This window comes from Kogia breviceps, chromosome 1, assembly GCF_026419965.1.
Source record: "Kogia breviceps isolate mKogBre1 chromosome 1, mKogBre1 haplotype 1, whole genome shotgun sequence".
NCBI classification, from domain to species: Eukaryota; Metazoa; Chordata; class Mammalia; order Artiodactyla; family Physeteridae; genus Kogia; species Kogia breviceps.
This window is the reverse complement of record NC_081310.1, coordinates 183426419-183550004: the sequence shown is the minus strand read 5'-3', so window position 1 is coordinate 183550004 and position 123586 is coordinate 183426419. Positions and strand designations below refer to the sequence as shown.

The 123586-nt window shown below is 43.3% G+C and overlaps 2 protein-coding genes, 1 long non-coding RNA gene and 1 other non-coding gene across 6 annotated transcripts; 2 read left to right on the top strand and 2 right to left on the bottom strand.

Annotated features, from left to right (window-relative positions):
* Positions 1 to 2531: 2531 nt before the first annotated feature.
* On the top strand, positions 2532 to 52334 carry NIPAL3 (NIPA like domain containing 3). 2 transcript variants are annotated; one of them, XM_059038799.2, is made up of 11 exons: positions 2532 to 2615; positions 22453 to 22521; positions 24106 to 24277; positions 26793 to 26852; positions 30799 to 30944; positions 34470 to 34566; positions 37677 to 37812; positions 39702 to 39790; positions 41824 to 41887; positions 44172 to 44266; positions 48482 to 52334. In XM_059038799.2, exons 1-11 carry the CDS (start codon positions 2550 to 2552, stop codon positions 48679 to 48681), a joined length of 1194 nt encoding a protein of 397 aa, XP_058894782.1. In that variant the 5' UTR covers positions 2532 to 2549; the 3' UTR covers positions 48682 to 52334. The 2 variants fall into 2 exon arrangements, with proteins under 2 accessions (XP_058894782.1, XP_058894798.1); XM_059038815.2 differs by lacking the exon at positions 2532 to 2615 and adding an exon at positions 17168 to 17433.
* Positions 52335 to 57542: 5208 nt separating this feature from the next.
* On the bottom strand, positions 57543 to 63824 carry LOC131741788 (uncharacterized). The gene is made up of 3 exons (XR_010836775.1): positions 63703 to 63824; positions 58769 to 59016; positions 57543 to 57986 (listed from the first exon to the last, which is right to left on the bottom strand). It is a non-coding gene; the product is annotated as an uncharacterized lncRNA (long non-coding RNA).
* A 23-nt stretch (positions 63825 to 63847) lies between these two features.
* On the top strand, positions 63848 to 93458 carry RCAN3 (RCAN family member 3). 2 transcript variants are annotated; one of them, XM_059038841.2, is made up of 5 exons: positions 63848 to 64170; positions 71021 to 71275; positions 88839 to 89012; positions 90445 to 90616; positions 91629 to 93458. In XM_059038841.2, exons 2-5 carry the CDS (start codon positions 71081 to 71083, stop codon positions 91811 to 91813), a joined length of 726 nt encoding a protein of 241 aa, XP_058894824.1. In that variant the 5' UTR covers positions 63848 to 64170; positions 71021 to 71080; the 3' UTR covers positions 91814 to 93458. The 2 variants fall into 2 exon arrangements, with proteins under 2 accessions (XP_058894824.1, XP_066870891.1); XM_067014790.1 differs by lacking the exons at positions 63848 to 64170; positions 71021 to 71275 and adding an exon at positions 81023 to 81062.
* On the bottom strand, positions 80829 to 80901 carry TRNAS-GCU (transfer RNA serine (anticodon GCU)). Its single transcript has one exon. It is a non-coding gene; the product is annotated as a tRNA-Ser (tRNA).
* Positions 93459 to 123586: the final 30128 nt, after the last annotated feature.

Below are 123586 nucleotides of genomic sequence, written 5' to 3'. Positions count from 1 at the left end.
CCGCCACAAAGGAGGGCAAAAACAGAAACCCACCTGGAGGAACCAGCTGATCCAAAGGAGGTTAGTTAGGGGCCTGGATTCCCATCAGCCCCGTGGCACATCCCTGTGGTCTCTCTGACGTGCTGTGGGCGGGGCTGGCTATACGGGCTGTATCTCTGGAGTCGTGGTTGGTTAGCCCTGAGTAAGCCGTTCTCTTCTTGACTGTGAAGCAGCCACGGTGCACCAGGTGCTTCGCAGACCTGTCTATAGCCAGTCAGCAGGTATGTATGGAGGTCACCGTGCCAGGCTCTGGGCTAGATCTCGGCAGGGAGCAATGGAGCAGGGCATTCAGCAAACTGCTTGCCAGAATTTGTGCTCCAGTGCCCCTTCACCTCCAGGCTGAAAGCCTCTAAGAGGGTCTCAGAGATCAAGGGTGCCCCGGGCCACCCTTCCTTCCTAAGGCATAAAAGTATAGTGAAGAATAATTACGCTTTTCACAAGATTACCAACAAATATTCGTAGGGCTTTACAGTCAGGGAGGTCTGGTTATGGGATGTGAGTTACAAAGTTGTCTGATGAGTGTACTTCAGGTATATATATACTGAATATATAACCTCATCTAGAAGCAGAAGCAATCATTTAACTTTGAGGGCTACGTTGTCTAAGTGCTGCCCCTGTGCTAAGCCCTGCATCTGCTGTCTGCTAGATACTGGACTCAGTGTTAGTCCTTTAACATAAGACTGTCCTGTTCACACCAGGAACCAGAATTCCTGGGCCTAGGGCTAGAGAACAGAAGGAACTGGAAGCTACAGGAAAGATAGGAGGCAGCTTTCTGACACCTTGAGGCACAGTAGAGCCTTTGTTTGGCATGCAGTAAGCCCTCAAATATTCGTTGCTTGAGAGAAAGAAAGGTGTATTCATAGGCAAATTAAATAATTAGACCAGTAATAATAAAATTAATACTAATAATAACTGACATTCATTGATCATTCACTGTGCACACATTTTATATGCATTATTTCACCAAATTCTCATAACAACACGTGGGCGCGGAATATCCATATTTCACAGCAGAGGAGACTGGCTGAAAAGTTAAGTGACTTGGCCAAGGTAAAACAGGTAGCACATGGTGGATCAAAAGTAATTTAAAATATTTTTATATTAAAATAAACATATAAACATAGGCTTTGCAGTAGAATCCAAATTTGTATGATTTTTTTTTTTTTTTTTTTTTTTTTTTTTTTTTTGCGGTATGCGGGCCTCTCACTGTTGTGGCCTCTCCCGTTGCGGAGCACAAGCTCCGGACGCGCAGGCCTAGCGGCCATGGCTCACGGGCTTAGTTGCTCCGCGGCATGTGGGATCTTCCTGGACCAGGGCACGAACCCGTGTCTCCTGCATCGGCAGGCGGATTCTCAACCACTGCGCCACCAGGGAAGCCCTGTATGATTTTTTTTTTTAATATAAGAAGACCTCAAAGAAACCCTTAGCACTTGCAGAAGGTATTTTGGCCATGCTTCCTATAACACTAAGGGTGTACTTCCTCTTTCTCGTTTGGTAGAAAAGCTTGAGATGCCCTGAAAATATCAGTCCAATGAAGTTAATGGGAATTACTGTCATTGCTGGTTTTACTTGAGGCCACATTTTACCCCTGTTCTACAGATGAGGCAACTGAGACTCCCAGAGGCAAAATGATCTGGTCACTTAGGTCTTCCCCCTCCTGGTCCAATGTTGTATCACCTGTGCTAGGCTGACCCTCAGGAGCAGGACAATTCTCCCATCTTCCATGGAGATAACTTTTCTTCTCATTCTTTCCTGCATCAGAATGTAGATGGTTCCATTTTTATGGCAGTGGGATTTTTTTTCTATTTTTTGGTGTCCTGGAGAAGTAGATGTAGGTAGTGTTCTACTTCTTATGTAGGGGAGCCTATAGAAAAGTAGCATTTAAATTAGGATATGATGGAAGGAAGGAAGCAAAGGAGGCGAGGGATGGGTTTTCTTGTTGTTGTTTTGGTTTTTTGCGGTACTTGGGCCTTTCACTGTTGTGGCCTCTCCCGTTGCGGAGCACAGGCTCCGGACGCGCAGGCTCAGCGGCCATGGCTCACGGGGCCAGCCGCTCCGTGGCATGTGGGATCCTCCCGGACCGGGGCACGAACCCGTGTCCCCTGCATTGGCAGGCGGACTCTCAACCACTGCGCTACGAGGGAAGCCCAGGGATGGGGTTTTTAAAGGGCCGGGAAAAGGCTTTGAAGTAGGTGAGCCATATCTTTGAGATGATAATGTTTCAATGGTTCATTGTACATGCATTTTTAATGTTCTTCCCCACCCTCTAGAGCACTGTGAGAATCAGGAAACGCATCCCTGTCTGTCGGCCTGGGAAGAGACCTAGAAACTGGCACGTCTCTGAGGGAAGATGAGGAAAAGGCTGTAAATCGGCCAAAAGAGGCTTGAAGTACTCTTTCTGCGTGGGAAAGTGATGGCTGGTGGAAGGAGGCGAACCCCACAAGGAAAGATGGCTTAGCAGCAGCTGCAGCCGCCAAACCAAGCCCGGTGGGATGTGCCCTTAGACCACCATGGACGGAGCCCACAGAGCAGCCCTGCAGCTGCAGCAGCTCCCGCCCGCGAGCAGTGCTGACCCTGTGAGTGAGGCTTCCTTCTCCTACAAGGCAAGAGCTTTTATTTTTTTTGGTTTGGAAACTTTATATTTTTCTAACAAGAAAGTAACACGGTGCAGCATTGGCTAACAGATAGGTCCAGGGTCCGTGTGCCTATCGCTGGCAGAAACAGGCAGACCCTCCACGCGTACAAGAGAATGTGTAATCAAAAGAAATGTTCATTAAAATACATAAAAATAGGAAGGTAGAGAAATATTTTAAAAGGAATTCATTCCCACTTAGAAGACTTGATTTTTTAAAAAAAAATCACCTGCTCCATTACTCAGAGACAACCTTTGTTCATATTTCTGTATATTTCCTTCCTGTCTTTTTCTGGTATTACAGATTGGGGATCAGATTGTACAGAGAGTTTTGTTCCTTGGTTGTTTCCCATAACCTTGTTTGTGGACTATTTCCCCACGTCACTGAGTAGTGATTGAAAGCATGCTTTCTGAATGATTGTGCAGTAATCTGTTGAGCTGCTGTATCAAAATTTGCTGGAAAGGCCTCCTATTGTTGGATGTTTAGGTTGTTTCTAATCTGGGATGACTGTAAATGCTGCAGTGAACATCCCAGAGAGCCTCCCCCTTTGCTATCTCTAAGAATTGGATAGCCCTGGAAGAGGCAGTCTCTCCCCAACAAGCGAGGTCACAAATGCCAGTGCATCGGCAATACAGAAAATAAGAAAATATAGTTAATATAATTGCTCTTGTGGTGAATGGATGCCAAATAGACAAACGCAGAATTTAAGAAAACACAGAACACTCTCCCTGATGAGGTTTCTAATAAGTTTCCATTTTAATCACAAATTTTATTCAGTTACTTATTACAGAAATATCTTCATGCCAGAGCAAAGGTAAATAAGTCATAGTGACTGTACCAAAGAGCTTAAGAATTGAGGTGGCAGAAAGGCATGTGAACAAAGGGTGATGAGCTGACCGAAGTACCAGGGGGGATAAAGGGAAGAAGGCTAGGCTTCAAATCCCTACCTGTTCCTATCTAAGTGATTAGACGTAGGGCTTAGGTAACCCTCAGAGCTTCTCTTACGGGTAGGATGGTGGTAGCAACACCTCACTCCATCCCTCATCCCTCCTCGGCTGCATGGATCAATGAGAAAGCACGCGTAGCCCAGCGCTAGGCATGCAGGAGGGGCTTGACTCACCGCTTGACTCGGAAATGCCTCGTGGTTACAAACAGGAACACATGAAGGTGCACAGCGCAGAGGAAGGAGTAGTTAATTCTGCCTGGGGGAAGGGGAAGGGGTTTTTAGGGGGAAGCTGTCTCTTTCCTCCTTGATTTTAAGGCTATTTTGGTTGCAAGGAATAAAAATCCATTTCAGAGATGCTGAAGGGAAAGGTAAAATTATTATAAGGCTACAGAGGAGCTCATGGAACCCAGGGGCAGGAAGGGCCGTGGGGCTTGAAAGGTGGTAGAATTCTTAATCACACATTCAAAAGAGGGAGGATCTGATTGGCCCAGCTTGGGTCAGGTGTCTACATTCGTCCAATCAGTAGTGGCTGGGGGTGGGGTCCTCCAGCAAACATGGTGTCTCCACACTGTGGGCTTGTGGCTGGGTGGGTTTTCCCAGAGGCATCTCCTACCTTTGGGGAAAACATTGAGAGGCCCCAAGTCCACGTTGATCGTTGATCGGAGGATGGCATTAGAAACAAGCAGTTTGCCCTGAGTTACAGCTCCGCCCTCACCCTACCCAGCGGGGAATGGATTTTGGTTGTTGGGGGAGGGTGATCCAACCAACAGGCTGCGCTGCCCGAGGGGCGGCATCCCTGTGGGTCTCTGACACTGGAGGCTCTGCTTCAGCCTGCAAGAGTCGGGCCTCACTTTTTCCTATTTAGCAAACAGGTCTTTCAAGTGAGCACCTGCCATATACGTGTCTGTGCTGGGTGGGGCGGGAGCTATGTAGGTAATTGAGATATCTCCTCCCTGAAGGAGTCTAGAAGGGTGGCGGGGAAGCCATTTCCACAAGTAGCTACTCTTCAGGACAGAATTTGGCACAAAAAGAGAGATTCAGCAGGGTGTTAAGAGCATGGCCTTTGGAATCAGGGAGACCTGGCTTCCAGTCCCAGCTCTCTCACTTTGTAGCATTATAACTTGAGGAAAGTCATGTAATTCCTCTGCACATCAGCATTAAGTTCATCCTGTAGGGTGCTTATGAGGATGACCTGAATTTACAGAAAAGGAAACTGAAGCTGCCTGCACCGTCTCCTGTTTTCTGCCTGTGGTAATCCTACCCACCCTTCCAGCTCCGGCTCAAATATCACCTTTTCCATGAAGCCTTTGTCAGTCTTCCTGGCAGGGAAATATAGGTCCTTTATCCACACTTTTATAGCCAATTCACAATTACTATGGTAATCATCATCATAGTAATAGCAACTAACATTTGTTGTGTTTACTATAACAGGGACTTTGTTAATCCTCACAAAAGTCCCAGAAGGTAAGTACTATTATATCCCCATTTTACAAATGAGGAAACTGGCACAGAGACATTAATTAACTTGCCCAAGACCACACAGTCAATAGGTCATAAAACTGGAATTTGAAACAAGCCTGTGCTCTGCCAAAGCCCGTGGTTTTATCCACCACTTCCTCTTGCCTACATTGTTCTGGACACTCTGCAAGGCCCTTTCTCTCCCTGATACTGGTTATTAAGTGTCAAAATAGCAGTCGTGGATAAGGTAATGCCTCACCTGCTGGAGAAGGTAAACATCAGGGGGAGCTGGCCTGAAGCCAGGTCACAGGTGTAGCAGAGCCCGTTGGCCAGCCTGCTGCATCCCTTGCACTTGAATATGAGTAACCCTCAGAGCAAGCCAGAATGCAGTTTATACTTAACTGTTAGCATTTTAAGCCCAAGGGACTATGAGAGTTCAGTTTAAATAGCAAGTGATGACAGTCTTGTCACTGCAGTATGTAAATAGATGCTGTTGTTGGCAGATGTAAAGCAGGCGCTGGAACAGGAGATCTGAGCTGAGGTTTCACTTGGATACCAATATCCAAGTTTTCCTGCCTTTGCGACCTTTGGCTGCTTTTCTGCGCTCAGTTTCTTTTCTTTCAGAGTTGTAGCTGGTGAAAGATCAATTCTTGGATCAGAGAATATCAGAGCCAGAAGGGTCCTTAGAGCTGTTGCTAATGCTAATGATGATGATGATAAAATTGAAAATTGTAAAAATAAGAATGGTAGCAGCTAGAATTGTTTTAATATTTATTACATGAGGGTTTACAGTCAGCTTCATTTTTCAGAGGGGAAGCTGAGGCTTCAGAGTGATTGCCCTGAAGTCACACAGCAGTAAGTGGCAGAGGCAGGACCCCAGCCCAGGTCTGCTGGTCTTCAAAATCTGTATTGGTAAGCTGAAGCAGAGAGGGAAGTGACTTTGGGTCTGCTGCCCCCTTCCCTTGATGGCTGGGTCTGTTGGAGACATGACTTGAACCTGCCCCTCAGTGGCAGCACCGGTGTTTCAGTCTGCACCTTTTCGTAAGGCATAGAGTCATTGATCCCAAGGTCGAATCCCTGTCCTGGGTTAGCCGTCCACATGCACTTACGAGCACGTAACACTTTGAATAACTTTGGTGAAAACCCCCGGGTGGTTCCTCAGCCAAAAGCAGAGCATGCTGGGTCGAGAAGTCTCCCAGCAGTGTCCAGAGCTGGAGGCTCCAGTTGCTGTCCTCCTCCCTCCCTGCCAGTAGACCTGGACACCCCCATTTCAGTTTCCAGTGCTGAGGTTTGGAGGAGGAGCTTAATGTCAAGAACCCTGCTGGTTGTCGCCTCAACTCTGAATTGCCCTCCACCAGGCACTTGAGGGCGGCTGGTAGGTGTGTGTTCAAATCGTGTAACCCCTGGGCTGCTGGCAGCTTCCTTGCTTGACTTTAAATGCTCATAAAATTGAACCAGTCACCACTTCACAAGGGTTTGGGGCATAATTAGCATTGATGAAGCCCTTTGAAACCCTTGGATGAAAGGGGTGAAGTTGTATTGCGCTGTTAACTAACTGTGTCTGTAGCCAGTCATTATGAGTGGAGATTAATATGCTTGAGGTAATGGCTTTTAAAAGAAACCTCAGCTTCCTGTGTCATTAGTGGGAATGTAGCCCTTACAAGGTGGGGATCTTTTTTTCTTTATTTTGCCACCTTTGAAGGACACCCCAGAGAATACAGTGGGAGACAGATTCTCATCAGGAAACTGGAAGTCAGACCTCTAGCTTTAAGTTCTCCCATCCTCACCTTGGACAGGTTATTTAACTACTCTGAGTCTTCCTTCTTTCATCTCTAAACTCCTTCCAATTTATGTGCTAAAAATAGGACTCATAGTAGTACCCACTTCATAGGGTTATTTGTGGCTCAAAGGTGATCATAGAAAGGGCTTAGTGCCATGCCTGACATATATATAATACATGTGATATATAAATGCTCCATAAATATTATTATGGTAACCTTTTAACCTTGTTTTTGATGCTTAGACTGGTTTATCCCTGTGAGCGTCACAATTTCATTTGCTGGTTTCACCCCTCCACAGCCTCCTCCCTGAAACAGCATTGACTTGTCTGTGTGGCCACAGCTGCTTGTTTCCCATCTTCATCTCTTTACTTCCCCGTGGAGAGCTGTTAGCAATGCTGTCGACCTAAATAGACCTAGGAGGCAGTAATAAAGCAAAAAGAGTTCATTTGGGATCCAAGAATTACAGTTCGGGGCACACAGATTCAGGTGTCAAGTCGAGGGCTTTTACAGGTGAAGAAGGGAAGTTTTCATCACAAGCGATTTTCATTGGAGTTGGAGGGAGAAGCTAGTCTTGGCTAAGCGTGACTGAGTGCTCAGGCCATCACTGGGGTGTGTGGGGGTGTCAGTTTGGTACTGTGACAAGCTGCAAGCGTTCTTGCAGAGTCCTTAGAGTATTCATGGTTTGGCCTGGTTCAGAAGTTCATGGCTCCAGCCGGTGAGGACATATACAAGGTCCACCTCCTTAAGGGCCTCCCAGCCCCATTTCATTTTTTTAAAAAAAATTTATTTATTTATTTATTTATCTTTGGCTGCATTGGGTCTTCATTGCTGCACATGGGCTTTCTCTAGTTGCGGTGAGCAGGGGCTACTCTTTGTGGCACTGCGCGGGCTTCTCACTGCGGTGGCTTCTCTTGTTGCGGAGCGCGGACTCTAGGCGCGCGGGCTTCAGTAGTTGTGGCATGCAGGCTCAGTAGCTGTGGCACGCGGGCTTTCGTAGTTGTGGCTCACTCGCGGGCTCTAGAGTGCAGGCTCAGTAGTTGTGGCGCTTGGGCTTAGTTGCTCTGTGGCATGTGGAATCTTACTGGACCAGGGCTCGAACCAGTGTCCCCTGCATGTCAGGTGGATTCTTAACCACTGCGCCACCAGGGAAGCCTCCCAGCCCCGTTTTTAAATCCTGACTTAAATGACTCCATTTTATGTCACATTTCACAGCACATTCTCCAGCAGCCTTGTGGATTCAGTCTCATCAGAGGACAGCTTGGTATCTCTGGGTAATAATAATGTAGTGACTATCAGTTATAGGTCGAACCATAAGAAACTACCACTTTTGTAGGTCAAAACTGGTTGGATATTGGCAATTTCTATGGTTCACCCTAATTCTTAGTTACTGAGTTAAGTGTTTCTTCCAAATGATCTCAAGAAGTTCATGCACCAGCTCTGACAGAGGGACACTGTCATCCCAACTAGCAGAAGAGGGTGGAACCAAGGCTTAGTGAAGCAGATCTCAGCAGCCTGCCTACCCTGAACCTGCAACTGTCCTCTGAACAGCCCCCGCTCAGGTCTCCATTTCTGCATAGTTCCTGGGGCCTGTTTTGAGCTTTGAAGTGTTTTTGGAGCAGCAACCAGAGTCTTTTTGTCTCCTACCTGCTGAAGGCAGTTCCTGCAAAATCATTGCCACTTAATGCTTTGTAACAATTTCCTCATTAGCGTAGGTAAACTGAGTTATTAGGCAGAGTGCCTGCCTGGCCCCAAGTTCTTTGCCTCCCATGAGGTTGAGGTCCTTGCTTTCAATCCTTAGGAGCCACATGTAGTGAAGGGCTTCCTTGAGGTCCTCAAACTTGCCCCTCTAAGGAAACACTGTGTATTTCCTCACACTTTCTTTTCATTGACATCTAAAACTTAAAACTTTTGATTACAAGTTTAAATATTCACAAAGTATGTAATTCCTGATGCATTTAAATTCTTTTTTTTTAACTCTTACATATACTTAACTAAAGCCCCCAGAATATAAAGACCACTTGATCCCTACCATCAGACTTCTGAAAAGACTCTTCTTTAACAGTTGGAAAGTTTACATCATTCCTTTTCCTTCTTGAATTTCTATTTCCCTTCCATTTCCCCACAGAATTTTATCCCCAAATTGTGTCAGCTTAAAGAAGAACATACAGCCTAAGAGTTGTGACTTAAGTTTTTTTCAGAGACCTTACTGAGGACTATAGCCTGGGAGACAGACGCTCAGTAGCTCTGAGGAAGCTTTCTGAAGAGGTTGAGGGGGAAACCAGTTTATACGTATGTGATTTTTGGCTAGGAAATACATGCGGTAAAGTATACATCTTGGTAAAGGATTACTGCTGGCCACAGAGAACAGATACCTCAAGTTAATGATTTAGTGCTTTTTTTTATGTGTGGGAAGATGCAGGAATCTGGGTTCATTAAAATTCTTCCTGAGATGTGCATCTAATTATCTAAGGGGACTGCTTGTCCAAGCGCAGAGCATCCTGTCATTGTCTTAATTTCCGTTCAGAGTGTACTATCATCATCGACTGCAACAAATTACAGCTTAATCCTTGCAGAATTGGGTGGTGAGCAAAAACACTCTTGTTCTTTGTTTATATGTGTCTGTCTTTCAACACTTAAAATTTTTACGGACACCTATCGTACTTCTCTACAAGAAGGAATGTAGAGTATGTAACCAAATTTCTTTTTAAAAATTTCCTTTGATACAAGGTTCATAGGTATTGATTCAATACAGAATTTTTTATACAACTGAATAAAAGCAATTGATTAATGCAGTATAAATTCTTATCATCATTATTGAACAAAAATAACTTTGTATTAGAAAAATGTATCTGAAAAGATTTGGACTTGATTTTCAATATTCAAGGTAAATATTATTAATTGGTAGAATGAGATAGAGTTTAGCATCAGTCCTGTTGCCAGCTTTGGTTTTTATGGCTAGAAGTGCTGAGCCTCTTCATGTACCCCGAATGGAAGAAGTATTGTTACAGCAGTATCACTGAATTCTTTCAACTCCTTCCAAGTTATGTGCTAAAAATCACGTAGTGATAAACTAGTTTTATTGACCTGTTAGCTAACAATATGATTAGGACCTCATTCATTTTTGTTCAAAGCAACGTACTAGACACACTTAATTTAGAACAGGATTTGGTTTTGCTTTTACAGTTTCCGTGAAGTTTACCAAAAAAGCATGATCAATTATGCCGGTCACTTTTTTCACTTAGAGGCACATTGGGTTAATCTCATATATCCAGAAAGGATTGGGGAAATTGAAATATTATTAATTTTACGACACCTTTGCCCTTACTGTATTGTAATACATATATGTGTACATATATTTTAACTCTAGAATATAATGCAAATATTTACTATAAATATTTGTACCTGTATTTATCCCTTGCTTGAATATATTTTTGTCAAAACTTAGAACTGTAGGTGTAACCTAATTAACAAAGCTAGTCTTTATTGTACAAACATCAGTTAAATCAGACTTTCTGGTTTCAGAATATCTTAACAAGGACCAAGTTATCCCATTCTGATATCTGTCATGGCTTACAGGAATACGTATGAGAGAGGGAGAGAAAACAATTCCTAGAATGGGCATTTATCACTAAAGAAATCTCCCAGGAAACAAAATTTCAAAATTCCCCTGGGTTTCTTAGTGGTTTTACAACTTGGGGCAATGTACCAGAGTAAGATTCCTCATGAGTGAAGGACAAGCCTTTCTTTGATAAAGTGGGAGGAAGCTACAGAGAAAAGTAAGAAAGGGGAACAATAGGAAGCTAGCAAAGGGCACAGATGGAAATGAGGATATGGTGATTGAATCCCTTAAAACTGTCAGTGTCAGCAAAACCTTTGTAGAAGAGAGTCTCTGGGCCCCCCAGTCTGAAGGATATGGCCTTCTAGATCTTGCTACCCTGATTTCTCTTTTAGAAACAGTCCTAATGACATCACTCAGAGCCTCCCTATCATCTCCAAGCCCAAATCCAAACCCTTTGAAGTAGAGAAGCCCCCTCCCAATCTGACCAGCCCACCCCTAAGCCTTATCCCTCTACACTCAGGTTTCTTCTATCTTCTCTGGACCCTCTCCCAGCTATATAGAAGCCCTCATTGGTGCTCAAGCTCTCACACACACATCCCCTTTTACCTCTCAGGGCCTTTGAGCCCACTTCCCCCTGGGTCTTATCCCTCCACATCACCTTCTTTCCATTCCGCAAAGGCACCATGCTCATTCCCACCATGGGGGCTTCCCACCCCACCTCCATCACTCTACGTCTTCAGATCTCTCTCTGAAACCATTCTTCAGAGATGCTTCCCTGACTTCCCTTAATCCTGGGTCTCTCACACACTAGATCAGGCCTCTGTGCTTCTCCTAGGTAGCTCTAACTGAAGTGTGCTTAAAAATAATCAGGTCGGGCTTCCCTGGTGGCACAGTGGTTGAGAGTCCGCCTGCCGATGCAGGGGACACGGGTTCGTGCTCTGGTCCGGGAGGATCCCACATGCCGCGGAGCGACTAGGCCCGTGAGCCATGGCCGCTGGGCCTGTGCGTCCGGAGCCTGTGCCCCGCAACGGGAGAGGCCACGGCAGTGAGAGGCCCGCATACCGCAAAAAAAAAAAAAAAAAAAAAAAAAAAAAAAAAAAATCTGGTGTTTAATATATACTGCATGAGGACTGGGACAGCACGTGGCACGTTGGCAGTCAGTGCATGGCACACACTAGGCACTGAATAAGTGAATAAGTGTCAGGAATGCTATTCTTCCCTCCTCTGTAAAGTGTCTGTATTCTGCACTAGCCTAGGAACCTTTGAGTCAAGAACCAATTCCCCAGCCCTTGATAATAGCTACTAATTACTGAATACCTATCCTGTGTCAGGCATTGTTCTAGAGCTTTAAATATTCCATAGCTTGACATAATAGTTAAGAGCATGGGCTCTAATGTCAGACTACCTGGGTTCCAGTCCTGCTTCATCCACTTACCAGCTACCTCATACCCTCTGTGCCTCAGTTTCCTCACTGTAAAATTAGATAATAATACTACCTACCTTATAGGGTTGTTATGAGTTATGTTGTTATGTTATGATTAAATGAGTTAATATATGTGAAGTACTGAATAGTACTTGGCATGTCGTAAGTGCTCAATAAATACTGTTGTTTGTCATTATTGCTGTCATGATTATTTCTAATATTTACAACAAACCCAGTCTGTCAGTTTCCAAAGGCTGAGCTCTCTCTAGTAGAAGAGCTGGCCAGCCATGTAAAAAGAACTCAGGCTGGGACTTCGCTGGTGCCGCAGTGGTTAAGAATCCACCTACCAATGCAGGGGACACGGGTTTGACCCCTGGTTCAGGAAGATCCCACATGCAGCAGAGCAGCTAAGCCCATGCACCACAACTATTGAGCCTGTGCTCTGGAGCCCGCGAGCCACAACTACTGAGCCCACGCACCTCAACTACTGAGTCCATGTGCTGCCACTACTGAAGCACACGCCCTCTAGTACCCATGTGCCGCAACTACTGAACCCGCGTGCTGCAACTTCTGAAGCCTGCATGCCTAGAGCCCATGCTCCGCAACAAGAGAAACCACTGCAATGAGAACCCCATGCACCACAATGAAGAGTAGCCCCAGCTTCTCTTGTGGCTTCTCTTGTTGTGGAGCATGGGCTGTAGGCACATGGGCTTCAGTAGTTGCAGCACACAAGCTCAGTAGTTGCAGCACATGGGCCCTAGAGTGCATGGGCTTCAGTAGTTGTGGCGCTTGGCCTCAGTAGTTGTGGTGCATGGGCTTGGTTGCTCCGTGGCATGTGGGATCTTCCCAGACCAGGGATCGAACCCGTGTCTTATGCAGGAAACCTGTGTCCCCTGCATAAGAATCCTGCAGGCAGGTTCTTAACCACCGTGCCACCAGTAAAGTCTCAGGAGCAAAGTTTTGTATACTACTGAAATTAAGATGGTAATTATAATCCCCAGTATAACCACTAAGAAAATAAGTCAAAAATATATAATAAAAGAAATAACAAGGGAATTAAAATGGTACTCTAGAAAACATATCTATTTAACACAAAAGAAGGCAGTAATGGAGGAATTGAGGAATAAAAAGAGACATAGGACATACAGGGGAAAAAAATAGCAAAATGGCAGAAGTCCTTCCTTATCAGTAATTATATTAAATGTATATGGATTAAACTCTCTCCAATTAAAAGGTAGAGATGGGTAGAAATGATTTTTTAAAAACATGACCCAAGTATATCCTGTCCACAAGAGACGCAGTTTAGATTTAAAGACACAAATAGGTTGATGGTAAAAAGATGGGAAAAGATATTCCATTCACAGTGGAATATTCCAAAAGACAGCTTGAGTGGCTATGCTAACATTGGACAAAATAGACTTTAAGACAAAAATTGTTATGAGAGACTAAGAAGGACATTATATAATGATAAAAGGGTCAATCCATCAAAAAGATATAGCAGTTGTAAAATATATGCACCTAACAGAGCCCCAAAATACATGAAACAAAATTTGACAGAATTGAAGGAAGAAATAGTTCATCAGTAATAGTTGGACACTTTAATACCACATTTTCAATAATGGATAGAACAAGTAGACAGCAGATCAAGGAAATAGAAGACTTGAACAACACCATAAACCAGTTAGACCTAACAGACATCTATAGAACACTCCACCGAATAGTAGTAAAATACACATTCTTCTCAAATGCACATGGAGCAGTCTCTGGGATAGGGTATGTGTTAGGCTACAAAACAAATGTCAAATAATCATATAAGCATGTCCTCTGATCACGGTGTGATGAAATGAGAAATCAATAACAGAAGGAAATTCACGCAGCAAAGAGGAAAATTTACAAATATGTGAAGATTAACCCATGGTCAGTGAAGAAATCACAAGGGAAATTAGAGACAAACTGATCCTAAAATTCTGTGGAAATGCCAGGGACTCCAACTAGCCAAAACAATCTTGGGAAAAGAAGAACAAAGATGGAGGACTCATGCTTCTTGATTTCAAAAATTATTACAAAACTACAGTAACCAAAACAATGTGGTACTGGCATAAGGACAGATGTACAAATCAGTGGACTACAATACAGAGACCAGAAATAAACCCATACATCTATGGTGAATTGATTGTTGACAAGGGTGCTAAGACTACTTCATAGGGAAAGAATATAAAGTCTTTTCAACAGATGATGCTGGGACAACTGGATATCTACATGTAAAAGGATGAAGTTGGACTCCTTCCTCATACCATGTAAAAAAAATTAATTCAAAATTAAAAAATTAATTCAAAGACCTAAATCTAAGAGCTAAAACTATAAAACTCTTGGAAAGAAACATAGGTACAAATTTTTGTGACCTTGGATTAGACAATTTCTTAAAATGATGACACGAAAAACCATACAAGAAACAAAAGAAAAAATAGATAAATTAAACTTAATCAAAATTAAAAACTTTTGTTCATCAAAGCACACTGTCAAGAAAGTAAACTATAACCCTCAAAATAGGAGAAAATATTTGCAAATCGTATATCTGACAAGGGTTTAGTATTCAGACATATAAAGAAATCTTACAACTCAATAATAAAAAGACAGCTCAATTTAAAAATAGGCAAAGCATTGCACAACATTGAAAATGTACTAAATGCCACTGAATTGTATACTTTAAGATGATTAATAGTCAACTTTATTATATGTGAATTTTAAAAAATAGGCCAAGGATTTGAATAAACAGTTCTCCAAAGAAGATAAACAAATGGCCAATATATACCTAAAAAGACACTCAACATCATTAGTCATTAGGGAAATGCAAATGAAAACCACAATTAGATACCACGTCACACTCTTTAGAATGGCTATAGTATTTTTTTTTTTTTAAGGAAAATAACAAGTGTTGGCAATGATGTGGAGAAATGAGAACACTTGATTGATGGGAATGTAATTTGGTGTAGCCACTATAGAAAACAGTTCGGCAGTTCCTCAAAAAGTTAAACATAGAGTTACTATATGACTGAGCAATTCCATTCCTAGTGGAATATACCCAAGAGAATGGAAAACATATGTTCATACAAAAAGGTGTACACAAATGTTCATAGCAACATTCATGATAGACAAAAAGTGGAAATAATTTACATGTAACTGATGAACAGATAAACAAAATATGGTATATCCATATAATGGAATATTATTTGGCCATAATAAAGAATGAACCTTAAGAACATTATGCTAAGTGAAAGAAGCCAGTCACAAAAGACCATAGATTGTAGAGTTCCATTTATATGAAATGTCCAGAATAGGCAAATCCATAGAGACAGTGAGTAGACTAGTAGTTGCCAGGAAATGAGGGGAGGGGAAACAGGGAATGAATGCTAGTGGGTTTGGGGTTTCTTTGAGGAATGACAGACATGTTCTGGATTTAGATATCGGTATGGCACAACTTGATGAAATCTGGATGTTTTCAAGATTATGTGGCAACTCTGGCTGTTCGGTGGTTAGGACTTGTGCAGGCAAAAAAAAAAGAAAGAAAATAAAAAAGATTATGTGGCAACTCCGGAAATCAGATACACACCCGGCCTCCTGTTTGTTGTTGCTGCTTGTGGTTTCTTACTGTTTGCTTGTTTAGTGATTTTTCTCAACTTTTTTTGTAAAGTCTGTGTTTTCTGTTGTGTGTGGCCTATCCAAGTCTGTGTCTGTTAGCTTGGTGGTCAGTTTGTGTTTTGATAGTTTCGTTAAACGCCTAGAGCCAAAACAAGGAAAAAAGAAAAAAAAAAAACCTCTCCCAGTCTTTGCAGACTGGCTCTGTGCTGAGGCAGTACTCCATCGTTGACCAGTCTGTTTACAGCTCTGCATTAACTTTTACTTGCTGCTCTGCCCAGCCTGAAGGCCACCTGAGGTGAAGGCTTAGCATCTTCTCAAGTGTTCTTGGAGCATGCATCCAGCCCTGGGTATACGAATAGTCTTGATTCCCCAGGATACACTGGAGCTTTTAAAAGCCCTCTCTCTCTCCACTCCGCACCCCCATATCTTCTTTCCCAACCTCTTCCTGCTCAGGCTTTTCCTTCTGTGTATTGTTCATCCCAGGGCTGTCCCTTGCCTCAGGATGCTGCAGCCAATACGTGTTACTTTAAATTCTTTCAGCAAAAGGCATCCCGGAAGCTGCTGCCCCAGCCCTGGTACTGCTCCAAGTCAGGCAAAACAAAGGCAAAAGCCCTTGTGCTGTTCCTTCAGGGAGCTGCCAGACAGGTTGGAATCCACAACCTCAGTTTTTTTTTTTTTAATTTTAATTTTATATTGGAGTATAGTTGATTAACAATGTTTTGTTAGTTTCAGGTGTACAGCGAAGTGATTCAGTTATACATATACAGGTACCTATTCTTCTTCAAATTCTTTTCCCATTTAGGTTATTACAGAGTATTGAGCAGAGTTCCCTGTGCTATACAGTAGGTCCTTGTTGGTGATCTATTTTAAATCACAACCACAATTTAAAAACAATAAGGTCCTTATTGCTGCCTCTGTCCTCATGACTGCCATAGGTCTGGAGTGTAAGTGATGGTTGGCAGGCAATTGAAAATGCCACTTTGCTCTCTGACCATAAAGCAACTGCTTCTTTCTTCACCAAGCCTTCCCCTTCTTATTAGAAGTTTTTAATTAGATTCCAGAGTTCTGGAAAAGTTGATTCAGACAGTGTTTGCCAGTTCATTCATTGTTTTACTGGAGGGATGGATCCCCTGGAGTTCTCTATTCCACCATTTTCAATGGCATCACTTATAGCATTGTGAAGATACTAAAAAAAAAAAAACCCACTGAATGGTACACTTTAAAACGTCAAAATGCTGACTTTTATGATTTTTGAATTTGTCTGAATGAAAAAGGTAGTGACACATTAAATAAAGACATTCTGGGTTCATAGAATGGCCTTAAAGAGCATTTAGAGCCAGGCATTAAGATGGGAAGACATTAAAATACCTTAACTGAGCAAAAAAGCGGGGAGGTGACCAAGCAGTAGAGTGATCCATACTGAAATCAGATGGACAATCAAAGCCACCCACTAATAAATGTCTGGAATAGAGCCAAAAATTGCTGGATCGTTAAGCAACGCTGGTCCACTGAGAGAGCACATCAGTTAGCTATTGCGGGGTAACAAGCCACCTGAAAACCTAAGTAGCTAAAAACAACAACCATTTTACTGCTCACAATTCTATGAGTCAGGAGTCTGGACAGGATCTAAAAGAATTGAAATCAAGATCTCGAAGAGATATTGGTACTCTGTTGTTAATTGCAGCACTATCGACAATGGTCAAGATGTGGAAACAACCTAGATGTCCATTGATCAATGAAGAAAGAAAATGTGGTATATACTACAGTGGAGTATTACCCAGCCTTAAAAAAGAAGGAAATCCTGGAACACGCCACCACACGGGTGAACCGTGAGGACATTACGCGAAGTGAAATAAGTGCTAGACTGAACGTGCCTCGCCTCCCCCCACCCCAAATTCGTGTGTTGAAGTCATAATCCCCAATGGGATGGCATTTGGAGATGCGGACTTTGAGAGGTAATTAGGTTGTGAGGGTGGACCTCATAATGGGATTAGTGCCATTATAAGAGAGACAAGACAGAGCTCTCTTTCTGTACCATGTAAGGACACAGCAAGAAGGTGTCCATCTGCAGACCAGGAAGAGGCTCGCACCAGGAAAAGAATCAGCCAGCACCTTAATCTTGGACTTCTCAGCCTCCAGAACTGTGAGAAATAAATGTCTGTTGAGCCACCAGTCTATCATATTTGTTATAGCAACCCAAATTGACTAAGGCAAAATAATCCAGTCACGGAAGGACAGATACTGCATGATTCCACGTATATGGGGTATCTTAAATTGTCAAACTCATAGAATCAGAGAGTAGAATGGCAGTTGCCAGAGGCTGGCGGGGAGGGTGACAATAAGGAGTTGCTAATCACTGGGCGTAAAGTCACAGTTATGCCAGATGAATCAGTTCTAAGATCTGCTGGACGCCATTGTCCCTGTAGTTAAAAATACTGTATTGCACACTAAACATCTGTTAAGAGGGTATATCTTATGTTAAGTGTTATGCCACAGTAAAAATTTTTTTAAAAAGAAAGAATTCGAGCAGAGCTCAGCAGTGGTGGCTTGCCTTTGCATCTTTGCTTGGCTGGGGCTGGAGCTGGAGAATCCAAGAGGTCCTCAGTCATGTCTGGAACCTCAGCTGGGATGGGTTAAATCAGCTGGCAGTGGGCTGAGGTGGCTGTGCCTCTCTCTTCTCTTGGTGTTGACTGGGCCCACTCGTATATCTGTTTGACCCTCCACATGACCTCTCTCTCTTTTGGAGGGCAGGCTGGGCTTTTTTACACGTGGCTGGGTTCCCCTCCGAACAAAAGCAGAACCTGTAAGGCCTGAGCTCGGAAATCCCAGAACTTGACTTCTCTCTCATTCTGTTGGCCGAAGCAAGTCACAGGCCAACCCAGGTTCAAGTGATGGGGAAAAGACCCCACCTCTTGAGGGGAGTCATAGCACATGCATCCAGGGACGGGAGGAATTGTTGGCAGCTGTCACTGCAGTTTACTACAAATGATAACCCCAAGTTCAGGACAATATAATTGTGAAAGTCTAGTGGGAAGAATCTTGCCTCTCCACCAGGCCACCTCTGATACCACCACAGTGGGGAGGAGAAGGGGTGCTTCGTGACTGCCAGGTAGGGCAGAGGTCTAGTCTCCCTGTGGTCTCTACTGACAGTGGGGGAAGGCGGGTACCGCCTCATCACTGGCCTCAGCTCCCCACTTGGCCTTGTCTGATAGTCCCAGCAGGGGAGTTGGGTTGCTTTGTTACAGCCTCCAAAGGGTGGAAATCTAAGCTCCCTACTGGGCTTATGCTGGCATGGGCAGGGTGGAGCCATATTTTATTTTCCGGCAGTGTTTGGAGTACATCAGTTATTGCCTAAAAGCTCTCTGCCTGGCTTGGCTGCTCCTTTCCTTGTTCTCCGACTAGAGTGCAGCCTTTTCTTTGGGCTTTTTTGGGTCACACCTGTTCCTATTTCCAAGTTGCCAGTTTCTTCAGCTCCAAGTCTGAGATACATGAGGCCAAAAGAAAACTCAAGGAACTCCCTACCATGTGGTTCCTCAGGTCCCAAGGTCCTTAGCCTGTCCGCCTTCTTCTGTCCACCTTTCAGTCTTCTTATGTTTGTTTTATATATAATGTCCAGGGGTTTTAGTTGTGCATAGCGGGAAGCATAGGGAAAAGAATGTCTACTCTGTCTTACTGGAAGCAGAAGTCTTTTAAAATTAAAGTTGTCAGAGAATTTTATTGTATGTGAAGAGCTGAAGTATTTAAGAGAATTTCAGTTTCCTTATATTCGTAAGTGCAGTTTGTTAGACTTATAAGAATACCGTAGTTCCTTGTTAAGGTTTTGTTTCCAAAAAACCAGATCAGGGAATCTGTTATTTTAATAACATATATAATTTTTTTAAAAAAAAGCAAAGTAAATGCACGTAACCTTTTTTGTCCATAAAAGCTACCCCGTTTTTGTCTATAAAAGTGAGGGACACATATTTACTAGGAGTTGGACTAATAATAATAAACATAGTCCCAAACTGTGTTCTGTGAAGCCTTGACTCTGTTAGGCTCTTTGGTTGCAAGTAACAGAAACTAGCTCGTAAGCAAAAAGGATTGTGGGACTGCTTCCGGAATAGAAGGAAGAGCTGGAGAAGCCAGCTTCAGAAGGTCAGGAACCAGGAAGGCTCCACGGGTCTGACGTGGCTAAACCTCACCTCGGGCAGGAGTGAACCAGCCTTTTTCCACCTTTGTGTTTCTCAGTCCAGGATTTGGACCCTAGACAGAGAGCTTCTGACCTGCCTGGCTTGAATCAAGCGTGGGTCACAGGCCCATCCTTGTCTAGGAGAGGAGACTGGAGCACTTTGAATGACAGTCCCCACGGGACTATCCAATGAGGAGGCAGGGGGATGGGAGGGAGTCCTCCACAGCACAATGGGGGTGCTGTTACCAGAAGGAAAGGAAAGCGATTAAAATGTCAGGCTGGTGAGAATTGCAGATGTACTACAGATGCCCGTGGATGGACTCTAAGCTAAGAGCTCTGGAGCCAAACGGGTTTGGGAAACCTGAGCTAGACAAGGAGAAAGTGCCTCTGAGAGCCTCTCCTGGGCCAGTGCACTGGATGGAGGATACAGTGTTTACCAAACTTATCTAACCACATGATGCCTTTTGCCTTGGAACCCCATTGACATATCTGGGAACCCTGGCCTGATTGACCTCCAGTGACCCTTTTAGCTCTGAGATTCTATGATCCTGCAGGAAGGACATGGCTTCTGTTTAACTGAAAAGAAACCAAAAAACATGAAACAGTGGAGATGGAGAAGGACCGAGCCAGTGCAGCTCAGGCTGAGAGCTGTATTGGGAAGCAGTGGAAGCCAGCTCCTTTGGGTCCCTGGAGATGCCCCCAATAACCTCCAGTTAATGAGCTATTTTATGTGAAATGAATTGGTTGGTTTCTTGTCTGGCGTGATCATCACTTCGTTTCTCTGAGCAGTCTGGCTCTGACCAGAAGCTTGGGTCAGGGCCGGAGGGGCCCTTAGTAGTCGTCTGGGCCAGCACTTATGTCATCCAGAGAGGACACACAAGCCTGGTGAGGGGAAAGGGACCTGTCTGAGGCCATGTAACGACGTGGTGGTAGAGCTGGGACCAGAGCCCAGGTCTCCTGGCACCCAGCTCAGCATCCTTCCTTTATGCTGCAGCACTGCACCTTGATGGGGAGAAGTCGGGGACAGCCACGGTGGTTTCCATCAGCAGACCTCCTCCTCCCCTATCCCACAGTGACCGCCCCTTCTCTGGGAAGGCCCCTCAGCTCTATGGGCCCTCAGCAATCTGGGAGAGGGAAGGGAAGAGGTGGGCAGGAGGCGGGATGGAGGATTGACTTTATCCCCCTTACTGCTTGCTGATTATCTGTCCTTCCAGAGGGATTGAAGGACTGAGTTTGTCTTTTTTTTTTTTTTTTTTAATTAATTTTTACTGGACTGAGTTTGTCTTGATGTTCACTGCTGGTTCACTTGGGCCTGGCCCAGGCCTTGAAGAACATGCAGATTTCACAAGGGAGGGCGCCAGTGGGAGGAGACTCTTGAGCAAAGGAGGAGTTGGGAAAGCCCATGCTGGGAGGAGAGGATTCCTATTTGGTTAGAATGATGCATTCCTTTGGTGTTTAGCGGGATAATGCTGGAGGGTGTGTTGGGGACATAACATAGTGTGGTTTAAATGCTGGGCCATGTACACTTTGACCCAGCAGTCCCACTTCTAAGAATTTATCCCAAGGGAATAATCCTCATAAATGCACAAAAATGCATGAACTAGGATGTTCGTTCACAGCATTGTTTTTAAAAAAGGAAATAGCCTAAGTATCCAATAATACAGAAACAATGATAGAAAATATGGCACATCCAAATGGTGAGTTATTTTGACATTTATTAAAAATGGTGAATTAGAGGGCTTCCCTGGTGGCGCAGTGGTTGAGAATCCGCCTGCCGATGCAGGAGACACGGGTTCGTGCCCTGGTCCGGGAAGATCCCACATGCCGCGGAGCAACTAAGCCCGTGAGCCATGGCCGCTAGGCCTGCGTGTCCGGAGCCTGTGCTCCGCAACGGGAGAGGCCACAACAGTGAGAGGCCCGCATACCGCAAAAAAAAAAAAAAAAAAAAAAAAAAAAAAAAAAAAAAAAAAAAAAAAATGGTGAATTAGATATGCCTATCAAGAGAATGTATTTATAATATCTTAGGTAAAGGAACAGGTTATAAAACAAATTATAATATTATTTTTATAAAAATAAATTAACATTGCCATTGACATCAAAATTCATGGACAGAAAAAATTTTTTACAAAAACCAAAATGTTTGCAGTAACTATCTCTGGGGGTTTTAGAGTGACAGGTGGCTTTTTCTCTTTTTTGCGTTACTGTTCTTTTCACTTATATTTCCTAATTATTCTACAGGGAATATACGTTTAGTAATCATTGTATAAAGTTTTAAAAAAAATGCGGTGCTAAGGAATCTGCACCTCATTCTTAAGGTGACATAAATTAAATTTTTATAAATTAAATAATTAAAAGTGCCCGAAGCAACTTTGCCACTTAAAAGAGTCTCATTGAGACCCCTCTGGGAATAGGAAGACGCCACTGATTAGATGGCAAATAGTATCCCTGCCTGTGTTTTTCTTGTAAATTCTGATTTCTGAACATTGTTTTTCTGCTCAAGACCATACCAAGTCAATACATTAAGGGGACTGGAAGAGCAGATTCAGGCCTTATCAAGTCCTTGTGACTGGAGGACAAAGGATGGCGCTTTCTGGTAGTGTCCCATTGCAGGCCGTGTTCTGTAAACCAGCAAGGCAGCCAGAGTAAACTCAGGTAGAAAAATTCCAATAGAGTGGCTGGGGGGCGTGGCTTTGTAATGGATGTTGTTGGTTTTGTTTTGGGACAACAAACATTTGGATTCAAATGTGTCCTGGGGCCCTTTGGCTTAGGCCCAGCTCATGTCTGCTCCTGTGAACTTTCCTTACAGGAAAACTTGATCGGTGCCCTCTTGGCGATTTTCGGACACCTTGTGGTCAGCATTGCGCTTAACCTGCAGGTACGTTTCAGTCACCAGCACTGCCTGGGGCAGAGATGCAGCCGATAGCCAGGGTATCTGGTGCAGGCCCCTGGTTGCCTCCTCTCAGGGGGACATTGCCTATTCCATCCCAGGGCTGGGACACTACCTTTTAGGTTGTTCCAGAATCTCTCTTGATTCTTTGCCCCCCCTTCATCCCCCATCACCCCTCAGCTATGAAGACAGTGCTCTCCGTTACTTAAAAGTCTCTGGGGGGTGCCTTGGAGCAGCTGCTGTGTATGCCCTGCCCCATAACTCCTCGGCCTAGTTGAGCTCACAGGCAGCTGTGGTCTAGAGCCAGTTGACGACACCATGGGAACTGGCCCCACTGGCTGCAGGTGCAGCTGGGAAGCCAGCTGTGTGTGTTGGGTGCTGGTAGCGGTTGTTAATGTCCTGGAGCAGCCTTTAACCAGTGGGGCATGGGAGTCAGGCCTCCCGTCCTTGGGTAGGATGGTTCTGAGGGGAGTTCACAGGGTTTCTCAGAGGGACTGAGCCCCAGTTGCCCAAAGCACTAACTCACGTGAAAGCACCCTTCACTGGTCCTGCTCCCCCTTCCCTGTCTCACTTTCCCACTCCCTGACTTATGCTTCCTGGAATCACCTCCCGAATCAACTCCCTGCTCCCCAGCCCTTGTTTCAGGGACTGCTTCTGGGAAACCCAGTCCAAGACTTGACACCTGCCAGCAGGACAAATCCCACAGCACACTGGCCAACGCTTTCCCCCAGCGCTGCACACCTGCCAGCTTCGGCGAGCTGCTCTGTCCCTCTCAAGCAGGCACATGAACACTCTGCTTCCACATACACACACGTGTGTGTTTCTGTGTGTTCCCGAGGCTGCATGGTCTCTTAGCTCCTTCTGTGGTTCCGTCTCTTCTCTCTGCAGACCAGCACCTCTGCTTATGCATCTGCTTCTGTGCAGCCCTCATCAAGATCCTCCCCACATGGCAGCCTTGACCCTCTAAGTCAACATGCCTTTCTGGCTTTCCTTAGTCACTGCCTCAGGGTCTGTATCCCCAGATCACATGTCCAGAACCAGGAATATTGTCCATGCTTGGGCCAAGTATCCACCCGGGGGAGGGCAGGGTCCACTAGCACCCACAGGGCTGCCCAACAGAGCGGCCAGCATTTCTACAGAAAGGAGTGTATCCAAGTGGGCACACTGAACACGGGGTCTCCTGGGCATTGCTATGAGAGGGAAAAGTCAACCCAAGGGCCAGGCTAAAGTGGGGGTCCTTAGATGCTCGTGGCCTGTGATGTGCATCAGAAATGCACATTTCCAGGCCTCACCCACATCTCCCCGCTGAGGGTGAGGCCCAGGCACATGTATTTTTGCAAAGCTTCCCAGGGAATTTAAGGCTTCCCAGCCGATTTGAGAACTACTGTCTCAGAATAGCAACCTAAGATTTAGATCACTACTGCTTTACTCTTCTCTGAGTCAGAACTCCAAAAAAACTTGACAGGTCTCCCCGAACTATTTTTAAAAGTGGAGGGTGGATTTAGGATTCGTGCGTCTTAGCATCTTTTCCCCGGAGATCTGGACAAATCACATTCTTTCTCGGATTTCTAGAAGTACTGTCACATTCGCCTCGTGGGCTCCAAGGACCCTCGGGCCTATTTCAAGACCAAGACATGGTGGCTGGGCCTGTTCCTGATGCTGCTGGGCGAGCTGGGCGTGTTTGCCTCCTATGCCTTTGCCCCGCTGTCGCTGATTGTGCCTCTCAGCGCCGTCTCCGTGATAGGTAAGACCCAGCTCCCACCCCGCCCCTCCCTTGGGACTTGCCCACCTCTGTGAGCAGGTCACCACCAGGATCAACGAGACTCACCAAACCAGTTTTTGCTTTGCTAGTAATACGTAACACTTACAAAGGGCTTCTTACTCAGCAGGACTTGCTCTAAGCACTTTACAGACAGTGATTCTTCTAATCCTCCTGGCAGCCTTTTGAGGGAGATACTGTTGTTATCCCCATTTTACAGATGAGGAAACTGAGGCACAGAGTGGTGAAGTTACTTTCCCCAAATCACACAGCTAGCAAGAAGCAGGGCTGGGATACAAACTGGCTGTCTGCCTCAGAATCTGTTTAAGATTCGGAAAGTTTATCAGAATTGCTTTTTATTTCTACTGCAGAAGGAAGATAAACCTTGACACATTCATCCTAACACTGTCAAGATAAACTAAGCTCTCTGATCTTTTTACATCAACTGATACCATTTTTAAAACATCACTAACTGTCTCATCTTCCCTTTTTCTATGATTTCTGTAATCACTGAACCAGTGTTTCAGAACGTTTGAACCAACTGGAAGACAAAGGAGTTTTAATGTCCATGAAGTCACAGATGAAATAGAATTAGAAAAAAACATTCTTTTCTTCTTAAGTAAAAGATGTTAGTAGATTAGTGAACAATAGTTTTTTGTACATAGGAGCAGGGACAGTGAAATTGCTTTGAAATGTTTCGTTCCATCTTGCTGGTAAGCATTACAGTGCCGAGAAGCTCTTCTCTGCTCTTAAAGGAGAAAATCCTATTCTGAGTCTTAATCCTCCTGGAATTAAGAGGGCCTCTTCAATACCAGGGATGGCAGATGCATGGCATTTATGTGCCCCTGCAGTACCCAAGGCAGCTATCACTAATCAATCATAGTGAGCCTGGATGAGCCCTCAGAATTCTCAGAGCTTCAGGCAGTCATTACCAATTACTAGGAGTTGGCAGAGGAGCGGAAATCTATTTGCTTTCCCTGATCCTGTTTATTGAAAGCCCCTCTTTTTCTTGACCAGGGTTGGTAAACAGGCGGCCTACAAGATGACTGAGGTCCTCAGGCATGCTGTGTTCTTTCCCACCCAGCATCGTTTCAAAATATCATGTGAGGGCCTTTAGCTGAGGCAAGTTGTCTGCCGTAGTCTCAGCTTCTCTCTGCTGTCTTACATCTGGCCTACTTTCTACATCTGTGTTGTTGCCCAGCCCCAATAGGTATTTAGGTTTCTCCTCTGCCCATTGCTCATCTATCCAAAGGGCTCTCAGAACCTTTATTGACAATGAGGAATATGTGACTGAACGACTAAGTGCTTTAAATCTTAGTCTTTGAATTTTAATAAGGATCAAATAACCAAATTCTTGAAAATGGGCTGAATTATAATGATGGGACTTCACATATCATCCCCTAGAAATTAAGGGGCTCTTAGACTTTCTTAAGTCACCAAGTGAAAAATAATATTAAAAATAAATATTAAAGTAATAATCACCATTTATTGGGTACCTATTACTTAATAGTCACTGTTCCAGGTACTTTAATAATAATAATAACTCAGTTATTGAGCATGTACTAAGTGATTTGCATATATTATCTCATTTAATTACCCCTATGACTCCGAGACGTAGGTATTTTCAGTGATGTGCTGATAAACCAACTCGAGAGAATGAGAGAAGAAGAAAAAGAAAAGAAAGAGGAGGTGGAGGGAGGGAGGGAAGAAGGGAAGGGACAGAAAAGTGGAAGAAAAAGAAGACCTGATTTTTAACGTTTCCAATGTAAAGGGTGTAAATACCCACACTGTCGCTGATTCCAAGCTACGAATGGTTTCCCGACTATTAACCCTCACCAAGCTGGTGAAGGCTGGATCCAGCCCACGATTTCAGAGACTAGGAGACTGACTCAGGTGAAGTGACCTACCCAGGTTACCCAGCCAGAGGAGAGGCAGACCTGAGATAGTAACCCAGGTCTGTTCATGGTGAATGCCAGCCCCATCCTTTAGCACAGTCACAAGAAAGTTTGAGTACATCTGCAAACGTGGGAGAGTCAGGGAGTGAAAAGAAAAGAACCAGGGGGGCAATGTCAGAGGTAGGCATTGCCTTCTGAAGGAGTAAGAGCCCTGGCCTCCAACAGTCCTAGGTTTGAGCCCAGCCTTTTCTTGCCAGATGCATGTGGGTCCTTTCCCTCTCTCAGCTTCAGTGTCCCCATTTTCCACATGGAATCATAACAGTGCCCACCTCAAAGAGCAAACACGCCAGAAATAACTTGTGTAAGTTGCCTGTCACACAGCAAGTGTTCAGCCCCCGGTGTTCCTTGTAGGGAATCCTCAGGGAGGCTCAGAGAGGAGCCTCTGTTTCTAATAACAAGAGACTGAGCTCTTGGGGGCACGAGTGAGAGCTCAGGCAAGCTCCAGTGCAAATGAGCCAACCCAAAGGGCACTGGTGAAGGGACTCCATTTGACTGATGGCAGCCTCAATCCTCTTCTCCCTGTGCTTTTTCTTTTTTTTTTATAGCCAGCGCCATCATAGGAATCATATTCATCAAAGAAAAATGGAAACCTAAAGACTTTCTGAGTAAGTTCGTGGATTTGAGGCTCTGTTCTTAATTTTATGCTTGTGCTTTTTTTCATTATGAAACCAGCTCACCCCAATGTCGAGATCATTTGTCTCCTGCTCTCCAGTGTGGTTCTGTATCCCACCCTCGTCAGGCTCCTGAGAGCTGGGTTTTTTCATCAGTGGTTCCCAAACTTGGCTACACATCAGAACCATCTGTGCAACTTTTTAAAATGGGCTTTCATTTATTCCATTCAATCAATATTTATTGAACATCTATTACTAGGATTTTAGGAGGCCCAGTAAAAGGCACCCTCCTTCCCTAAATGAGTTTGAAAACAGTGAGAACTAAACATGGACGTCAAACACAGGAGATCAGAAGTTATGCTTTATTACTAATAAAAGCTAGATTAGAACATGCAGCTACACAGACTTGCTTATACTCTCCCCCAATGCGCTCCAGCCCACAGCTAGACCTTGGGCCAGTCTCCCAAGGAAATATTTGGGTTCACAGAATGGAACACTTATCCTGAATTACTGCCTTACATATCCTGGGGCAGAGAAGGGAGAAAAAAAGATCAAAGCCTTAGTGTTTAAATTCTTTCGATAGATTAACTCCATTTCGGAGAAATGCAGACCAATGGGGCAAGAGGCAGAAGTGTCGGTCCATTGGAGCTTCCTCCACATAGAAACCCAGGGAGTGGGGAAGAAGTTACCTACTGAGTGCCACCCTCTGTTGTAGGTGCTGGAGATACAGCAGTAGGACAGATAAGGATCCTACTCTCATGGAGGTTACCGTCTAATGTATATGTGTGTTGGAGGGGAGAACGTACAGTAAACACGTTAACTATATAACTAACTAAATACAATAATTCTAGATCTTAGCGAGTGCTTCAGAGAAAATAGAATGCTTTTTGTTGGGGCACTGGGGATGTGGGGATGCTTCTCCTAGACTGGTCAGGGTTAGACTGTCTGAAGAGGTGGGGCCCAGACCTAACTGATACTAAGGAGACTACCAATGCCAAGATCTGTGGGCAGTGTTCCATGTAGAAGGAGCAGCAGGTGCAGAGGTCCTGAGGCAGGAATAAGCTTGGTGTGTCGGGTATCAGTAAGGCCAGTGTTGCTGGAGGGTGATGAGTAAAGGAGGAAGCAGAACATGAGAGCAAGGGGGCATGGAGGAACTGGATGATGCAGGGGCTTACAAGCCACGCTAAGGAGTTAAGGAGTGACGTGATGGTGGGTCCAGGCTCTATCCCCAGAGACTTTAAATCTGGGCTTGGGCCTGGGCATCTGCATTCTCATAAAGCTCCCCAGGGTGAAGTATATTAGTCTGCGACTTGCTTTGAAATGTATCCAAAAATAACCTGGCTTGATGAATGAGTGGAGGGTTGAAGAAAATGTATCGCGATATGGGATAAAGCAAGTATAATAAAATGTTAATTTAGAATCTAGGTGGTGGGACTATGGGTGCTTACTATTAAAGATTTTTTTAAATATAAATTTATTTTTATTTAATTATTTTTGGCCGTGTTGGGTCTTCGTTACTCTGCATGGGCTTTCTCTAGTTGCGGCGAGCGGGCTTCTTATTGCAGTGGCCTCTCTTGTTGTGGAGCACGGGCTCTAGGCACGCAGGCTTCAGTAATTGCGGCTCGCGGGCTCAGTAATTGTAGCTCGCAGGCTCTAGAGTGCAGGCTTAGTAGTTGTGGTGCACAGGCTTAGTTGCTCCACAGCGTGTGGGATCTTCCCGGACCAGGACTCAAACCCGTGTGCCCTGCATTGGCAGGCAGATTCTTAACCACTGCACCACCAGGGAAGTCCTTGTGTCTGAAAGTTTTTAAACACAAAATGTCAGGGAGAGGAAGCTCCCAAGATGCTGCAGACATACAGCCACATTTGGGAACCACTGTTCTGAATCATTGGTGTAGAATAACAGCAAGATTGGGCCAGGAGGTGGAAAAAGAAAAGAATCTTACACTGAAAAAAGCAGAACTACTGCTCAGCAAACAAATGACGGCGCAAAGACCAAAAGACTCAATGATTTGTAGTAATTCTGCTGGGGGAGGGGCAGGGCGGGGCTGGTTCTGAGATCAGTGTAGAGGTTTATGTCCCTTTCAGGGTCATGCTAGGTGGTCCTGGAATGAGAGCCATGCCCTATGTGAATTAGAAAAAGATGCCCCTCTGGGCATCTATAGTTCTGTGGGCAAATGCCTTGGTGAGCAGAGCATGGGCTAGATTTTAGCCTTCTTCACTGCCCTTGTGCAGTGAGCAACCTGCACAACTGTACCTGGCTGCCCTGCTTAGAGTTCTATTAAGTCCAGCAAACATTCACTCAGTGCTAGACCTTTGCTGGACAACGCAGGCATATTGATAATAGAGTAAGACCTGTCCCTGCCTACGGAGAACTTAAGACAATAGACTTGCACAGAACTTACCATGTTGAGTTTAACCATGGTTCATTCATTCACTGAGCAATTGAACAACTGGTTTTTGAACACCTTTTGAGGCCTAGAATGAAAATAAAGGATTTAATATGTTATCACATTTCCTCGAGATACTGAAATGAAACAGGTAGAGTTAATTCAATCACAGAAAAATCCAGAAGCCTGTGGTCACAATATGTGCAGCTCAGAACTCACAGCCCTTTTCAGCTTGCCTGGGGCTGGGCTCACTCAGCTTCAACCAGAGGCTTTTCACCAATCCCACAGGGTTCCACTGGAGTGTGACAGGACCCTGGGGAAGAGTCAGGAGACTCTGGTCCTTCACCCAGGAGCATGCCTCCTGGGCCACCAACAATTTCTGACAGATCTGTGGAGTAGAGCGTTGATAGTATTTAGATAGCTCCCTTGGGAGTAGGTTAAATAGCCAGTTGGGAGAGGCTGAGACAGTTTTTCAAAGGCATACCATAGGCTCTGAAGGTTTGCTTTTGAGGCTTTTTTGGTTTTTGTTTTTATCTAGCCCATCTAGCTTTAGAATGTTCCTTGTAAAATGCATATTAAAACCAGAGTGCAATACCAGAACAGCTAAAATGAAGAAAAATACGCAGTTTTGCTCATACGCTACTGGTGGGAGTGTAAATTGGTACAGCTGCTTTGGCAAACCATTCGAAAGTACCTACTAAACTGGACATCTACATCTCCCGTGACCCAGGAATTCCACTCCTAGTTTTGTACCCAGTAGAACTACATGCATATGTTTTCCAAATGACATGCACAGGAATGTTTGTAGCAACGTGATTTGTTATAACCCAAGACTGGAGACTACTTAGATGCCTATCAACAGTAGAAATGATAAATTGTATCCTATTCACACATGGACCACTGTACAGCAGTGAGAATGAAGGAACTACCACCACATGCCAGGATACAGATGGATCTCACAAACATAGTCTTGCATGAACCCAGACACAAGAAAACGTACTGTAAGAATCCATTGATATAACGTACAAACCCAGGCAAATGGCCAGTGCTGGTAGGAGTCAAAGTGTTGCCCTGGGGGTGGGGGCTAGTGATTGGAAGGGGACACAAGTGGGGATTTGGGGGTCCTACGAATGTTCCCTTTCTCGACCTGGGTGCTGGTTACATGTGTGAGTTCACTTTGTAAGAATTCATCGAGCACTTTTTTGTATGCATGCTATCTTATTAAAAAAATTTTTTAACACTAAATGTATCTTAAAAAAATGACATTCAGGGGACTTCCCTGGCGGCCCAGTGGTTAAGACACCACACTTCCTCTGCAGGGGCTACGGGTTCGATTTCTGGTGGGAGAACCAAGTTCCTGCATGCCTTGAGGTGCGGCCAAAAAAGTAGAAAAAAAAAATGACATTCATGAAGATACTCTCTTATTTTTCAAGTAAAGAAAAACCCCAAATTCAAGCAGTAGCAGGTCCCCATATGTTACCCCAAAGACACATGCTGGCCTGGGGCGTACGCTTGCAGTAAGCCCTGTGATGGCCTCCCCCTCCCTGCAGGGCGCTACATCTTATCCTTCGTTGGCTGCGGTCTGGCCATCGTGGGCACCTACTTGCTGGTGACATTCGCACCCAACAGTCACGAGAAGATGACAGGCGAGAACATCATCAGACATCTTGTGAGCTGGCCTTTTCTCCTGTACATGGTAAGAAAAGCCTCTGTCCTTCCACCTGAGATGGTGGGGGTGGGGATGGAGTCCTAGAAACCGGAAACCCAAATTCCCAGCAAGACGGGGTTCACGGGGATCATGATGTATTTCACAGCGCCGAACACCACGCTCCCAGAGAGCATGTAGTTCCTGGGGAAGTGCTGTTTTTCACTTGCGTCCTGAGTAATGTCTAAAACTGCATGTATAGTATGATAACTTGATTTTTTTTAGAGGTATTTGTAGGTCTGTACGTTACCTGTAAAAGATTGGATAGAAAAACAGAAACTCCATCAGTAGTTGTCTCTGGGAGATGGAATTATGATTGTGTTTTTATTTCACCTTCGTCTTCACATATTATCCAAAATTTCTACAGTGAACATTTAAAACTGTTATGGTAAGAAAAAAAGTTAAAATTTTCAACAGTTAAAGAATGTTATTTTTTTTTTTTTGCCCTCTATCACACAGCTGATAGAAGCTGATAGAAACATGGGAGACACTGTAGACTTTATCTCCTAAACCCCCAACCAGAACTAATCAAGGTTACAAATAGATTACAATTGACTAATTGTAATCTAAACTGATTACAAATGGACTAATCAAGGAAAACATCTAAGGTATTTGATAAAGCTACTGGTGTATTCCTGGTCCCCCTGCACCATGTTAAACACTTTTTAATGTATTATCTATCAACAAAAATAACCAGTGAATGAGGAGTTTTATTTGAGCCAAACTGAAGACTATAGCCTGGGAGACAGCCTCTCAGATAACTCCGAGGAACTGCTCTGGAGAAGTGGGGTTTTCAGCACAGTTTTATATCTTCTCAGGTCAAAGAACATTAGACAAGTCAGGGATACATTCCTTAAAGGTATAAAACAACAACAAAAAACAGGTCATCATGTACACAGCAAGTCGGGTTGTCCTTGGCACCTGGGAAGGGAATCTTTTCGCAGGGGTACTAGCATTGGCATCCCGTGAAGGGAGGCATTTAATATTTATTTTTAATGTGAACATTCTTTACTTCTGGTCAGTGTACCCTTTTCTTTAATAATTAAAGCAGGTGTGCAATGTATGTTTGAAAGGCCACAAATAGGCCATTTTAGTTAGCATAAATTTTTAAAAAATTTCTCCATTTTAATCTTTTTTTTTTCATATTTATTTATTTACTTGGTCGCACCAGGTCTTAGTTGCGACAGGCAGGCGCATTAGTTGTGGCATGCAAACTCTAAGTTGAGGCATGCATGTGGGATCTAGTTCCCTGACCAGGGGTCGAACCGAGGTCCCCTGCATTGGGAGCTCGGAGTCTCATCCACTGCACCACTGGGGAAGTCCCTGTTAGCATAAAATCTGAGTTAAATCATGTATAAGCCAGAATGACTTCCCTAGACCTCAATGTGTGAAATTCTGTTTCATCACATCTCAGACTCCCTCGATAGTCCTGTAACATAGGTGTTTTTCTCCCCCATTTTATGGATGAGAAAGTGGATCTCAGGGTTAGCAAACTTGCTCAGTCAGAGTCCCGTGAGAGCCGAGTTGGACCTGAAGCCTGCCCGCCTGCCTGGCCTCACGTGTCACCACAGCCTGCTAACAAAGGTGCTCACTGTTTTGCCTTGACTCAAGAAGCCTGGGCCTGCCGTAGAGGCTCCAAAAGTCCTTTTTCCTCAGGTTGTCCGTGAGGCAGATGATAGATTCCAGGCTTCTCTTTCAGAGAGTCCTGGGCTCGAGTCCATTACATACCATGTAGCCGTAACCAAGGCACTTAGCCACATGCTCTGCCTCCCTCTCTGTACGTTATCTGGCGGGGTCACTGGACCCGGGGTGGCTGTCAGGTCCACCCAGCACGTGACAGATGCTCAGTGACCAATTCAGTTTGGCTTCCTCCGTCGTCACTGTGAGGCAGTGCTGCCAGCTGGAAAGATTGGGCCAAATCAAATTCAATAAATATTTATTGAGTGTCTGCTATGTGCCAGACACTGTGGGTATAAAAGCTAAACGAGACAGGCTGACAGAACTCATGGTCCATCAGGAAGCACCAACACATATACAGCCATCTCACGATAGAACGCCAAGTGCTCTCCCGGTGTGCGTTTAAGCATCATGAAGAATGGTGGGGAGATCGGCCACTCCCCCCCTGCCCCCCGCCCAAATGTACGCAGTTGGGAATGTTGATGAGTAACTGTACATCTGTTTGATGGCGTTATTTTGCAACAATTAAAGATAATGATGACAACTTCATAAAACATGAAAATTGTTTACGGCAACTAACAACAGCCCAGCACAAAACTGTGCTTTGACTGTGATGACAAGTAGATAAAATATGTATTCACTGTGACAACGACAGGAAGAAACAGGAAAGTGAATGCAGCTGTGTTTTATGGTCTCTAATTCTGAGGAGTTTAACAAGTTTTTTCTTTTTAAAATGCTCATTAATGTTTCTCCATTGGTTTTTATGATAAATGAACTTTGGTAGGACGTTGGGATAGGCAAACAGAGCTGAGCCATTGCTTTAGTTTTGCTGGGGGCTGGGGCTGGCTTCACTCCTTGGGAAAATATTGCCAAATGTCTGGACCTTTAAGGAATAGAAAGGACAAGCTGTTGCTGCAAAGGCGGGGAACTTCTCAAACTTCAGAGTTTTCAAACTTGCTGTTGTCTAGTAAGATTCTACTGATGGAGCACCTTCTGAACACCAGGCACTGGGCCCCCATCTGCAGGCAGTGTAGCCTAGTGGGAAAGCGCATGGGCCCTGGAGCCAGACTATCCGGGTTCAAATCCCAGCTCTGCCGTTTGCTAGCTTGAGATTCTTCATAGAATTATGATGCTGACTTAGTGAGTTGAGTGAAGATAAAATGCTTAGAATAGAGCCTGGCAGATTTATGAGTTCATTAAGTATAAACTGTGATTATGGCCCTCTAAGTTAAGAACTCTTACCCCTGTTTCACAAAGGAGGTAACTGAGATTTAGAGAACTTAAGTGACCTGGCTAAGGTCACATAACTAGTTTAGAAGGAGATCCAAGATCATAACTGGGCCTCCCTGACTCCAGAAGTCCTCTTCGTTTCAACTCTACCAAGCTGCACGCAGTGGAGGCTTGGTTAGCAGGCAAGTGGTATCTATACTTATATACTTAACCAAAGAGCTCTTCTCCTCACCGAACAAGCAGCTCCCTCTTTGACCAACTCCCAGTTTTAGTGGGGGTTACCATGCAGCAGTGAAATGGGACACCAGCTCAGCCTGATGAATCTTGACCATCCAAGACAGGGTGGACCTGAGGCCAGCACAGCACCCTCAGAGCCTCACCACGAGGTGAACTGCTCTTCAGTATTGGGAGTAGAGAGATTCAGCATTCCCTGCTTTCCTGCAGGATATGTATCAGCGGTTTGGGAAATACTGGATGTTTCGATTCCCTTTCAACTCTGAGGGCCTGTGACTGATGCAGTCAGCAGCGTAAACTCCAGCCCAGCCCTCCGGGGTCTCCTGGTCTTGCCTATGGCCCCCACTGACCTCCCCCGCTTGCTGCTCTCTGTAGCTCGTGGAGATCATTCTCTTCTGCTTGCTGCTGTACTTCTACAAGGAGAGGAACGCCAACAACATTGTTGTGATTCTCCTCTTGGTGGCGTTACTTGGTAAGTGAGGGCCCTGGGGATTGAGTTTTGCCACCACTAAGTAGCACCGAAAGGAAATGTGGGTTTTGTTTACTGAGCTGTGGCATCTGGACCCAGGAGCTGCTGGAGGCCGGCTCAGGCTGGTCCCTCTGCATCGGCGGCTGCAGGAGCTGGGTCCCTGCTAACTGGATGCAGGCCTTGTCAGTTCCATCGTGCTGCTGACAGCGTTCGGTGTTCTTGCCCAAGTGCCAGGAGCAGTGCTGCAAACTGGCTAGAGCAGTGAGCCAGACAGACACCCGTCCCCTCAGGGTGCCACCCCTTCGAGAGGGAGGAAACGACAGTAAACGAGTTGACAAATTCATAGAATAGTGTAAGTTTGGGCAGTGACAATTACAATGACGAAGAAGAAAGTAGAGTAAGGGGAGGGGTGGGGGGTTAAGAGGTTATTTCAGAGAAGCCAGAGGTGGAACAGGTTCCAACAGGGGAGCCCCTAAGAGTCCGTGTAAGACCTATCAGAGGTTAAGACTTAATTCTGGATTCAAAGGCAAGAATTGATTTTGATTTTGCTCTCTTTTTTTTTTTCCTTTTGAAGGCACGGGTGCAATGGGGGAAATGGCTCCTAAATTAGATTGGGGCAAGGCTCTCACCCCACACAGAGTTAGATTTACTAAGTAGAGCTGTGAGAAGCACCCCTTCTTCCTGGAGAGGGAGAGGTGGGTGTGGCCCTGCCGCTACCTCCTAGTGACTGTCCCTGTGTCAGTCACGCTGTCCTCTAAAAATGGGCCGAAGAGAACACCCAGATCTCAGGGGGAGAGGCGATTAAATGAGACAAGCAACGGCCCCCAGTGTGTGTTGTTTCCTCCTGTCCTTCCGACAGCAAGCCCCTATTCCAGCGACAGGCCATAAAACACACAGATATGTCATTGTAGGACAGGGTTCCATTTTTTTTTAACGGCGTTACTGAGATATAGTTTACATACTGTAAAGCTCACCTGTTTAAAGTATACAATTCAGGGCTTCCCTGGTGGCGCAGTGCTTGAGAATCCGCCTGCCGATGCAGGGAACGCGGGTTCGTGCCCCGGTCTGGGAAGATCCCACATGCCGTGGAGCGGCTGAGCCCGTGAGCCGTGGCCGCTGAGCCTGCGCGTCCGGAGCCTGTGCTCCGCAAAGGGAGAGGCCACAGCAGTGAGAGGCCCACGTACCACCAAAAAAAAAAAAAGTATACAATTCAGTGATTTTTAATATATTCATAGAGGATGCAACCATCATCATAATCGGATTTCAGAACATTCTTGTCACCCCAAAAAGAAGCCCTGTGCCCACTAGCAGTCACTCCCCATTTTTCCATCCTCCCAGGCTCTGGCCAATGACTAATCTACTTTCTGTCTCTGTGGATTTGCCTTTCTGGATGTTATTAAATAAACGGAATCGTACACCATGTGGCTGTTTGTCCCTGGCCTCTTCCACTGAGCATCATGTTGTAGAGGTTCATTCCTGTTGCAGCATGACTCAGTGGTCCGTTCCTTGATGATTTTGTTTGCAAAGTGGATTGGAAGATCACGGTCCGAAAACGTTCTCTCCTGGTGAGTTGGAAGGTCAGGACGTTCTGAGGCATGTTGGCCAATTCCTTTCTGCCCCCTCCTTACCAACAAGGACAGCCTGGAGAAAGTGCTTGTCCTACCTGCCTGCTGATGTTTGAAAACTGTAGTCTAAGTAGCTGAGGGGCCCAGAAGCCGCTGTGTCTGCTGGGCTGTTGGCAGGAGAAGGCAAAATGAGCAGACGCTGAGAAAAATAGGAAAGCAAAGCATTTCAGCCAGAACAAGGAACTTCATTTGTACCATACTTGGGAGTTCCTTTTCATTCCTGCTCTGGCAGGGACATCCAACAGTTTAGAGTTAGAAGTCGTTTCTGCAGCACTGGGTAAAGCAGTGGTCTCCATAGTGGGGTGGGTGTATGGGAAGAAAAAATATTAGAACTGGTATTTTTTTTATAGCTATTTATAGTTTTATTTACGTAGGAATCTGTTCATCATAACAATTGATGTAAGAATATGCAATATTTTCAATCAAATGGGCCTTAACCTCACTACCTACACATAACTACTTTTATTTATTTTTTTATTTAATTTTTTTCAGTATATATATATTTTTTAATATCTTTATTGGGCTATAACTGTTTTACAATGGTGTGTTAGTTTCTGCTTTACAACAAAGTGAATCAGTTATACGTATGTTCCCATATCTTTTCCCTCTTACGTCTCCCTCCCTGGTGTTTATTTTTATCTCCACCTTTTAAGTATATTTTCTACACGTGTTTTATGATGTACAGACCATATAAGCACAGTGTTACATGACTATAATTTAAAAATAAATAAATGTTTATATATTTGAAAAGTATATACATATGCATAGGGGTATGCATTCCAAAACATGTGGAGACCTCTGGTCTAAAGAAATGTTTTTTAAAATACCAGTGAGTAAGCATTTTTTAAATTTTTTATTTTTTATATTTTTTTTGCGGTACGCGGGCCTCTCACTGTGGTGGCCTCTCCCGTTGCGGAGCACAGGCTCCGGACGCGCAGGCTCTGGCTCACAGGCCCAGCCGCTCCGCGGCATGTGGGATCTTCCCGGACCGGGGCACGAACCCGCGTCCCCTGCATCGGCAGGCGGACTCTCAACCACTGCGCCACCAGGGAAGCCCAAGTAAGCATTTTAAAAGACCAAAAAAACAACACAGAAAACTCCTGAGCTCTGAACACACCACATTTTTCTTGTGATTGCCGTGAGAATGATACTCAAAAGAAGTTCATTTATACATTCGATTGTTTTGACCTTGCATTGTGTTCCAGACACAGTGCTGCCACTCTGGAGTTCAGAGTGAACCCACTACCCTTTCTTGGTAGAGTTTAGAAGGGCGTTTGGAAATACCCTTCGGGGTTTTGCTTTCCTCTCTGCTTTCACGGGAGGGTATAAAAGAACCAATGCCGATAGGATCTCACTGTGTAAATCACTGGCTGGGCTCTGCCCGTGTTCCCTGCATCTTGGTCACTTTGTCCTTTGAGTTTACAAGCTGTCCCCCCCCCCCCCACCGTGTCTCTGAGGCTCCCACACATCCTTGTTAACCTTCTGCAGGCTCAATGACCGTGGTGACAGCAAAGGCTGTGGCCGGCATGCTCGTCTTGTCCGTACAGGGGGACCTGCAGCTCGACTACCCCGTCTTCTACGTGATGTTCGTGTGCATGGTGGCAACTGCTATCTATCAAGCCGCGTGAGTTGCAGATTCTTTTCCTGCTGGGCTTCCCCACAGAGGTGTCTTCCAGCTTCTGGGCCTGATTACAATTGTTTTTGAAGCTGTAGGGCAGGTAGAACATCCAAATGTTCTGTCGCCAGGGTTTGGCATCCACTGTGGAGAGAGAGGGGTCGCTAATTTGCTGAGTTATCACATGGAGGGGTGCCGTGCCGCTTGAAAAGCCTGGAGTTGGATGTATTTTTCCCTCTGCCTCAAAATGTGAGAACCACGCAATCAGAGGCAGCCTCGATTCCCATCTGGACCAAGGCAGGTGCCCACTTCCGGGGCCTCAGAAGAAGCTGTGCGGTCCCCGCGAGGCACCTATGTGTCTGCCCGGTGGAAGACAGAAAGTTGTCTCCAACTTTCTTGTCCTCAAGAAATCTTTCCAAGTAGAAGAGCAAGGTGATGGTTTCTGCCTCAGAAGTAGCAGTTCTGAGGGTAGACCCTTGCTCACGACAGAGATCCGGTGCTCAGCAGGGGGCCTGGGTGAGCACGTGACAATCCTGCGTGAGGACGGAGGGTGGACAGTGCAGGTTTCAGTGTGGTGCATGGGGCCGGTTCACCCCGGACAGGTCAGGCCCTGGACTCCAGCCGCTGGGGCTCACCATCCACCAGTGGTGCCTCCGGGGAACATAGCGGTGACCGCTGCCACCCGGGTGCCCGGTGTAAGCTGCGCCCTTGCTGCCTTCACAGAAACTTGAATTCATTTGGTCCCCACGACAATGGTATCATCCTCATTTTGCACGTAAGGAACTGTTGTGAGAGGCCAGGAACTGGCGGAGCTGAGACTGGAACCCCGGCGTCTGTCTCCCTCCCCACCCTGCGCCCCACACCCCTCTGCTCTAGGCCTGCTCCTCAGCTTCTCTAAGACACAGACTCCCCGTCTGCAGTGACATAACAGCAGCCCCTACCTAACAGAATCGCAGCAGGCTCTAGTAGGATACGGGGTAGCGTCCAGTAAATAGTTAGCTTCTTTTATGATTTTTGTTACTATTATTATGCTGATTATGACTAGGCTTAGTCCTCCTACAATGATTCTGGTCATCACCCCTGAGCCCCTGTCCAGTGCAAGGCTCTGTGCTGTGCCCTCCAGGGCTTAGAAAGATGATCAGGTGCCCCGCCCTCCTCAGGAAGCTTCTCACTCACACATCACACATTCATCGAGGCCTGCTGTGTACCGGGCCCGTGCTGGGCCTTCCACTCACAGAGACACGTGCGATAGTCACTGAACTCAAGGAGCTCAGAGCCCTGGTCCGAGGACAGCCGGGTAAACAGACGATTACAGTTGGGTGGGAAGTGTGTTATGGTGTAAGGAGCTTTGCGACAATAACCAAAATGCTATGCAGAGAATGGACAGAGAAATATATTCCTAAATGATGGAGTGTTTATCCTAGGTGGGGAGATTAGGAGTGACTCTAATTGACTCTCTCTTTTTCCTATATTTGTTGCAGTGAGAGTTGAATTAAGAAGAAAATTTGTTTAAAAGAATAATTACAACACGAGGCAGGACGTGATAAGCGCTACAGGAGTTTCTTGGAGTGTTAAGGGACCAGGAATGGCTTTTTAGTGGGTAGGGGATGCAGGGGACACAGAGGTGAGGAGAAGGGCATTGCGGCGATGAGAACTATGTGGTCAGAGGTGTTGGACGGGGAGAGGGATGGGCCTCAGGCTGTGTGTCCAGAGGAAGGGTAGGAGCAAAGCGTGGACCCCAGCCCAGGGGACACACGAGGCTGGCATCTTTATAATCCCAAGGAATATTCCTTCACGCCTCATCTTCGTATTTTCAGACCAAGCCTGCGGTCATCGGCTTTCACCTCGGCCTCTCGACATCCCCACAGCCCACTGACCAGAGTGCTTTTGTGTTGAAGGTTTTTAGGTCAAGCCTCACAGATGTATGACTCCTCTCTGATTGCCAGCGTGGGCTACATTCTATCCACTACCGTGGCTATCACAGCAGGTAAGGGTGTGGTCGCTAGATTTCTGTCTTCTACCTTGACAGCAGGGACATTAGCCCAGTGTGGAGGGAAGGGGCGCTGCCTCTGTCAGAAGGCCAATTCTGCTTTACTTGTCCTGCCCGTCACAGTTGTCGATGGTTTTGTGGGGAAAGCGCAGGATTTAGAGCCAGAGGGGCCTAGGTTTGCACCCCAGCACAGACATGGAGCTGTGTAGCTCTGGGAAAATCACTTCACCTCTCTGAGCCTCAGGTCCACATTCATAACATGGGAGTAATAATACTTTCCTCCTAGAATTGAAATAGGTATAGTCCGAATGTCCCCTACTTTGTACTGCTTGTGTTAGGTTTCTTTAACTGTTTTTACCATCATCTGCTAACTCCACAGCCTCCACTGGCCAAGTGACCACATATTTCTTCTGTATAATTTTTAGAGATCATGAGTATATACATAACACGTGCTCAGTAAGGGACCCTCATCATTATTACATTCCCCTTTTCTTCTACTCCATCCCTATATTTTTTTTTCTTTTTCTTTCTGAGGTGGCTTCAGAGGCTGCAAGTGCGTGTGTGTGTGTGTGTGTGTGTGTGTGTGTGTGTGTGTGTCAGTTTTTTTGTTTGTTTGTTTTTAAATGGCAATGGTGACTAAGATTTTCAGAGTAAAAAGACCAGTAAGAACCAGTGTGCCTCCCTTTGAGGAAGGCCCAGCCGGAAAGCCATATATTTCGCACTGCACTTTGGACGAGTGGTGCCCAAACTGGTGTTCACAGATGTTAGAACAAGAGGGCACACAGCCTGCCAGGGCCTATGCCATGAGCGGGACCAGGGATTGAGTGGGGCTTGACCCAGAGCAGCCAGAAAGCTAACCTCATGCAGAGATTTAAGTCACGTTCAACAGCTTCGGTCCAGGCAAGATTGAAAGGGATAGAAACACCGTGGTTGAGTCCGCAGTCAGGCAGGGAATCGGGAGCTCTGGGCAGGGTCGGGATGGTGGGCTGTGAAGTGGGTCCAGACAGACGCTGGCTGCAGGGTGAGGGCGGCCGGCCTGTGGCACTGCCACACTGCAGGGTGTGACATCTGCCAATCTCATGAGGTTAGAAAGCTCCGGCGGCTTAACCACGAAGCCTTGGTTTTCCATCTTAAGAAAGATGGGGGGAAAATGTGGTACATATATACAGTGGACTATTACTCAGCCATAAAAAAGAACAAAATAATGCCATTTGCAGCAACGTGAATGGACCTAGAGATTGTCATACTGAGTGAAGTTAAGTCAGTGAAAGACAAATATCATATGATATCACTTATATGTGGAATCTAAATAAAAGGTACAAATGAACTTATCTACAAAATAGAAATAGAGTTACATATGTAGAAAACAAACTTATGGTTACAAGGGGGTAAAGGGGAGGGGAGGAATAAATTGGGAGATTGGGATTGGCATATACACACTACTATATATAAAATAGGTAACTAATAAGGACCTACTGTATAGCACAGGCAACTCTACTCAATACTCTGTAATGGCCTATATGAGAAAAGAATCTAAAAAATAGTGGATGCATGTATATGTATAACTGATTCACTTTGCTGTACACCTGAAACTAACACAACATTGTAAATCAACTACACTCCTATAAAAACTTAACAAAAAAGAAAAAGAAAGAAAGATGAGGGAGAGGAGTGTGTAAAAACGGATAAGTCTCTAGTTTAGCTCATAGTGTCGTTTCACTGGGGGAAGCTGGGCAAAGGGTACGTGGGAATTCCATACTATTTCTGTGCATCTAATATTATGTCAAAATAAAAAGTTAAGAAAAAAAAGATGGAGGTAAGAGAGGCCTAGGTGGGGGAGAAAGAAAAGACAGTCTTTTCCCCCCAGATGGCTTTTGTTCCATTCTGCTAATTTCTCACTAGGTGCAGTCATAGTATTTTGGACCCCTTTGGTATTCTGTAGGGAAGGGAGCTTCGCCAGATCCTAAACAGACTGGCAGGTAGGTGATCTGAAAACAGCTCACCCGCATTTTCCATTCTTTGCTGCTCAGGCGCCGTCTTCTACCTGGACTTCCTCGGGGAGGACGTGCTGCACGTCTGCATGTTTGCACTGGGGTGAGTCCCATCCTGCTCCCTGGCCCCGAACTCCAGGCAGGCTGCCCCTCCCTCCCCACCCCTGCTCCAGCCTCTCAGGCAGTCCCTCAGAGCCAGAGGAGCAGCTGGCAGTGGGACCTTTGTCCCCAGAGGTGAGCGTTTCATTCCCCAAAGGGCTTTACTTTTCCTTTCTTCTCTTTTGGGCTTTAATCTCCTTGTCATTTCAAACACATCACAATTTGACCCATGAAAGACTCTCAACTTCACCTCAGATCAAATAAACGTATACTGAAGCTAAACAAGATGCCATCATTTTGCAAAAACTAACAGGAGGGGTAATGGCCCATGTTGGCAAAAGGATGAGGAGCCCAGCTGTCTGCCACAGTGTGAGAAGTTCTTTAATGTGGGAGGACAATTTGGTATAACAGTAAAAAAATTTTTTTTTCAAAGCAAATGAACTTTTAAAAAATTCTTCTTATTTTATATTTTTTATTTTTGGCTGTGTTGGTCTTCGTTTCTGTGCGAGGGCTCTCTCCAGTTGCGGCGAGCGGGGGCCACTCGTCATCGCGGTACACGGGCCTCTCACTGTCACGGCCCCTCCTGTTGTGGAGCACAGGCTCCAGACGCGCAGGCTCAGTAGTTGTGGCTCACGGGCCCAGCCGCTCCGCGGCATGTGGGATCTTCCCGGACTGGGGCACGAACCCAAGTCCCCTGCACTGGCAGGCGGATTCCCAACCACTGCGCCACCAGGGAAGCCCAGCAGTGAAATTTTTTAATGAGCATGCTTCTTGATGCAGCTTTCCATTTCTAATCATTTATCTTAGAAAAGTAAATGATGGACGTATCGACACATGTATGAGGGTGTTTATTATTTTAAAAATTAATTGTTTAAGCAAATAATTGGAAACAACCTAAATGCCCATCAGTAAAATACAGGTTAAATAAATTACACTATCTTCATATAATTAAATACCATACTGCCATTTTGAAAAATTGAGGTCAGTCTATTGGTACTGAAGTAGAACCATGTCTAGGATACATTGAATGAAAAAAGTTACATTTTAAAAAATGTATAGTATACCCTATGAGCCAGCAATTCCACATCTAGATATAGACCTAAAAGAAATTATATATATTGACAAAATGACTTGTACATGAATATTTATAGTAGCTTTATTCATAATATGCCCAAACTGGATACAACAGGAGAGCGGAAAACAAGTTCTAATGTATTCAGACAGTGGGTCAGATAATGCGTTCAACACAACAATAAAAAAATAATGAACTACTAATACACACAATGAAGTGGATGAATCTTAAAAACATTTATCAGGTGAAAGAAGTCAGACACAGAAGAGTACACGCTGTATTGTTTAACTCACAAGAAGTTGAAGGACAGGCCAATCAATTCTGTGGACGTCCGAACAGTGGTTTCCTCTGGCGAAGGGTCTGCATGAATGGGGAAGGGGCACAGGAAACTTTCTGGGGGTAAGGGATGGAAATGACTTCTCTATTGACCTGGGTGGTGATCCTGCGAGTGTGTGCACAGGTAAGATTCATCGAGCTCCACATTTAGGGATTGTGCATTTTATTGCCTATAAATTATGCCTCAGTTTTTAGAAAGTGTGCTTGTTTATCTAAGCTCTGGAGAAAAGAAAAAAACAAAAAAAGACTCTGGAAGGATATACACCTATGGTGGGGGCGAGTACAGGGACTTTCTAATTTTTACTTTCTCTGCTCCTGTATTGATTGAATTTAGGCCATAAAGAACTTTTTAATTAAAAAAAAAAAAATCAGGCTTCCCTGGTGGCGCAGTGGTTGAGAGTCCGCCTGCCGATGCAGGGGACACGGGTTCGTGCCCCGGTCCGGGAAGATCCCACATGCCGCGGAGCGGCTGGGCCCGTGAGCCATGGCCGCTGAGCCTGCGCGTCCGGAGCCTGTGCTCCGCAACGGGGAGAGGCTGCAGCAGTGAGAGGCCCGCGTACCGCAAAAAAAAAGAAAAAAGAAAAAAAAAATCTTTAAAGGCAGGGTTCTGAGATACAGGGTAAGTGGAGGTGAGGGTTTGGCCAAGGATGGCCTGATTTGTTCTGGTTGAGGCTTGTGTGGGCTGCACAGGCTGTTATTATTCATCTCGCATCTGCTTCCTGCTGACCCCAGGCCTGGCCGCCTCTCAGGGCCGCTCAGCAGTGAGCCCACCTCCGCAGCCTGCCACCCTGTTTTCCCCTTTTTCCCATTACTCACGTTTGAAAGCAGCCCTCCCAACCTCACCCCGGCCTTGTTTCTCTTCTTCATCTGTGCTCACCAGGTGCCTCATCGCATTCTTGGGCGTCTTCTTAATCACACGTAACAGGAAGAAGGCCATTCCCTTTGAGCCCTACATTTCCATGGATACCATGCCAGGTAACATGCAAATCCAGCTGGCCAGCCCCTCCACATAGAATGACTGCTACTTCCTGTTTCAAAAGAGACAACCAGCCTCTGGGTTTGGTGCAGGGAAGGTGTGCTGTGCTATTATGATGTGACTGTCTCTCTTTTTTTTTTTTCTTTCTGTTTTTTGTGGGTTGTTTTGGTTTTTTGTTTGATCTCAGTTTGCAAAAGAGGAGGCAATGGCTGAGGCACCTCGATTGGTTTTGAGCACATCTTGCCAGTTCTGATGTCAATTTGGGGATCTTTTAAAGACAGCCCTGATTCACACTGGATATAATTATGATCTGCAGCACCAGGCTTCATGCCTGCAAAAGGAAAAATCCAGTTCATCTCAGTGGAATGGAATGATCAGAGAGGGGAAGGAAAATAGGATGAATGAAATTCAAATATTATAACCTCACTCCTTAGATTCCACAAGGGAGTGGATTGTTCTGGAGAGCTTAGTTCCTCAGGGAGCTCAGGGTTCACACTGAGAAGCACAAGTTCAAATGGCAGGAACATAAATGTGTGAATCAGCTGAGTACTGCACAAAAGGGAGTGATGGGGCTTGTAGAGAACTGGAGAGCACTTTCCAGCCTCAAGGGATTCAGATGAGAAAGTTAAGATGTTGGGCAGCGCCATCTAGATGTGCTGACCTAAATTCTATAGGATACTAGCGGCCACCAGCTTTCACTCTTGAACTCAAATTTAATTGTTGTTTTAGATATATAAGATGGAACTCTCTCCAAAGCATAATCTCCCACCCTGCATTAAGACAGTCTTGTGAACAAAAGACAGTCGCGGTGATGGAGTAGAGTACTACTTAATAAAGTACTCGGGGGCTTCCCTGGTGGCGCAGTGGTTGAGAGCCCGCCTGCCGATGCAGGAGACAAGGGTTCGTGCCCCGGTCCGGGAAGATCCCACATGCCGCGGAGCGACTGAGCCCGTGAGCCATGGCCGCTAGGCCTGCGCGTCCGGAGCCTGTGCTCCGCAACGGGAGAGGCCACAACAGTGAGAGGCCCGCATGCCGCAAAAATAAATAAATAAATAAATAAATAAATAAAGTACTCGGGAGGCGGGCGTGTTCTCAGGGCTGACCGAGGTGCGCATGATTTAAATGGCCCCAGGGTTTATGTGTCTACTTTTTATATTATTTCCTCACTTCTTGCTGTTAAGCTGTTGTCTGTCATTCTTGCTGTTACCAGCCTACTGTGTATACCAGCTCCGTGTCAATCTTCTCATTTGACCCAAGTTGTTCGAATCATGTATAAAATTAAAATAAATAAGCTCTGAGTTGGGACCTTAAGGTTTCTCCTACGAGTTATGTGCATGAGCTTTAGTGCATGGACTTTTGAAACATCAAATCTGGCTGCTCAGATGCCTTTTTTGCTTACTTCCTTGTTTCTCGGCTGTGTTCCGGATAGATGAGGGCGCTGGATAGCTGAATTCCAGATAGGTGAGGTGTCAACTCTGTGTGTGCAAGTATGTGTATGTACACGTGTGTTTATGTGTTTATAAACCGTGTATGTGTATACATCTATGTAAGCATTTGCATCTGCGTATATACAGATGTGTTTTCTGGTAGAAGATAGAAGGTAACCTAAGGTAATCTTAGGTATCCGCGTTCTGTGATCTGTTTGTGCACGTGGCTCTCGCTTCCTCTTTGTGCCTTGTGACCGGTGGGAAGTTGGCTGTTGGAGAAAGAAGACCTGCCCTCGTACCGTGGCATGTCAGGACTTCTGAGTAGGCCTGGCTTCTGTACTTTGAAGCTGAGCATGGGCTTGGAGTTCAGACGATCTGGATTCAAACCCCAGCTCTCAACCACCTACCTGCTGAGTGACCTTGGGTGTGTGCCTGGACCTCCCAAGGCCTCTGCCCCTCACTTGTAAATTGGGATTCCTTTTCCCGGGGTAGTGGGATAGTATGTTAAAGGCCCCTTGCACAAAGTCTGGGACCTGGTAGATGCCTGGTTGAATTTGGTCTCACTTCGTTTTTACTTGAAAAAAGACTGTGAAAATTTCGAACACTTGTTTGACCTGATGCCAGGTAAAACAAGAAGAAGAAAACTCTTAAGCAGAGATGCTTTTCCAGCTGCTTGGTTTCCCTGGTCAGCATCAGGACCTTCCTGGCTTTGGGTCTAACCAGACTGATAATCTTCACAACCGACTAGTAGCCACAGTTCAAGAGGCATTCAAGTTCTGAAAATTAACTACGCGTCACAGTTAGGAGAGGCTTGAAATAATTCTAGCACCTGGAAGACTTCTAGAAAACGAGAAGGACAAAAACAGTCCCTGACAGCTGGGCCTTGGTGTTCCTGGCTGAACATAGACCATTTCACGGAACGTCAACATCAGACAAGGTCATTCTGGGACTGTGACGGGTCAAGACACAAACAGGACCCTGCCATTGTCATGTCCAAACACAGACAGACGTGAACATTGTCCAAACCATAAAAAGACCAACCATCCCCCTCACATGAGTGACTGCTGCTTCTTTACCAATCACAGCTTCAGTCTCCATCTAGTCTTCTTTCCTTCTAGATAACAGTCATTAAGATCCCCAGTTATAGAATTATCCCCACTTCCTGACAGCATCTAATCCAAAGCAAAGCCCTGAAACCTTCCTGAAATCACCTAACACAAGCCAAATTCTGTCGTAAGTCCTTCTAATACCCTCTTACTGAAACAGCTTCCCACGATGTACATCTCCTTCACTGAAATGAGTCAAGAAACCCAAATTTGTTAGACTATAGGTGTATTCCTGGTGGGTTTTGGCTGGGGAACGTTGACAAAGCTAAAGTATGCCTGGTAAGCCAACTCTCTTCCCTGAGGAATAGGCATCCTCTCATCTCCTCCCAATTCCCTCCCCAAAATCTAAACCACAGTCTCTTCAACTGTACCCTTCAAATTCCCATCAGCCAAGGCTTGTGCATTGTGGAAGCAAAGGCCCTTCCACAGATTGGGTCTTCCCAGGCCATCTGCAGAGTAGATAAGAGCATGGGCTTTGGTGTCAAATCCCAGCTCTGTCTCTCATTAGCTGTGTGTCCTTGAGCAAGTTACTTTACCTCTCTGAATCTCTGTGTTCTTCTCTGGAAAAGGAGGATAGTAGCATATTTCTGTCATAGGATTTGGGGGGGATTAAGGTCTATAGGGAGCCCACACAGCATTCTGGTTAAGAGTGTGGCCTTCAGAATTTAAACCACCTGAGTCTGCACCCTAGAGCTGCCACTTGCTAGCTTGGCGACCTCAGGCGAGTTCCTTAACTTTCAACTGCCTCATTTTCCTAATCAATAGTTGTGCGAATCAAATGAGATAAAACTCTGTAACTATTTAGAACAGTGTCTGCCACCAACTAAATGCTCAGTCCTCATCGGCCTTTATCATTATTGCTGTTGTTGTTACTATTACTATTTAAAGCACTTAGCCCAGTGCGTCAGGCATAGGAAGCAGTCAGATGTCAGCTGTTATTATCATCATGGTTTCATGGAAGATAATTTGCTTTCAGTTTTTTTTTATTACTCAACCAGGGGGCAAGAGAATTCGAAGGGTCTTAATTCCCTACCAGGAAAAGAACTGGCCTCAGAGGAGGCCAGGTCCTACTTAGCTAGGGGAATTGTAGAATACATTTAAAGGAATTAATGACTGAGGTCTTTGCCCTCAAATGTAAGTAGAAATCCGACATCAACGTGCCCAGAGGTATAAGCAAAATCGCACCTTACTCCATATGTGGATCAGGGATGTTAATGCCAAAACTCTCCCTCTGAGCATCATAATACATGTGTCACCATCATGTATCCATGACACAAAAGTTACCGTCTTCTCTCAACAGTATAATGAAGTTTTCTGGATCCTGATTTAATTCAGCGAAAAGTGTTGGCATCTACCAAGTTCACAACACAGTGCTGGTTCCACTTGCCCTGTGGCCCGGACATTCCCACCTCAGTCTAAGCCAATGGTTTCTTTTGACAGTGGCTGGTCTGTGTGCATATTTCCTGAAGATTCATCCTTTGTTGCTTAGCAACTATAATATTTCTAGTGTATATTTATGGGTGCTCTTTTTTTGTTCAATCCAAACCATTCAGGAAGTTGACAGTGCACATGCTTAGCTCCTGAGCACTGTGATTAGTCTGTGGTGGGACAGAGGAGGAGGAGATGCAGCCTCCTTTGGCCCCACTGCATAATGATTTGGGGGAAATGGATTTCATTTCAGGTATGCAAAACATGCACGACAAAGGGATGACCGTCCAGCCTGACCTCAAAGCTTCTTTTTCCTACGGGGCCTTGGAAAACAATGACAACATTTCTGAGATCTACGCTCCCGCCACACTACCCATCATGCAGGAAGAACATGGCTCTAGAAGCGCCTCTGGGGTTCCCTATCGCGTCCTGGAACACACCAAGAAGGAGTGAGCCCACCTTGAAGGAGACTCACCCTCTCTCCATTTACAGCTGCTCAAGCCATGCTGATAGCGGTTCAACCCTTAATTCTAAAACTTGCCTTTCAAGTCTTATTTTTTTTAATCCAAGAACTCTGTGGATGGGGATCTTGAAAAGCCTTTGTCTCTGGCAAAGGTTAGATTATCTTGGTCCTGGAAGTTTCAGATGATGAGGGTGGGGCTGGGGTGGGGGGCTGAGAGCAGTATTCTAGGTGGGCAGTAAAGAGTTCAGCCTCTGCCTGGTTTAGCCCACCGAGATTTGGAAAGCCGTTGTCATCCTTGAGGATGGTAACTGGGTTTCCCCAGTCAGTGACCAAAGGTGGCCACATTCTTTAGAGCTAAAGCAAGGCAGAGATTCTGCCCTTACTTTCCAAATCCATTGAAAGGCTGGAAACCTCCAAATCTAGTCTTCCCTCACCTTATGTGCAGGCCTGATCTCTACCCACCTCGGTCTTGATTCTGTACTTGAGATAACCTTTGTGTCGCCTTCACGTGGCGTGGTGAACCAGCCCTGGGTGTGACATCCTGTCACTCGCCTGTAAGAAATGCACATCTGCTTTACTGGTGGTCTGTGCCTCCCCAGTGAACGTGTGTTTGATGTGTTTATACTGGATCCACTCTGAAAACTGATTTGGTTTTGGTTCTGTGAACTACTTGGTTGCTTTCCTTCCCCTCAAAGGAACTGAGAAATTAAGAGAAGAAGGGGAAGAATAAGAAAGACAGGAGCGGGGGTGATGAGCCTTCAGCCCATAAAAGGAGAAAAATCCCTTTTCATTTTGCAAGAGGCGATTGCATCACCTATAAAGGACGGACAGACAGTCTGGCTGCTGTATGTGTGTTTTCCTGCACACCAGTGTCGTCTGGGAAAACCAGGGGTGCTCATTTCAGAGACAGCCTCACCCACCTCTCCTTTATAGATTGACGAACCAAGCTTGAGTCATGGGTTAACTTCCTTGGGGTCAATAGACTCTTTGGGTCCTCATCCCCGTGCACCTACATCTGGGAGAAGTGGGCATTCTCAGAAATGGGGCTGCTGCTGGCTGGCTGGCTGGCTGGCTGGCTGGCTGCATACACGATTGTCTTCCCCTAGACTGACTGTATGCTTTTGAGAATGGCAGGTAAAGGTCTGCAAACTTTAATGAAAATAAGGATCCCCTAGGGAGTTTATTTAAAATACAGATTCCTACACCCCAACCACAGGTGGGTGGGCCTGGGACCAGGCCCAAGAGTCGACATTCTTAACTGGCAGCAGCACAGGTGATTCTGAGGCAGGTAATCCTGCCTGTATCACACACCTTGAAAGCCTAATAACTGAGAGAGACAGTCTGCTGAAACCCTGACACACCCCTGCTGGAAAGTTGGAATTACCATTCCTTGTTTCCTCTTGGGGGTTCCTTTGGCAGGCCGAATAATCCCCATAGGATCCATGGCATTTCTGCATCCAGTGATTACTTCTTAGAACTACACTTCCTGCTTCCCTAGGCAGCCTTGAACCAACGGGCAAGATAACAGTGTTAATAGACCAGTGTTGACAGATCATTAACCCTTATGGATTGTGCTTAATACTGATTGAGTACCTTGACTTCAAAACAGATGTCTGTTGCCTGTGATGACCACTTCTGTATTGTGTTTTAACCACTTCTGTATTGTGTCTTACATGCCTAAGAAGGCAACAGACAATGACTTTTTTTTTCCCTTTAGAATAGGTATCAAAACAATATTTATGAGGCACTTACTATGTGTTAAGCATTTGGACAGTGAGGGCTACAAGTAATAAGACCTGGTTTCTGCACTCCAAGCCAGCCGTGAGAGACACAAATACCTGGTCAACTATGGCAGGGCAGGCCAAGTGCAATAGTGGACCACAGAAAATGACAGTTATGGAGGTCCTGCTAAAGGTCAGGGCCCGGAAGTGGGTATTCAGAATTGGAGATGATTTAGGCTCCACTCATTGATGGGTGGCAAATCTAGCTAAGATTTGGGCAAAGCATAGAAAGTAGAGTGATCACCCCCAGGCAGAGGGGCCAGCATTTGCAAAGACACAGAGATGGGTTGAGGCGGGTGGCAAAGGAAGAGCCAGGGTAGGTAATGGGAAATGAGCCTGGAAAGATAAGCAGTGGAGGGGGAATCATGGAGGGACTTGAAGGCCTGGCCGAGGAGTTTAAACATATCCTAGAGAACATGGGAGCCATTGATGGTTCACTAGGAAGAGAACGGCAGGATCTGCACTGATTGGAAAGGAGGCCCTATGCAGTTTGGAGGAAGACTCTGAAGGGGTAATAAAAGTCACTTTTCAAGGTCAGGCTGCACAGATGCAGGAACAAAACACAAAAGGGGAATTAAAATCCAATTTTGCTGCTATTCACATTTTCCCAGTGATGTTTCTAACGTGGGCCGGGAGGGGGTGTGAGGGCAGAGTGGGTAAAGGGAAGGTGAGCGGGGAGGCCATTTAAATGTGTCAAACCCAGGTGATCATTTGGTATCTTATGTGCTCCCAGCCTTACTCTGCCCCCTTCTCTTGGTTTTGTGTTAGGTCTTTTAACCTGGAGTCAGGCAAGAGTGATGAATGGATAAAAGCACATTGTAATCTCAGGTCAGCTGAGGATCATGCGGTCAGTGCCGCCCAGGAGCTGCCTTCAGGTTTAGGGCAACAGCGCCATCCTGTGAGGCTGCGTACAGGAAGGTTGCGCAGAGTTGCATGGTGGCTGCGGAGTGGAAGCCGGGGTAGGGCACCTGGGTCCCAGGAAGAACGGCTGATGTGGAGCCATGGCCCCCAGAATTCTGACTCTGTCTTGGGCTGGCATCTCCCAGTCTTTGTCCCTGAGTGTAAATGGATGGTTTGCTGGTGGCAGATAAGCAGCACTTGCTGTTAGGGTGGGGCACAAGGACATCAGCTTTCCACTCACAGCCCTGACTCTATTTTTCTCAAGGTTCTCACGTCCCCAAGCCCTCTCGAAGACTCCAGGCAACAATACATATCCTGCCGCCATCTCCCTTCTCACAGCCAGTACCTAAGGCAAGGTCACCAAACTTGGGTTTCAGCTTTCCACTTGTTCCCTGGCTTCCTCTCCCCACCCCACTCTGTTCCCCTCTTCTAAAGGCTGGGATTCTGGGGTCCCTAATCAGACATTAAAAGCAGTTCTTCACAGATGGGTGCCTGCAGCTTTTGAAGGGACCTTAGCCCCATTCCACCCGCCCCCAGCCCTCCCACGAAGCTGCAGGTCTGACATGCCTCGGGTCATGCGAGGGTTTTGCAGGATGGCATTGAACACTGGATAGGCAAGGGAGGATTGACATCTCCATTGCTTTTCTGGTGGAAATGAGGCAGCTTGATGGCACAGTGTGGAGACAAGATGTCCATCAGGGTAGTGTTGGGGAATCTCCAACCCGCAGCCTTGTGAATTGCAAATCTGGTCCAACACTGGCTGACAGGCAAAAAATTTTACTGTGTGTTACTCTTGAGAAGCTGTGTAAATAAAGTCACCTTAGAATATATTCTATGTGGAAGCTCACATTTTGTTGATTTAGTGACTAATGTATGGCATGTCTCATTTTTCAAAAAAATGTGTGTGCTATGTGCAAATAGCATTAGGAAGTGATATTTAATTAAAGAGAAAATCCGTGTGATGCCTGTTGAGTTTGAGTCTTTGATGTTTGGTTAATACTTTCCAGAGTTATCTACGACAGTGCTGTCCAATGGAACTTTCTGCAACGATGGAAATGTTCCATGTCTGAGCTGCCCAAAAGGCAGCCACTATCCACATGTCGCTATTGAGCATGTTAAACATGGTGAATGCAACCTAGGAATTGGATTTTTAGTTTTATTTAAATTCAATTATCTTAAATATCCCCATATAGCTACTGGCTGCTGTAGAAACCGTGCAGATCTAGAGATGCCCAGGATTGCACTTAAGGCTGAATTAAGCACTTTTTCCCCCCCCCTGCAGTGGTGAAGAGTATAGACTCGTGGCCACACTGCCTAGGTTGGATTCTTGGCTCTACTACTTTTTAGCTGTGTGGTCTTGAACAAGTTGTTTAAACTTTCTGTGCCTCATCTGTAAATCCGGGATAGTAACGGTCACTTCCTAAGGGTTATTATGGGGATCAGGTGAGTTAGTAGCTGTAAAGTCTTAGAACTATGTCCGGCATCCCATCAGAACACTGTATGACACTGAAGCGATGGTTTCCTTATTTACTTATTTATTTACTTATTCACTTTGAAACTGTATAATGAACACTTGTGATTTTTCTAAAGTAATTCTAAGCAAATGTGTCTCTCTTCATTCTAAGTTTCCTATCTACAAAGACAGGTGTGGAATAGAGCCTAAATCTTTATTTATACATACACACACAGAATAATGTATACATACTCATACATTTAATAAGCACATATTATATGCCACACACTAGACTAAGACTTCATGTACATCTCAATTCTCCTTTACAACAATTCCATGAGGTAAGTTTTAATATTATCCCCGTTTTACAGGTGAGGAAACTGAGACTCAGGTCATATAGCTGGTAAATAGCAGAACTGCTATTTGAGCCCCGAACTGCCTGACTTCAAAACCTGAGCTCTTCATCCCTCTGCTGTGCTGCCTTCCCTGGTGTGGTTGAATTTCCATGGGGTAAGTTCACCACACATTAGGATTTCACCTTTATCTGACAAATAAAAAGGATGTACAGTTTCTAAGAAGAATGCAGACTTAAAGAACAGAATGCCCCGCTGCCCCCAGTTCATATGTTGAAATCGAATCCCCAGCGTGATGGTTTTTGGAGGTGGGGTTTTGGGGAGGTGATTAGAACATGAGGTTGGAACCCTCATGAATGGGATTAGTGCCCTTATAAAAGAGACCCCAGAGAATTCCCTCATCCCGTCTGTCCAGTGAGAATATGGGAAAAAATAACCTACTATACTATTATTTCATTAAAACAGGACATGAACACCCAAATAGTAAGGGCAAAACCTCACAACAAAGGATAATCCCTGAAACGGAACCATTTAGCTTTATGAAAAATTTAGCACAGTCTCATTATTTACCTCATTTTCTTGCAGGCCTGTAAGATGAAACCAGCATTGGGGAAACTAACTTGGTTTGACGCAGCTCAAACTTGGTATTACTTGTGAGGAAAGGGGGGCTAGTTAGCTGTAGACACAGGACTAGAACCGTCTTATGAGCTCTAGTCCGTCCCCTTTCCACTGCTTCACTGCGTCCTGCTACATCCTCCATCCTCCCCGTTCAATGCCAGGCTCTGTGCTAAGCACTTTACATTTACACTTTCAACTCAATGCCAGGCTCTGTGCTAAGCACTTTACATCCATTATCGCATTGCATTCTCTCAACAGCCCTGCACGGAACCTGTTCAATCCCTGTCTTACAAATACAGAAACTGAGGCTCAAAGAAATTCAGTCATTTGGGTGTATAAGCCGCAGAGCCTGTACTCAAACCCAGATATAACTGATTCCAAAGTCTATTTTTTTAAAAAAAATCCCATCCTCGATATGTCAATAGACAATACTTTTGTACCTTTACATTCTTTGTTCATTTTTAAGCATAAAATGCAACTTTCTCTGAGTCTGGAGAAGCACAAGAGCATTAGCTTTCAACCTTCACCGTTGCCCTGGGCCGAGGCATCTGTCGTTCCTTTGGTACACTGAGTATATGGTATTTTCGGCAACTATTGTATCAATCAGGATACAGTCGGAAGACAGAAACCACGCCAGTTTTTGGAACAGAAATTTTAATATAAAGAATTGGTAGGGCTTCCCTGGTGGCGCAGTGGTTGAGAGTCCGCCTGCCGATGCAGGGGACGCGGGTTCGTGCCCCGGTCCGGGAGGATCCCACGTGCCGCGGAGCAGCTGGGCCCGTGAGCCATGGCCGCTGAGCCTGCGCGTCCGGAGCCTGTGCTCCGCAACGGGTGAGCCCACAGCGGTGAGAGGCCCGCGTACCGCAAAAAAAAAAAAAAAAAAAAAGAATTGGTAACTAGGAATGAAGTTGTTCACTAGGCCACTGAAAGGGTACAGAGAGACCGCTAAGTATCATACAAATAAGACGCAGCTCCCACCCCAAAGGCTGGGGGGGAAATAGGAAGAGGTTGGAATGATTACAACTTAAATGCCTGGAGGAGCGGCCCCGCAGAGCTGAAACTCAGAGGAGCTGAAACAGAGGCTGGTGCTCTGCCTCAGAGCTTGGAGGAAGACCCTGGAAAACTGGGACCCAGGCCCATGAGCCTCTGGATAAGCCCTGGAGACCACAGATGAAGAAGCCACACTCTCTGAACTAAAGTGGGAGAAAGGGCTTCCCTGGTGGCTCAGTGGTTGAGAATCCGCCTGCCGATGCAGGGGACACGGGTTCGTGCCCCGGTCCGGGAAGATCCCACGTGCCGCGGAGCGGCTGGGCCCGTGAGCCATGGCCGCTGAGGCTGCGTGTACGGAGCCTGTGCCTCGCAACAGGAGAGGCCCGCATACCGCAAAAAAAAAAAAAAAAAAAAGTGGGAGAAAAAGAAATTTAATTATGCCAAAAATATTTGTTAGAGTTTCCCATTCAATATGGAGCCTAAGCACACGCATGCACCTCCTCTCCATCCCAGAGCGGCGCTGGGCTTAAAGTCAGTGGGTATCAAGAACAAGAGTGCTGTGGGCAGCAGTCCTAGGGATTGCTGTGCCGACAGGCACAGAGCAGCTATGGCCCAGTTGAAGCCCTAAGAATTACTCTAAACAGTGGAAGTGATTTGCTGTAGAGGGCCCACGGTGACGATACTGGGGTGGGGGGGCCGTGTCAAGATGGAGCTGAAGAAATGAATGGACCTCTAGAATAACCAGGAGGAGAAATAAGGAAAGACAGCCCTGTGTGGGCATGATAGACACTGAAGCTCCCTACCCCTAGCGTCAGTCTTGCTCATTTTTACCTGCGTCCCAAGGCAGCCTGCCGGCTCCACACTCACACACCTGAAGGGGAAGCTGACCGAGAGACCCTGTTCACTTCCTCAGAGACAAAAATTACCCCTCCCACGGAGGGGACCATAAGCCTTTGAATAAACAAACCCACACGACTGCGAAGGAAACCCACCCGACTCTCTGCAGGAAGCAATATAGCTCTTCATTCATAAGTGGGACTTGTCCACCGAGAATTACAAGGCATTTGAGGAAATCCAACAACACGAAAGAGAAAGATTAACATTGTTGAGGTGAAACAAGAATGGCAGGACAGTGTAGTCAAAGCCGGCAAGAGTCCACAAGGATTCATTAAATTGTCATCTCTGTTTTTGTGTATGCTTGAAATTTTCATAATAAAAAGTGAAAAAATGGTGTTTTGAGCACTTGTCACGTGCTAAGTACATACATACAGCAATGAAAACAAGAAACTCCATACAAAGGAGTCAGAAAACAAAGCAAACAATGTAAAAAGTGTGATGGTTAATACAACTGAGGGACTGATGATGAAATTTCATGGGGCCAGGTCTAAGCAGGAAACAAGAGAAACCAGAAGGGAAGACGGAAGCTGTGGACGTGGCCCTGGGTGTGGTGGGGAGCAGGCACTGTGTCTCAGCCCCAGAAGCCCGGGCTGAGCTGGACCCGGAGCTCAGGAGAAGGCGGAGATGACTTTTCAGTCCAAACTAGGGTATCTGCAGGGCCAGCTACATGACATCCAGGACCCAGTGCAAAACGAAAGCGCAGGGGCCCAAAAAGTGAGAAAAAATGCCATTAAAGGGACCATTTATTACCATTTTTTTTTTTTTTTTTTTTTTTTTTTTGCGGTACGCGGGCCTCTCACTGCTGTGGCCTCTCCCGTTGCGGAGCGCAGGCTCAGCGGCCATGACTCACGGGCCCAGCCTCTCCGCGACATGTGGGATCCTGCCAGACCGGGGCACAAACCCGTGTCCCCTGCATCGGTAGGCGGACTCCCAACCACTGCGCCACCAGGGAAGCCCTACCATTCATTTTTATTTTATGCAATACCTATTTTAAAGGCAAATATAAGAGCACTAACTCATATGGAAATCACTGATATGACACAATTCGTATTTCATTGCTTGTACATGAATAGGTATTGTGTTCTTACCTGAACAATGGAAATCCTACACAAAACTAACTCAACTGTTTTTATTTCTTAATGGGTACACACATATCCTACCAACATTCTCTGCCTTCAGCTTATTGATGAGTAAAGAAATAAAAAGAGAAGGAGCTGCGTGTGGCCTGAGCTTTCCCCTTCCATCTAGGTCATCATTTTCAGCGGATATGGTTGTCTGATAGGCTGATACAGGGAAGTAACACGTGTAAGAAGGACGTGATGGGGATCCTTGTCCGTTGCCTTCTTCCTGCATTGGAAGAAAGTTTCAGTTGGAATGGCAAGTGTAGCCTCTCCAGAATGTCAGTCCTTCCCCACTCCTACCCCTGCCCCCACTGAATCACAGGCCTAATGGTCACCTAGGATTTGCCTTGAGCACGCCTGATGAGGACATCAGGAATGCTATGTGCAAAGAAAGCCGTACACATGTTGCTTTTAACTCCTCTGCTCACATGCATGTGGCAGCCATCAGACCTTGCTGACAAACAGAAAGATGTTCAAAGATAAAATTATTAAGAACTTCCAGATGGCAAACGCAGAGCATTAAGCCAAGTGTGAGGCCCTTTGGAGTGTGGGGTCGTGCAGGAGTGCACAATTCACACATGCCTGGAAAGCTGGCTCTGGCTCGCTAGGGGCTTTCCCAAGACCCCCATGTGGTGCCCACTTATGGGGACTCAGTAGCAAACTGATAGGTCCTCCGTGTGAAAGCTGCTCTGAATCCAGATCAATCAGGGCCTCATCTCATGAACGACAGCAAACTCCTTTTACTGATCTGGGTTTTCGGACTCTTTAATCAATAGAAATTGATGAGGCCAGACAAGGAACTCAGGCAAGGCTTTATCGCTGCAGCACAAGGGAGCAAAAACATGTAACAGGTGTCCTTGCTCACTTCCTGAGGGGGTGACAAGCTGGTCCCTTAAATGGGGTGAGGGTGGGGTGGATCGGTGGGTAGGCCAGAGGGGCAGCTTAGGTGGTCTGCCCACCCCCTTGTAGGGATCATACGCAGGACCCTGCTTTTGCTCCTGGTACCTCAGAAGTGGCAGCTGGGTTTTGGCGTTTTTGTACCTCATTGTTCATATTTTGCCCCAACTGCACATGTGGGCAGTTATTTTTAGTTCCTTAGAGTTTCTTGTATTCTGCTGGTCGAGGAGATATTCGTTCAGGTGCAAGTACTGCAGCAAAGGGTCCCAGGTCCCAGGTCCCAACCTGTAATAGGAATAGAAGAGAGTTTTACTTGAGCCAAACTGAGGACTATAGCCCAGGAGACAGCCTCTCGGATAACTGAGGAACTGCTCTGGAGAACCATGGTTTTCAGCACAATTTTGTATCTTGTCAGGACAAAGAAAACCAAATAAGTCAGGGATACATTCCTTCAAGGTTTACAAACAAACAAACAAACAGATCAGCACATACACAGCAAGTCAGTATGGCCTTGGCACCTAGGAAGGCAGTCTTATCATCAAAGGAGTACCAGCATTGGCATCCCAGGAAGGGAGGCATTTAATCTTTATTTTTAACATGGGCATTCTTTACTTCTGGTCAATATGTCCTTTTCTTTAATAATTAAAGCAGATGTACAATGTCTGTTTGATAGGCCACAAACAGGCTGTGTTAGTTAGCATAAAATCAAGTTAACCTATGTATAAGCCAGAATGACTTCCCCATACCTCAATATGTGAAAATGTCTTTCATTGCTCTTAAAAGGTGTTGGTGTCCATTCTGACTGAAATACATCATGATCAGAAGCAGCTCTGTCTCCTCCCTCCCTTTCTCTCTTCCACATTTATTGAGCACCTACTATATACCAGAACCAGATATTGTTACAGGAGCTGGGGATTTATCAGTGAACAGACTACTCCCTGCCCCCATGGAACTAATATTCTAGCAATGGACTTAGGCCATTAAATCAGTAACTGCATAATTATTCTCTTAAATACAACTGTGATAGATGCCATGAAAAGTAGTATAGGGAACTGTGGGTCACTCACAAGGTATATCATTTGGGATTAGGTTTGGCTGCAACAGACACCTAACAGTATAGAAGAATATTTCTCTCCCAGGTAAAGGCAGTCTGGATACAAGCAACCCAGGGCTGGTATGGCAGCTCCAGTGTCACAAGGGATCCGGCATCCACATCTTTTGGATCCACCATCCCAGCATGTGGCTTCCATCTTCAAGGTTACCTCCTGGTCCAAAATGGCTGCTGGAGCTCCAGCGATCATATTCATATTGCAGGCTAGAAGAAAGAGGAACAGTAGAAGTGTACAGGGTACCTCTCCCAGCTAAGTCAGCTTCCGTTTGCTCATATCTCACTGGGCAAAATTAATTTATGCCTAGCTGCAAGGGAGGTAACACATTGCTGCCTTGAATAACATTTACTTGTAAACATAATAACCCAACTAATGTTTACTGAGTATCTGAAATGTGTCTAGCTCTTTAGAAAACAACCCTGCAATGCAGATATCATCACTGTCATTCAACAGACTGGAAAAGTGAGGTTCAGTGGGTTTAAAGAAACTGCTCGAAGATCATACCACCAGTGATGGTGGAGCTGACTTCCTGAAGCCAGTGCTCTTTCCATTGTATTTTGCTGCCTTCCCACCAGCAACTAAAAAAATGGAGAAGAAAGTTCCTCAGACTTGTCATTGATTATATTTAAAGAAAGGCCACTTTTTTCTATTTAAAGTGCATTGATGCTATGCAGCCAATGAAAAGAGCTTAGATCTGTATAAAACCAGGGACATGGTCTATTTTGTTCACCACTGTCTTCTCAATGCCTAGAACAGTGCTGGGCAAATAGTAGAAATCCAATAAATGTGACTGTTCCATGAATGTCCTTTTGTACCCCTTTCCAATCAATCTCCATCCTTCAGATGCAACCACTATTCTGATGCTGATCACCATAGATTAGTTTGGCCTTTTATTTAACCTCATGTAAATGGAATCATACATCTATAACTCTTTGGTGTCTGCCTTCTTTTTGCCCAACAATTTTTTGAGATTTATTTATGCTGTTATGTGTATCAGTAGTTTATTCTTTTTATGGCTGTGTAGTATTCCATTGTTGGAATATACCATAGTTTGCTTATCCATTCTTCTTTTGATGAACATTTATAGTATTCCCAGTTTGCATATTATGAATGAATAAAGATGTTAAAAGCATTCTTGTACAACCCCTCCCCCTTTTCGGGGATATCTGCTGACATTTTTTGTGAATATATAACTAGGAGTTGAATTTCCGAGTCACAGGGTAGATGTACACTTAGCTTGAAAAACTGGCAAAAGGTCCCCAGAATTGGTTGTCTCCTTTTACATTCCACCAGCAACACTGGAGTGTGAGATGGAGATTTTTTTTATCATTTCTATTAATTCCATAACACAAACCTAATAAGGACTTTTAAAAGTACTGACTTTTAAGTCTACTCAGATAAGAATAACAAAATTTGAAATGAAATCATCTGTCTGGAAATTCTCCTCCAAGGTAAGAGATGAGCTACTCAGGATCTGTAGCCTTATCTGACAGGTTCTACTTGAGTTTTTCTGGACAGCAAAAATGCTTATCAACCTTGGCATAGGTTTCAATGGATTGAGTCACAAGGGATCAATTTCTCTCTCTTTTTTTCTCTGCCTGTAACTCAAACCTCACAATGATGAGGAGGAGAGGGAGGGAGTGTTAGAAATGTAAAACTACGTGAAGTTCATTCATAACAAGCAATTATTATACACTGTGGGCACAATGTAAGAGGGAAGATGTGGAAGATTCCATTCTTGTTCTTAAGTTGCTCACAACCTAGTTGACAGATATAAGATGGCACCTCTTCCTCTGCCCACCATGTAAAGACTGATGTTGTTCTGGATTCGGCCCTTTGCCCTTTTTGTGTTTCTTTTCCACCTGCTCCTCCAGGGTCATCTCACCTGAGCTAATGATTTCAACTACCCCGCACACCTCCTTCCAAAATCACTATGCTTGGTTTGAGCCCACTCCTAGGCTCCAGACCTGTGTCTTCCAGCTGCTTCTATCCCAACTCCTCTCTCATGCTCAAAACTTACGTGTAATTCATCAGTAAATTTTGTTAACTTTGCCTTTAAATTTCACCAGGAACACACTATTTTTCACCACTTCCTTTCCTATAACCCTTGTCCAAGCCACTGTCATCTCTGGTCTGCCTTACTGTAATAGCTCTACCAAATCGGTATTGCTATGTTATCGCCTGTTGCCTGCTTTTTACTCATGTCCCTTTCTTTCGGTAATAAAAACTTGAATTACCTTTGGTGAATGTAACCATCGGGGTTCCCCCAGAAGGTTAATCTGGGCTGAGTTTGGTAAAGGTTATATACAAATGTGTGGGCAGGGTTGAGGGAAACGAGAAGGAATGATAGGGTGAAACTCTGAGGCTGCCAGCAGTAGCGAGCTACTACTACCTCTAGGCCAAGAGAAGGGAGACTCTACCAGAGCTAGGAGAGACCCGTATGAAGAGGGGCATTAGACAGAAGACTCAGCAGAGGTATGTGGCCAACATGCAGTGACCCAGAAGGGAAAGGGCCTGCGGAAGGGGCCTAACTTCATCCTCCTCCAATCCTCTGCATGCTTCCAATGTCTTCTATGGATAAATTCAACTGTAAGCCAGAGAATTAGGGACCCATTGAAGCAGTCCATGCTGGTATCTCCTAAGGCACAAATCAGGAAGAAAAAAAATGTAGAGTAGATAAAGGGACCAGGAGAAAATTTTTGGTCACACAGGAAGCCACCTTTCCCTAATTCTCAGTCGATGAGATTTAAGAGCTACTGACCACACCTTAGCTCCAGAGGTTAGTACATGACCCAGGTCTGGGCTATCAGAATAGTCCACGCCCCTTCTGAAGAGAGTGGCTTAATGATGAACAAGTAACCCAAGTTAGCCCAACGAGATGCAGTCCTGAGACTTTTGTTAACAGCACTGAGGAAAAGAAACTCTCTAATGGTAAGGATATGATGTGAAGTTGTTAGCAGCCATTCTGCTATCTCATGGGGAAAGGCAGCCTGAGAAAGAAGTCAACACAAAGAAAAACAGAGTTTAGAAAATGGAGATCAAATCCTGATGTCAGACTTTTAAGCCCTTAGATCAGCCATGCTTGAAGCCCACAACTTTTCTGCATTACATGAGGTAATGAATTCCATTTGTTGTTTAATCCAGTTTGAGTGGTATATTGCATGCAAAAAAAACAAAAACAAAAACAAAACCTCTTGAATAATATTTTATACTTATCCCAAAGACCAACATAAAGGCATACCTTTATATCTCTAAATATGCCATTATTTCTATGGAATGTCCTTTTCCATATTCTCCACCTAGAAAAATCCTACTCAAATACCCTCTTAATGCAAAGCCTTCCCTCAGGTTTCCAGGTAGAATTGCTCGATTCTTCCTCTGCTTTGTCAGCACTTTGCAAATGCCTCTATCAGTGTACATATAAAGTTGTGTCATAGTTAGTTGTTTGCTTATCTGTCTCCCCTATCTGTGAGCCCCTGAAGGGGTAGATTTGCATGGCCCTTACCCCTGTAAGCCTAGTACCCAGCACAAGGCCTAAACCCTGAGTTAAACAAGGCTAAACCAGTCTTTTTACTTTAGGACCTCTCAGAGCCATTTCTGGGTTAAGATGCATTAATGGATCCCCATGCAGGGGTACAGAATGCAGCAATTTCCAAATTCATTTGACCTAAAAACTCAATTTTTGCTGAAGTTGCTGTCTTTGAGAAATTTAGAGAAGAAAAATAACTGCGGTTCTTAGGGTGACCTTAACGCATGAAGTGGCTCTCAATAAATATTTGTTAAGTGAAAGAAAGGGAGAACTTGGTGGTGAGCAAGGGGCAGTAGGGTTGGAAGCAACAGAAACAACACGAGCAATGAACAGGAAGCCAGAGGGGTGATCTGTTGGGCAGATCTCTGTGATGGTGCCAGGTCAATTGTTAAAGACTGATTGGGACCATAATGCAATCCTGTTTCCTTAGTTTAAATCTAACAGAGATAAGATGTATTCTACACACTTTAATCCTTCCTCCTGTCCCATGACCGGGGCCTAAGTGCCTGATGGCACTGCTTCCTTGATTTTGACCTTCAATTTGCTTCACTTTGCCTCAGAGGGCACTATGTGGGAGATCAGAGCTGATATTCCTCTAACTGCACACCCTTAAGTCAATTTCCTTTCCTGTTCTGTGCCTCTGTTTCCCTCTCTGTGAACACAGGCTCCCTTCCAAGCTTGGCTCAGACGCCTTGGGGAAAAAAAAAAAATTTTTTTTTTTTTTAATAACCTGACAAAGGAAGCCCCACTGTAACTTTGCACAACTCACTGAACAGCTTAGGCCCTTGGTCTTTCTATTTGTAAAAGAAATAGAGGCTTCTGAGAGAATCAAGCAAGACTGTGCGGTGAAAAGTATTTTGCAAACGGCAAATAAAACATTAGAAATGTAAATATTATTAGGATTGTACATACGATGAAGAGGAGGTGGAGGAGGAGTCGGGGGGGGGGGGCGGGTAGGAGGAGGCGGTGGCTGCAGCAGAAGCCCACCGTGGTTCAGAGCCCAGGACAAGGAGTCAGCACCCGGACGCAACCTATAGCTCAACCACCTAACTAGCTGTCTCGCCTTGAGCACATGGAAGCCCTCTTCATTTATAAAAGGAGGATAATAATGTTCGGTTCGCTGGTTGTGAGGTTAAATGAGGTAAGTCCTGCAAAGCACGCGTTGCAGTGTACATAGTAACTAGCCCTCAGTAAATGTTCATTATATTCCTACTAACTACTCTTGCCACCGACTGAATGGGACCAAGCATGAAAAGGAGATAAACCACTTCTGGTCACGGTGCAAGGCCAGAAGATCGCCAAAGGTCCCGCCGCCGGGGGCACCTAAAGCCCCCTCCCCAGCTAGGCCGCCTAAGCCCCTCACCTGCGCGGAACAAGAAAACCCGGATGCAGGTCAAGTGCGAGCGCGCAGCCAAGTTCCCGCCCCGGCCCCAAGGCCGCACGCGAAGGGCGGGGCCGCTTCCTGCCGGCTACTGGGCCCCGCGCGCCCCCGCCGGGCGGTCGACTCCGGGCGCCTGCGCCGCGCGCGCTCGCCGGAGGTGGGACGGGGAGCGGGGCGGAGTCGCGCGGGGCCGGGCGCGCGCGCGAGACGCCGACGGCCTCGCTCTCCAGGACGCGGCTCGCGCCCAGGCGGAGGCGGCCGCTCCCGCGGGCGTCGAGGGCGTGGCGGCTAGGCTCTGGGCTGCGGGCACCTAGCAGACTGTACCCCGCTGGCCGCCCGCCTCGTCTCCCCAAGCGCGGCCCCTCGCGGCGTCCAATCTCCCGCGTAGCCCGTCCGGCCGCCCCAGCCTCTCCTTGCCTGCCTGCCTGCCTACGGCGGCCACGCGAGCAGGTGAGTCTCCCCTTCCCAGGGTGGGGCCGGCGCCCACCTCTCCGAGCAGGCTCTGCACCCGGCTCTCGGGAGGATGGGGGGCACTGGGTGTGGCAAGTTAAAAAAAGAAACGGCCCGCGGGTGCCGGGAGGGGTGGGCGCTCCTGTACCCGAGACCCCAGAGATGCTGCGCCTTTGCCTTCCGGGTCCAGCCCCTCTGGCGTCCAGGCTCTTCTCTGACAGCTCTGGGGTCGTGTCTTGGAAAACAAAACCAAGAAAAATGTTCTCTCTCCCAACAGCTGTTTGACTTTTTGAAAAGCTGACAGAGCCAGCGTGCTTCTGAAGGCAGAAGGGTGCAGTCCAGGGGCGACCAGAAGTTGGAAGCCCCTCCTTTTTTCTTGCTCTCCTTCCTCCGTGATGCGCGGGTAACGATCGCATTACCTATTCGATAACTTCTTGAAACTTGTCTGTCTGCTTCCATCTGCTGCCTGGACCAATAGAGCAGTAGTGGTCCGTTTTCAGGTTGCTTCGTGCCAGCTTCCGTGCAAAATCTGATCATCTCCTTCAGGGATTAGGAGTCTAGTGCAGGCAGCAGTTCAGATCCGTGTTGCAGATACAAAGTAGGATTATTTAAAGTGATATTTTAGTGCAGTGCTCAAAGCCAGAAGTATTTGCTTCTTGTTGAAACTTACCTAGCGCACCACATTTATTTGAACTTTTAAGAGAAGTCTCTGCGTTTCATAGAAGTCTCAGATGTACAATTTCATAAGCGATTGACTTATTTGTAGCTGTGATTACATAGGATTTAAGTGATTAATTTTAAGACTTTCATTAGCTCTGATTCAAAATACTATATTATAAAAACACACAATACTGAGACTCAGAATACAGATGTTTGTGTATCAGCTAAGTTCGTGCTTTTTGGTGGGGATATTATATTGGTTTTCTAGAAATGGATTTTTGATGCAGGAAGACAGTGAAAGGCCTGAAAACTCAGAGCCCCTTCTTTAGCCACGCTGTCAGCTTTATGTTTTACCAGGTTGGCAAAACTTCTTTCTTAGCGCGGGAAGAGATTTCAGTGCTTTTCAGGAAAACAAGATTTGTCCCACTATTGAATTGTAACATCTGTAAAGCTTTTAAACGTGTTCATGTTAAGGATTACAAATGAGTACAAATTTTGTATGGTACTAGAGGATATATTGGTTGAAAGACTTAGGCAAAACATCATGAAAAACAGTGTGATTTGGAAATCTGTTAGGCTGAAACCTGTGAAATAATGGGAGGTCTAAAGTTCAATACCATTTGTTATTTAGACCCAAAGAACTACAGAGAGTGGAGGTCAGACAGTGGATCTCCACTTTTCCCTTAGAATGTAGAGGTTATAGTGAGAGGAAATGAATTACATACAGCGAAACAAATAGCATCAGTCTTTACACCTCTACTTCAGTTATTCTTTAAAACCTGTTATTTTAATTTGTTCTGACAAATGTGAAAAGAGGACATAGGTCATTGAAACATACAAAATTCAAAAATCTAATTTTCATCTTTACTGTTGCACCATTTTTTTTTTCTTACCACAGCTACTAAAAAGTAGTAAGATTCTACCTAAAAGTAGTGAGTGGGGAGGAAGTGGGAGATAGAGGCTGGTAGGATAGCTATTCAGAACCCCCGCATTGACAATCCAGAGAGTTTTTTTTTTTTAAAAGGAATTTAGTCTAAATTTATAATTTAGACGTTTTTAAAAGATATTTAGTAGTTCAACAGCATCTGTGAGTATTTTCCTCATTTTATATTGAGAGGACAAATGTAATACGAAAAGCCAAGTGACTGTTCCAAGGTTATTCAGCAGGGCACTTGTAGAGCTGGAAATGGGGTATTTTGTTTGCTTCCAGTATTGATCAATAGCATTTTGAGCACATCAGAACATAATAAAGTGCATCTAGCTAAGGTATTTTAAATATGCACCAAGTTGAGAAGCATACTGTTTTGAACAATTATTATTTTTTTAATCCTGGAGGAGGAGAAGGAATTTACCTTTTCCTGATCAGAATTTAAAATGCAAAGTCAAATCCATGTGCTTGACATTTTCCCCTGATGGATTACTTCTGTCACTAGGCTTGTAGCAGAGCAGAGGGTCATACTACTTGGAGTTTTCCACTCATGTGATATTTCCATGAAGAAACAATTTGCCAGAAGCCAGCCACAGCTACCGTTGTGCTGCAGATGATGCTAAACCCTGATTAGCACAGACCTTGGCTTACAAAAGCTGGTGGATATTGGTTCAGCCCTTTCCAATCAATATTTCCCTGAGTTAGTAAACTGAGGGACAGCTTAGTCTTGTAGGAGTTACAGTGGGGCAGAGTTAGCGACAACTCCAGTAATATCAGCATAGAAGCTGTGTACTTCTGTAAATTTTTTTCTTTTCCTTAATAAAACCAAACAACTTCTTAAGTACCAGCTGAGTTACCATGTAAGATGATTTCTTTACAGATGTGCTAGGATTGTCTTTTCCACTGGTTGACTCTGATATCTCTCTGTTCAAATCTAGCTGCATTTATGATGTCAGAAAATTGTGAAATGGTTGATGATGTTGACTTAAGCTATATCCAAAAAAAAAAATCTCATGGCAGGCCTTTAGCAAGAGAACCATCATATGAAAGAAAGCATCTCTAATACTGTGTGCACTGAATTACAACATAAAATTCTTTGAGGCCCTTAAAAAGTGCACCATGGCCTTTTCTCAGTTAGCTCTCTGTTTTTAAATCTTTAAATGATTTCATACTGGAGCTATATTACTACTACCAGTGGTTGCTCTGGAGCTGATTTTATTGATAGATCTGCGACTGAACAGTTTTCTTGAAATGATACAAAGTATTAGTATAATTTTTTTAGTTTTATTTTTGTATCCTTTTTGTTGCTTGGGATTAGATCATTTGGGTGTGTATTTTTCTCATTTTGCTATTTTAATATCAGTTCCACCGAAGGTTCTGATATTATTGGGATCCTTTCGACCCAACAATACATTGACATAGATTGTGCCTATGTAAAAATAATTAGTTATTGACCACCAACTGTATGCAAAGCATTATTCTGAGCACCCAGCATGTATTCTCTCATTTAATACTTCTAACATCATTATTGGATAAGGATTATTATTATCACCCCCATTTTAGAGTTGAGGAAATAGAAAGGGAGGCAAAGTAATTTACCTAACATAGAATGCAGGGAATAGAGTTTAAATCTAAAGGAGTCTAATTATGGAGGCTGAATCTTTCTGAGATATATTTAAATATTGTTTAAACTTGTTTGCAGTTACTATGGTATTCCATTAATCCATCCTTTTAAGCTGTATCAAATATACACTACTGTATAAGTGAAGAAAATATAGCAATACTATAAAGATTATTGAAATATCTTAGGACAAAAGGCAAATAATTTAACAATAATGTAAAAAAATTGAAGGGAAAATACCTATAAAGATATTATAGGGGATAACTGACAAAATGTGAAAATCGACGCTGATTTAGATAAAAGTATTATATCAATGTTGAAGTACTTGGTTTTGATAATTGAACTGTAGGTTGTATAAGAAAATGATCTTGTTCTTATACGCTGAAGTATTTGGGAGTAAAGGGGGCATACCCTATCTTAGTCTTAATGGTTTGGGGGAAAATTTATATGTATAAAAATGAGAGAATGATTTTTAAAATAGGCAAAAATGTAAGTAATTGTATACAGGAAAAGCGTACACAGGAATTCCTTGTACTATTCTTACAACTTTTCTGTTTGAAATTATATCAAAAGAAAAAGTTACCCCAAAATGAAGGTAGAAAACAGGAAATGAAGGTGTAACATTCTAAGAATTTTTTTTTTAAGTCAGGTGAAGGATTGTTTCTTGTGCTCTGATTTTTTTTTTTTTTTTTTTAGAGGTTGGAGGAAGGAACTTGAGACAAACAGAAAATCTTATCAAAAATAGCTTGACTTTCTCAAATTTCAAAATCTAGCCATTCAAAGCTCCTTAACTCTCCAGCCAGGCCAGGTGTTTTCCTCACCTCTTTTTAATGGGGAGGGGGAGGATAAAGACATTAGTGTCTCAGAGATAAGAGGTAAAGACAGCCCACTTTTAGTGATACTGAAAGTTAAATTAGGTTGGTTATGTCATTTCCCTGCCTAAAACCTTCAATGCCATGCTAATACTGACTAATTTTTATGTCAGAACTCTGTAACCCTACTTTCAAGGCAGCCTGGCCCAAACCTACCTTTCTCACTTCGTTTCGTGCCATCCCCACCAAACCTGGTCCACTCTGGCCACACCAGATCTCATGATCTTGTGCCTGCTCCTCTTTTTGTCTTCCTGCCTTTGTCCATGAACTGTTGGCTTAGCCTGGAATGCACCCCATTCTTTTCCTGCTGAAATTCTGTTCATCCTTTTAAGTCTAACCATAACCTCCTTTGGGGAAGCTGTCTCTAATCTCATGCGGAATTAAATTTTCCTTTGTCTGTGCTGCCGTATCAGGGGGTAAACACAATACTACCTGCTTTCGTTCAGTAATCCTTATTAAGCATATACTCTGAGCTAAAAACTGTGCCAGGGACTGGGGATTCAAAGGTGCTCAAGCTCTGGTAGCTTAGGAGTGATTTGTAAACAAATAATCAAGTACATAACAGAGAAATGAACAAAGGACTCTACCTGACAATTTAGGCTTAAAGAAAAGATTACAATGAAAGTCACAGTGGGATACCATTTCCCCCCCCCCAGCATACCCCTGTCCAGATCAGAGATTTCCAGCACAATCATCTACTTAAATGAATAAGTTTTAAACAGTTGTAGTACCAGATAGGTATATTCAAAGGAAAGCTAAAAATACAAGTCTAGAACTCAGGAAAGAGAGGTGGAGTTCAGTGTGCACAGGCAGGAAAGACCTGGGGGCAGATGAGAATCTTTCGGGATCCTTTCGGTTTTCAACGCATCATCGCCTCCAATGCCCAAGATTCTGCTCTTGCTTCCCCCTCAATTTCGGTGACATCTTTCCCGGCTTAAGAATTACTGAAGCGAAAGACTGTATTGATATACATGTGTTGTCTGTGTCAACCACGGGGAAGCAGGAAACAAAGTTGAGAAGCACTGGTGGTGGAGTAGTTAAAATGCTTGGGTCTGGATAAAACCACCCAGGAAGAGTAAGATGAAAAGGACGGTGTTGAAACCTCGAAGAGACTTGTAAAGGGTGGGTAGCAAAAGAGGAGCCAGTGACAAGGGCATCTGGGGAGGAAGGAGAGCCTGGAAAGAAGGAGCCCCGGGAGGGCAGGGGCACAGAGATGTCCCAGAAGGAATGGGTGGGCGGCGGTCCCGAGCTGCAGAAGACAGGCAGAGGCCTGGGGTTAGGACACCACGAAGAGGCTGTTGCTTTCCAATGGGGGCAGTTTTAGCTGGAAGGGGAAGGCAGGAGTCCTGCTGCCCTGAATTCAGGAGTGACTGGAGTTGAGGAGACTCCTCTTTCCAGGAAGCTGGTAGGAAAGGGGAAGCAGAGACAGAGGGAGGTAGATGGAGGGGCAGGCAGACTCCAAGTGGAAGGTTTTCTTTTTTCAAGATTGGGCTAGGGTGGGGGTGGGGAATCTTGAAAGGGTGTGTTTGCCGAAGAAGAGGAATGAGTGGGTGGAGACGGAGAAATTAAAAGTATAGGAGCCAGTTAATGGAACAAGGTCCTTTGGGGGTATTATTGAAGAGAAGAAACTCTTGCTTTGGTGGGATCTCCTTGAGGATAGAAACCATGTTTTATTCATCTCATAGCTCCCTGTACCTGGCATGCAGTAGACACTCGGAAAATGTTTCTGAAAAGAAGTAAAGATTTTACTTTTTAGAACTAGTCTTTCCTGATTGATATAGTGGAATAACGGGGGGGGGGGAATCACTATTTTTTTCCCATAATTAACATTCTGTACTGTTTTCTATATGAGCAATATATTTGCAACGTCATGTTCTTTGAAATGAAAGAGAAAATCACAAAGGTAATATTGAGGTAGTAATAATCATGCTCACTTAATTTTTCTGTGCCTGATAAGTATTACTTAAATTCCAGCATCTTGAAATGTATTATGTTCAAGGCACTCTGCTTGGTGGGTGTGGAGTGCAGTTCATCAGAAGAGAAAAAAATGCACATAAACAGTCCTATAAGACAGACTCCGTTCATTATTTAACAGTGGGACGCTATCAGCTCCGTGCTTTGGGGTTAAAATTATTGATTTTTAAGCATTCAGAGAAAGGACATTTTAAAAATTGTCTTCTATGTCAGATTTTGCCCGCTGTAAATATTTCTGATATTAGCAAAGACCAACTTTGTATAGAACTTTTGGTTCTGTGTAACTTAGTTCTTCGAGAGTGTATTCAAAAAGAACAAATTGGTTAAAAAAGGTAAAGTCAGCTTATTGCAGACCATATTTTAGGGTGCAGATGGTGAGTGAATCAGTGTGGGTTTTATTTTGCTCTGCCAATTTCAGTGTTGCAAACCTAAATCCCAAACAAATATGCAAAGGCAGTTCTGGTTCACATTTTCCTTCCTACTGCTTGTAAACTGGTGTACATGTTGATAGTATCTGATTTTGTATTATCCCCCCAGGTCCATTTCACTAGAAAACTTGCATCCTTTTTTTCGTAATATGTCGTTGCCAGTGAAATATATTACATAAAGTATGCTAAGCAAATCAAATTAATATGTATAGAATTCATTTATGAGGACTGTAATGAGGTGATTTAAACTTTGATTGATCTTTCCTGAATAAAATTGCTTCATTTGATGAGTTGCTGTCTTGAGAATTAATTGGAGCATTATTGGGCCTTCAAAGTCTTATCTCTGTTGTTTTCTTTTTTTTAACAGTATATGCCTGGTAGACATCTTAGAACTTTAAGAACGGAAAAGACCTGATTTTAGGGGATAATGCTGAGGGACACTATGAAATCTTGGAATGATAGCCAGTCAGATCTCTGTAGCAGTGACCAAGAAGAGGAAGAAGAGATGATTTTTGGTGAAAATGAAGATGATTTGGAAGAAATGATGGATTTAAGTGATCTGCCTACCTCACTTTTTGCTTGCAGTGTCCATGAAGCTGTGTTTGAGGTGCCAGAGCAGAAGGTAGGCATGTACCCTACCTTTCCCTGCCTTTGGTAGTGTGTTAAATATGTGCGGGTTCGGGGAAACAGCACGTGGCTGCCCGTTTGCAAAGTTTATTACTGGTCCGCGACAGGTAGAAAAGTGTGCACCAAACTTTAGACATTGCTGGGACATTTTTATTATGCTTTATGAGATTATCAGTCTGCAACAGATAGGAAATATTTAAAATCCAGTCCTTCCGCACAGACATTTTGAGAAGTACTGGTTTCTAGTGAACTCTGAATCAAGTCCTGTTAAGTTCATCCATTTATTCATGCAGTCATTCATTTTTGGAGCCTTTGGTTAAAGAGAAGCTAAGTGATTTTTAGCCTGGCTTCCTATTACTTGGGAGTTAATTCACAAAAGAAGGAATTATTTTAAGCCTTTTTCTAGGGCTAATTGTATAATTAGGACTATTTATGATTTCATTTTAACAGAGTTATTAGTATTTCTTGTTTTACTTTCTACAACCTGGCCAGGGCAAAATGATTGAGTTTATTTTTTTAAAAGGTTACTCTTCTTTAGTTCATTCATTATTTAACTGGAAAAAGAGATTGTGTGTGCGCTTTTGGTTCCGTCGTGACCTCACAAAAGCTTGTGGGTCTTAATCATACAAAAGTAAAATATTTCTGCCACTGGTATGAATTTTGCATGTTCTAAGACTTCGTTTAAAAATCCTGTCACGATCCTTTAAATTTGCTATCTATGCCCTCAAAGTATTTTCCTTCCAGTGACTCTCATGGAGCAGAACTTGATATAGTTTGACTCAGAACGTACTTGAGTGCTCCCGTGTGTAAAGGCACTATACCAGTTGCTTCAGGGAATTTAAACAGCTTCTGCCCCAGAGAGTTTACAGTCCTGCAGTGGAGATGATCAGTAACTTGATGTAAGATAGAATACTCGTGCCTTTAGAGACCCTTGAAAGTGCTGAGGTAACAGAGGAGTAGGATCACAGCCAGCTGGAATAAGAAGATCTTACGGGGAGACGGCATTGCAGAGGAGCTGTGTGAGTTGGGTAGGAGTTTAGCAGGGAAGGGAAAGGTAGTTCCAGCCAGAGGGAACAGAAAGAGCGAAAGAGCTGAATCAGGAGAGCGTGGACTGCTTACTGCAGGGAGTCGCGAGCAGTTCTATGTGGCTGGTGCTGAGGTGAGATGTAGCCAAAGTCAGGAGCAATCGGGCTGGAAAGGTGAGTGTGAGGCATCCTGCAGACTCAAGGAGCTTGCCCTCCTGTGGTCAGTAGCCTCTGAGCCAAAGGAGTGGCAGTCAGAATTACACATTGGGAAGGTCAGCCACAACCTATGAAGGGCAGAGTGGTGGCAGGAGAGCCAAAAGCAGGGCCCGTTGGGGTGCGCTTGTGGAAACCAGCCTAGAGGTGCAGGAGACCTGGGAGGGGAGCGGGAGAGGGTGGCAGCCACCAGGTTTTTACCGTTTGGGTTTGTTATCATTTACAAATGCTATTTTCTTTCCCAAGTTCAGTCACAGTGTAGACATTTTGAAATCATTCTTCCTAGTTTTCTAATACATTTTAAGAGCTCTAAATTTTCATGTAATAAATAATTACATTGACTTTGTTGTTTGTTGTAGTGAGAAACCACACGTATTACTAGTTTATCTTAAAATTCGTAACAATTTTTCAAGAAACCTCACAATCTTACAATCTTATCTGTCCCAAGTTTTTCTTTTTCTTTTTTTTTTTTTTTTTTTTTTACTATAGCCTAGGGATTTGTTTAACTTGCCGAAGTGATGAATTCTGGTTGGTTTTCAATTTTAAAACCATTTGAGGTTGTATCTAACCTCAATTTATATTGGAAGTCATATCACCAGAAATTCTAGCAGCAGTTCAGTGGACTTCACATTACATACAGTTCTTAACTCATAGTACATTTTATATAAAAACCTTCATGGGGCTTCCCTGGTGGCACAGTGGTTGAGGGTCCGCCTGCCGATGCAGGGGACGCGGGTTCGTGCCCGGGTCCGGGAGGGTCCCGTGTGCCGCGGAGCGGCTGGGCCCGTGAGCCATGGCCGCTGGGCCTGCGCGTCCGGAGCCTGTGCTCCGCGACGGGAGAGGCCGCAACAGTGAGAGGCCCGCATACCGGAAAAAAAAAGAAAAACCTTCATGATAATATCTGAAGCTGCAGAATATAAAATGTTTATATAATAAAATTATATATGGATCATTAATTGGATATAAAATGTAGGGAGAATCAAATGTTTCCTTTATAGTTTGCTTCTCACTATCAGTGTCTTATTTTGCTTTAATTTCTTCTGGAATAACCTGTTTGTGCAGGTCATTCACATACGTGCAAAAAACAAAGCAAAACAAAAACCACTTCTGATGGATTATGGGCAAATAATTATGATTGCAATTAAATGCTTTATTTTCAAAAGAATTTTAGTTTTTTCTCCTGGTTTGAAAAGGTTTTTTGTTTTTTGTTTTTTTGCAGTACACGGGCCTCTCACTGTTTGAAAAGGTTTTTGTCTTGATAATTTTATAATTGTTGGAATGAGCTTTTACCCTCTTCTGAATGGTAGACTGAGTAACACAGGTGCCATTGTCATGTGAAGGTGAATCTTCATTTTAGATTGCTGGATTTGGGCTCTACATTTTCATCAGTTTTTCTTGAAAATTGCATGAGGTGGGGGAGGAAAAGTAAAGAATATAGTAAACTGTAAGAAAAATAAACCGAGGAAAAGGCTTATCTCATGATTTCTGTTTCTGCAGCAGCACGGTTGCTAGTTTTTATACATGTGCTCAGCTAATCAGTGGCTCCATCTGGAGCACTGCAGGTTTAGTACCTAATTTTTCTGTACAGATTGGAATTTGTTCCAGTGTGATTTTATTAACTTGACATTTTTTTTTTTTTTAACGTGGATTTATTTTATTTATTTATTTTTTTGTGCTAGGCGGGCCTCTCACTGTTGTGGCCTCTCCCGTTGCGGAGCACAGGCTCCGGACACGCACGCTCAGCGGCCATGGCTCACGGGCCCAGCCGCTCTGCGGCACGTGGGATCTTCCCGGACCGGGGCACGAACCCGCGTCCCCTGCATCGGCAGGCGGACTCTCAACCACTGCGCCACCAGCGAAGCCCTTAACTTGACATTTTTAACCCCAGTTTTCCCTTTCTTAAAATAAGGAAAAATTGAGCAGCCTTCTGGTTTGAACATGAGAGGTCTTAAAAATGCAATTTAGGTTTTTATGATGGGAGAAACTGGAGTGATTCTCCTCTGATTTAGGTCTGTGTGTCTGAGGGGACTCAGTAAATGTTGATGCGAAGCAGCATTCCAGATGAGGCTGACTTTATAAAGAAATGCATGTGGCTTTTGGATTAGTCTCTTCACAAAGCACTACCCTTCGCACATGAAACTGTTTCCACTGACCCACTCACCATACGACATTTGATTTATTTTTCTAATGACGATGGTTGGGGTATATTAAGACATCTCTACTTGCTCTCCTGGTCCTGCTTTTTGATCAGTGACACTTAGCCTCTAATACAGTTCCCAGTACGGGGCAACACCTGTTAAATGTTTGTTGAATGAATGGATTATGTAAGATGTTTGTGGAGGATTAGTGATACAGAGCTGTGGTAGAGAAACAGACTTATAAGCTGAGTGAGGTTAAGTAGTATGTAGGAGATTTAATCTAAAATTGTGATTTCAGCTACACTGGCGCAAATTCTTCTGTAGTCTGTATAATCACATGCATAATATAATTTTTCTGTCGAGCATTTGGTTTCTATACTCTCCATTTAAAGAAGAATAGAAAATATTACTTAAGAAAAATAGGGCTTCCCTGGTGGCGCAGTGATTGAGAGTCCGCCTGCCAATGCAGGGAACACGGGTTCGTGCCCCGGTCCGGGAAGATCCCACATGCCACAGAGCGGCTGGGCCCGTGAGCCATGGCCGCTGAGCCTGCGCGTCCAGAGCCTGTGCTCCAAAATGGGAGAAGCCACAACAGTGAGAGAGGCCCACGTACCGCAAAAAAAAAAAAAAAAGAAAAAGAAATGATATATGGAAGTTAACTGAAATACCCTCAGTCTCTGGTTTTTAGACCTAATCGATTGTTGAGTGTTCTAATACAACCTCCAATCCAGGAGAAATAAATCTTTTGAGGAAAGTAATTTGTTTTAAATTTGAGAATTGAAAAAGGGGATTCAAAGGAAGAATGTTAAAGTGAACTGTATTTTTAACAGTGCCTGGAACATAATATGGTTTCAGTAAATATTTGTTTAATTGAATCTGTAGTGCCATTCTGGCCAAGAATTAGTAAAAATTTAGTTAACTTCAAGGCTAGATTAAACACTAGAGAATCAAAGAAGTTTAAAGCTGGAAGAAATCCCAGCCAAGTCTCATACAGTAGTTTCAGAGTAACAGAGTGAGCTTGCTTTAGAACCCATTTTTCAGTTGTACACTGAAAACTACAAAACATTGCTGAAAGAAATTAAAGACAACACAAATAAATGGAAAGATATTCATATCCGTGGACTGGAATACTTAAAATTGTTAAGATGTCAGTACTGCCTAAAACAGTCTGTGGATTTGATGCAATCCCTATCAAATTCCCAAAGATGTTTCCGGCAGAAATAGAAAAACTCATCCTAAAATTCATAGACTCTGAAGAGACCCCCAAATAACCAAAACAATTTTGAAAAAGAACAAAGTTGGAGGACTCACACTTGCTGATTTTAAAACTTAATACAAAGCAGTAGTAATCAAAGCAGTGTGGTAATTACTTGTTAATTATATCTCAATTTAAAAAAAACAACAGTACAGTACTGATATAAAGATAGACATATTAACCAATTGACTAGAACAGAGAGTCTGGAAATGAATCCTTCCATATATGGTCAAATGATTTTCAGCAAGGATACCAAGACCATTCAATGGGGAAAGGACAGTCTTTTCAACAAATAATGCTAGGAAAACGATATCCACATGCAAAAGAATGAAGTTGGACCCTTACCTTACACCATATACAAAAATTAATTCCAAATAGATCAAAGACCTAAATGTAAGAGCAAAAATTATAAACTCTTAGAAGGAAACATAGAGGGAAAGCTTCTTGACATTGCATTTGGCATTAATTTCTCAGATATGACACCAGAAGCACAGACAACAATAGAAAAAATAGATAAATTGGACTTTATCAGAATTTAAAACGTGTGCAGAGAATATTTTCAAATCGTATATCTGATAAGGGATTAATACCCAGAATATATAAAGAACTCCTAAAATTCAACAACAAAAACCAAATGGGGTATATACAACTAATTGAAAAATGGGTAAAAGATTTGAATAGACATTTCTCCAAAGATGTATAAATGGCCAATAAGCACATGAAAAGATGCTCAACATCATGAATAATTAGGGAAATACAAATCAAATTCACAATGAGCTACTTCACACCCATTATATATTGACAAGGATATGGAGAAATTGTGGAACCTTTTGTGCATTGCTGGCGGGAACATAAAATGGTATGACTGCTGTGGAAAATGATATGGCAGTTCTTCAAAGAATTAAGCATAGAATTACCATATGATCCAATGATTTTGCTTCTGGGTATATACACAAAAGAAAGCAGGGACTCCAACAGATATTTGTACACCAATGCTCACAGCAACATTATTCACAGTAGGCAAAAAGTGGAAACAACTCTAATGTCTATCAACAGATAAGTTAATAAACAAAATGCAGTGTATACATACAATGGACTCTTATCCAGACTTAAAAACGAATGAGATTCTGGTACTGTGGATGAACCTTGAAAGACATTATGCCAAGTGAAATAAGCCAGACACAAGAGGATAAATATTGTATGATTCTACTTATATGAGACAGAAAGTAGAATGGTGGTTGCCATGGGCTGTGAGAAATGGGGAATTGGGAGTTACAGCTTAATGGGTACAGAGTTTCAATTTGGGATGATGAAAAGTTCTGGAGATGGGTAGTGGTTATGTACAGCAGTGTGAATATACTTAATGCCACTGAATTGTACACTTAAAAATGGTTAAAATGGTAAATTTTGTGTTTTGTATATTTTACCACAAAAAAATGCAACCCCCCCTTTTTCTTGACTTTATCATTCTTTGTAATATGCTTTTATGCGTATATAATATATATAAAACATGTACATATGTGTGTGTACTATGTATGTATATATGCATGGGCACCTCTTTTGCCCCACTTTGCATGCTTTTGGCCCACGTTTTCACTCCAGCTGTTGTGAGGGTACTCACCTGTGTGCAGGTGTAACCTCACAGCAGCTGGCCTCTGTGGCGCTGTGGATATCTTGCTCTTTGTCCCAGTGTTTCTCTGCTGACTGTGCACAGATGCTCGTCCGTATTGATGCAGGTGCAGACGTAGCAGTGTGAGGGAGTTAATTAACATCTCACAGGGCAATCCTCGACCAGTGGGGGGGCTGAAGCCAGTGAATAAGTCCCTTGTCCTCTACTCTCCAGCCACCAGTTCCTTGACTTCTGGCTCCTCAGAGCGCCCCTAGCAGGATCAAGCCCGAGTTGCTCACGGAGGTGACCAGCTTGGTAACACAACCTGGACAGAAGGAGGACGGGCTTTCCCTTCTTCCCTGTTCCCACCTTGTCATATGAGGCCACTTCCCAAAACAAGCTCCTTGTGTGTGCCCTTGCCTTGGCCTCTGCTTTCACAAGGAGCCCAGGGAAGACACAGGTGAATAACTTCCAAGTTTGGTTATTCCTCCTGTGTAAAGGCACTGTCTCAGGCTCTCAAAAAAGGGGCAATTTTTAGCTTGTGCAAAAAGGATAAAGACTAATATAAAGAAAAACCACGTGCCCACCCAATTTAGCAAATAAAATTTTACTAATAAATTGAGTTCCTTTTGTCTTCTCCCAGAGATAAGCGTTATCCTGAACTCCATGTTTATCATTTCCCATGCAATTTTTACTTTTTATTAAGTTTAACCATATGAAATTGGTGTATGTGTAGGCCAACATGGTCAAATACAGGTTTCCCCCTTTCTCCAAAAGTAGAGTGTTTCTACAAAACCTTTTGGAAGCTGAAATGGTATAAAATGAAGAAGCAATTCCTTAGGACACATCTTACCAAAGGATGCACAGAATAACTCGAGGTAAAGCACAGATGCTCACAGACACAGTTCAAAGCTAAGGTGGCTTGAGATGCTGAGAGGCTGAGGATAGTTCCCCGGGAAGGAGCTTGGTGGCGCTGCTCTCACCGCGTGTGCTGTGCACTGCCTCTATAACAGCTGCTGCAAAACAGATGCTGAATGCGATTTTCACCTTCTTTTTGTAAAAGGGAAACATCCTCTTTGGATTTCTTTCAGTTAGTGAAAACAGGTACTAATGTTGGTCTTTTGTAAAAGCAAAGCAGCATAAAGGAAACTTTCAAAAAGTGGTGGATACCTGTATTGGCATTTCTTCTGGTTCAACCTAATACTGTGTGTGTGTATGTATACTATTTTTAAATTTTGCTCTGTTTGCAGTTGACATGATTGTCTATTTAGAAAGGAATCTACATAAAAACTCTTAGAATAAGTGAGTTTAAGAAGGTTGTAGATAACAGGGTCAGTATACAATATCAACTACATGTCTCTATACTAGCAGTAAACATTTGGAAATTGAAACTTAAAAAGCATTACAGTAGCACCATGAAATAATTAAAGATAAATCCAACAAAATATGTGCAGGATCTGTATGCTGAAAACTATAACACTAATGGAATACATAGAATTTTACATTATTTAAAATTTTCTATAAATGACATAAATTATATGTTTTTTTCTCCATGTTATATTTGTAAGGTTTTTTTTTTTAAATACCGTGCCTCTCCCTTTTGGCCTGCAAAGTTTTCTGTTTTTTTAAAATTAATTAATTAATTAATTTTTGGCTGCATTGGGTCTTCGTTGCCGCGCACGGGCTCTCTCTAGCTGTGGTGAGCAGGGGCTACTCTTCGTTGCAGTATGTGGGCTTCTCAATGCGGTGGCTTCTCTTGTTGCGGAGCACGGGCTCTAGGCGCGTGGGCTTCAGTAGTTGTGGCTCGCGAGCTCTAGGGCACAGGTTCAGTAGTTGTGGTGCACGGGCTTAGTTGCTCCATGGCATGCGGAATCTTCCCGGACCAGGGATCAAACCCACGTCCCCTGCATTGGCAGGTGGATTCTTAACCACTGCGCCACCAGGGAAGTCCCCTATATTTGTAAGATTAATCCATGTTGAGATACGTGTTCAGTGTCCCTTGCTGTATACTGTCCTATTTTACAAATATACCATTCTTTATTTACCCATTCTAATGTTGGACATTTAGGCTATTTTTGAGATGTCGTTATTGCAACAGTGATGTTGTAAATGTTCTGTATGTGTCCTGTATATGTGAGGGTGAGAGTTGGGGGTCTCCTCGGGGTATATAAACAGGAATGATGTTGCTGGCTTGTCAGGTTGCACATTTTCACCATCTTAGTGGAGACTGTCAGATAGTCTCTAAAGTTGTACCTGTTTGCATTCCTACCAGCCATGTAGAAGAGTTCCCATTGTTCCATAGCATCACCAATACTTTATATTTTCAGAATTAAAAATTTTTGCCAGTCTGGTAGTTAACATTTTTATTCCTTTTTAACACACTTTTGCATAAACTGTAGATGAATGCTTCTCAAATTTATCGCTTAGTGAAGGACCAGGTGTTTCCTCCAAACTGTCACAGATTTGTAAAATGCAATAAGAATGTCACAGCAGTGTAAACTTGCTAAAATGTTCCTAGACCCTTTCTCTCAATTTCTATACCAAACCTTGTTGTGGACCAGTAGCGAAGTTCATGGACTAGCGCTGGGTCCTCAGATCACCGCATCGTATATGTAACATTTAGGAAATTCCAAATATGAGATTTTGAAATGAAGAAGCTATCTTCAGTTATCTTCAATTATATTTGTAGCTTCCATTGTAAATACTTTGTCTCAAAAACAAGAGTTAAAAAGGGTCTTAGGTCATTTAGCTAGGTATCCTAGTTATCGGCCATATTAAGAGATCACTGAATAGTCAGGTTAGCTGTCATGTTCTTAGAGACAATTGGTTTACAGATTCCACATTCGATCTTGATTTGTGTATTCAGTAAGTGTTTACTGAGCCTTGTACCAGCCACAGCTAAAGTTCTGGGGAGACAGCAGTGAACACAGTGACTCTCCAGCCCTGATGGAACATTAAGGAGATAAAGATATTTAACATGCAAACAAGTGAATCACAAGTTCAGATAATAACAAGTATTGCTGTGAAGAAAATAAAATAGTGGAGGGGTATAGAGTGACTTGATGGGTGACAGTTTTTAACTAGAGTGGTTGGGGAAGGCCTGTCTGAAGAAGTGATGTTTGAAGTCACCGATTAATGAGAAGGAACCAGTATAATATTTAATACTCCCTATAATTTAATTGAGATTTATCCTAACATAATTTTTAAAATATTTATTTATTTATTTAGGCTGCTCTGGGTCTTAGTTGCGGCACGCGGGATCTTTGTTGCAGCATGCGGGCTTCTTAGTTGCGGCATGGGGGATCTAGTTCCCCGACCAGGGATCAAACCCGGGACCCCTGCATTAGCAGTACAGAGTCTTACCCACTGGACCACCAGGGAAGTCCCCTAACATAATTTAAATAACTTTTCTCTAATGTGTCTATATAGTTGAAATGCCTTATTTTTTTTTAATCTTTCTCAAAACAAATAATGCATTGAAGCTTTTTTTCCCCAGTAATCTCAATTTCAGTTGGAAAAGATCTGCCGGTCCCCAAATCAAGGTAGGATTTAAGGTCCTTGGGTTCTAAGAAACATCTAGATTACCCATGTGTATGTGTTCCTAATCTCTCCAAACAGGATGCTCCCATGGGGGAGGGCGGGATAATTCAGGAGTGAGAGAGCTTGGAATAGGCACCTGTGTCGCCTCTATACTGCCTGGCACAGAGCCCAGCTTTTTTTTTTTTTTTTTGCGGTACGCGGGCCTCTCGCTGTTGTGGCCTCTCCCGTTGCGGAGCGCAGGCTCCGGACGCGCAGGCTCAGCGACCATGGCTCACGGGCCCAGCTGCTCCGCGGCATGTGGGATCTTCCCAGACCGGGCCACGAACACGCATCCACTGCATCGGCAGGCGGACTCTCAACCACTGCGCCACCAGGGAAGCCCGAGCCCAGCTTTTGAGCCTTGCTGTGCATTAAATATGTGATGAATAAAAAACTGGGAAGATTATCTACAAGGTCAGGGTACCAACATTTGCCAGCGTTTATGTTGAGCCCTCCTAAATTAATTTCAGTAACCCTGTCTTTTCTGTTTGTTTTATTTTCTTATCTGATTTACACATCTATTTTTATAAGTTTTATAGGGCATATTTTATTGGGATAGCACAACACGTCCATTATATGTGTGTGTATGTGTGTATGTATATAAATTTAAAAGTAGATAAATAAATAAAGTATATTGGCAGTGCATATTGAAATACTTTTACTGGTTTGGGTGTACAAAGGACTTTTTTCCGCAAACCATTTTAAGAGTAAGTTGCCAGCAAAGGTGGCCATCACCCACAATTTTTTTATTTGTATTTGCTACAAACAAGGGCATTCTAAGAGAAAAAACAAGATTCAGGAAATTAACATTGATACATTACATTGTTCTAATTCTCACACCCCTCTCAAATTTGCGGGTGGTTCCAGTAATGTCCTTTATAACAACAACAACAAAAATCCAGTCCCTTATCACGCAGTGCATTCTGTTGTCAGATCTCTTTAGTCTCTTCCAGTCTGAAACAATTCCTAGTCCTCCCTGCCTTTCAGGATGCTCACATTCTAGGAGACTGCAGGCTGGTCGTTTTGTAGCCCGTCTCTCAGTTTGGGTTTGGCTGATGTTTCTTCAGGGTCCGAGTCAGGTTGTGCGCCTTTGGCAGGAACATCACAGAAGTGATGCTGTCCTCTTCTCACATCCATCTTTAATTTGTCCTATGACTGATGAAATTCACTTTGAGCCCTTGATTAAGACAGTGTCTCCCAGGTTTCTGCACTGTCGAGTTATTCTTTTTTTCCTTGTAATTAATAAGTACTTTGTGGGAGTTACTATGAAAGTAAATATCCTGTATCCCCGTCAAGTTTTAAACATATTTACTCATATCAGCAAGATTCGTGGTTTCCTGTTTCATTCATTGGTTATAATCTGTTACTGTCACGATTTTATGCTCACTTTCATCCCAGGTTTGGCCAGCGCTTGCCCCTTCCAGGTGGTCTCTGTGTCTTTTTGACATGTGCCCATCGCTCTTTGGGTACCTCTGTAAACTTTCTAGCCTAACAAACTATTCCAGAATTATCTTGTACTCTCCCTGCCCCAGCGCTGGAATCAGCCGTTCCTCTGAGGAGCCCTGATTCCTTTCAGTGGAGAACAGTCATATTTAGGAACCGAGATAGGAGTTAGCTGTGTGTGCCAGGCGCTCTCGGAGTCTCACTGCTCCTAGGCCTCTGGCACAGAGGTGGGAACTATGTGCATATGAACATATTTGCACACATACCTGTGTTTACACGTATACTTCCAGCTCCAGTCCAACACTAAAGAAGTGTTTCTAGTTTTCTCCCTTTTCAAATCTGTAACTCCTTTCTCTGACAGAGAGAAAACTAGCTTCCATTATCCTTATTATAGTTACTTATTCAATCACTTCTTCTGTATCACCTTAAATTAAATCACCACCCGCCCCCTTTCCCATGTGGACACCCACCTGTGTTCCAACACCCCATGTCAGGTCCCACCCTGCACCCAGACCCACCACAGGAAAGTCCCCTTCACCCCACCTGGGTTCTGATACTCCCGCGGGTGCCCTCCTTACCCTGCTCGGGATCCAGTGTCCTGTGCGGCCCTCCTACAGACACATCCCTACCCACTTGGGCTCCGAGCTCCAGGCTGGATTGCCTTCCTGAGCAGCTCGCCTCCTCAGCCTTCTCACGCCATCAGCCTGCCCCTTTGCTGGATACCTTCCCTCTTGCCCTGCTCTGGGCAGTCTTCCCGCGTGGGCATCCTCCTCACCCTGCTGAGTTTCAGCACCCTGTGTTGGGCTACCCCTATGTGGGCATACTGTCCTCATCCTTGTTGGGCCCACGCACCCCATGCTGGGCCTGCCTCCCTCCCCGGTGTCTGCCCCCCTCAACCCACCTGTATCTGACACCCTGCTCCAGGCCACTGAGGCCCCCTGCTCCCCATCAGCCTGGACACACCAACCTTACTTGGCTACACCTGAAGGCTTCTGAACTGGATGTTCAGAAAGAGGAAGGATGCCTTATTCTTTTTAAAGGAACAAATAACACACTTCCTTCTCAGCCTTGTTTCTGACATTCTTTCAAGTTTACATGTCTTTGGAAAGATGGGTCCCTAACTTGAAAAATCACCTTCATTCTCTAATGTCCATGAAGAAAACACCACTGGAAAGGAAATGAACGTGCACCCTGGAATAAATCACACAGTCAGTAGTGTTCCTTGTTTTAGCCTCAATATCTAAGATAGTACCTGGCCTTATTGAATGAGTGGGTGGATGAACAGTGAGAAAGAATTTATCAAGACACGTACACACAAAGATCTAGATGGAGACCAAAGAAACAGAGCAGAGCTCAAGTTACTGCCAATCCTTAAGCACATGGACAAGCCCGAGAATGAAATGTTTCTTGGTCTTTGTACGTAACTGACCTTGATGAAGAGGAGTCGTGTCTTGCTCCTCCACGGTTTCATGCATACCGTGATAGCTTCATATCAGCCGTTTCCATTTGTTTTAAGTGGCTTTTCATCCTGTGCAAGCTTGGTGCCATGAATACATACATAGTAAGCAACTCCAAGGCCATCACCAAACAGTTGACTTTATGAAATAGAAAATAAAACAGGGCTTCCCTGGGCGCAGTGGTTGAGAGTCGGTCTGCCGATGCAGGGGACACGGGTTCGTGCCTGAGTCCAGGAAGGTCCCACATGCCACGGAGCAGCTGGGCCCTTGAGCCATGGCCGCTGAGCCTGCGCGTCCGGAGCCTGTGTTCCGCAATGGGAGAGGCCACGACAGTGAGAGGCCCGCGTACCGCAAAAAAAAAAAAAAAAAAAAGAAAAGAAAAGAAAAAAGAAAGAAAGAAAACAAAAAGACAAAATTAATAAGGAAGATTAAAAGCCACTGGCATGGAAATAGTGTATTTTTTCAGTATGTACAATTCAATTTATTGCTACCAAAAAAAAAAAACAAAACCCTGCTATCCTCTCCCTCAGTTCAAGTCAAAGTTCATAGCAGAGTAATGCAGAGTCCTCAGTGTCATAACAGAGAAGCAGTGTCCTCTGCTTCAAAGGGTCAGGGTCATAGGTCAAGTTCAGAAGAATCCTGGGAAGATGGACACTGATTCTATTAATCAGTGGTTCACTGTATCACCCACTGCAACCGAGTCTCCTGGGAGGGCATGTCTCCTAGGTGACTGCTCCATCAGCTCGATGCATCTGAATTACACTGAAGGACTGTCAGGAAGGGCAGGTTTTAATTTTCCACTGGCGACCTCCGTGGTACCTGCTATCTAGTTCATACTGTCATCGCTGTGTATTTACCTCCTTCCTGGGGAATCCACATCACACAGTAGAACAGCTATTTTTGCGACCACAGAATGGCAAATGGATTATTGCAACAGCTCTACCTATTTCTGTTAATAATAGTGATAGGACTTCCCTGGTGGCGCAGTGGTTGAGAATCCTCCTGCCGATGCAGGGGACGCGTGTTGGTGCCCCGGTCCGGGAAGATCCCACATGCCGTGGAGCGGCTGGGCCCGTGGGCCATGGCCGCTGAGCCTCCGCGTCCGGAGCCTGTGCTCCGCAACGGGAGAGGCCACAGCGGTGAGAGGCCCGCGTACCACAAAAAAAAAAAAAAAAAAAAAAAAAAGTGATAATACTTCCTATGTATTGTTTTAAGACCTTTAAATGGTCTCTCTTTCTATCACCAATAACCCAATGAGGTGAGTACTTTTACTATCCTCAGTTAATGGATAAGGAAACTGTAGGCACAGCAAAAGTGAGTAACTCGCCGAAGGTCACACAGATGTATAATGGAGCCAGGAGTTAAACGCAGACAGCCAAGCTCCAGAGTTCTGCGCTCAGAAGATAAGTGGCTGGTAGAAGCCATAAGACCTTGCTGAAGTGATCTGTCTAGGCTGTGAATTCCTCCTTAGGTCTTCCTTTTGTGGTCTCATGTTTGAAGAAGTGAAGAGTCTCTGTTACTGGATGCAAAAAGGAGTGTTTTACCCATGCTAAAGGCCAATGAGCAGACAGCCTCTGGTCCTCAGGAATGGATGGTGTGTACTCATGTCCCCCTCGCAAATGCAGAGGTGGGTTTTGTACTTGTTCATCAAAGCCAGTGCTCGGTCACTGAAGTCACAGGAAAGATACCACCATGTGGACAACATGGTCCCTGACTGGGCCATCGGACCATCTACAGGCTGGCATATGCAGTTCTCTCTACTCCAATAGAAGCCTGAGGCTGGATGTGAAGTTCAGGCTGAACCTGAACTTCCCTGAAATTTATTTGAAATTTAAGAAACATCTAAACAATTCATGAGACAAGGAAGAATCATAATGGAAATTAAACCAAAGTATTTAGAATCAAATGATAGTGAAAATAATATATATTAAAACTTGTGGGGACAGCTACAATAATATTTAGAAATGTATATTTTTAAAATGCTTATATTAAAAATGAGAAAAGTTGAAAAACTAATGGAGTAAGCATCCATCTTAAGGTGAGAGAAAAAAAACTCAAAGAAAAGAATAGAGAGCAGGAATTAATGAAAAGGGAATAAACATACATGGAGAGAGCAAGTAGTGTCAGAAAGGTGATTCCCCAAGGAGAAAGAATTATATCTCTCCACTTATATGGGTCTTTAATTTCTTTCAACTATGTCTTAAAGTTTTCAGTGCACAGGGGAAAGGATAATCATTTCAACAATGGGTGCTGGAACAAAGGGATAGCATTATGGGATAAAAAATGAACTTTGACCCTTGTCTCACATACAAAAATTAACTTGAAGTGGATCATAGACCTAAATGTAAGAACTAAGCTATGAAACATCTACAAGAAAGCATAGGAGAAAATCTTAGTGACCTTGGGTATGGCTGAGATTTCATAAATATGACACAAAAAGCACAAAGGTTTTTTTTGTGTTTTTAAAAGTTATTTATTGTCTTTATTTTTTATTCTTATGTGCATTTATACTTGATACATTTCTTTTTTTTTTAACATCTTTATTGGAGTATAATTGCTTTACAGTGGTGTGTTAGTTTCTGCTTTATAACAAAGTGAATCATCTATACATATACATATATCCCCATATCTCCTCCCTCTTGCGTCTCCCTCCCACCCTCCCTATCCCACCTCTCTAGGTGGTCACAAAGCACCAAGCTGATCTCCCTGAAAAAGTACAAAGGTTTTTTTTTTTAAGTCAACACATGATCCAGGAACAAAAAACAAAACAAAAAAACTTGCTTTTCAAAAGATACTCTTTCAAAATGAAAAAGGAAAGCAAGGACAATATTTGAAAGACATAGACTTGATAAAGGGCTTCTATATAGAATACATAAAAGAACTCTTACAACTTAATAAGAAAGGTAGCCCAAGTTAAAGGTGGGAAAAGATTTGAATAGACACTTGACCCAAGAAGTTATAGAGATGGCAAATAAACTTAGGAAAAGATGCTCAGTATCAGTAGTCATTAGGAAAGTGTGAATTAAATCTGCAGTGAGATAATACTGTATCCCAGTACAATGGCTGGAGTTAAAAAGACTGACCATACCAAATGTTGGTGAGAATGTGGAGCAGCTAGAACTCTTATACGCTGTTGGTGTAAATGTAAAATGATACAATCACTTTGAAAATCAGTTTCTGAAAAGTTGATCATATACTTGTCATACAGTTCAGCCATTCCACTCTTAGGTATTTACCCAAAAGAAATAAAATCATATATCTACCCAAAATCTGTACATAAATGTTCGTAGCAGCCTTATACCTAATAGTTCAAAACTAGAAACAGCCCAAATGCCCATCAGCAGGTACATGGGTAAACATCCTTACAGTGGAATTCTACTTGACAATAAAAAGGACCACAGAAGAGAACCCAGTAATATGAATCTCAAAATGATTATGCTCAGGGAAAAAACCTGGACCTCCCCCCCGACACACCAAAAGTACATTTATACAAAATGCTAAAAAATACAGTCTAATCTAGAGTGATAGAAAAAGAGATGGTGGTTATTGGGGTGAGGGGGGGCACCTCATACACATCTGTTTTATGTAAAGTAAGGACTTAAACATGAAAGATAAAACCATAAAACTTTGAGAAGACAATCCGGGAGAACATCATTGTGATCTCAGAGTGCCGAAGGGTTTCTCAAGACACAACACAAAAGGAAAAAGTGGATACATTTAGTAGTGTTCGAATTTTAATATTTATGATACTATAATTGACAAAGAATTAGTGTCTCTGTAGAACTCCCATGACTCAATAAAAAAAGACAACCAAATAGAAAAATGGACAAAAGATATGAACAGATACATCACATTAAGAGGAGCCCCAAATGGCCAATAAACATGAAAAGAGGTTCAACCTCTTTATTATTCAGAGAAATGTGAATTATAACCAAAATTAGAGCCCATTTCGTATTCCCTACTTCACATGGATAAAAATTTAAAGGTCTTTATCAAATGTTGGCCTAGATATGATGCAACCAGAACACACATTCACTCTTAGAGAGTAAACTGATACAAGCTCTTTGGAAAACTATTTGGCAACATCTACTAAAGTTAAAGATGTGCCAGTGCTAAGGCCCAGGGATTGCATTTCAGAGAAAGTCATGCATATGGTACCAAGAATGTTCATAGCAGCACTGTAGTACCAAAAACTGGACGCAGTTCAGATTCCAGCAGCACTAGAGAAATTGTGGTATGGCTCTACAATGGAATACTATACAGTCATGAAACGGATGGTTCACAGTTACACGCAGCAACAAGGAAGAATCTTAGGAACAAAAAGCAAGTTACAGACGAATATGTGCAAAATGATTCAACATTTAGGGATCCATATAAATGTAAAACTATACAGAAAAGCAAGGGAAAGATAAGCACAAAATTCCAGAAAATGGTTACTTTGAAGCAGGAAATGAATAGGATGGGGGTAGAAACTCTGGCACACTGTGGACTTCAAAATGATAGTAATGTTTTTGTTCTATAATTGGGAATGTTTTTATGATTTTTATACCTTACGTTTATTTTATAATACTTTACATATGATTTTATAATATGAATCTACACTATATTTAATAAGGTTATTTTTAGAATAAGTGCAAACTGCAGAATTTAGCATATGACTAACAGGATACCTGTTCTTGTATACCTACAAGAAAAAAATGCTTTTTTGGGGAAAAAGGCAAATTATAATGAATTCTATCCCATTAATTATGCTTAATGACTTAAATTTCCTCTTGGTAAAGGTTTTTCGTTTCTCCCCCCGCCCCCATTCTCTCTGCCTGGCTGTCCCTCAATTTGTAGGAGAGATTTGAAGCGCTTTTCACCATCTATGATGACCAAGTTACGTTTCAGCTGTTTAAAAGTTTTAGAAGAGTCCGAATAAATTTCAGCAAACCTGAAGCAGCAGCACGGGCTCGAATAGAACTCCACGAGACAGACTTCAACGGGAAGAAGCTGAAGCTGTATTTCGCACAGGTACTTCATGGTGCAGAGGGCAGTGTTCTCTAAACTTGTTTTCCTCCATCCAGAAATACTGTCAGTTCTCCATTTTCTCTATTACTATGCCAGAGGTCTTTGATATGAACAATCCCCAAGGAGAAAAATATTTTTTCCTTTATTTTACAGATATATACATTTATTTATTAAGCATATTTGCCATCCTAACTTTGTTTTGCTTAAACATGAAAAGAGTTTCAACCTCTTTTTTATTCAGTTTAAGGAATGCATTTTTCTGGCAGCTTTTCTCAACTGGGGTTGAGAAGGTTAAGCCCTAACACCTTAAGGTCAGTGAATTAACTTTTCTCCTGTGCATCTAGAATGGCACTCGTGCTGGGACATCCTTGGAAGAAGTGAGAAAGTAGTCTCTGGAATCATTTTCGTGTGCTGTGATTCATACGAGGCACCCCTTTGAAAATGGCTCCCAGGGGCTTCCCTGGTGGCGCAGTGGTTGAGAGTCCGCCTGCCGATGCAGGGGACACGAGTTCGTGCCCCGGTCCGGGAAGATCCCACATGCCACGGAGCGGCTGGGCCCGTGAGCCATGGCCGCTGGGCCTGCGCGTCCGGAGCCTGTGCTCTGTAGTGGAAGAGGCCACAGCAGTGAGAGGCCCGCATACAGAAAAAAAAAAAAAAAAAAAAAAAAAAAAAAAAAAAAACCCACAGCTTGCTCTTCTTCAAGATGGACATGATGAAATTTCCTCATACTCTTGCAGTAAAAAGTAAATGAGATAAGTGTATAAAATGTTATAAAAAAAAAAAAAAAAGAAAGAAAGAAAATGGCTCCCAGCCCAAGGGGTGAGCAGGGAGGAGGCATGGCACATACGGAAAGACTGTTTTAAACTTTGGAATTGCAAAGGATCCTGTGGTTTGCCAAGAATTGGCTATGCTTATTATTCTGATCCTACATTGATAGGACTCTGAGAAGCCAGTTTCTTCTCGGAAGAATTAGTGAAATAAAGGCATTAGATGATGTGTTAAGGGCACTGTTTTATTTTCAATACAGAATTTTTTCCCTTGGTCTTAGCTTTCAAAAAATAAATTAAGGGGTTTGTCATCTCATACTCCAAATGAAACCCATGTTTGGACTTTTCTGGGTGGACTTGATGGAGATGGTTTAAGCTAATCTCTTCTAAAACTGGGATTCAGTGCTTAGTACCATTCATTGTTCATTCATCTCTTCACCAATTTATTTTTCTATTCAACTAATATTTATTGAGCACATAATGCTCTGTGCTGTGCACTGAGTGTTCAGTGGTGAACCAGACAGGCACAGACCCTGACCCAGCCACTGGGAGATGTACTGTTCAAGATAAATTTTAAAAAATTTTCTCCTAAGAGATGTTACAGTTAATGTAAAGATGAAAGTGAAAGAAATAGTCCAGTCAAATTTTGAACATCTCCCTCCCTGCAGGTACAGATGTCCAGCGAAACACAGGACAAATCGTATTTACTGCCCCCCCAGCCGGTCAAACAGTTCCTCATCTCCCCTCCTGCGTCGCCTCCAGTGGGGTGGAAGCAGGGGGAAGACGCGATGCCTGTTATAAATTATGATTTACTCTGTGCTGTTTCCAAATTGGGACCAGGTAACAAACTTCTGTCTCTCCTGTTTTTTTCCCAAGAAACTTTTGTATTAAAGACTGTATTCAGCAATTTGTATTCTAGCCAACTAGTAACAACATGATCAGCATGGAGGATAAAGTCACACAAACCTGGGTTCAAATTCTAGCGTTTGCTAACTTTGTGATCTTGAGCAAGTTACTTAGCTTCAATTTTCTGAGCCTCTGTTTTCTCATCTAAAATAGGGATCCAAAAAATAAAATAAAATAGGGATCATAATAGCTACCTTTCAGCGTGGTTATAAGATTATATGATACATATGTAATAATCTAACTGAGGTTTTTACCGCTATAAATTCTAGTATATAACAGGTCGTTAGTGAATATTAGTGGCCATCAAAATAGCAGACAGACGTCACATTGACTAGTATTTCAGGGAACTGGTGGTGATACCATATCATCCCTTCCAGATTCTTCTCCTGTATTTATTTTTCATTTCTTCTTTTCCTTATCTTTTATTTCTCTATCTCTCTCACCCCTTTAAAACAATATAAGAAATCGGTGCCATTGTTGTTCATACAAGTTGTCCACCTAAAATAATGTTATGTCTTTTATAGGGGATACAAAAGGCATTTTGAGGGGAAGTGGCTAGTTGTTGTTTTTAGGCATCAGAGCTGTATCTTGGATCTCTGAGGTCCTATAATAATGAGATTGCTGACGCTGCCCGGAACCTTACAGGTGTCTACCAAGGGAAAACCAGAAACCGTTATGAAATTAAGCAGATGTGCTTGTGTTATTCATAGAACAGTAATTAGCACTTACATTTTAACCCCCAAGACCTCAGTACTCCTTACTAGCTAATATCTTAAAATGCCAAAACTTTAAGAACCTTACAGCATCAATTCTCTAATGCCAAGACAAGATGAAGTTCTCTGAAATAGGATTTAAAGATTGAAAAACCAATAATGAGCAATGAAAATATGAGTGGAGCAAGAAGTTTCAAGGGACAGAACCCTTCCTTTGCTGTTTACCTCCACAGGAGAGAAATACGAACTTCACGCGGGAACCGAGTCGACGCCGAGCGTGGTGGTTCATGTCTGTGAAAGTGAAACTGAAGAGGAAGAAGAAACAAAACATCCCAAACAGAAAATCACCCAGACAAGGCGCCCTGAACCTCTGACTGCAGCACTGAGCAAGCCCCGGGCCTTCGACTGCACACTGTGAGGCTTTGGTTGTGGGGCGAGGCTGCTGCCACCTGGGCTGGGGTGGTGGGGACATGCCTGCCCGTGACCGTGACCGCTGCTCAGCCGAGGCGAGGACAGGAGGGAACAGAGCGCCTGCCCTGGGGACAGGGGAGTACAGAGTAGCAGCCAGGTTGACCTGTTCAAAATTTTAACAGATGCTCTGAGCAGCATGTTAAATTAAAGGATTAACCCCCAACATGTGGCAACTCTTGACCATTTTTAACAGTAGCAAATTAGGAGAATGGCTCCCTCCAGCAACGTTGATTTCCCTGCTTCCATATAGCATGGGGTACCCCAAAATGAAAACTCTAGTCACTGAGTGCAGTACCATTTTTAAGAACTTAAAGATAGTCTTACAATTTTAATAATGTAGTGCGGGTTTTTTTGGTAATGGTCTGTTGGCTTCCAACTAATCTATTGGTCAAAGGTTAATTGCTCTTCAATATACATGGAATTTTTTGCACAGAAAGAAACCTGACATAGAGAATAATTCATAGAAAATCATTTTTCTCAAGTGCTTTTTCCTTAACTTTGGGGAAGAAATGCCCAATTCCCTTTGACTGTCAAAATCAAGGGACCCAAATCTGTGTGCACATTGTTCTCATCCCGAAAGTGATACACAGACCCCAGTTCCTGATGTGCCATCCCTCCCGGACACAGAGCAGTTGCTTTGGAAGGCAGGACATAGCCCTTGTGAGCTTGATGACTGTGACCTCAGGAGGCCACTGCACTCTACCGTTTGTGACCAGGTCCTGGCCTGTAGCTCGGACTGTCTTCAACCACCAGTTGAGTTTTTGTTATGCATATTTGTGTGTCATCATTCATAGGCTTTGAATTAGAAAAGGTCATGATAAGATTTTCCATTTTTAAATTGTCCATTTAAACATTTTTCAGTTTGATTTGAAAGAAAAGTCACACACATTCTTTTTCTGTGAATTAGGGAAAGATGGGGCAGACGGAGATCGTTTTGTTAATCGGACTTTCTTTTGGGTGAAATTTTTTTACCCTGGCTTCCAGTTGGCATTTTCCCCTAAAACAGAAGTGTTTCCTACTTGTGTTTCAGAGTGTATCATTGAACCTACTGAGGTAGAAGCAGACATCTTCTTACCTCTTTGTGGTCTATTTGGACTCTGAGGTCCCTTTTGTAGAGAAGCATCAAAACTAAGAATGCTTTGCTTCAGGTCAGGTGGCTCTGCTGGTTCTCTGCTTACTCTGAGGTTTTCTTTGTATGGCAAGTGTCTGGGATTCCCTGATGTGTCTGTGCAGGGACGTGTGAGTTTGGACTAAAACCAATATGGCTGCCACTACAAAGAAAGAAAAATGCAGAAATTCATACTGTGCTGTCTGTACATTTTTGGTAATGTGTTTCTGTGGTCTAGGTGTTCTTATTATGGTAGAATTTATTTCTAAGGACATAAACTTTATTGCAAAGAAAAAAAGTTTTCTATATTTTCCTTGCCCTCAAATACTCTGAGATGATCAACTCTTCTATTTGTATGTATCCACCACTGGTAAGCCTCAATGTAAATTCAGTTGAAACTTGTGATTCTGTAAGCAGTTTATTAAACTCATTATTTGGCAGTTTAACTGGCAGCCACTTAATAAATGTACTTTGCAGTTCTAAATTCAGCATTTTGTCACTTTTTAATCTTATCTGGGTGTACTAACTTATCACTGCAGGACGGAACCTAAGTCAGGAAACATATGTATTTTCAACACTTGGGAATTTTTGAATTTCCTTTTAGATAATATTTATTTGCTATAATTTTCTAAGTGGTCAGAAGTCATGATGTTTTATTATCTGGCTTGGCTTTCATGCTCTACCTTCCAATTAAAGACTATTCTATCCCTAACTTAAAACTGTCTTTTAAAGTCAAACAATGCAAATTACCTGACTATTTCGTTTTCTCTTTTCTTTCTTTTTTTTCCAGTGTTGAATAAATTGAAGAAAAACTTAAACCAAAATTAAATATATATTAAGTAATATATATTTTAATTTAAAATATAATTATTTAATATATATTAAACTTTTCTGAATGGAAAACATTAATATTTTCATTCGTTCTAGTATAGTATTTCCACAAGATGAACTCTAAAAGAAAAACTACTATATGCCCATTAACTTTTTTTTTTTTTTTTTTAATTTTTGGCCATTCCCCACGGCTTATGGGGCCTTGACCAGGGATGGAACCCCAGCCCTCAGCAGTGAAAGCACCAAGTCCTAACCACTGGATCGCCAGGGAATTCCCTCCCATTGACTTTTAAATATTGTGAAATCAACCAGGATCTCCCCAGGTATTATGAGCTCTGTCTTTTTTTGGCTGTTTTGTATCCAGTTCATGTATCCATCTTGTGAGAGACAAGTCTCATGCATCTTTTTTTTTTTTTTAAGTACCTTCTAAGAAGTGTATCTACTACTTCTTCTTTGAAATCGAGTCATTGCTTAGATAACTGATAATATAGTAGCTATGTTTTCTTCAGAAGTGATAACCTCTTCTTGGGAATCAGTTTATTTAGACAGTTATGAGGAAAGAAGATGATGCTTTTTGTTAGGAAAAAACATTTGCAAAGGATAAGAAAATTATACGGCAATAAAAATAGTCGACAGAACCTGTAATGCCTGGGCTATTATGGTCTATGTTCTTTCAATTTACCCACTGGATGAAACCGGAAATTAATCTATTTAAAAGTGTACCCCCAGTGCTTCCCTGGTGGTGCAGTGGTTGGGAGTCCACCTGCCGATGCAGGGGATGTGGGTTCGTGCCCCGGTCCGGGGGGAACGCACATGCTGCAGAGCGGCTGGGCCCGTGAGCCATGGCCGCTGGGCCTGCACGTCTGGAGCCTGTGCTCCGCGACGGGAGAGGCCACAGCAGTGAGAGGCCCGTGTACCGCAAAAAAAAAAAAAAAAAAAAAAAAAACATGTACCCCTGTGAGCATCTACTAGTTTAAGGTGCTAAGAAGCAGAAATGGTAAGAACAGTTAGTTCCCTTGCCTTGGAGAGCTGAAAACCAGGTGAAAGCAAACTGGTCTTTTCACATTCTCCTTCACCAAAATATTATACACTAAAATCTATTAGTAGTTAAGAGCCAAATAAAAGCTCCTGGGAACTTCTAAGTTCAACATAAAGGGGTTTTTTTTTAATTGAAGTTTAGGTGATTTGCAATGTTTTGTTAGTTTCTGCCATACAGCAGAGTGATTCAGTTATACATATATATACATTTTTTTAATATTCTTTTCCGTTATGGTTTATCACAGGATATTGAATATAGTTCCCTGCGCTGTGCAGTAGGACCTTGTTGTTTATAACATAGAAGTTTAGATAAACATTGTGGTTTACGGGATGTTCAAATCAAAGAGATGCCAGGAGATAGGTTAGCACTTTCATTCTAGAATATGGTTGTTTTTGTTTCCCACTCAAAATAATTCTGTGTTTTTAAAATGTTGTGATATAGGGAATTCCTTGGTGGTCCAGTGGTTAGGACTCTGTGCTTCCACTGCAGGGGGCCTGGGTTCAATCCCTGGTCAGGGAACTAAGATCCCGCATGCCGCACAGCAGAGCAAAAAGAAAAATAAAGTTGTGATATAAAGTGAAAAGATTTGATTTCTCAGAATCTCAATTACAGAGCTGAAGATGACTTTGGAAATAATCATAATCTACTCTTCGTGTTACTCAGATTAGAAAACAGGAGCTGTGACTTGCTGTGAAGCCCACAGAAGGCAGCCCTGGTTCTAGAACTGGCAGTCCCAACTCCCAGGCTAGAGCCTTCTCTAGTTTTTCTCCCCTTAGCCTCTTAAAGACACTCAGAGGCAGTGAATCCCAGTCATAAGAAAAGAAACAAAAGGGAAAAAAATTCCTTTTCCCCTGAAGGGATACAATGAATAAGAAAAATCTTATCTGATGAAGTCAGTGACTTAGTAATTTTAATGAATGAATTCGATGTTCCATGTTTTGTGTCTTTGTTGTCCTTGTACCATTGGGTTTGGAATCTACTTAAATAATGTTATCTTGGTAGCAAGGAATTGTGTTGACATTTTATCAGTATGTGGGCTTTCCTAGGTTTCATAGTAATGAGATTAAAATATAAATAGGCATACTTGAGATGTGACTCGTGAAGCATGACGAGATCTAATATGATTTGAAAAGAGCTTGCAGTGAAATGGCACACTCACTCGGTGCTTGTAAGGTGGAGTTCTGTTAAGGATTGAAGGCTGACCTGTGCTTCAGGTTTCTATATAGACTCTTACAGACCATGGCTTCATTTGTAAAAGAGAAAAATCTCACACCTCATTTTAAGCATTGGAAAATGTACAAAATTCTTTGGTTCATCCGGCTCACTGTCTGCTGGATCTCTCCCTTTTCTCCAGGGTTGTGTACTTCATACGCATCCTCCTGGGTGAGCTTGGTCAGTCTTTCTCTTCTTGGCACACTTGCATTTATATCTTCCTGTAGGAAGGGAAATAAATGACTGACAATATAAAGAAACTAAAGACTTGGAGAAGTAGTTGCCTCCTAGCTGAGGAGGTAAGTCCATGTTGTAGAACCTCACCTTTTAAAAGGTTAAATAAATTTAATAAATTTAAAGAGTAAGATTTGTGAACCTTGTCCAACAATTTGATAAATACCTGTTTTTTTAAACTTCCTTTGAAGTGGGGGTCAGCCAGAACATCTTCATTGGAACGCAGTTTTTTTAAATTGCATGGTATAGATGAACCAGTTTGCAGGGCAGAAAGAGAGATCCAGATGTAGAGAACAAACGTATGGACACTAAGGGGGAAAAGTGGGGGGGATGAATTGGGAGATTGGGATTGACATGTATACACTGATGTGTATAAAATGGGTAACTAATAAGAATCTTCTGTATAAAAAATAAAATTCAAAAAAAAATCATGAATCGGGGGAAATTGTAAAAATTTGTGGAGTGTTATTATTATTACCAAACAGACAAGCAACAAAGCCACAGAAATTTGCAACAACTCCTAGGTTCACTGACCAAAAAAATTATAAAAATGGTCAAGTTCAAAGTAGAAGTTTCCAGCTAGGGTTAAGAGCTAACCTTGGACTGAGTCAAAGTGTCTCTGTCCATTTAAACAAAAGTTTAAAGGCCTTTTACTAAATCCGCCACGTGGTCCATCTTGTAAACCTGCATTTCCTTTTGAAACAAAACCACGTTCTGCAGGCGCTTGGAACTCCAGCGTAGCTTTGACTGAACGTCCATTCTCGCCATAAGGGAAGATTCATATCTATGCAGCTAATATGTGTTTTTCTGTATTGTTTTCTGCGTAGTCCCCAGTCTTCCTAACTCATATTGGGGACTGAGGCGAGATGAAGGTGGCTAATCCTGTTATTGTGCCATAATACTCTTCCCACTGCTTTCTCAGCCCACGTCGGGGCGCCCGTGATTTCATTCCTGCTGTATTGTGCATATCCTCCAAGTTTCAGAAACGTTTCTCCACCATTTCACTTCTATGTTAACTGAACCCAGGAGTTGAATTTGTTATTTTATCTGAACACATGTGTGATCTTGTGTTACATTTTGGGGGGCACGTTACCTTTCTGGTACTATCGACTAGTGAATATTATTGTACTTCAAAAAGCTGGTCAGTAATTCACATGTGTGTATTCCACATTTTAGTGTGTTTGAAGTGGCAATTCGTAGTTTGTAGTGCTTTGTTATTTGTCAACTTTGGCTCTTCTGTATTTTGAGGACATTTCAACATTCCTCGTCCTATCAAGATGATAAAAGCAGAATGTAATTTGGGGGGGGGAGTCTTTGTGATTAATTGAAACAGTTTTGTTTTTAAAGCTAATAAAGTTAGTTTTTTTTTTTTAATCCTTTGAACTGAGTTTTCTTAGTAGTATTTTCAATAAGTATCACATTTAGGTAATAACACAAAAGGCAGAAAAGTGAAATATTATGTTTGATTCTTTAACTAGATCCCAGCTGGACATTAGTGCTGGGTTTGTGCCCAAGTTAAAGGTGGTGACTCACTGCTGACTGTGGTTTGCGTTCGTCACCAAGAAAAGCTTTTACCCTGGTTCGTTCCTCAGTTAAAAATGATTTACTCTGGGAATTCCCTGGCAGTCCATTGGTTGGACTCTGTACTCTCACTGCCGAGGGCCTGGGTTCAATCCCTGGTCCACAAGCCACGGGGTGTAGCCCCCCCCAAATTTTGATTTACTCTTGTTAAAGGCTTATTTTCTGTCTTGGTTAAAAAAAAAAATCTCCAAAATGTTGAAGCTAAAAATGACTGTAGAGGTTATCTAGTACAGTGATTTATATATATATATATATATATATATATATGTATACACACACCAGTTTTTAAGCTGTTGAACTCTGCTCTTTGTTCAGAAAAAGTCTTATGTAAATCCCAGTGTAACAGTGATTACCGAAAACAAAGGTAAACAGAGCTGCTCCTTTTGAAGGGAGGCAGGGGGTGGGGAGAATGGGGACCCACAGCCCCTTCCAGCCCCTGTGAGAGCTCATGGAACAGTTCAGAGCACTCCACAGGGACCTATTTCAGTAGCCTCCACACCCCCGCCCCCATGCTCCTCACTCACACCTTTACAAGCACATGGCCCAAGAGCCATTGCCAGGTTCACACATCTGGATGGTAGGCCACCTGGGACTAAAATCTCAGTTTCTTACCCCTGTCCCACGTTCTTTCTACCACACTCTCCTACTCTGTTAAACTGAAATCCTTAATTTTTCAGAAGACGTATCACGATTCAGAGGTTCTTAAAAATTATTAGTGTTTTTCTTTGTTTTTTTGTCTTGTTTTGTTTTATAAATTTATTTATTTATTTTTGGCTGCGTTGGGTCTTTGTTGCTGCACTCGGGCTTTCTCTAGTTGCAGAGAGCAGGGGCTACTCTTCCTGTGGTGCGCGGGCTTCTCATTGCTGTGGCTTCTCTTTTTGTGGAGCACGGGCTCTAGACGCGTGGGCTTCAGTAGTTGTGACACATGGGCTCAGTAGTTGTGCCACGTGGGCTCAGTAGTTGTGGCTCACGGGCTCCAGAGCGCAGGCTCAGTAGTTGTGGCGCATAGGCTTAGTTGCTCCGCAGCATGTGGGATCTTCCCAGACCAGGGCTCAAACCCGTGTCTCCTGCATTGGCAGGCGGATTCCCAACCACTGTGCCACCAAGGAGGTCCCTCTTTGTTTTAAAAGAACTAAGCCAGAGTTGTTGGGGACGTTGCCATTGTCACACATGCTTTTCAAGCTGTTTTCTGGGGAGCGGCCTCCAGGTGGCGCTGAGCCTCCAGGTGACCGGGGCCTGGCGCTCTTCACTCTAATGTGTTGCACATAATGGCCTTAAAATAAGATCTCACTGGCGCTAAGGATTCCTTGGCTGAAACAGCAAGTTGGAAAACCACTGCAAATAACCTAAAGGTAAAACACTCTTTTAATGCAGGATAGAAAATACAAGAATAAAGGTTTAAGTAATTTACCTCATAAAATTAGACTGACTGAGATAAAAGATTTTTAAAAAGAGAAAAAATAGACTGACTTAAAAGTTAGATTCAACAATGTGTGTATCGGAGTCCTATTATCACCAAGAAACATGTTGGAACAGATATGGAGAGTGAACAGTAACCCACTATGCTTTCATTGAACGCATCAAAATATGGTTCCAGTCTAGAAAGAAAAAAGATTTAAATTCTTAAGCTCATAGGAAAGATCTCAAATCTTGCCAAACTTCCCCTAGTCTTCTGAGACATAGAAGGTATAAATATAAGTAATTCATGGATTAGGTATTTAAATAAGGTGTATCAAAATTTGTTATATATTTGGGAAAAGTTTGTGGTCTGAAATATTTGGAAAAGTTAAACAGCTATATTGCAGTGCTTCTAGGAACTTCTTTTTTTCATCAAGCATGTTACTTATTTATTTTTGGCTGTGTTGGGTCTTCGTTGCTGCGCGCAGCCTTTCTCTAGTTGCAGAGAGCAGGGGCTGCTCTTTGTTGTGGAGCATGGGCTTTACGCACAGGGGCTTCAGTAGTTGTGTCTCATGGGCTCAGTAGTTGTGGCTCACGAGCTCTAGAGCACAGGCTCAGTAGTTGTGGCACACAGGCTTAGTTGCTCCGCGGCATGCGGGATCTTCCCAGACCAGGGCTCGAACCTGTGTCCCCTCATTGTCAGGAATATTCTTAAGCACTGCGCCACCAGGGAAGTCCCACTTCTAGGAACTTAAATTTGCACATTCTGAGTCTCCAAGAGGATAATACTGTTCTTATCAAGTCTAATAAACTATGGAGCCATTTTGCCCAGAAGTGCTTCACTGCACTGGTGCGCAAAGAACATTTAGAGAAACTTGCTATTGAAATCCTGACTTTAACTTAATCAGTTAAAGGATAGGTTTGCAAATTAAAATTTCTTTATTAATTTCTCTAAACGAGTATTATTCGATTGGGGCATCAGAAGGAGCCTTCCTGGTTTAATGAATGGAAAAACCAATGTGATTATTAGACTCTCTAAGGAGGTACAGCAAAGTTGCCAAATATAAGAATTACTTAGAAAAATTGGTAGCATTTCCTTCCACTATCAATAGCCAAACCGTAAGCAATAAGATATCATTCGGGCCAATGCAGAGGACGCGGGTTCGAACCCTGGTCCGGGAAGGTCCCACATGCTGTGGAGCAACTAAGCCCATGCGCCATATATACTGAGCCTGAGCTCTAGAGCCCGCGAGCCACAACTATACTGAGCCCACATGCCACAACTACTAAAGCCCGAGCGCCTAGAGTCCGTGCTCCACAACAAAGAGAAGCTACCGCAATGAGAAGCCCGCGCACCGCAACGAAGAGTAGTCCCCGCTCGCCGCAACTAGAGAAAGCCCATGCGCAGCAATGAAGACCCAAGGCAGCCAAAAATAAATAAATAAATAAATTTATTTTTAAAATAATAATAATAATAAAATACCATTCATAATTGCAACAGAACATCAGTGGAAACAAACTTTCAAAGTCTAATAAGAATATGGTTAATTATCTAAGTAACGCTTTTAAATGGGGTAGCAATATTTTAGGAATGTCAGATTTTCTCCAAATCTATAAATTTAGTGAAATCTCTGTCAAAATTCCAGCTCTATTTTTATAATAAACTCATTAAGCTTATTCTAAAATGTTTATGGAAGAATAACAAATAATTAAGACAACCTTAAAAAGAAATAAGATGGAGATATGCCTTACCAAATATTAACCAAAAAGTCAAATGAGATTGGTGCAAGAACTGGCAAATAAACTAAAAAAAAAAAAAAAAAAATAGGGCTTCCCTGGTGGCGCAGTGGTTGAGAGTCCGCCTGCCGATGCAGGGGACACGGGTTTGTGCCCCGGTCCCAGAGGATCCCACATGCCGCGGAGCGGCTGGGCCCGTGAGCCATGACTGCTGAGCCTGCGTGTCCGGAGCCTGCGCTCCGCAACGGGAGAGGCCACAACAGTGAGGCCCACATACCACAAAAAAAATAAATAAAAATAAATAAAAATAAAAAAATAGTGGAGACCAGCCCATGTACATAATAAGAATTTAATATACAATGAAGTGCCATCATAAATTTATTTTATTTTTGGCTGCATTGTGTCTTCGTTGCTGTGTGCGGGCTTTCTGTAGTTGCAGCTACAGAAAGCTGCTTTTTGCCATGGATGGGCTTCTCATTGTGGTAGCTTCTCTTGTTGTGGAGCACAGACTGTAGGCAGGCAGGCTTCAGCAGTTGTGGCTCACGGGCTCTAGGGCACACGTTCAGTAGTTGTGGCACCTGGGCTTTGTTGCTCCGCGGCATGTGGGATCTTCCCGGACCAGGGCTCGAACCCATGTCTCCTGCATTGGCAGGCAGATTCTTAACCAGTGCGCCACCAGGGAAGGGAAGCCCCTAGAGTGCCATCATAAAATAAAAATGGAGAAAGGCTGGATTGTCTAGTAAATGGTGTTGGGGAAACTGGCTTAGCATATGTAGGTAAATAAAAATTGGTTCCCCATCAAACACCACATACAAAAATGGATTCCAGATGAACTTAAGACCTAAATATAGAATGTAAAACTATAAATGTAACAGAACAAATTGTAGGAGAATGCCATTGTGACCCAGAGACAGGAAAAGACTTCATAAAACTTTAAAAGCATTGCTGTAATGTAAGTATAATTTGACTACATTGACATGAATGATTTAGGTTCAGTGAAGACTGCCGTGGACAATGTTGACAGACAATAGGGAGAAGATATTTGCAATCCTAAAATGGGATTAATAAAAATTTGGAAATCAAAAGGAAAAGCATCCCAATGGGAAAACTGGCTAAAGGACACAAACAGCAGTTGACAAAAAAGGAAAAAGTGAGCCTATGAAGAGATACTCCAACCCAGTAATAAGTGTAAATTAAAACAAGATCCGACTTTACACCTATTGGATTCTCAAAAATGTAAAAAGCAAATAACGCCAAGTCTAGCCAGAGGGTTGGGGATATAGGAAACCTGATGTAATACTGGTGGGAATGGAGACTGTTATTCTGAAGAACTAGCTGGTAGTACTTTGTCATATCAATAAGAATAAAGTCTCTGGGGACTTCCCTGCCTGTCCGGTGGTTAGGACTCTGCACTCCCACGGGCCTGGGTTCAATCCCTGATTGGGGAATTTAGATCCTGCAAGCCGTGTGGTATGGCCAAAAAAAAAAAAAAAAAAAAAAGAACAAAGTCTCTGACTCAGCAGTTCTCCTGGTGATAATTTATCCCAAGAGTATCCCAAAGATGTTCTCATGCAGGTCTGTAAGGAGACGTCTTGAGAATGTTCATTGTGCCGTTATTTATGGAGCAAGCTGGTGTCCCCGACTGGGAAATTGACATTGTGGAGAACTACACATCAGGAGAGTAACCATGTACACAACAGCGTGGATGAGTCTTAAAAACAGAACTGAATGACAAAAGTGAGAGTCAGTGAGATGTATATAGCAGTTGCATTACATTAATTAAAATAGAAAGACAGTAATCACTATGCAAGAATTATACAAATAAAAAGACATTAAACACATATATACATACATAAGAGGCATCCTGCATGGATCAGTGATGATAATGTGCTGGGAACTGAGAAGTCTGATTTACTGTTAGACTTTACGTAACTTTTTTTTTTTTTTCAGTCAGTGTTTTTAAATGCCACTTTTTATTGACAGCCATCTGGAATGGGGATGAGGTGTGTTTTATGACACTTAGCCGAGGTGATGTTTGGCCCATATTATTTCATATTTTAAAAATATTTTTATTGGAGTATAATTGGTTTACAATGTTGTGTTAGTTTCAGGTGCACAGCAAAGTGACTCTGTTACACATATACATATATCCACTCTTTTTTTAGATTCTTTTCCCACATAGGCCATTACAGAGTGTTGAGTAGAGTTCCCTGTGCTATACAGTAGGTCCTTATTAGTTATCTGTTTTATATATAGTAGTGTATATACGTCAATACCAATCTGCCAACTTATCCCTCCTCCTACCCTTACCCCCCGGTAACGGTAAGTTTATTTTCTACATCTGTAACTCTGTTTCTGTTTTGTAGATAAGTTCATTTGTACCCTTTTTTTAGGTTCCACATAAAAGCAATATCACATGATATTTGTCTTTCTCTGTCTGACTTCACTCAGTATGACAATCTCTGGGTCCATCCATGTTGCTGCAAATGGCCTTATTTCATACATAACCTTTATATAGACTTTAAGAAACTACTAATACATACCTCAGTCTCTTTCCTCCCTTGATTCTACATTAAGTTTAAAATTTTTATGTTATTTTTCTTTATTATTGCTCTAGAAGAAAATATTTTGCTGTGATGTGTTTAGGTGAAATGCAGATTTTATTGGAGGTATTTGCCTTTTAGGATAAATATTTCAGAAAAATGTCAGGAATGCCTGTTCTGATGCTAGATGTGTGTATATTAATGCTTTCTCCAAGTAAGTTACATAGATTCTTTATTAACTGTACTCCCATATGGATGGAAAAAAATATACCCACCAATTCATGGTTCTCTGAGCTACAGATAAGCATTGCATGTGGTTTAACTCTAGATTCACCATTTCCTTTTGCTTCAAAGAAATAATCAAGTTATTTCTTGGCCTGGTGCTGCCTTTCTTCCATGTGTTTTGAATAATTGAGATCGTTAATGGAAAATTATACAGTTTTCTGTCCTGAGAGATCTGAGTAGGCCCCCTGGTCCCAGAGTGGGTAATTAGACCACAAATGATTTCTCAGAGGTTGCCTGGGTAAGTCCTGTGAATAAAAGGTCTTTAATGGGCCAGATTTACAAGTCTTCTATTACTTATTTCCTTGATAACTTGAGTCATTTCCTAGACTATTTATTAGAAATTTCTAACAACTGTTGGAAAGTCTAGAATGGAGATTTGTCTCCTTTCCAAATGAGAAGCAGCCCTTGGGCATTGATTGACCAGTGCCACCTGCTAATTCTAATGAATTAGTGGGTTCCTTTGTGAAAGAGACAGAGCTGCCCTCCAACTCGGTTCCAGTCTTCAATTTCCCTTCACCATTCATACAGGAATGGAGCACCTTAAAATGTGTTTTCCTGGAGAGGGGCTTACGAATTGTTCATGCTGGAATAAAATTAAACTGCAGGCTTAATAAAAACCCATTGAGGAGCACATTAGTTATCTACTACTGCATAATAAATTACTGCAGAATTTAGCATCTTAAAACAACAGAGCATTTATTTATTATCTCACAGTCCCTGAGAGTCAGGAGTCTGGGGCTGTCTGAAGGTGAAGGCTCAGGGTCTCTCAGAAGTTTCCATCAGCCTGGGCTGCAGTCACCTGACGGGACTGGAAGACCCGCCTCCGGGCTCACTACAGGGCTGTTGGCGGGAGGCTTTGGTTCCTCACCACAGGGCCTCCCTGTAAGTGCACACAGGGCATAGAAGCTGGCTTTCCCCAGAGTAAGGGATCAGAGAGAGAACCCAATATGGAGTCTTTTTTTTATAAAGTATTTTTTATTTTATTTTATAAAGTTATTTATTTTATGGATTTAGTTTTTGGCTTTGTTGGGTCTTCATTGCTGCTCATGGGCTTTCTCTAGTTGCGGTGAGCGGGGGCTACTCTTCATGGCGGTGCACAGGCTTCTCATGGCGGTGGCTTCTCTTGTTGCGGAGCACGGGCTCTAGGGTGCACAGGCTCAGTAGCTGTGGTGCAGGGCTTAGTTGCTCCAAGGCATCTAGTATCTTCCGGGACCAGGGCTTGAACCTGTGTCCCCTGCATTGGCAGGCAGATTCTTAACCACTGCACCACCAGGGAAGCCCCTGGAGTCTTTTTTTTTTTTTTTTTTTTTTGCGATACGCGGGCCTCTCACCGCTGTGGCCTCTCCCGCCGCGGAGAACAGGCTCCGGACGCGCAGGCCCAGCGGCCACGGCCCACGGGCCCAGCCGCTCCGCGGCACGCGGGATCCTCCCGGACCGGGGCACGAACCCGCGCCCCCTGCATCGGCAGGCGGACTCCCAACCACTGCGCCACCAGGGAAGCCCCCTGGAGTCTTTTTATAACCTAAACTCAGAAGTGCTATCCCATCACTTCTGCTGTATGCTGTTGGTGACACAGACCAACCCTGGTACCAAATGGGAGGAGAAAAAGGGTGCTCAAACAATCCTGAGAGGGAAATGTAAAGCTCTAAACACCTAGATTAAGAGAAGGGTAAAGAATTAAATCTTTCCCTTCATCTCTCAGCTCTCTTTATTCTAATTCTCTTTAGTGGTCACTTTATCCCCTCTTACGGCAAAAAGGACTTTCCTCTCAGTAGAGAACAAGGCAGCGAACAGGTAGAAGGAGAACTTTCTAGAGTCCCAACCTAGGGGAGGATTCTGACTGGCTAGGTTGGGTGACATGCCCATCCCTGTGGCCAGGTGGGCAAGTCCTTTACCCCAGAAAGGGAAACAGAAGAAGGGCAGACAAAAACACCATGTATGTACTTCAGCATACTGATGAGTGTTAGAAAGCCTAAAAGGTGACAGCATTTAACCGATTGGTGAATTGATCAAACTTTAGCAATCTGACAGATAAGCAGTGTGTTTTTTTGTTTGTTTTGTTTTGTTTTGTTTTGTTTGGTATGCGGGCCTCTCACTGTTGTGGCCTCTCCCGTTGCAGAGCGCAGGCTCAGCGGCCATGGCTCACGGGCCCAGCCGCTCCGCGGCATGTGGGATCCTCCCGGACCGGGGCACGAACCCACGTCCCCTGCATCGGCAGGTGGACTCTCAACCACTGCACCACCAGGGAAGCCCTGTTTTTTAATCTGGTATTTATTTTTTACCATCCAACTGATTCCAGGCAAGATATGAAGAGTAAATTTTAAGTGAGTCTTATAAACGTACCCAAAATAACTTGTGATACAGAGGTTTCTGACACAGACCTTCCATGATAATTTGCCACAGAACTTCCTTAGGATCTTGACGTCAAGTGACAGACAACACCAGTACCACAGTCTTCCATGTTACACTGAGAGACATGTACTCAGAATCCATGAAGAATGTTATTTTATAACTACTCTAACTTTTTGATAGGGTAAGTCACTTTATATTATTTCACCTATCAAATACTTAAAGATCCAGAGAAGGAAACATCACAGCTTGTTTTTTGTTTGTTTGGTTTTTATTTATTTATTTATTTATTTACTTTTGGCTGCATTGGGTCTTCATTGCTGCACACGGGCTTTCTCTAGTTGCGGCGAGCGGGGGCTACTCTTTGCTGTGGTGCGTGGGCTTCTCGTTTGTGGTGGCTTCTGTTGTTGCACAGCATGAGCTCTAGGCACGCGGGCTTCAGTAGTTGTGGCTCGCGGACTCTAGAGCACAGGCTCAGTAGTTGTGGCGCCCAGGCTTATTTGCTCCAAGGCATGTGGGATCTTCCCGGACCCGGGCTCGAACCCGTGTCCCCGGCATTGGCAGGTGGATTCGTAACCACTGTGCCACCAGGGAAGCCCTCACAGCTTGTTTTTATTTAGATTTTCTGACTATATAAAATTTTACTCTCACACTGTATCCTTCCATTTTTTTTTCCTCAGTGTAAATTTTTATTTACAAGTTTATAAAACTATTACCAGCATCTAATTCCAGAATGTTTTCATCACCTCTAAAAGAAACCCTGCACCCATAAGTAGTCACTACCCATGCTCTCCTGCCACCAGCCCTTGGCAACCACTAATTTATTTTCTGTCTTATAGATTTGCCTATTCTGGACATTTTTTTTTTTGGTATGTGGGCCTCTCACTGTTGTGGCCTCTCCCGTTGCGGAGCACAGGCTCCAGACGCACAGGCTCAGTGGCCATGGCTCATGGGCCCAGCCGCTCCGTGGCATGTGGGATCTTCCCGGACCTGGGCACGAACCCGCGTCCCCTGCATCGACAGGCGGACTCTCAACCACTGCGCCACCAGGGAAGCCCTGGACATTTCTTATAAATGGAGTCAAACAATATGTGGCCTTTTGTGTCTGGCTTGTTTCACTTAGCATGTTTTCAAGGTTCATCCGTGTCATAGAATGAATTCTTCATTCCTGTTTGTGGCTGAAAATACTCCATTGAATGGTTATAGCACATTTTGTTGATTCATTCACCAGTTGGTGGATTTGGGATAGTCTCACTTTTTAGTTATCTATAATGCTCTCATGTACATCCTATATAAGTTTTTGTGGGGACATATGTTTTTGATTCTCTTGGATAGATATACCTGGGAGTGGAATTGCTGGGTCATGTGGTAACTCTGTGTTTAACTTTTTGAGCAAATGCCAAGCTGTTTTCCAAAGGTGCACCATTCTGCATTCACCCCAGCAGTGTATGAACATTCCAGTTCTCACCAACCCTCTTTATTAGCTGTCTTTTTTTTTTTGGCCGAGCTGTGCAACATGTGGGATCTTAGTTCCCCACCCAGGGATCAAACCCATGCCCCCTGTACTGGAAGCTCAGAGTCCCAACCACTGGACTTCCAGGGAAGTCCCTTTCGCTGTCTTTTTGATTTTAGCAATCTTAGTGGGTGTAAAGTGGTGTCTCATGGTGGTTTTGATTTGCATTTCCCTGATGACTAGTGATGTTGAGCATCTTTTTATGTACCTGTCATAAGCTATCCGTGTATCTTCTTTAGAGAAATGTCTTTTCTGCTCTATAATGGATTGAGTAGTATCCCCCCCAAATTCATGTCCACCTGGAACCTTATGTGGAAATAGGGTCTTTGCAGATGTAATTAAGTCAATGTGAGGTCATACTGGATTAGGGTGGGCTCTGAGTCCAGTTTGACTGGTGTTCTTATAAGAGGAGGGACATTTGGTTATGGACACACACAAAGAGAATGACGTGTGGAGACAGGCAAAGAGACTGGAATGATGTTCCACAAGCCAAGCAATGCCAAGGATTGCCAGCAACCACCAGAAGCTAGGAGAGAGGCATGGATCAGGTTCTCCCTCAGAGCCCCAGCAGGAACCAGCCCTGTCAACACCTTGATTTCAGACTTCTAAAGCTGCTAAAAGTGTGAAAGAATGCATTTCTGTTTTCTTAAGCTATGCTGTTTGTGAAAATTCGTTACAGCCACTGTAGGAAACTAATACAGGCTCCTTTGCCTATTTTTAAATTGGGTTATTTGTGTTTTTATTCACTACTTCAACTTATAACCAGAACATACTACATAGGACTTAATTCTTTCCTTACAGTTAAAGTTTTTAACAACAGTCTGATTTATATCACTAACTTTAAAAGCAAATTTTTGTATTTTGGTTTTAAAAGGACTATATTTGTGCTTATCTCTTTATGTTTATTTTTTTTCCCACTTGTCCTCCTGATACTGACCAAGGTTCTTGGCCTTCCCCATTCAATAGAAATTGACTAGAGGCCAGACAAGAAATTCAGACAAGGCTTTACTGGGTCTCCTGAAGCTGCAGGAAGGAGTGAAAACAAGTAACAGGTTCCCTTGCTCCCTCCCTGAGTGGGGGCAAGCTGGTACCTTATGGGGTGAGGGTATGGGTGTGACCAGGGTTCTGGCCGGAGGGGTAGCTTAAGTGGTTAGCCCACCCCTTTGGTGTTGTTGTGTGCAGGGGGTGTGCTCAGTACCCTGCTTTTGCTCCCAACACCCTGTTTCAGTTCCTAGCTCTTCAGAAGTGGCAGTTGGGTTGTTTGGTCTTTCTGTATCTTTTTGTCCGTAATCTGCCCCAACTGCGCCTGCATGCAGTTATTTTTGGTCCCTTATAGTTTCTTTTTACTTTGTTGCTTGAGGAGAGGTGCATTCAGGTGTAAGCACTGCAGCAAAGGGTCCCGGCTCCCAGCCTGCCTCACTCCTATCCTAGGAATGACTTGAAACACGTGTTGTTATATTTGTTAGGAAAAGTCACACAATTTGTAATGAAATGTAAGAGAGAAGAGAGAGAGGATGAATGTGGCTGACCTCCTTTGAGTAAATGCCTTACTCTGTTCTTGGCTCCCATTCATTCTTCATTCATTCATTCATTTGTACAACAAGAATCTATCATATGTCTTCTCAATAGATGACTGAGGCATCTGTTTTGCGTTGAGCATGCGTTCTAGTGGGGGAAACACTAGAATGCAGACATATAAACAGATATTCACCGTCATTCACAGAGATAGTTATTGCTATATAGTGAATGTTCATGTCCCTGCAAACTTCATATGTTTAACCACCAAATGTAAGATAGATAGCTAGTGGGAAGCAGCTGCATAGCACAGGGAGATCAGCTCGGTGCTTTGTGTCCACCTAGAGGGGTGGGAGGGAGACGCAAGAGGGAGGAGATATGGGATATATGTATACATATAGCTGATTCACTTTGTTATACAGCAGCAACTAACACAATATTGTAATGCAATTATACTCCAATAAAGATGTTTTTAAAAAATCGTATGTTTAAATCCTACCCCCCAACGCAATGGTATTAAGAGGTGGGTGGAGCCTTTGGGAGGGAATTAGGTCGGGAGGGTGGAACCCACATGAATGGGATCAGTGACCTTATAAAAGAGACCCTAGAGAGCACCCTAATCTCTTCAACCATGTGAAGTTACAGCAGAAAGATGGCTGCCTATGAACTAGAAAGCTAGTTTTCACCAGACACCAAAGATTTATGGAATCTGAGTCTTGCTTCAGGGAAAGCAGGATATTTTTAACCATTATGTATTCTCTGATTATATTTTGATCATAAAAAAGAATGTAGAGATAGCCTCATCCACAAGAGGCAGACAGCAGAAGCAAGAACTACAGTCCTACAGCCTGTGGAACAAAAACCACATTCACAGAAAGATAGACAAGATGAAAAGGCAGAGGGCTATGTACCAGATGAAGGAACAAGATAAAACCCCAGAAAAACAACTAAATGGAGATAGGCAACCTTCCAGAAAAAAGAATTCAGAATAATGATAGCGAAGATGATCCAGGACCTCGGAAAAAGAATGGAGGCAAAGATTGAAAAGATGCAAGAGATGTTCAACAAAGATCTAGAAGAATTAAAGAACAGACAAACAGATGAACAATACACTAACTGAAATGAAGACTACACTAGAAGGAATCAATAGCAGAATAACTGAGGCAGAAGAACGGATAAGTGACCTGGAAGACAGAATGGTAGAATTCACTGCCATGGAACAGAACAAAGAAAAAAGAATGAAAAGAAATGAAGACAGCCTAAGAGACCTCTGGGACAACATTAAATGCACCAACATTCGAATTATAGGGGTCCCAGAAGGAGAAGAGAGAGAAAGGACCAGAGAAAATATTTGAAGAGATTATAGTTGAAAACTTCCCTAACATGGGGAAAGGAAATAGCCAACCAAGTCCAGGAAGAGCAGAGAGTCCCAGGCAGGATAAACCCAAGGAGAAACACACAGAGATACATAGTAATCAAATTGGCAAAAATTAAAGACAAAGAAAAATTATTGAAAGCAGCAAGGGAAAAATGACTAACATACAAGGGAACTCCCGTAAGGTTAACAGCTGGTTTCTCAGCAGAAACTCTACAAGCCAGAAGGGAGTGGCATGATATACTTAAAGTGATGAAAGGGAAGAACCTACAACCAAGATTACTGTACCTGGCAAGGATTTCATTCACATTTGATGGAGAAGTCAAAAGCTTTACAAACAAGCAAAAGTTAAGAGAATTCAGCACCACCAAACCAGCTCTACAACAAATGCTAAAGGAACTTCTCTAAGTGGGAAACACAAGAGAAGAAAATGACCTACAAAAACAAACCCCAAACAATTAAGAAAATGGTCATAGGAACATACATATCGATAATTACCTTAAACGCGAATGGATTAAATGCTCCAACCAAAAGACACAGGCTTGCTGAGTGGATACAAAAGCAAGACCCATATATATGCTGTCTACAAGAGACCCACTTCAGACCTAGGGACACATACAGACTGAAAGTGAGGGGATGGAAAAAGATATTCCATGCAAATGGAAATCAAAAGAAAGCTGGAGTACCTATACTCATATCAGATAAAATAGACTTTAAAATAAAGAATGTTACAACAGACAAGGAAGGACACCCCATAATGATCAAGGGATCAATCCAAGAAGAAGATATAACAATTATAAATATATATGCACCCAACATAGGAGCACCTCAATACATAAGGCAACTGCTAACAGCTATAAAAGAGGAAATCTACAGTAACACAATAATAGTGGGGGACTTTAACACCTTAACACCTCACTTACACCAATGGACAGATCATCCAAAATGCAAATAAATAAGGAAACAGAAGCTTTAAATGACACAATAGACCAGATAGATTTAATTGATATTTATAGGACATTCCATCCAAAAACAGCAGATTACACTTTCTTCTCAAGTGTGCACAGAACATTCTCCAGGATAGATCACATCCTGGGTCACAAATCAAGCCTCAGTAAATTTTAAGAAAATTGAAATCATATCAAGCATCTTTTCTGACCACAACGCTATGAGATTAGAAATGAATTACAGGGAAAAAAAGTGTAAAAGAAACAAACACATGGAGGCTAAACAGTATGTTACTAAATAACCAAGAGATCACTGAAGAAATCAAAGAGGAAATCAAAAAATACCTAGAGACAAATGACAATGAAAACACAATGATCCAAAACCTATGGAATGCAGCAAAAGCAGTTGTAAGAGGGAAGTTTATAGCTATACAAGCCTACCTCAAGTAAGAAGAGAAAGAAGAACAAACAAAACCCAAAGTTAGCAGAAGGAAAGAAATCATAAAGAGCAGAGCAGAAATAAATGAAATAGAAACAAAGAAAACAGTGGCAAAGATCAATAAAACTAAAAGCTGGTTCTTTGAGAAGATAAACAAAATTGATAAAGCATTAGCCAAACTCATCAAGAAAAAGAGGGAGAGGACTCAAATCAATAAAATTAGAAATGACAAAGCAGAAGTTACAACAGACACCGCAGAAATACAAAGCATCCTAAGAGACTACGACAAGCAACTCCATGCCAATAAAATGGACAACCTGGAAGAAATGGACAAATTCTTAGAAAGGTATAACCTTCCAAGACTGAACCAGGAAGAAATAGAAAATATGAACAGACCAATCACAAGTAATGAAATTGAAACTGTGATTTAAAATCTTCCAGCAAACAAAAGTCCAGGACCAGATGGCTCCACAGGTGAATTCTATCAAACATTTAGAGAAGAGCTAACACCATCCTTCTCAAACTCTTCCAAAATATTGCAGAGGAAGGAACACTCCCAAACTCATTCTATGAGGCCACCATCACCCTGATACCAAAACCAGACAAAGATACTACAAAAAGAGAAAATTACAGACCAATACCACTGATGAATATAGATGCAAAAATCCTCAACAAAATACTAGCAAACAGGGCTTCCCTGGTGGCGCAGTGATTGAGAATCCGCCTGCCGATGCAGGGGACACGGGTTCATGCCCCGGTCCAGGAAGATCCCACATTCTGCGGAGTGGCTGGGCCCGTGAGCCATGGCCACTGAGCCTGCACGTCCGGAGCCTGTGCTCCGCAACGGGAGAGGCCACAACAGTGAGAGGCCCGCATACCACACACACACAAAAAAATACTAGCAAACAGAATCCAACAACACATTAAAAGGATCACACACTATGATCAAGTGGGATTTATCCCAGGGATGCAAGGATTCTTCAATATACACAAATCAATCAATGTGATACACCATATTAACAAATTGAAGAATAAAAACCATATGATCATCTCAATAGATGCAGAAAAAGCTTCTGACAAAATTCAACAACCATTTATAATAAAAACTCTCCAGAAAGTGGGCATAGAGGGAACCTACCTCAACATAATAAAGGCCATAGGGCTTCCCTGGTGGCGCAGCGGTTGAGAGTCCGCCTGCCGATGCAGGAGACACGGGTTCGTGCCCTGGTCCGGGAAGATCCCACATGCCGCGGAGCAACTAAGCCCGTGAGCCATGGCCACTAGGCCTGCGCGTCCGGAGCCTGTGCTCCGCAATGGGAGAGGCCACAACAGTGAGAGGCCCGCATACCGCAAAAAAAATAAAAAATAAAAAAATAAAGGCCATATACGACAAACCCACAGCAAACATCATTCTCAATGGTGAAAAACTGAAAGCATTTCCTCTAAGATCAGGAACGAGACAAGGATGTCCACTCTCACCACTGTTATTCAACATACTTTTGGAAGTCCTAGCCATGGCAATCAGGGAAGGAAAAGAAATAAAAGGAATACAAATTGGAAAAGAAGAAGTAAAACTGTCACTGTTTGCTGATGACATGATGCTATACATAGAGAATCCTAAAAGTGCCACCAGAAAACTACTAGGGCTAATCAATGAATTTGGTAAAGTTGCAGGATACAAGATTAATGCACAGAAATCTCTTGCATTCCTATACACTAATGATGAAAAATCTGAAAGAGTAATTAAGGAAACACTCCCATTTACCATTGCAACAAAAAGAATAAAATACCTAGGAATAAACCTGCTTAGGGAGACAAAAGACCTGTATGCAGAAAACTATAAGACACTGATGAAAGAAATTAAAGATGATACCAACAGATGGAGAGATATACCATGTTCTTGGATTGGAAGAATCAATATTGTGAAAATGAGTATACTACCCAAAGCAATCTACAGATTCAATGCAATCCCTATTAAATTACCAATGGCATTTTTTACAGAACTAGAACAAATCATCTTAAAATTTGTATGGAGACACAAAAGACCCCAAATAACCAAAGCAGTCTTGAGGGAAAAATTGGAGCTGGAGGAATCAGACTCCCTGACTTCAGACTATACTACATAGCTACAGTAATCAAGACAATATGGTACTGGCACAAAAACAGAAGTATAGATCAGTGGAACAGGATAGAAAGCCCAGAGATAAACCCACACACCTATGGTCATCTAATCTATGACAGAGGAGGCAAAGATATACAATGGAGAAAAGACAGTCTCTTCAATAAGTGGTGCTGGGAAAACTGGACAGCTACATGTAAAAGAATGAAATTAGAACACTCCCTAACACCATACACAAAAATAAACTCAAATGGATTTGAGACCGAAATGTAAGACCGGACAGCATAAAACTCTTAGAGGAAAACATAGGAAGAACACTCCTTGACATAAATCACAGCAAGATCTTCTTTGATCCACCTCCTAGAGTAATTGAAATAAAAATAAACAAATGGGACCTAATGAAACTTCACAGCTTTTGCACAGCAAAAAACCATAAACAAGACAAAAAGACAACCCTCAGAATGGGAGAAAATATTTGCAAATGAATCAACGGACAAAGGATTAACCTCCAAAATATATAAACAGCTCATGCAGCTCAATATTAAAGAAACAGCCCAATCCAAAAGTGGGCAGAAGACCTAAATAGACATTTCTCCAAAGAAGACATACAGATGGTCAAGAAGCACATGAAAAGCTGCTCAACATCACTAATTATTAGAGAAATGCAAATCAAAAGTAAAATGAGGTATCACCTCACACCAGTTTGAAGGCATCATCAGAAAATCTACAAACAACAAATGCTGGAGAGGGTGTGGAGAAAAGGGAGCCTTCTTGCACTGTTGGTGGGAATGTAAATTGATACAGCCACTATGGAGAACAGTATGGAGGTTCCTTACAAAACTAAAAATAGAATTACCATATGACCCAGCAATCCCACTACTGGGCATATACCCAGATAAAACCATAATTCAAAAAGACACATGCACCCCAATGTTCAATGCAGCACTATTTACAATAGCCAGGTCATGGAAGCAACCTAAATGCCCATCGACAGACGAATGGATAAAGAAGTTGTGGTACATATATATACCGTGGAATATTACTCAGCCATAAAAAGGAACGAAATTGGGTCATTTGTTGAGACGTGGATGGATCTAGGGACTGTCATACAGAGTGAAGTAAGTCAGAAAGAGAAAAACAAATATCGGATATTAACGCATGTATATGGAACCTAGAAAAATGGTACAGATGAACCAGTTTGCAGGGAAGAAGTTGAGACACAGATGTAGAGAACAAACGTATGGACACCAATGGGGGAAAACCTCGGTGGGGAGGGGATGGTGGTGTGCTGAAAAAAAAAAAAAGAATGTAGTTAAGAAGTAAAAATAAAAACCACTCCAACAAAAATAATTTTCACTGGAGGGAAATCTTTAAAAATGTGGCTTTCATGTAACCAGTTTAGGACAGGAAAACTGTCCTCACATATCACCCACAGTGGAAGTATCACTGTGGGTGATAAAACATTCGGAAAACACAAGTAACCTGGCAGAACGGGGAAGTCAGGTAAGGAAATATAAAGGAGAAAAGCATATTAATATTTTTTTAAATGTAGTATCCCGATCACATCTACTGCATTCATGTGACCTTGAATGTGTGCCTTTGCCTAAGTCTGTTTCCTGATGTGTAAAGTGCAGACGCAACATCTGCCCCATATCTCAAGCTGTTGTTAGACTCAAGTGAGATGATGCATATGCAGAAATTTTATAAATTGCAAAGTGCTGCACATATAAAAAGAATTGTTATGTCTGGATACCAACTCCTCGAAAGCAGAGGACATAGTAATCTTGTGTCTGTCATAGCACCAAACTTAGTTCCTTGCCCCTCATATACTCTCAGTATGTGCTTACTTAAATGAATCCACATGTGGCTGAGTTAACACATGTGTGTCCTGGAAAAGGTGACGTCCACTCCCCATAGAATAAGTTTAACAAAAGCCAACTCTATACATCAGGAGGAACTTTTTCTAGAAGCAGTTTCGTAGTTTTCCAGATGCAGCTATTTCTACAGAAATTGTTTTATATTTAGAACTGTAGTCATATATAACTCTAAAGACATGCCTGTATTAATTAAACCAACAAACTTAAACTAGGTTTAATACCAAATATTTTCCGAAATCACATGAACCTGAAATTCATTTGGGTTAGTTTCTATTATATTTCTGATAATTTATATAAGCCCTTAATTTTCTTTAAACCAATCAAATGAAACACTTTTACAAATTAATTCTGGCAATGCCATCCAAAGGTAGAAAACATCACATCTACAAGACATATACGAACAGATACAAACAGAGAACCCATAGCTCCAGTTCCAAAACTTCAGCTATGAATCAGGTACAATAACATAAACCCCACAAGTTACAAAAGACGTTTGATTCAAATTGGATTTCTGGCAGATGGAACAAATCAAGGTCATCTGTTCAGATGGCTAAAGCCCTTTTTACTAATATTTGTGGAGAAGACTTAAGAATTGCATTTCCTTGACAAGTCAAGCTCCAAATGACCTTTACCCCTTTCGGTTTTTTTTCTTTTGGTAAGTTACCTTCCTGAAATTTGCATTTTTAAAATTTTTTTTTTATTTTTTTAATTTTTTTTGCGGTACGCGGGCCTCTCACTGTTGTGGCCTCTCCCGTTGCGGAGCACAGGCTCCAGAAGCACAGGCTCAGCGGCCATGGCTCACGGGCCCAGCCGCTCCGCGGCATGTGGGATCTTCCCAGACCGGGGCACGAACCCGCGTCCCCTGCATCGGCAGGCGGACTCTCAACCGCTGCGCCACCAGGGAAGCCCCTGCATTTTTAAATAAATGGCCTGGGGACTTCCCTGGTGGCACAGTGGTTAAGAATCCACCTGCCAATGCAAGGGACACAAGTTCAATCCCTGGTCCGGGAAGATCCCACATGCCGCAGAGCATCTAAGCCTGTGGACCACAACTACTGAGCCCACACGCCACAACTACTGAAGCCCGCATGCCTAGAGCCCATGCTCTGCAACAAGAGAAGCCACTGCAATGAGAAGCCTGCACACTGCAACGAAGGGTAGCCCCTGCTTGCCGCAACTAGAGAAAGCCTGCGTGCAGCAGTGAAGACCCAATGCAGCAAAAATAAATAAAATTTTAAAAATAAATAAATAAAGAGATGGCTTTAAAAGAGTTCCTAGAGAAGACCAGATAGAACATTTACATCTCAAAGGCACAGGGAGAGAAGTGCAAGCTCCATGTCTTTGATCCATGAGGAGTTTATTTTTGTAGGTGGTGTGACAAATGAGGACATGGAGGTACATGATCCGTTTGGGGTTCCTGTTTGTCTGAGGTATGAAATTTAGGTCAAGGGGTTTTTGGTTTGTTGTTTGCTGGCTGGCTTGCTTGCTTGTTTGGGTGTTTTGCCTGCATATGTCCAATGGCCCTCCTCCCACTGGAAGGAGAGGCCACCATCTTTTTGCTTTTGCACTTTTGCCAAACATATGGGCTTGGGCATATCTTCCTGGGTCTCCATTCTGTTCCATGGGTGGATCCTCAAGTCTCTGAGTCTGCCATCATCAATACGTACAAGCCTCTTAAGATAAATAGGGGAGGTTTGGGGAGTAGTTTAAAAAAAAAATGGATGGGCTTTGAATTGTTTCTGAAGCCGCACCTCTGGTCCTATAAAGACAAGATTTGTAAAACAAGGACAGCTGTTTTTTTTTGTTTGTTTTTTGTCGCAGAGCACAGGCTCCGGACGCGCAGGCTCAGTGGCCATGGTTCACGGGCCCAGCCGCTCTGCGGCATGTGGGATCTTCCCGGACCGGGGCATGAACCCGTGTCCCCTGCATCGGCAGGCGGACTCTCAACCACTGCGCCACCAGGGAAGCCCAGGACAGCTGTTTTTAATTGCTCAAAGAATTGAGTGGCTATCTAAATGATACTAAAGGACTGACGCAACCATCCACTTATGTTTTTCTTTCTCTCTGGGTACATTTAGTTCCCAGATTAAATGCTGCAGACTCTGAGAAATTTTCTAAAACCATCCAGGCAGAGCTAGATGATATGCTCTCTGGTTCTCAAAGCCTTCCTTGACCATCCGCAGAAGTCCAGGTTAGGGCCCCTCCCATTTAATTGCACTGGAATTCTCCCCCACCAGGCTGTGAGCTCCACTGGGACAGGAATCATGTATCTCTCATTCATCACCACATTTCCATGGTGCTTGGTACACTGACATCACTTGAAATCGGCAAGTGCTGTTGAATTGGATTGTAATTACCTGCTCATAATTTTGTAGTCAGGACTATGTCTCTATCCTTAGTGCCTATACGGTGCCTCAGATCAGTCAGCTCTGGATGAATGGATAGATGGATGATGGATGGATGGATGGATGGATGCCATGGAAATTCTGAGGGTGGAGAGATCACTGAGATGTGAACTCAACAAGAAAGTCCTCATGAGAGAGAAAAGATGAGTTAGGCTCTGAAGAAAGAATAAGCCTCACGTAAGTAGAGAAAAAGAGGAAAGAGCCTGCAGAGAAGAGGAAGACCTAAGCAAAGGAGCAGCAAAAAGCAGAGTCACTGAATTGGCCTGGCCTGGACTTTGTACAATAAAGGAAATAAGCCTGGGGGTGTGGGGGTCGAAGTCTGATTTGCGAAAGATTTGGACTTCACCCTGAGTAAGGTTTTCAGGAAGGGTGGAAGTGAAGGAGAATTGTGCAAGGTGGGGCTGCAGGAGAGTTGATCTGGCGAAAGTGGGTGGGATACCCTGAAGTAAGGAGGAGGCAAGGAGCCCAGGTAGGAGCCTTCTGATGGAGTCCAGGTGGTGAGGATCTCTGCAGGGGATCGTAGGACCCAGGTTTTGGAGTCAGACAGACCTGGGCTCAGATGCTGATTCACCACTGTGCAACTTAGGGCAAGACTCCTAATCCTAACCTCTGTAAACCTTAGTTTTCTCACCTGCAAAATGGGAATAATAAATAATAATAATAATAAATAAATAATAAATTCCCATTAATGATAATGAAACAGAAGGGAAGGAGGCAGGGCACAACCTTTGAAAGAAAGACATAGCCCAAGGACATGACATAAACTGATTAGAACCAAATGGGTCCAAGGTGGCGGACAAGTCGACTTCCACTAGACCTTGAGCCTCGGTATACGCTCACATCAGGAAGCTAAATGACACACCCGCAGGGGCCACGGCAGTTCCAAGACAGACCAGAAGGATCAAAAAGTGGGCGGTGGCCCAATTCCTGGAAATCCCCGCCCCTTTCTGAAATAGCTGGAATACTCCTCCCACTCATTAGCCTATGAAATTACCCACCCCTATAAAAACTGACAACCCCGTGCCCTGGTACCTTTCTCACCTCCTGAGATGGCCCACACTGTGGAGTGTGTTTCTCTCTAAAAAAATCCACTTCTTACCTATGACTTTATCTCTCACTGAATTCATTCTGTGATGAGACATCAAGAACCTGAGCTTCATTAAGTCCTGAAACCAGGTGTGTGATCTCAGTTGGAAGACTGTGGGTTTTGGCTGGGTTCGAGTCCCGGCTGCGTGGGTTCAAGTCCCAATCTGAAGTGCACGATTTCAAAAACACTTGTAGATCATCTAATGTAACAGGGAAGAGTCAATTTTGACTCCATGTTGGATCTGTTTCTTTGACTTTAGCCTTTGCTTTTCGTTGCTTTTGTTATTATAATGCATAATGGTCTACCTCAGGGAACCTTGCCTACCTGTGAATGGCTGCCAGAAAGAAGAAATTAACACATTTAACACATCCCCTCCCCCCAGGCTGGCCATTCCAGGAGATGTTTTGCAAGACTGATGGCCCTTTTTACTTTACTTCATCCCCTGCCTCTCCCTCTCTATTCTGCCTTTTTACTTTCCTTCCCTCTCTGATTCTATAAAGGAAATTGGCATCCAGACCCCACAAGATGGTTTTCTTGGGGACCCTAGTCCACCATCTTCTTGGTCTGCTGGCTTTCCAAATAAAGTCGTATTCCTGGCCTCAACACCTCACCTCCCAATTTATTGGCCTGTTGTGCAGCGAGCTTGGACTCAGTAACACTAGCAGTGTTCTGGTATCTAATATGCTCTAAACAAGTAATAAGTAATAACATTATTGAGTATTTGGTGGCTGCCCTGGTAGGAAGAGAAAAATCAGATCAACTTCTTTACATGCAGAGGATTATTCTCTCTGCCTCTTAAGTCAGAAGAAAAAGACATTTCCTTGAAGGCTTTATATTTCCTTACAGTACAGAAGCATTAAAGATACCCACTGGGAAAATAACGTCTTTGAAATCTAAACAAAGAGCCACCAAGTTTTACAGAAGAGAAGCAAAACTTTGACCACATTCTCCCCAAGTGTATTTCTTTCTTTTTTTTTGCGGTATGCGGGCCTCTCACTGTTGTAGCCTCTCCCGTTGCGGAGCACAGGCTCCGGATGCGCAGGCCCAGCGGCCATGGCTCACGGGCTTAGTTGCTCCGCGGCATGTGGGATCCTCCCGGACCGGGGCACGAACCCGTGTCTCCTGCATCGGCAGGCGGACTCTCAACCACTGCGCCACCAGGGAAGCCCTTCTTTTTTTTTTAAAGTGATGGGATGGTACTTAAAAAATAATAATAAATTATTTATTTATTTATATGTTTGGCTGTGTTGTGTCTTCGTTTCTGTGCGAGGGCTTTCTCTAGTTGTGGCAAGCGGGGGCCACTCTTCATCATGGTGCGCGGGCCTCTCACTCTCGCGACCTCTCGTTGCAGAGCGCAGGCTCAGTAGTTGTGGCTCACGGGCCTAGTTGCTCCGCGGCTCGAACCTGTGTCCCCTGCATTAGCGGGCAGATTCTCAACCACTGCGCCACCAGGGAAGCCCCCAAGCGTGTTTCTAAGAGCAGCATCTGACCTCAAAATGCCATTCCATGATCAGTTGTGTAAAAAGAGCTCATAGGATGCTTTACTTTATTTCCTAAACAAGCCTCATCCTTGATCAACAGGCGTTCCTCAATTGCTGTTAATAGTTGCGGACAATATTGCCGTACAACAGATTCCACACTAGGCCATAACACAGTCACGATGTTTTGTGTTCCAATCATTATGGGTCTAATTATTGTAATTAATTTGACATTTGTACCTGAGCGTTTTCAAAGCATTTTCACAGTCGTTATCTCCTTTGGTCTTCACAGTAACCCAGAAGGTCAGCCAGGCATGTGTGATACTGTTTAACAGACAAAAACACAGTTGTTGAGCTCAACAGAAACTCAAGGAAGTGCCTGGGGAAGTCACGAAGAAAAAGAAGAACACAATGTGGATCTTGAGAAGAGGTGAGCACATAGGATGAAGAGGAGAGAGGAATGGCACTCCAGGCTTGGAGGAAAAGGGACACAGGAGGACAAAGTCATGCTTTGGGTACCATCAACCTGTCTAAAAATGGGCTCATCTCAGAGACAGCAGTCAGCTTTGAAATAGCCTGCTTAGGACATTCGGAAGAAGTTCACAGAGGAGATGGTATATGAACAGGAAGGGAAGATTTTAATATATATCATAAGATATATGGTAGACAAAAAAGAAATATAGATAACAAAATGTTAAATAAAAATTAAACAGCTTAATTACATATTACATGTAACATAAATATATATTGCATTGCACAAAATATACCTTATATAATAATATAATCTAGTATGATACATAATTATGTGATAGATTATATAAATACATAGATTATGTGTGTATCTTTATATATAACTTTGTACACCAAAAAGCACATTCTTTTCAAGCATATATATAATATCACTAATGATTATCAAGTATTAGTCCACAAGGAAATTTTCAACAAATCACAAAAAGCAGAAATCTCTTGGGCTTCCCTGGTGGCGCAGTGGTTGAGAGTCCGCCTGCCGATGCAGGGGACATGGGTTTGTGCCCCGGTCCGGGAAGATCCCACATGCCGCAGAGCGGCTGGGCCTGTGAGCCGTGGCCGCTGAGCCTGTGCATCCGGAGCCTGTGATCCGCAATGGGAGAGGCCTCGGCAGTGAGAGGCCCGCGTACCGCAAAAAAAAAAAAGAAGCAGAAATCTCATTGTCTTAATTTATTCAGGCTGCTATAACAAAATACCATAGACTGGATGGCTTATAAACAACAGAAATTTATTTCTCACAGTTCTGGAGGCTAAGTCCAAGATCAAGTCACCAGCAGATTCAGTGTCTGATGAGAGGCTGCTTCCTGATTCATAGACTTCTGTCTTTTCACTGGGTCCTCACACGGTGGGAGGGGCAAGGGATCTCTCTGGGCACTCATTTATAAAGGCATGAGAGGACTTCCCTGGTGGTCCAGTGGTTAAGTATCTGTGCTTCCAATGCGGGGGCATGAGTTCCATCCCTGGTCAGGGAACTAAGATCCCACATGCCACGTGGTGTGGCCAAATATATATATATAAAAAATATATATTTGTAAAATAATATATATATATAAAATATATATTTGTAAAATGTATGTAATATATATTTGTAAAATGTATATATTTATAAAATATATAATATATATTTATTATATTTCATATATCATATATATACATATATATGTATATAAGGCACCAATCCCATTCATGAGGGCTCCACCCTCATGACCTAGTCATTTCCCAAAGGCTCCACCTCCAAATGATATCACTTTAGGGATTAGATTTCTACATATGAATTTATGGGGGAGGGGAGACACAAATATTCAGTTTTACAGCACCCATGTGCCACATGCATTGACCATAATGTAATAAAATTCAAAATTAACCATAAAAGCATAGAAAAACCAATCTAACCACTTGGAAATACAAAACTACCCCTCTAAATAGTTCTTTAGTTAAGAGGAAAACGAAACTGTTTTTGGAAGTGAACAGTGAGAGTGCTCCCTACTAGGACATTTGGGATGTGGCCATGGTTGTATTCAGAAGAAAATGCATAGTAGCCTTAAGTCCATGTATTAGAAAACAAAAAGAATTAAGTCTGAATAAACAACACATTCAACTCAAGAAGCTAGAAAAAAGAGCAATAAAATGAACCAGAGCTTACAGGAGAAGCAGGAATTTCACAAAGTGGGGTTGGAAGGAATGGCTTCCAACCAGGAGAGAGGAAACAAAAGCCTAAAGATAGTGTTCAGCATTTGGGGGAGCAAGTGTAGTTGGTTGAAGGGTTGGGTATAAATAGGTGCTAAATGGTTTGGGAATTACTTTGATTTTGTGCCATGGCCTCTGAACTTGGCCATTATAAACTCTTCTGTGTTTTGCATTTGACAAACAGCAAAGGGCATGGTTTTGAAAACAAATTTTGGTACATTTCCTGTTTGACCAATGTTATATTTGGGGCACTGCCACCGGCTTCTCAAAGCTGGCTACTTCCCTGGGATCCCAGTAGCTGTCCTGTTGTATCATCACTCACTACCTGCCCCAATTTGTGAAATGATTTTTCTCTGAAACAGGCTCTAGTTTCATTGGTCATGGGTTTTTACACTTGACACCTGTGTAGGAAAGAGCCAGTTGAAAGCCCAGGT

Bases quoted from the DNA above. Each gene is read 5' to 3' on its own strand.
- NIPAL3 (XM_059038799.2), top strand. From the start codon at position 2,550: ATGGACGGAGCCCACAGAGCAGCCCTGCAGCTGCAGCAGCTCCCGCCC. The intron at 34,567-37,676 runs GTAAGTGAGGGC...AACCTTCTGCAG, and splicing joins CCTCTTGGTGGCGTTACTTG to GCTCAATGACCGTGGTGACA. The intron at 44,267-48,481 runs GTAACATGCAAA...ATTTCATTTCAG, and splicing joins TTCCATGGATACCATGCCAG to GTATGCAAAACATGCACGAC.
- RCAN3 (XM_059038841.2), top strand. From the start codon at position 71,081: ATGCTGAGGGACACTATGAAATCTTGGAATGATAGCCAGTCAGATCTC. The intron at 71,276-88,838 runs GTAGGCATGTAC...CTCAATTTGTAG, and splicing joins TTGAGGTGCCAGAGCAGAAG to GAGAGATTTGAAGCGCTTTT. The intron at 89,013-90,444 runs GTACTTCATGGT...CCCTCCCTGCAG, and splicing joins TGAAGCTGTATTTCGCACAG to GTACAGATGTCCAGCGAAAC.